The sequence below is a fragment of the Mauremys reevesii genome, linkage group 1 (assembly GCF_016161935.1).
Source record: "Mauremys reevesii isolate NIE-2019 linkage group 1, ASM1616193v1, whole genome shotgun sequence".
Taxonomy (NCBI): domain Eukaryota; kingdom Metazoa; phylum Chordata; order Testudines; family Geoemydidae; genus Mauremys; species Mauremys reevesii.
The window spans coordinates 208,293,259-208,437,437 of NC_052623.1; the positions used below are offsets into that span (position 1 = coordinate 208,293,259).

The following is a 144,179-nucleotide window of genomic DNA, read 5'->3' on the forward strand; positions in this document are numbered from 1 at the left end:
CATTTGTTAAAAACCTCTTCTCTCCTTTCCAGTCAGAGTATTTTCTTTGGGATACTGGATAGTCATTAAAACAACAGTTCATTAAGTCAGTAATATTCACATTTATGTACTTATTCACCCATCCTTTCTAAAGTTCAGAGATCTCATAGGAGTGAGTCACCTGTCCACCCCAATAGACTAGAATAATGGAAACACTTTAGTGTGTGTATTTTCAGTACAACCACATTCCAGTACAATCAGAGAATCAAAGAGACACCTTCTGCTCCCATCCCAACCCAGGAACAGGTTTGGCTAGAAAGAGGTTCCTCTCATGTGTCGCACACCCCACCAATCAAAACCACTTTCCCCAAGCACTCAGGGCCCTTTAAAGACAGGCTGAGCTACAAGGGGGGCTTGCTTAGCTTTACAGGTGTGGTTGAGTTTCTGTGGGATAGCAGCACAGTAAAGAAGGTGAGTAAATTGCTGTATTCCTTTTAATGAGGTATTCAAACTACTGCTGTGTGACACAATAAATAAGGTGGCTTTCAGCGTTAATGGTTTATTTTAGTTCTCTAGCACTAGAAGTGAGTGGGTGTTTAGTAATTGGGTGGAATTAACTGAAAGAGCTTATTAAGTAGCTTTTCTTTTCTACCTGCAGGCTGCCTACTCTGTATTATCCCTTTAATTTGCTTCTTGAAGGGATATTAACATTTAGAAAAAAGGAGAGCTATGTGTTGCCAACATATCTGGGGGGCAGGAAGTAAGGCTCACAGCTAAAGTGTGAGCTTTACACTTACTCCTCTTCTTCTGAAAGAAGGAGGGGGGGACCCTCTTCTGGTTTGGCTCCATAAAGCTAATGAGGGAGGGAAGAAAACAATTGTTCATCCCAACTTTATTTCCTAGGTGATTACTCTGGATAATTAAACAGGCACTCTAGTGTTCTGACAAGCATGCTTTCATAGCAAACAATTTCTCTCTAAAGGAGACTTAATTAGTAAGTTTGGTTGAGGCTTGTTTGGTGAGGCTGTTTCATGACTGTGGTCTGAAATAACTGGCTGGCTACTCTTCCTTTCTTAAACCTCTAATATTTGAGTGCTGTTAAACAAGCTGCTGTTTCATTTCAGTGGTGGGTGAAATTATTGGAGGAGCTTGTTGTATGTATGGTCGTTCAAAGATAGTAAAGTTCCTAAGGGCAAACCAACACTTGTAAAATGCTCAGCTCCTATAGAGTGTTTTGGGTTTTTTTTAAACTGGGGATAGCTGTGTTAGTCTGTATCCACAAAAACAACAAGGAGTCCGTCCAGTGGCACCTTAAAGACTAACAGATTTATTTGGGCTTAAGCTTTTGTGGGTAAAAATCCCACTTCATCCACAATGTTTAAAGTATTCTATATGGTGGCTAAACTTATCCATAAGATCATCTCTCTCTCTCTCTCCCCTCATCTTTAGTTAGTATCTTAAATTTTGGAGACTAATTATCAAGGTCCTCAAGGCTTTTTCCACTAAATGTCATTTTGTCTAATGAAAACCTGACTCCCCTACTGTCAGCCCTCAATTACCCTTTAGCAGCTGTTCAGAATGGGACTTTAGAGAGGCCAAGAGTCTAATAAAAAATATTTCAGCTTCTGCTGGTGACAGGGACAAGATTTGAGCTTACATAGAGCTCTTCTTCAGGTCAAGAAGAGCTCTGTGTAAACTCATCTCTCACCAACAAAAGTTGGTCCAATGAAAGCTATTATCTCACCTACCTTGTCTCTTTAACATCCTGGGACCCACACAGCTATACCACTGCATACAAGAGTGGAACTCTTATTTTGAATGCATGAAAGAGGCAGAATGCAGTAACCCTCCATGGTTAGGCTGAGAAATGGCTTTAAGAGACACACCTTGGTATTTGGCTGAAGTCTCTCATTATCCTCACATAAGTGAAAACATTTTTCTAAGGCTGGAAAGGAAATGCTCCGTAATCTGGGCTTTGTTAATTAGAGAAATAGCAGGTGTGGTCCTTGCACCTCTCAGATGAATCAGGTTAAAGGCAGGTTAGTGCTGGGTGGGTGAACCAAATCTTTCTGCTGCTGTCAGGCTTGGTTTGTTTGTTGTGCATGAATGACTCTGAATGTCACTGCTGACGCATTTGGAATAGGCACCTTGGATTGAATGATGGGTAAACCCTACATGAGATTGCTCAGTAAAATGACCGGGTCCCTTGTCTCTAGCTTCTTACCGCACTCATTAAGAATGTGATACATGAGCAGCTCCATGAAAGTGGGAGGAAGGGAGGGGGTGTCAGGAGAGAACTGGTAGTGCATTTACCTAGTGGCTATTCTGAGGGGAGCACTAATGTGATGGCAAGAAGAAAAGATGTGACACACACACACACAGTGGCAGTGCCTGCAGAATGAAAGACTTGTGTCTTGCAGAAGGCAAGGCTATATGCCCAGTTTCTTCTGTAGTCATCAGTATTGGTGTTCAGTGAGAGTTACCCGGCGTGCTGAGCACACACGCCCTTATCCATTTCACTTTCCAGTTTATGGGGAATAGATCAGGTTGTCAACTTCCAGCACAGGAGTTAAGTATAATGAAGGACTAAAAACTGTCTTGAGCTGGATTTGCTGAAGCTGCTGCTGGATGAGAGATGTGGCTGTTTGGTTTGGGCACCCAAAACACTAATGGGCTTAGTTCTCGGTGCATCCTTTCCACTTCCCCCACTGGCCTTATGGGTCTATCACAGCCTGTTGTGTGTAGGGGGAGGGAGTATAGGCCAAGCCCATTCCTAGTGCAGCGTATGCGGCACAGAAAGCACAGACCTGCCCATAGTTTGCTGAAGAGCAGTGATGCTGCAACTCTTGCTGTCTGACTAACTTACCTAGTCCCACATGCTCTAGGGAGAGAGAGGAACTAGGTCACAGCCACATTTTGGGAGTGGCTGGTGGGACAGCTGAGGAAAAACATAGGGTGCAATGGGGTGGGGGGAAGTGGAACAGAAAAGGGATTTCAAGTGATATCTACTGAACAGTTATACCCAGAAATGCAATACTCTTGATGTGGTGACAACAATGATTCCATTCAAGCTGAGGGTCTAGATTTCCCCTGAGAGGGAGGAAACCCAACCTCTGGCTTTCCTTTTGTTTCATAGAGACATAATATATGAAGCACTTGGGGTCCTAGGTGAAGCCCCATCTTTCCCCTGCCTTCAATTGGACTGGAGGCAACTTATGTTGGGTTGGAAACCAATACAAAAACTAGCTTTATATGAAAGACGTAATCCCTCTTCTGGACACCCTCGACTAAAGACAACAGACAGGAGTTGCTGGCATCCATCTCTTTGCCAGGTATGGGAGGAGAAGGCCCTCCTCCTATTCCAGATCAATGTAGATTTGAGGTCTTCCCTACATGTACACATGTGCGATTCAACCAAGACTAACATGCAGAGTTTCTTCTCTTACCTCTGCAGGTGCATTAACGTAGCAAGTGCTGTGCTAATTGATCTCACTTGTAATTTATCCCTGCTCTGAGGTGTTTAGAATGAGCTGATTTGGAATGTTTGAAGTCCCAGGGCATTCATAGCTCAACTGTTTCGGAGGAGAGATTCTCTGGTTGTCCAGTAGGTCCAGATGTTGTCATGGCACCTGGTATGGTTTTCAGTCTCAACTAGGCATTCTTCAAAGGTAGGGGAGTACGATTTCCCATCTGTCACATGGGGAAACTGAGGAAGTAACTTTCTTGGTGTCACACCAGGAGATAGTGGTGGAGTTGGACAGAACTCAGGGCTTTCTGACTCCTACTAGTGTTCTAGGCCCTGCATAATGCTGCTCCATGTGACTGTTATCATAATGCCTTCTGATAAAGGTTCTCTCCCTTCTTTGTCTCTGCATTTATCTCATTCTAGTCAGCCTTTACTCTCCTTGTAACTTCATGTTCCCTAGTAAAGGGCTGGTGCCTTTACCATGTTACTAGGAATCTGTCACTAGGCAGCTGGCACACGGGTGATGATGACTATATACCTGCCCCAAAAGCAGGTATTTTGAAAGTTGACCCTTCCTTTCTGTGGAAGTCTTGGAGCTTCTCTCTTGGGCATGTGTGCACACAGTAGTATCAGGCTTGGGGCAGGCAGGATCTGGCCAATAGAGGAGGCTCTGAGAACATGCAGCATATCCAGAGTTTGCAGAAGGCATTTAGCTCATAGGGGGTGAGGGTGTGGCTGGGAGGACACATCCTAAGCAAGATTCCTCAAATAACTGGCTGGTCTGCAATAACCTGGGGCTAGTTCCACATGAGGAATTAAGTGCTTTACACCCACATTTAGACACCACTGAAATCCTCCACCCCCCTTGCTCAGCTGGTGCCTAACTCTATTGGGCCTTTAGGACCCCAAGAGCCTGAATTTTCACCTTTAAAGTCTCCAAGTTGCCTACGTTTCTGCTAGAGAGCGCATCCAGCCACCTCAGCCTAGGTGCCGATCTCACACCTCAGACACAGCAGGATCCTCAAACCGGGCATTCCCCTGCAGACCTGACCCAGTGGCTGTGCTCAGAGCACCCTTAAACTCAGCATGGCTGGTGGAGAGGAGGTGGCTTCTCTTAGAACCATTGGCCCAGTGGTTGGCGCACTCACCGGCAATATGGGAGACCCATGTTTAATTCCCCGCACTGCCTAATGTAGAGCAGGGAATTGGACCAGCATTTCAAGTGGTTAGGGCACTCCCTATAGAGTTATTCTCACTCCCACTCCAGCCCGATATTTATTTCACACCCAGTGGGGCAGCTTCAACAGGAGAGACTGAGGGAGCCCAGACATCAGAATATCCAGTGTTCAGTGGTTAGAGCACTCACCTGAGACATGGGAGACCCCAATTTGAACACTTTCTCTTCGGGCAGAGGGGGGGACTTGAACCTGTCTCCCCCACATCCTGGGTGAGTGCTTTAATCACTGGGCTAAAGCTTTATAAGGGGGGAGCTGCTACAAACTTCCCCCCTCCTCCCCTGCCCAGTTTCTTCCAAAAAGCGGCTTTGGCACCTGACTCCACATCTGACAATCCCTAGCAGAGAGAGGTGCTTCCCTCCCAGCCCCAGGCTGAGTGCACTACTCCTCGGCATTTTCCCATTGGCTAGCTTAGGGAGTTACCTACTCAGCCCTGCTGCTTTTGTGGATCCTTTCCTTAGGTGTCTCTCTTCATTGTATCCCTATCCATTGTACAGGGAGCCTGGGTACCTGCTCCAGGGCTTGTGGATTCCATTTGGTGGCAAGAGACCTAAATTTTCAGTGCTGCAACATTGAGAATTGCAACACTTAAGCCCTTATCTGGATCTAGCTCCTAGTGTCCAACCTATGCCCAAGAGCAGCCCCGAGCCACAACAATCTGGTCCAGAAAAAGCCTCCTTTGAGCTTAGAACCATCTCTTTCCCATGAAGCGTGCAGAGCTCTGTTCAGGTTCTAGTAGGGATGATTTCCTTCCCTTCCACTCAGTCTCCTGCCAGGCAGCTGGCTAAGGAAAGGCTGTGTGAGGCTCTTTTAAAACTACACTGTCCTCAGAGCTTGAGGCTCCCTAAAAACTCCTCTTCTAGCTTCTGTACAAGTGCATACACCAGACAGTGGCTAAACCAAACTGTAGGAACAGTGTCTAGTTTGAGGTTGGCAGGTCTGCAGCACTGTGCTTGGTTCGTGTAGACACCCAATTACATTACAGTAGGACTACAAGTGAAGTGTCCATAGAGAAGTGGTAAAAATGCCCAAGGTCTGTCTATGCTAGCAACTCCACCACTGCTGCAGCTGCATGGAATTCTGGTTGTCTTTTGCCATTCGTGTAAGAATAGCCTTAGAAAAGCTATTGTAGAGGGAGGTAATGGAAGCTTAGGTAACTGTTCTTTCTATTATCAGGGGGGTAGCCGTGTTAGTCTTCATCCACAAAAACAACAAGGCACCTTAAAGGCTAACAGATTTATTTGGGCATAAGCAGATGCAGAAGTGAGGGCTTTTTTTACCCACAAAAGCTTACGCCCAAATAAATCTGTTAGCCTTTAAGGTGCCACCGGACTCCTCCTTTCTATTGGTGTCTCCATGCTTGGTCCACCAGAGAACTTCCTGTGACTTGTTGGTTGCCCCACTGCAGTTCAGAGGACCTAAGGAAGCCTGTAGTAAGGGAGACCAGGGCTTAGTAAAGAGGAAGAGATCATCAGGTGTGCATTTCTTCTCAGCCCAGCTTTTCCTATGCAGGGTAACGTTGCATCCCTCTAATATTTGACCGTATGGCTTTGTCTATACTAACAATACTAACATTTCCCTCTGGGGTTAACAACGGTATGGAAACTCGAATAAGAAATTGCTAGGGTAGACATTCCAGGAGTGGACTTGTTATCTTATCAGTTCGTAATCTTTCCCCTGTCCCATTGGTATAGAAGCTGGTATGGATGAGGCCTAATTTAGGCTTCTGTTGACAGCTCGGGTTTTGTGCAGCTCCCCACAATCACGGCTGTTTTTTCCCCCACTCAGTCCCCCTTGAAGGAGGGGTTTTCATCACCTTCCCATCAGATAAATAATCTAGACTTGTCTTTTTCCAGGGTTCTTGACCCTGTGGAGGATGCCTCCATGCAGCTCACTGGAGAAGAGTGAATTCCATGTGGAGTGCCTGGGACTAGAATGCAGGGTAGAGCGCTTTTGAGAATGTAGCTGGAATGCTACTAAGCTAGTATGCCATGTTCCCGCTGCTAGTGGCTCAACTTCCTCCCTCACGCCCTCTCTGTAAGGAGTGCTTTAGGGTAGCTTTAGTTCCCAACCTGGGTGTGTCTCACTAGAAAGACACTAGATCAGATTTGCTGCAGGTTATCTGCTGTGGAAACCAAAGGAAGTAGCACTGCTTCAGAGACAGAAGCCATAGCCTGAAGTACACAGTTGGAAAAGGAGCCTATGATCTCTCCAGTAGGTATGAGTTGGGAAGAAAGAAGTCACCGGAATGTATATACTAGCTAGAGACCAAAGCCCTAGACTAGACTGCTGTGATTTGCTGGTATGCAATTAGACCAGATATCTCTGACCTGGACCCAAAGCACTATAGGAAAATGAGCATGCTTGGTGCTTATGACAAAGCAGAAGTGGCCACCACAAAACTGTGGCTCATATAGTGCAATTTGGGGGCGGGGGAGAGGTTACAGGATGAACAGCTGTCTGGGATGGAGCAGACTTCTTCAGTGAAGACCTGTGTAGGGTCCATCCAACTCTTTAACTCCTATGCCTTGTCTTGCATGGTATGCACAGGGACTGTAGCCGTGATGTAGCTGCATCAGTGGAATAGTGCTTATGCTACAGGTTTGCACTGTGGTGCTGCCAGCTGGTGGGTAAAAATCCTAGTGTAGGCAAGGCCCCAACCATCTCCAGCAGCCCACACAAATATTGCTGATCTCCCTGCCACTTGGATGACTGGGGGAGCTCAGACTACTAACAGGATAACTTTCCCCAGCACTGACACATCCCTTCTGAAACTGGAAGCTGCAGAGAAGAGTATGTGGGGGCTTGTGGGGTTCTGTTTGGCTTTCCTCAGGGATAATGTCCATTTCTAGAATAAACCTGTGAGACTTGTGTGTTCTGGACACTTTTCTCCCCACTCCAGGTTGCATGAGGAGCTGAAGATGGCGAAAGGTGATAATGGAGTGCGCTTTTTCCAAGCCCTACTAATTCTTGGCAATGTGATTATTGGGGTAAGTGATCTGAGGCTGTGAGGGTGGAGAGATGGTTTCTTTAGGGGCTCTTCACTCCTCATCAGATGCACTGTAATAAAAGGCACAGCCCAGCAATGGGGTCATTCTTCATGTTACCACTTCAGTCTAAATAAAGTAAGTGCAACGCTAGGTGAGAGGTCAAGGTCCAGGCTGAGTCGTGCAAGCAAATGAATTCAGTAAGGGATGGATGGGTGAGGGTACCTGGCTTGGTAGGAAGTAGGGGCAGCAACAGCACATCTAGAAGAACAAGCTTTTGTGCCATGGGTTCTAGAGGGAAGATCCTTGGTTCCTGAACTCCTCTTTCCAGCCCAGCTCCTTCCCACGGTGACGGGAAGGGTTATGTTAATGCCATTCTTAAAGGAATGCTCCAAATCTTGTTTTAAGACAAGCCCAGCAGGTATGATCTGTGCTGGTCTGGGGAAGAGAGGGCCCACGCTCAGTGGGTTTTATGTTTCCAATTCCCATGGGAGGACAAAACACAATGGATTGTGGGCCTGTGGGGAGGGAGTGGTCTCACTGAGAAGTTTGCCTTCCATGTGGGGCAGGAGGAGGAATGTGATTAATAGAAGCTCTCCTTGGACATAGCTGTGGTACTGCTTTGGGCTGACCTGATGGGAGTCTGACTTCTGGTTCTCAGATGTGCGGCATTGCGCTGACAGCAGAGTGCATCTTCTTCGTGTCGGATCAGCAGACTCTGTACCCTCTGCTGGAAGCCACTAATAATGATGACATCTATGGTGCGGCCTGGATTGGCATCTTTGTTGGCTTTGCTCTCTTTAATCTATCTGTCCTGGGCATCATTGGAGTCATTAAGTCAAACCGGACGATGCTGCTGGCGGTAAGTGGAGTAATATTAGTCAACAGGTTGTTAACGGACTAAGATCATGTTATCCCAGTCTTCTGCCCCCTGTGCTCACGAGCTGTTGAACACAGCTAACTTTGAGATTTGGGTTGTAATGGCATAAGGGCCACCCCCTTCCTCTTTGACACCTAGGACAGCCACATTGTCCACAAACAAAAGGAATCTGTAACAGGAAGAGGGACATGAGTGTGGGAGACTATTTCCATGGTAACTAAGCCACAACTCAAACCCATGACTGCAGGTGACCAAGAGGACTGAACCTTGTTCCCTTCAGAACAAGTTGGCACTTGCTACCTCAGCTTTGTTCTATTGAGGGGGGGAAGAAATCTTGGAAAACTAATAGGAAAAAGGAGGGAAATGGCTCCTTATTAACTGAACTGAGCCCAGTAGGGGGTTCATATCATAACAGGCTTCCCTTCCGCCATTATCTGGGTTGGTTTGAGAGAGAGATTCTGAGGGAATAGGAATCGAAATGGTGGTCTTGTGGTGGGTTATGTTGCCTGTCGCCAGGTTTAGAGGAGGCAAACACTGCAGTGGAAGTACTGTAGCTGTATTACAGTTGTCTGGGTTTGTAGACAATATAGTCTCACCATTCCTTGGGATACCTTTAATATGGCAGCATGTGGCTACAGGTGAGGTACAAATGCCTTGATTGGTTTTTGAGTCTCCAGCAGAATCCTGAACAACATATTTGACATGGTCATACAGTGTAAATTCCAATTGACCACTCAAGCTTGTGTCCTCATTATTTGCTGCTGGGTGGCATCAAATACTGATACCTCTACCTAGGCTACTGAACATCAAAGTAAGATTGAATCACTGCTGTGAGGAAACTTCGCCTTCCATAATATCTATACAGTTGGGAGGTATCTTGGAGTTGCTGGACAAGCCGTGGACAATGCTAAAATGGTGTTCATATGCTTAGTCAACAGATCATTATGCAGCTTCTTATCTACTTCTTCAGAAGCTCTATTAAAGAGGCAGAGTGGAGAAGTCTGATCTGTGCCTACAGCATAAAGAGCAATCCAGAAATTCTGTGAAACAAATTTTAAGACTGTTAACATAACTAACTTTCTACACCCTGTAATGAACCTCAAACTTGCACTCTCAAGATATCAGTGGGGCAAAGAATGTAGCTGCTTCCTAAGAAGGATAAGACACCACTATTGATGATCAGAGCAGTCAGAATGCCATTAGGCAGAATACAAATAAAATGAGCATATGAACCCTTATGCTCCAGGGAATAAGACAATCACTAACTGATGACAGGACTTCCCTTAAATCCAGATTATGGAATGTATCTGTTAACAACAGGGTAGAACTTGGATGAATGGGACTCTCATGGTGGAGGAACTTAATTCTGAGTCTCAGGGTTGTTCAGGTAGGGTACAGATGGAGGTTAGTGCCCACAGGGTGGGATGGAGAAGGAACCTTGCTCCAAAAGACGTTGAATCTGATGTTGTAACACCACACTTTGAAATGCAGCATGTTGTGAGAATAGACCCAGGTTGGAGACCTAACTGTACCTTCCTTCTGCTCTGCTTCTTTCCCAGTATATCATTCTGATGTTGGTCACGTATGGATTTGAAGTGGCTTCTTGCATCACAGCAGCAACTCATCGAGATTTTGTGAGTGGTGGTTTCCCATGCACGTTCTCTCAAGAGTAGGATGGAGGTGGGGTGTTTGAACATGTCCACAAAATGCCAAAGCTCTAAGCATACAATGCAGCTAGGGCAGAGTGGAAACCTGGGGAGGGCTGGCTAGAGACTGGACAGTAATGGATACTGCTGAACCACTGAAGAGAGGGCCTAGTCTCCTAGGGGCATGTGTAATTCCATAACTTGGGGTCAAGGAAGGAAGACTTTCCTTATGCAAGCTAAGTCTTTCTATTAACTGAGGCTACTGGATCATGATGTGTTTTTCAGATGGACAATGCTATTGTAGGTATTAATGATGGAAGACATCTGGTCCTGCCATTTGAGCATTACTAGTGTAAGGGAGAGACCCATGTAGGTTCTTACAGCTGTTGGAAAAAGTTGTATGTGTAGTACTTGGCTCCAAACAAACCTCCAGACACTAACAAATAGCTTCTTCCCTTGCATCCTCTGAGGCAAACCCTTCTGAGGACATGTTCAGCTGTCAGACGCTGGGAGCATCAGAAAACCCATAGATCCCAGAGTCCTGTTCTCCAACCTGAGATGCTAGGAGTTAGAGGAGGAAGACTTCCAAACTAACCTGGTTGTCCAAAACTGTTTGCTGGTTCTCTACTCCTAATGAAGCAGAAAACCTACTCAATTCAGAAAGGCATCTAATAACATGGGCACAAGCAAACAATATGCATTTTAATATGGCTAAATGTATCTATCTAGGAACAAAGAATATAGGCCATATGTACAGGATGGAGGACTCTAATCTGGGAAGCAGGGGCTCTGAGAAAGATTTGTCGGTAATGGTGGATAATCAGCAGGACATGAGCTCCAAGTGTGACTGGCTAAAAGGGCTAATGCGATCCTGGGGTGCATAAACAGGGTAATGGCAAGTAGTGGGGAGAGAGGTTATTTTACCTCTGTATTTGGCATTGGTGCAACCACTGGAACTGTGCGCAGTTCTGGTGCCCACAATTAAAGAAGGATGTTTATAAATTGGAGAGGACTCAGAGAAGAACCAAGAGAATGATTTAAGGATTAGAAAATATGGCTTATAGTGATAGATTCAAGGAGCTCAGTCTATTTAGCTTAACAAAGAAAAGGTTAAAGGATTACATTCTATAAGTAAGTCATCATCTATATGGAGAACAAATATTTAATGGGCTCTTCAATCTAACAGAGAAAGATATAACAATCCAATGGTGGGAAGTTGAAGCTAGACAATGTGTGGGTTTTTTCTCCCCCCCCCCCCCCCAAACATCTCTGGGAATAATTTTTTGGAAGTTCTCTGGCCTGTGTTATACAGGAGGTCAGACTAGATGACAGTGGTCCCTTCTGGCCTTGGACTCTATGAATCTAATAACATCGTCTGTGCTCTCTATCTCATTTGCCCTGTAGTTCACACCCAATCTCTTCCTGAAGCAAATGTTGGAAAAGTATCAGAACCCAGAGCCAGCCAACAATGATGATAAGTGGATGAGTGAAGGTGTCACCAGGACATGGGACCGCCTCATGCTACAGGTGACCAGTGCTCATATAACTACAGATTACACAGCTCTGGAATTTCTCATTGTCACCCTAGAATCTTTCAGTAATAAAAGAATTCTAGAATCTGGCTTGGAATCTTCAGATGTGGCCCTGCCTAACCTCCAGCATCCCAGTGGTGCCGGTGCATCAAATGACACTTCAGGCCCCTGAAATATCTGTCAACATGTTACTTTTCCTATAAATCTGTTTATGCCTCGTGTGATGCAAGCTAGTCACTGTTCTGGGGGTGGGGGAAGGAGGGAGAAAGGGGGGAACCACTGAGGACTGGATGTCAGCTCCTGTATAGTGCTTGTAGCCCTGTGTTGCAGGGGGGATCTCAATTTTCTTTCTTTCTTCCAAATCCAGAATCAGTGCTGTGGAGTGAATGGCCCCTCTGACTGGCAGAACTACATGTCTGTGTTCAGAAGCAAGAACAGTGACTCAGAGTTCCCCTGGCCACGCCAGTGCTGTGTCATGGATGTCCAAGGAATTCCGATCAACTTGGATGGCTGCAAACTGGGAGTCTCCGGCTACTATAATAATAAGGCAAGAATCTCGCTCCACTTTTACTGTCATTCTCATTGATTAGTGGGATTATCTCAATGCTTCATTTGTAATGAAAAGAGGTGCCAGGGCTAAAGCAATTCTTCTACATTCATGACTGATTCAGCAAGCCCAGAGGAGCTGGGGCTATGAACTGCCAAGCCGAGAGGTGCCAGGGCTCAGCCCTGGCACAAATTAAGCACTGGATTATCTCATGGGGATGGGGGTAGCATGCCAACTGAAGCACAATGGGGATTGGAAGCCTATGACATACTAAGGGGACAGGATAGATCTGCTAGTTCCCAAAGCCTTTCTGAGGAGGATAAACTTCTGTAGTTTCCTGGCCACATCACTGGCCCAAGACAGAGTAGTACAGGCGCATTCCTCATATTTAGGACATAGGTAGGGCCTTACCAAATTCACAGCCATGAAAGATGTCACAGATCATGAAATCTGGTCTCTTGTGTGCTTTACCCTATACTATACAGATTTCATGGGGGAGACCAGAGTATCTCAAATTGCAGGTCCTGATCCAAACGAGAGTTGCAGGGAGGTCACAAGGTTATTTTACGGGGTCATGGTTTTGCCACCCTTTCTTCTGCACTGACTTCAGAGCTGGGCAGTTGGAGAGTGGCAGCGCAGAAGTAAGGGTGGCCATACCATACCATACCATCCTTTCTTCTACACTGCTGCTGGCTGTAGTGCTGCCTTCAGAGCTGGGATCCCAGCCAGCAGCTGCTCTCCAGCTGCCCAGCTCTGAAGGCAGTGCTGCTACCAGTAGCAGTGCAGAAGTAAGGGTAGCAATACCACAACCCCCCTTACAATAACCTTGCAAACTCTCCCTACTTCTTTTTGGGGCAGGACCCCTACAATTACAACACTGTGAAATTTCAGATTTAAATAGCTGAAATCATGAAATTTGCAATTTTTAAATATTTGACTGTGAAATTGACCAAAATGGACCATGAATTTGGTAGGGCCCTAGATGCAGGCGACAATAGAGGGGTGTTGTTCCAGTGGAACTGGTACAAGATGCCAGCCAAGGACAATAGTACCCAAAGGAATTGCATTCTGAGGGTATCTGGCTTCATGACCAAGAGGGTTGGTATAGTAGCCAGTGTTGGCTGAGCACCAGTCATTTGTGACTAAACTCTTTTAACCTACCCAAAGGGCCCCATTCTAGAGGTGGGAAGGGACAAATCCATGTTGATAGGGTACTATGTGGGAAGCTTTTGCCAACGTCTATGGCTTAAAAGGGATTGTTGGTTCTCTGATGCCTTTCCCAAATGCTAGCAACCTGCCGTGGTGCAGGGCATGGTAAATTGTACCTTGCTCAGTTTTTTGGGAGCATGGTGGGCAGCCAGAGTGGCAGTATCCAGTCAGTGGAGCAGCCTGTTCCCAGGGAGAGACTGCTGACTGCATGTAAGATGCATATTTGGAGGTGGGGGTTATGGGGAAGTTCAGGTGACCTTAGCTTCTAGCAGCTTAGCAGAGGGCTGTCATCGCCAGCTATATTCCCTCTGGCAAAACAGAAAGCTCATGTTCTGGTGATTTTGGAGTGAAAGGCATAGTTAATACAGTAAGTTGGCCTGAAGTATTTGAGGGATCTGTTTCTAGAGGGAATATAAAGCCATAATCTGGATCTATTTCTTCCTCTTGTATCAGGGAGTTAGCAGAGCCCTAGGGTGGGATGCCAACTGTGAGCAATCTCCTAAGACCCAGTAGAACATTCTGACCATGGTGGCTGCATTGCAACCAAAGCATGTTCTAGCTTACTTGTTAATGTCATGCAAACTAGCTAGTTCAGTGTTCTTGTGGCTCTTGGAGAATGAGAACCCCACCTCTCTCCAAGAGAGATCTGAGCTTGTAACATAGTTGGTAAAAGCTCAAACTCTTGTCTTGACTTGCTTATTGGCTCTGCTCCCCCAGGGTTGCTATGACATTATCTCTGGTCCAATGAACAGACATGCTTGGGGTGTTGCCTGGTTTGGCTTCGCCATTCTCTGCTGGACTGTGAGTACTTAATATCTGTTCTCTTCCCTCTTCCCCCCCCCCCCCTCAACATGAAGGGAAATGGGGATTGGCACTGGTGAAAGGACTGATCCCTGGAGAACAAGTAGCTCCACATCCAACCATAGGGCCATTCTGAGTTGGGAACGGGCTTGGGGGCAGGATAAGGGATGTGGGCTGTCTTGAAGCACAGTCTGCAGACAAAGCTGCTTTAGCTCTGTTCCATTAAGTAAGGTTGTGTTCTGAAGATCACCAGTTCTGATCTGACCTCCACATGCTGAGAAATTAATAGCAACTGTGCCTAATCCCCATAAAGTGCACCCTGCTGATGTTCAGAATAAAAGCTCTGTACTGTATAGCTAACTCACTACTTTTTTTTTTTTAACTCTACATATCAAAAGCCTCTGTCAGTGGACTGATCCCATGGCCCACAAAGTGAAAGTAGTTAAGTGTGCTAATAAGTATGAACTCCCCCACCTTAGCCTAGGGGTAGGTGATGGATGTTTCCAAAAAAGTTTGCTGCTGTTAATGCAAACAGATGTTCACTTGGGTATTCACCACTCCTCTTATTTGCTCTTTGCCAACATTTGTGCAGCTCTCAAGTCTTGCTCACAGAAAAGTGTCAATTACTCTTGCTGGAAGTGTTCATGTGGCCACTTCAAAGCTCTGGGCTTGTCATGAGAGCAGAAAAATACATGACTTGGAGTATTTGCTATTCATGATGAGAAATAGTCACCTAAGAAATAAATAGTCATGGCAAAAAGTTCAAGAGCAACCTCTAGACTGAAATCAATACATAGGCTGTGGGACATAGTGCTTAACTGCAGAGTTGTTGGCTGCAGATAGCTTGTCCTGCTCTAGCTCAACTCTTGTATTGAAGAGTTGGCTCCTGTGTGAAAACTGCAACCTTCTGTGGCAACCAGGGGTGGATTTGGTGATGGAAATCCCTGACCTGATCCACTGAAAGGCTGAAATGTCATCTGACAATGGGATTGTTGCATATTTTCTTTTTAAATCTGCTTTCTTCATTATCTAACGTTTGTTTGTTTGTTCTTTATAGTTCTGGGTTCTTATCTGCACCATGTTCTACTGGAGCAGAATTGAATACTGAGGATCCAGTGGCCTCCCAACAACCCCTCTGAAGTGTTTGGTGCATGAAACTGCATTCGTTCATCTGTACTATTCCTCTTGTGCTATGGAGGATTTGAGGCTCTCCCAGTCCCCCCATTACCATCCCACCCCCATCTCCCTGAAAAGCAGACAGACTGGTACACTGAGCTGATCCTTCCAAGAAAGAACATGCCTTCCCTTAGCCTCGCTGGAGTTCTGTAGGTTTTACGCCTATTAACTAACCCAAATCCTTCACTGTTCTGAAGACTTCTTGAGTCTGAGAGATGCTCTGATCACTCCAGAGATGGCCTTGAAAAGGGAAATGGCCCATAAATGTACTTGCTCCAGAAAACAATTTCTTTAAACTAGGGCTAATGTAAATGATATCAGAACAAATTTGATGCACAAGGCTGTTGGTATATAGTATAAGTGAGAGATGCTGTCACAACACCAGAGAGCCTTCCTCCCTGCAAGGAAGAAGAAACTTGAACCTGTAACTGCAGGAATCGCCAAGTTTATTTAACATTCATATTTAGTTCTGGCCTCTGTTAAAGATATCCATCTTCTAAGAAGGAGGCAGACTCTGCTTTCTTCCCGCTGCCATACCTAACTTCTCAGGCTTAAAGGATAAAAGCAGGTTACTAGTCAACCCAAATCAAAGGCTAGTTCCCTACATCATCATATGCTTCCTATGTTCAAGCCTACCTCTGGTTTTTATCACTGATAAGCTATACAACACCCATCTCTGAAATAGTGCCAATGCATGCAATGTTTTGCTTCCTTAATGTGACTCAACAGTTTTCACAGCTCGTTGGAGATCTTGAAAAAATGCAGTTTTGTACTCAGATGCATTAACAGGACAAAATATTCCTCCTTTCCCATCCCCACCAGCCTACTCCACTTTCCACCTCCGGCTAACTCAATGCATATAATTGAGCCCCCTGGATCAAGTAGAGTAATTTGCTTTCAAGGACAACCATTAATTCTTACTCATATGTTCTTCTACAACCTCACTGACCCCCAGTTCTGTCCTAGCATAAACAGTTAAAACTCCCAGTTAGGTCAATAGTAACTGTCTGCTTAAGTCAGGCTTAAATGGGTCCATTCTGGTCTGGCATAATTCCTACTGAATGTTTTGTAAGTTACATGCATTGTGTGACACATGCTTCTTGTACAGAATGTTTTATCTGAAATCCATTTAAGTGTCGGGGGTCAGCTCCTAAGAACCTGCCAGCTGCCCTGATTGTTCCAGTGTTTCTGTATATTCTCCAAATCTTTAATAAAAAAGCTGAGTTTCAAATTCTCATTGTCCAGGATCTTGAGTAAATGGAGGCTACACCAGCTGCCTCCAGACACCTGAATCTTGGGCAGTGGAGATCTGGGTTCAAAAAGTTGGTGGCTCCAAACTTCTCGCAGGTATTGAGTTGCCACTGTCTGTGCATCTAGAATGTTGTGCTGTGGAAAAATCTGGCACTGAATAGACTTGCCAGTCTAATCACAAAGGGTTGTGGGCCAGAACTCTTGAATTAGAGGTGGGTCACTGACACGTGGTATTTGGGGGCAGAGGTGGAAGATGAGGGCGGGGGAACTCAACAGAAGGCAGGCTGCCTTGGTGATGTGGTGGCTGCCTCCTTCAAGACTATGGATTCCAAAGCACCACTACAAGCAGTGTTTCGTCCCAAATACTCTCCCACGGTTGACTTGAGCAGATGGGTTGGTTCTCTTGCTTAGACCTCTCTTGAAGCTACAAGTTTAGTTTTAGGTATTACAAGACACATGGGAACCAGTGACTTCTAAGTCAGGGTAGCAATAGCAAAGAGTTGCAGCTTTTATGTCAATTTAGAGGCAAAACACCTATGGGGAGGTGGGAGAGTAGAAATTTGGTGTATCATTTTTATGTGAGCATGCACCCACATACAGCTTCTCCACTCTCTCCAAACACACTTCTGGTGTGACAGCCAGTCCTTCACCCACATGAATTAACACCTGCTTTTGTAACATACCCACTTCAGCATGAGATTGTGCTCTTACTTAGTTTTAGGCTGCCCCCAGGAGCAAGGCAGAGCCACAATGCCTGGGTGATGGTCCGCACAGCCTCCTCTGTACTGATGTCTCTGAAGAAGTGGCTTGCAAAAATGAAATAATCAAAACCACAGGATTAGATTGCTGAGTTGAGAGAATATCTCCCCCCTGGGAACTTCTGCTTTAATAGCTGTTGGTGAGGGTGGGGCTATCTGGACGGTTGAATAAGACACCCTGAAACTAATCTGACAAGTGAAGGGAGAGCAGATGCCAGATCCACCTCTTTTGTAGGTGAAGGAGTGGAAACAGAGCTGCCTAGTGCTGTCTCAATATTGCTTCCCACAAGCACTCCAATTGTGAGTGGCTTAAAGCATTATTTACAAATCTCAGGTTGGGGTTCTTTGCATTTTGCCTTTCGGGTTCCTGAGCCTCTGGGTTACTTGCTGAATGTTTTAAACTTTCTCTACAAGCAGGAGGAACAGAAACTTCCTTTAATTCTTTTCAAATGTGATGGTCACTTAATCACTCGATTCTGGTGCTATGGAGTTAAGAGAAACGCCAACTAGCGTGAGTGGTAGCAGTGCTGTTGTCTGGAAAAGCGGTTTCAAGCACCTCCACTGAGGTGGCAAGAGCAGAATGGAGTGATGGTAGAATGCTGTCAAGCCAGCTCAGAGGAATCCTGCACAGCTTTTTCTGGTTTTCCTGCTTTGAGGGGCCTCATTCCAATCTCTGCAGATCCCCACTGGGGTTGTGGGATTCCAAGAGTAGGTGAGGATGTTCAGAGCAGTAGAGACAAGGTAGCGCAAGAGATAAGGAATGGCAGCAAACAGGTTCATATGCTAATTAATAGCTATCTAGGGACCCTCCTAGTTTCCACATTCTGGACTACAGCTTGGTGTAGGTCTTGCCTTATCTCTGAAATGGCCATAGTGCTTAGCTATGTGAATAAGTCATGTAGAACGGAGATAAGGTGACAATAACACTCTTGAAAGTGCATCTGTCTCTTCACCACGCACGCACATGTGCTGTGTAATCTCCCTAGATGAAGGGCTCTGAGGCTCAAATCTTCATAACCATTTGTGCACAAAAATGTGCATTTGTAACTTTTATGTCCAGCTATCTATTGTATATGCAGAGCAGCACCTTTTGTAGGGCCACCTCTTGTCACTTTCATCATACACCTTGAGATATTTGCTATTTTTCTTGTATGCCTAGTTGCTAGCACTGTGTTGGGAAGAAGCTGTTTTTTATTTATAACATTTCCATCTCTCATCATGGTAGAGAAAAGCTTGGGAAACTTTGGAGTGCCCTCAAGGCTTAATATCAGACACCAAATCTACCCTACAGTTAGTGTGGGTTTATTTTATAAAATCATGGTTTTGTTCTTCAATGCTTGGTGTTGGCAACACTGAGAGCACTCATGTCTCTGAGTCACATTACAGTTTAGTTCTGCCTTTCTCTTTCTGCGACGTTCCACGTACACATAGTCTGACGCACCTGCCCCCTCTCTAGTGCTGCCATTCTCCTGTAGCCTCACTCAGAAAAGTACCTTCATTCTTACACATGATCTTGTCTCCTTGTGCAGGCGCCTGCAGCCAGGCCTTCATTCACTCTCCTCAGCCTGTTATTGACCTACACTACCTCTGGCCAGTGGCTTCTGACAACTCCTGGATAACATGATAGGGTAGCTACAAGCAATGCCCTGCTGCAGTAGCCAGACATCACATAGCAGTTACCTCTGCACAAACCAACACACTGTGCCTATACACCTAGTGTCCTATATTGCTTGCACAGAAGCTCTGGCCCACACCCCCCCTTGCATCCTAGTATTGTCCTGAGCCATCCTGCATCAACAGCATGGCTGTCAAGGGAAAGTGTGATCTAAAATTTGCCAGCCAGCTTATAACAGAATTCCTCACCTGCAGCAGCAATTGAGAAAAGCCTCTGAAATGTTGCTCATGGAGGCAGGCAGCCTCCTCCAGGAACTCCCCCCTGCAATGGGTGGTCTCCCCTCTAGTTAGGGAAGAGGCTTTACTGATCAAGGCACTGAGGCCTAGTTTTCACTAGGGTTTTTACCACATTAGCTACCAGCTACTGCACCCCCTGCCTTGAAGTGGTTTCTATCATATCCAGGGTTTACAGTTTGGTTCAGTGGCTGCCAGCACCCCCAATGTACAAACTATTCCAGTGCCCTTGTTCACAAGCCAACAACACCTCCCCCACCCTCAAGCTGATATACTTTCCTACCCTGCCTGTCTCTCCTTTGCTACCAGTTTGCCTCCAGTTCTATGCTGGTTGCTGGCCAGGTCAGGTCAAGAACTGGCAGCAGCGAGGTGTGTCTTGTTGACAGTACTAGGTGGGCTGGGGTGTGAGGCAGCAGGGCAGGTTTCTACAGGAGCCTTCCTCTGTGCCAGTTTAACAACCTGTCTCCTGGGTAGAAATGGAAAGCAGCCACTTTGGAAACATGCTTAGACATGGAGCCATCTTTGTTGCGACACAGGGGCAGGAGTCAGTCATGTTGTAACCAGTTCCTCCAGCACAGGCACTGTTGGTTCAGGCTACGCTGTAATTTGTATTGAGTCAGCCTTTCAAATCCACAGTGATTTGCAATCAGGCAAAAATGACTTGGTGGAAAGTGTGCTGGAGCATTTCCATGTGTTTAAACATGGTGGCTGCCAGCACAGTTTAACTGTCGTATGTACAGGGATTTAATGTATAGTTTGCTTGATTTCTTTAATCATGGAAATCATGGTAATCAGTTGAGAGGGACCTTGGGTGTTCTGGGCAGGTTTATAAAATGCTCTTGGTGGCAAGCAAATAATGAGATGGGTATAAAGAGAGAGAACCCCGTGAGCAAGATTAGTCATCAGCTAGTGGAGATCACAGTCAAGACAGTGTGTATTATGATGTTTAATATGCTGGTTATATGCCAGTTGCCATAGAAACTTACAGGAAGCATATTCTAGTAATTTTCCTAAAGGGAAAGCAAAATTAAGGAAGGGTGGCACGGTGGAGTCTTTATTTGGAGTGGAAACCAAGTCTCATGCAGAGCTGGACAGGAAATCATTTTCCTGTTCCCCCAAGAATTTTGAGATTTTGACAAATTTTCCCATCCCAAAATGGGACAAAATGTCAAATCTCAAAAAAAAAAAATTCTGAACTGAACAAAAAAAATTTAGCTTTGGGTCAAGCAAAAATATTTGTGTGGACCCTTCAAAAACATTGTTTTGACTTTTGATCTTTTCCAATTTTTGACACTTTTTTTTACTATACATTAATTTAAAATTTGAAACTAAAAGTTGTTTCAGAACAAAACATGGAATTTTTGGTTCTGAAAATGCCAAAATGGGGCATTCTGAAAGTTTTTCAATTTTTTTTTAAATGGCAAATTAGTTGAAACTAATTCTTTCCCATTAATGGTGTCAATTTTTATGAACTGGCATTTTCCAATGAAAAAATGTTAGTCAAAAAAATTCCCCACCAATTCTAGTCCCAGACTCAGTTGGTACATAGACAAAATGTATTTTCTTTAGCCTAAAGGCTCAGTTGTTTCAAGGAAGTGAACAGCAGGTCAGATTGCAGGGCTGGCTGCAGAGTTTACAAAGGGCTAGCAGCTCTATTTTTTCAAGACAGAGGACAGGTGTAAACAAAAAGTAATGTCATTTAATGCAGAGGCTTTCAACCTTTTCAGACTACTGTACCCCTCTCAGGAGTCTGATTTGTTTTATGTATTCCCAAGTTTCACCTCACTGAAAGACTACTTGCTTACAAATTGCTTAGTTTCTCATTTTAACCATATAATTATAAAATCAGTTGGAATATAAATACTGTACTTACATTTCAGTGGACAGTATATAGAGCAGTATAAACAAGCCATGGTCTGTATTAAATTTTAGTTTGTACTGACTTCGTTAGTGCTTTTTATGTAACCTGTTGTAAAACTAGGCAAATATCTAGATGAGTCAATGTACCCCTGGAAGACCTCTGTGTACCCCCAGGGGTACACGTACGCCTACTTGAGAACCACTGACTTAATGCACTAATGACAGGTGCTCAGATGCTATGGCAATAAGGAAGTTATACCAGAGAAATCCAGTTTATGATTTTAGTTAGGTTCATAGTTTTCCTTTATAATTCATAATTATATGCAAGAAACATCAAACTAAAACGAAGTGTGCTGGTTCTCGTAGTAATTTCTTGTGTTGTTCTTTTCTAGCTTGGTTAAATTTTCCTTTACTTAGTGTTAGAAATGTATTGACCACCTATCTTTTTATTTCTCTTTTGTTATTTTAAATAAAACAGACTCCAGCATGTAATGTACTAATGAGGAAACACGCACTAACACCACAGAAACATCATCTATTCAATATTATAAGAGGCTGGCAGGAATATGACCTTTAGCCCATAAAACTTTAAACACTTAAAATAAGGGTGATTTTGTGACAGCCAAAAACCTCTGGCCTGACTTTCAAACCTCTGAAAATCCGTCCACTAACTTATTTTGCTCCCTTAATGGAATCCCCCCTCCCCCATTGGTCCTTCTAGATGGCAAATTAGGGGTTAGAGGTGATAACAGAGGGAGACAGAAGCATTCATTCATCATATTCACCAAGATCATACAGGGGATAATAAAGTCTCAAATCACCACTAGGGCACATGTCTGTTTTATAAAAACTCCAGTTTAATCTCATGGTTGAGATTGGGCAAAACTTAATTTCTTAAAGCAATAAAAGGCACAAAGGCAGGCAATCCACCTGGACAGTAATGCTTAACAAAAATGTGATCCATCAGGAGTAGCAGAAGAAATAATCAACAGCCCATAAGCCAGTCCTCTTCACCCGATATCTGATTTCCAACCCTTCCCCCCTGACTTGCATCAAGTCAGTATTTTGAAGGGGACCAATGGATGCAGGAGTGAGCTGCAAGCTTTTTTGGTGTCTGCACTTACCACTGAGCCCTAAACAGGACTTGGCTACTGATTGCTCTCTCTTTCTAGGCTCAGTCCAGCTCCCACTGAAGTCAATGGTAGCTTTCCACGCATTACACTAGTAGCAGGAGCAGGCTGTTATTACTAAGCATTATGTTACTCAGGATCAGGTTAAGACTAAACAGAGTTTAGCTCAACCATAGGATCTCACCAACCCATGTATATTTATTTCTGAGCAGAAAGATGGCAGAGATGTAAAAATCAGGGAGCCCCAGGAAAAAACGTGGAGTTGAAACTCCATCAGACATTTAAGGGAGAAATCTGTCATGGTATTTTGGGACTCACCGATCTATTCCATCCTCTTCTAGGACCCAGTTCTGCTCCCGTTGATTTCAGTGAGAGAGTTTTATCATTGACTTCAGTGGTGGTAGGATCTACTGTTGATCCATGACCGACCATAATCAGATCTAAGATTCTAGCTTCACCTTCCTGTGCTGGTTATAGCTTGTTCCAGCTTACACTCTCAGTGGTAAAGAAATTTTAACGGAAAACAATATCTGTACATCAGCCCAAGTTTCACAGATGTGATGGACCTGTTTAGACAATTCCTTCATTTTTAATTACATTTTAATATATTTATATATAATGTTCTTTTATTTATATATATATAGATAAATTTAACACAGTATTCATCATTCATCAGTACAGGCGTTTTACAATCTAAAGAAAGAAAAGATTAAAAGATTTTGATTGCACTTTTTGGACTCTGGCTGGTAGAAACAGTTGCAAGCTTTGCTGCTGGTGTCTGCTGCAGACCTAACCTCCTCCAGAGCCCTAATGTGCTGACAGGCTGCATCAAAGAAGTGCTTCACCTTTTGTAAAATGAGCAAATGGGATGGACAGTCTAAGTTAATATCGTTTACAATGTACTGTACAGTCCTAGTTCCTGCTTGTCCCCAAGGACATAACTGCACCAGCCAGTCCCACACTCATCAATGTCCCTGCCATGGAACCAGGTGACTCTCCCCTCCAGGGCCGGCTCTGGCTTTTTTGCCGCCCCAAGCAAAAAAAAAGGGGGGGAGGGGCCGACAGAGCGGCAAAGCAGGGGAAAAAACAAAAACAAAACCACAGCGGGGCAAGAGCGGCAAAGCGGGGTTGGGGGCACAAAAAACCGTTGCGGCTGGAATGGCAAAGGGGGAGGGGGGGAAACTGCAGCACAGCCGAAGCAGCAAAGCGGGGTTGGGGGGAACATAAAACCACAGTGGGGCTGGAGCGGTAAAGGGGGGAGGGGAACAGGGCTCTGGAGCGGCAAAGCAGGTGAAGAAAAAAAAGAAAAAGAAAACACGGTGCAGCCAGAGCGGTAAAGCAGGGTGGGGGAAACAAAAAAAACTGCACGGCTGGAACGGCAAAGCAGGTGAAAAAAAACAACCTGCGGCGCAGCTGGAGCGGCAAAGCGGGGGTGGGGGAACGGCAAAGCAGGGGTAAACAAAACAAAAAAACCTACAGGGCGGCAGAGCCAGGGGACTCCCTGTGCTGCAGAGTGCGCGCCCAGTCTAATGGGGGGAAGGGGAGGGAGCGAGGGGGGAGAGCGAGAGGGGGCAGCCAGGGCTTCAGGGGGGCGCTCACCCCACGGCCCCGATCTCCGCGCCGCCTGCCGGGAGGGCTCCGAGCTGCTCCGGTCGGTGGGGAGGGAAGGACGCGGGCTGCCCTGCCAAATTTGCTGCAGGGCGCTCCCCTCCTCTGCCCCCTACAGGGCAGCCAGAGCAGCAAACCAAAAAAAAAATAAATAAGCATCAGTGCTGCCCTAGGATTGGGCGGAAGCCGCCCCAAGCACCAGCTTGCTCAGCTGGTGCCTGGAGCCGGCCCTGCTCCCCTCCCCCCGCCGCCCCACCACACAAGTCACAAAAGCTCCTCTCTTTCAGCCAGGTGACTCCCACCCACCCAACACCCCTCCCATCCAGCCAGGGGGTCCCTACATCCAGCACCCCTCCCCTTCAGCCAGGTGACCCACACACCACACCACCTATCCAGCTAGGTGAACCCCACCCCCACCTCCCCTTGATACAGGTGACCCCCCACCATCCAACACCACTCCCATCCAGCCAGGTGACCCCCATACCCACCAACATCCTGCAATTAATGGGAGCTGCATGCATCACCTCCTCGTACTCTATAACAGAGTACAAGGAAAGAATGGGAAGTGACCCATCTGGGTATTCCTTGTCCTGTCTTCTAGATCTCATAAACTAAAAGAAGTGTGATAGACATTGTCAGGATTAGGCCTGAGGGTATAAGAGCCCACCTGCAAACTCTAAATGAGAGGCCCTACACTTTTCACCGGATTGGGGGAACTGCGGCCTTGTGATCTAGTTAGGGAAAGTGTTTCCATGCTAATAAAACCAGGCACCAGGCACCTCCCCTACACTCAGGAAGACCCTCGATTGTGGGATGGACCCGTTTCCCATAAATGCTACTCCAGTGAGTGGAGGGTATGCTGCAAATGGACACGGGGCAGAAGTGCACCCAAAAATGGGCTGGCTAATGTGAACATGCTACACTGTTACAACTTGCCCTGGTTCAGCTGTACTGGTGCAAGTTGCAATGGTGCAGTTCTCTACTGTACACACGGTTCTACCAACTGCACCATGACCCTACAGCATAGCTCAGACCTCTTCTCTAGTCTAGAGGCAACAGGTCTGAAACCGATTCCCAGTTCCAAGCCCCATGAATTCAGGGAAAGTTTGTCTCCAGAGCTGAACTTGGTGCCTTGGGCCCAGCTCTACAATCAGCTGACATGGACCATTTAATCTAAATCCTCCCAACTCTGCAGAACTTGATTTCCTGATCCAAACTTTGTGGCACTGGTCCATCTCTAGTTGCTCTCTGGAGCAAATAATTAAGCAATCAATTTGCAAACACCTACAAGATAATAAGGTGATAAGCAACAGTCAGCATGGATTTGTCAAGAAGAAATCATGTCGAACCAATTTGATAGCTTTCTTTGACAAGGTAACAAGTCTTGTGGATAGGGGGAAGCAGTAGACATGGTATATCTGGACTTTAGTAAGGCTTTTGATACTGTCTCACAAGACCTTCTCATAAACAAACTAGGGAAATGCCACCTAGATGGAGCTGCTATAAAGTGGGTGAATAACTGGTTGAAAAACCATTCCCAGAGAGTAGTTATCAGTGGTTCATAGTCAAACTGGAAGGTAAAAATGAGTGGGGTCCCACAAGGATCAGTTCTGGATCCAGTTCTCCTCAACATATTCATCAATTATTTAGATAATGGCACAGAGATCAAGTTGGGAGGAGTTGCAAGTGCTTTGGAGGATAGGATTAAAATTCAAAATGATCTGGACAAACTGGAGAAATGCTCTGAAGTAAATAGGATGAAATTCAAAAAGGACAAATGCAAAGTACTCCACGTAGGAAGAAACAATCAGTTGCACACATACAAAATGGGAAATGACTGCTTAGGAAGGAGTACTGCAGAAAGGGATCTGGGGGTCATTGTGGATCACAAGCTAAATATGATTCAAGAGTGTAACACTTGCAAAAAAAGCAAACATCATTCTGGGATGTGTTAACGGGAATGTTGTAAGCAAGACACAAGAAATAATTCTTCCACTCTACTCCGCACTGATTAGGCCTCAGCTGGAGCATTGTGTCCAGTTCTGGGCACCACATTTCAGAAAAAGATGTGGACAAATTGGAGAAAGTCCAGAGAAGAGCAACAAAACATAACGCACTCAGTGTGATCTTTACAGGTCAGCTTTACCTTCTCACCTTCAGCTATCAACATTCTCCTCTGCAGTTTGCTTATGCTATCCAGAGCAGTACAGCAGGGATGGCTGGACAGATGGTCCTGCATCATCGCCCGGAGGTGCAAGGGAGAAAAATGTACCTGTCTGGTCTTACCTCCTTCACATACATGTCCATTGGACCATGCCATGGTTTTTTCAGACAGAGGGTGAGACTTTCACAGAGTGTGTTAGAAAACAAGACTGAAGAAAACAAACTTCCTTGGGAATTTTTTTTCCATAGAGCAGATAATGTGGGGTTGCCCGAAAAGGAGAGAGACAAAGAGAATGAGAACATCAGTAGCAAAATGCTCTGCAGGAGGAAATAAAAGATTTGTGTCCCTTTTGCATAGAATATTTATAATCATAACAACAACAACAACAGCACAGTTGGTCTCAAGGTGGGTACTCCCTTCTCATCCACCAGGGAAGAGGGGTGAGGTGAGCTGGCGTTATTCTATCTGCCTCCCGCTTCTCCCATCGAGAATCACTGACCTCCTCTGGGGCTGGTAAAAGCAGCTGGTGGAGGTCTCCAGTCTCTGCCCATTTTTGGGGATGGTCATTTTGTTCCGCAGAGTGACCCCCTCAGGCGTTGTCTGCAGGTTCCCAGACAGATCGCCACAAATAGGATTTGGAGAGTTGTTCTGAGAGGGGCTTCTTATGGGTGATAACAACACCCTGGAGTCTGCTGAGGAAGACGGATGGTCCATGATGGGGAAGGGTGGGCTGAAGAGGATAAGGCTCTGGGGCCTTCCTGGTCTGGATCTGTAGGAAGGCTTGGAAAACCCCGATGGCCTCTCCATTTTTGAGGATTGTGGGTTGTCTCCTGAGGTCTCCACCTCTGAAGTGCGCTTTCGGCGCAGCACGGGTGCCTCCTGTGTGGAATTACGACTGGAGAGGGAGAGATCTGGCAGAGGGTTGAGGCTGCCATGCCTAGAAGAAGTTGAATCCATTTGAGCTGGGTCACTGTTTTCTTTCTCCTCTTTGGCTTTCTTCTCTACCCGAGGGCTCTTTGGGGGCTCCAGCTGTCCCCAAGCTGCTTGGGGGGTCTGCCTGTTGGCTGAGTGGGCTTCTGTTTCCTTCCTCCCCAGCAATGCAGGGATGTCACGGTCGGCGTTCTGAGTCTGTAGCGGCTGTGGGACCTGTGTGTACTGGATCTTGGGCGGTATCACTGGCACAGCTCTGGCCTGGCACATCTTAACCATGAAGGAGGTCCTCACCGCCGACACACTCACAGGGGCAGAGTTACGACGGCCGGTGGCAGCGTGGGCCACTGCCATGTAATCCAGGTCTAGCTCTCGGAGATCAAAGCGAGATCCCCAGGGGTCGCCTTTGTTCCTGGCAGGGCAGGCAGCAGGCAGTAACAGGACAGAATCGCTGCTCTTCCCTTCCTTCTGCACACATAAGAGATTTCCAGGTGAAGTGGGCACCGCCAGGCTCTCAAACTTGAAGAAATTAGGGGCAGGGAGGAGTGAATCCAGGTTGAGAGATGATGGCCTGGTTCTCACTTTACGGGGTGCGTCTTCACCTTTGTTGTTACTTGGCTGTGACTCGCTGGAGGAACACAGCCCTTTGGTGACAGCCGCTCCAGTGGGGGCAGCATCCTGAGGCCTGGATGGATCTTCATCTATTTTCTTTGCCTGCAAGAAACCATCTTGGGTATTACAGTATGGAAAAGGCAACTCAGGTGTTAAGTCCTGAGGGTTTTCTTTGCTGCCATCCGCTACCTTCTCCCCTGGCTCTGAAAGAGAGGCAGGGTGCTGTTCCTCATGCCTGGCTAGCAGCCTCCCTGCTGCAGGCTCTGCCTTGCTGCTCAGGGCATCACTTGATCCCTCAGGCTCTAAATAGTCCTCTTGAGGACTCAGACAGGTCTCAGCTCGCTCAACGTGGTTCGGCCTGGGGGGTGAGGTTGGCAGTGTTTCTAACAGGTCCCTGGTCCTCGATCTAGTGCAGCCATGTGGGAGCTCTTCAGCCGCACTTGTGAGAGGTGGCTGGATAGCCCACACACTCAGCACCATGTCTTTGCTATCCAGAGAAAGACTGCGACTGAACCGTGGCCGAGCACAAAGGCCCCTCTCCACTCCATAGCTCTGTGACTGGAAATCCTGCATTGCCTTTTCCTGGAGGTTCTTGAGGGTGGGGGAATGGAGCGGGCTGGTGACCCACTGGTGATCCTCCCATGGCTCTACCAGCTCAAAGCCCTGGACATTGTCTGTCCATGCATCCTCCTCTTCATGGTCGAAAGAGTCCTGGGCTCTGTTAGCCATGCCGCCCTCTTTGGGCTTCTGGGCTCCAGCTCCACTTGCCCTCTTTGATGAGATCAGGCCATCTCCTGCAGCCTCTCTATCGGGCTTCTCCCTCTGGGTTAGGACTCCATCCTGGCCTACAGCAATGCCATCCTTTTCGCTATGCAGCAGGCCAGGGTTGCCCTTCTCCTTGGCTTGGTCTGGACACAACCCTTTGGTATCTGAGACATCTTCTTTTAAAGGACCCTCAATGGGCTGCTTCTCATCATAAAGCTTCTGGTCTTGGTGGGGAGCTGGAAGATCACTGTTGACGTTGTCCAGCACTAGATGGTTCTTTGGAGAAGTTGTCCCAGACAGGACAGTATCCAGTTCGGGTATGTTAGGAGAGCAGTCACGCTGTGCTACCACTTCAGGTTTACCACCCTGGAGGCTGCCAGGCTCCTTTGAACTTTCTTTGGAGGAGGCACCAAATAAAGGCAACTGAGATGTGGCCTGTGGGGTTCCAGATGCAGTTTCCTGGTCAGCCAGTGTCACGGCAAGCACAGAACCAGAACAGAAGCTGTCTGTTTGTGGTGAAGCAGGGGACGTAGGCTGGTGTGGGCTTCTCTTGGGGACATCTGTAGGCAAGAATGAGAGCTCCTCTTCAGATTCAATAATTTTGAGTTCCTGTTGAATCTCCGGCCACAGCGGTTCCATCAGGGCATTGGCAGCATCATCTTCAGCCTGAAAAACACCAGAAATGTCATAACCTGACAGCAATCACTCCACATGCCCATCTGCCTTCTGCCCACAACGCTGCCTGTAGCAGCCTGCCGGGAATACCATCAGGCTAGTGCAGTGGTTCTCAAAGTTTTCTACTGGTGACCCCTTTCACATAGCAAGCTTCTGAGGGAGACCCCCCCCATTAAATATATTTTAAAGTGTTTTTAATTCATAACACCATTATAAATGCTGGCGGCAAATCGGGGTTTGGGATGGAGGCTGACAGCTCGTGACTCCCCACGTAATTACCTTGCGACCCCTTGAGGGGTCCCAACCCCCAGTTTGAGACCCCCTGGGCTAGTGGGAATGCTGGTGCGCACACACACATGCCACCAGAAATCTGGCTAAATAAAATAATAATAATAATAATAATAATATCTCACTCTTATGTAGCAGTTTCATCAGTGGATCTCAAAGTGCTTTACAAAGGAGCTCAATATCACAACCCCCAGTTTATAGATGGGGAAACTGAGGCACAGGGTGGTGAAGTGACTTGCCCATGGTTACCCAGCAGGCCATTGACAGAGCCAGAGATAGAATCAAGATCTCCTGAGCTCCAGTCCAGTGCTTTATTCACTAAGCCACACTGCCTCCCTTGCATATGCCTGTAAACAAATGGGTTTACAGGGGAGATCATCAGAGGTGGAGCTAGGACTCAGGTCTGGTGGCAAGTACCCAAAGTGAATTAGCTGAGAAACAATAGCTACAATTCCTCAGACTGCCTCCCAACCTGCCTCATGAAACAGACTCACCTATCCCAGCAGGGGACACTACAAACCCCATAAAGAAATGTTGCCAAATGCAAGTTCATGCACACTGGAAGGAATAATTGGAACTACTCATACACATTGCTGGGCTCCACTCATCTGTAACCACTCAGAGGGGTGACTGAGTGACTCAAATCAAAACTCTGCTCAGCGTGCAGCAGTGACCCTACAAAATGTTCAAATGATCAGGAATGGAATAAAAAAATCAGACTGAGAAAATCACAGTCCTGATAAAGGACGTGGCAGAAATAAGGGTAGAAGGGTCAGAGATGGAGGGTCAAAGTGATTAGACATATGGAGAGGCTTCCAGAGACAGTACCAACAGCAGGGTATAGTTAACAGAAGAAGGGAGTGAGAGAGGACGTGACAGCTGTATACTGAATAGCGAAGGTCAATTAACACCTGGCCAAGCCTAACCCTGCTTAGCCTATATTCCATGTCAGGATCACAGCTTGAGGTTGCTCGGATGCAGATACACATGCAACAGTTCCCCAGTCCCCCGTATCAGTCCCCAACAAGATGGGGAGATACTTCCACCTCCCTCGGGTCCTTTGAGACAATGGATATTCCTTCTTTTCAAGGCTCCCTCCTTACCAGCTCTCTCGGGAACGAGGCCTCCTCGGCTTTAACCCTTGGTGTCTCCTGCTGCCGGCTGCCTCTCTCAGATGGGTTTTCCTGTGTCGCAAGCTGGCCTTGTTCGATCTCACCTGCCGAGTGCAGGCCTCTTGGGCCCTCTGGTGCTGGTGTCTGTTTCAAGCCAGGGCTCTGCTCTGGGGCTTGCCTGCCACTGGTGCTGCTGCCACTGCCTAACAGCTCCTGGTTTTCTGTTGTTGGCTTTGAGGCTTCAGAGGACTCAGGCTTCTTGGCTGCCATCAGTTCCTCGGTGGTAGAACCTATATTAGAAACACGAATCACTCACAACACAGGGCCTGTAGCTGGCCCAGGGCATTGAGATAAAGGACCTGTGTAGGTTCAGCTCATCCTGACTGATAAAACCCCAAATCCTTCACTACACCGCTTGGCGTCTCCGCCGTCATGGACAGGGCACTGCTGTCAGGAAGTTCACGTGGTTTAAGTCCCCCATTCCCATGCCCCCGTGGAACAACCTTACTTCTCTACACCAACCCAGTGCTTGTCCTCTCAATGCCCACCCTCCCTCCCAAGCCTCCACTGGGGACCACTGAGCTTCTCCCTGCCCCAGGTGTGCCACTGGGAGCCCCCAGTCTCTCCAGTGCCTTGCACTGGATGGACTGGCCTTACTGGACCTGGGTCCCTAACAGGGGAAATTCCTCAGCCCTGCTTTCACCCTGCATTCCTGGGGCTGTGCCCTGCTCACCTCTACTAGTTTTACCTGGTGCAGCCTCAGCCCTGGGCTGCTTCTCCTCCCTGTCTGTGGCCTGCTCAGTCCTGGGCTGGCCACCCCCTTCCGGCACTGTGGGAGCAGCACTGCCCGGCCCCAGAGCGGACGATTCCTCCAGGCTGGAGAGGCCAGGCTTGTCCTTGGCAGGCACACGGCATGGGGTGCTGTTGGTGCTGATGACGGCGGACACCCGAAGGGGCACAGAAACGGCGAAGGGCTCCGAGATATTCAGGACTTTCCGCTGGTGCCGGGGGGAAGCTTCCAGAGGGAAGAGGCTGCTGGGGAAGCCTGATTTGGAGGCTGTCTCGGAGGTGTAGAACATGCGACACGTCTTTGGGGAGGTCTGCTCACTTTCAGTGTCCTCCATGGCCCGGAACACCTTCAACTGCTCGGGGAGCGGCCTCGCCTGGGGGGCCCTGGGGCCAGCTTTATCCCCGCTGAGCTCTGAGCCGCCCTCGGCCCCCGCTGGGGACCCCTCACGGTCCCACTCACTCTCCTTGCTGAGGTCACCCGAGCTGTTTGTGCCTCCTGTCCGCGTTTTCATCACTGGGATGAAAAACCCTCCAGCAGCGACTGTGCGTTTGAACCGGCCAGTCTCATCCTCCCCTGGGGAGAGGAGACAAATGGAGAATTGGCAAAGGGAGCAGTGACAGCAGGAAGCCTTCCTCCCTACACCCAGGAGACAGGGCGGGCCCTATTGGACAGCCCCAGCCCTTCAGAGTCTCTGATACGGGGGCAGGGGACAGGACCTACATCCCTCAGGCTCCTCCGCCAGGGACTCTACCCAGAGATGGCAGCTCTCACAGGTAGCTGGAGCTAGACAGGATCCTCTCCACTGGAAACTGTGCAGGATCCTTACTGGCTCCGTGTATCCCCGTGTGCCCTTGCCAATCAGCCGTGCCTGGGCCTTGCTGGCTGGTTGCAGGCACCAGGCAATGCCTCATCCCCTTCCCAGGCAGCCTTCTCACAAATAGGGACCTCGTGCCCATTGGAATAATGCAGAGTTGAATGAAGCCCATTGTACTGGTAACAGGTATCCGCACAAACACATATATACGTGCCCAGATGCATATGCCAACATACAAGCACACAGACAGAGGGACAGCAGTGCATATACACAGGTATGGTAACGCATGGACATGTGTAAACATCTGGTGGAAGCACATGAGAACATGCAACACAGAGAGAAAAGTAAACACAGACATAGGTATGTGAGCATGCACAGAAACAAAAACACCTGCTCTCACATATGCACACACTCGTTAGAGCTAAGAGCTCACAGGCCCATCCCGCAGCTCGGCAGCCCTAGGTACAGGCTGTCAGGGTCTCACCTTCTACAGGCAGGGAGCACAGAGAGTCCATGCTTTTAGCTGGTCGAATAGTTGCTTTTTCTGTGAAAAAATAAGTTTAGAAACCTACGTCAAATCCTGGGACCTGTCAGTTTACAACCAGCTGGAGAGCACAGCATAATTAAAGCCAATGCAATGATCGGAGGGTGGGTTAATGCAGTGAAAAGGCATTTAGTGTCCATTATTAACAAGAAACAGCCTGATCTCCCTCAGTGCACTGTTTAGCATAGATCTGGGCCCAGAAAGAACCCCAGGCTCCAACACCCCTACATTTTGTGGGAGGCCAGGCCTGGAAATGAGCACTGTAGCTCAGGTCCATGACTAGTTTGGGATGGTGGCGTGATGAAAGGATTCCTTATCAGAGAGGTAGGATGGTCTTGTGGTTAAAAAAGAGGCTGTCACAGGCTTCCTGTGTGACCTCACACTGTATATGCAAATCACACGGGTGGGTGTGATTGCAGGTGCGCAAGTACACGATCAGAGATGGGCCGGAGCCACAAAGCTTGGATCAGGATCTGAACTCTCCCAAAGTTAAAGGGGATTTGGCTCCAGGATTTTCATCCAACCTCACCTCTAATTATTATACAGTACCAACCATGCAAGTGATATTGCAATGTTGCCAACTCTAGTGAGTTTATTGATATTTTTGTGGTATTAAGGTTTTTTCCATAAAGTCCCAGCTCCTGGATTCATGAGATTATGTGAGACTCAATCTCATCTTTTTTTACAAAAAAGAAGAAGAAAAAGTAAGTTTCTAGCCCTCATGATTGCAGAGAAAAACTTGAACACATGAACCCTAAAGGCTCCAACACCAGATAACTAATTAAAAGAACCCCAAATGTACTTTTTTAGGGCTGTCAAGTGATTAAAAAAAATTAATCACAATTAATTGTGCTGTTAATAATAGAATACCATTTATTTAAATAGTTTTGGATGTTTTCTACATTTTCAATTACAATTACAACACAGAATACAAAGTTTACAGTGCTCACTTTATATTTATTTTTATTACAAATATATGCACTGTAAAAACCAAAAGAAATAGTATTTTTCAGTTCACCTAACATAAGTACTGTAGCGCATCATCAGCATGAAAGCATGTCTTCTGGTATGGTGGCCAAAGCATGAAAGGGAATACAAATGTTTAGCATATCTGGCATGTAAATACCTTGCAACACCAGCTACAAAAGTGCCATGTGAACACCTGTTCTCACTTTCAGGTGACGTAAATAAGAAGCAGGCAGCAATATCTCCCATAAATGTAAACAAAACTTGTTTGTCTTAGCGATTGGCTGAACAAGAAGTAGGACTGAGTGGACTTGTAGGCTCTAAAGTTTTACATTGTTTTGTTTTTGAATGCAGTTACGGTAAGAAAAAAAATCTACATTTGTAAGTTACACTTTCACAATAAAGAAACTGCACTACAGTACTTGTATGAGATATGTTTGAAAAATACTATTTCTTTTGTTTATCATTTTTATAGTGTGAATATTTGTAATAAAAATAATAATATGAAGTGAGCACTGTACACTTTGTATTCTGTGTTGTAATAGAAATCAATATATTTGAAAATGTAGAAAAATATCCAAAAATCTGTAATAAATTTCAATTGGTATCCTATTGCTTAACAGTGCGATTAATCACAATTAATTTTTTGAGTTAATCGCGTGAGTTAACTGTGATTAATCAACAACCCTAATTTTTTTAAATCTCCTTATTTTTAAACCAAACTCATCGTTGGGGGCGGGGGGTGGGGTCTGACTCATGATTTTTGAACACTGAGGCTTGGCAATACTGGATATGCTCCTAGGAAGCAGAGCAATTGTTAGATTTCAATGCAGGAGAATCTAGAGTTTAGGATGCTGGCCATTAGGAAAAACATCTTTTTGCCTGTAAACTCTGCAAATGTGATCTTATTTATCCAAACACCACGAGACAATAAACATGGGAACTCATGATGACAGTTTATATGAAGACACTTTGATTCTTTAATGCCCTGGAGGCATAGACCTGTCTCTGACTCAGTACCACATAGAGTGTGTTAACCTGGCCATGCACCATTTCCTATGAGGCATAATACTTCCAGGAGCGCAGCTCCCCTTAAACCCACTCTGGGTTAGCCAGGCTAATACAACATGTAAGGCCCAAATCCTCTGTGGTATTTAGGCTCCTAAGCCTAAAAAGCTTTGCAGAACTGGGGCTTAGTGCTTCCTAAGCCCAGGGTAGGGTGCTGGGCAATGAAGCATATTCACCCCAACACCACAATGGATGTTCTGGGTTGGCAGTCCCTGGTTCTGACTGCCTCTCACTGCCATACTCAAGTGAAAGGCCCACGATGGAAGGAGTTAACTATGTGACTCCTCCTGCCTCCCAACTTTAGAAGCCTAATCTGACTTTCATCCCAGATCTGAATTCTTGCAGCACTAACATCAACAGGATATCTCTTGTACCATTGCCATACCAGAGAGGGGTGATTAGGGGAAGCTGGCTGAGAGAGGAAATTAACTGACAAGCTGGTTCTTACCAGAAAGTTTCTGCCCTCTCACAAACACACTCCCATTTCGACTCAATTTTGATTTTGAATCTGATCCAGACCGGCCCAGGTTAAATATTGACTTCCATTTCTTGGATTTGGTGGACAATTTTCTCCTGGAAGAGAAAATGCACAGGAGATTAGTGCCAAGTACCTGGGGCTGAACACTAGTCCTGGTGTGCCACAGAAACCTGTCTTCCCCCCACCCCCCTCAGCCTCTGCTCTTCTTTTAGTCTCTCTCTCTCTCTCTCTTTAATTCTGGGGTTTGCAAGGCAAACATTATAATAACCTTAAGGCAGAGGTTTTTAAAGAGTCCCAGGGGTTTAGGCCCACAAATCCCAGCGACTTTCAATGGGAGTTGGGCGCTAACTCCCTTGGGCCCTGTAGCAGGGTGCTGGTGCAAAGGCACCTAATTAGCCCCTGCTCAGCCAGCCCCAATCAGGAGAAATAGACTGGGGCTGGGAAAAGGCTGGTGCCTGGCCTCTGGAACTGGCTGCACCTGGGGGCCTGCTAGTAGGAGAGCTATAAAGGCTGGCTGGCAGCCAGTGCAAAGGGGGAATGGCCAGTCTCCAGGCTGAAGGGAGACTCCCTGTAAAAGAGGAGATAGGAAGACCTGTGTGTTTTGTAAATAGTATTGCTGGTGGTGGGAACTGTATGTAAATAAAAGCCACAGGTGCTGCAGCAAGAAAAGCCTGACAGTGCTTTATTGAGGGAGCACAGAGCTCAGCAAGGGGGGCGGCCCAGGAAAGGACCCCGTTACAGGCCCCTTTGAAAAGCTCTGTGTAAAACTGCAGGAGAAGCACCACATCTCATGCATATTCTCCTTTGTATACTGTATTGTGTGGATTTTTGTCTTCACCTCCCTGCCTCACTCCCTCTGTTCATCTAGCATGAGACTGGTTGTCTCCCTTCCCACACTCTTGCCTCTCTTGGTGCAAGAACCTTTTCTGCAGCTCCTGCTTTTGGACACAGTCTCCCTGCATCTCTGCCTTGCCCTCAACAACCCTTCCTATCAGTCTGGTACAGAGAAGAGGATGTTAGCGGTACAGAGTCCCCTCTCATTGTGTTACAGAGGGACCAGGAGTTTAGAGTAGGTCCGTTCTCCTGAAAGTGTGAGGAAAAGGACACTCTGGGGGTGGGGGGGAGGTGAGGTATCCTATTCAGGGAGTGGGCTGCCTCTGTACCTCTTCCCTTTGGTGTGTAGTCCTTTGCTGTTACTATATGAAGTGTGTAGATACATCACTGCTAAGGTTCCTTATGGGTCACTAGTAAGTCTCCAGCTGTACAGGCTATTATCTCTGAGCCAGGGCAATTCAGTGCCCATATTTTACTTAGATTAGATTAGATTAGAATTCAATAGATATTACTATGTATCTATCTATCTAATCTGTCTATCTAGATATACACCTACCTGACAAGTGCAGCAAGGTCATCTGATTTCACGCTCTTCTTCTCGGAACGTGTGCCCTCTTGTCAATAGTTTTTCAGCTATACCTACACTACTGACAGTGCTGGGGCACAGGGTACATGTAGATACACACTGCAGTGAAAGGCAGGCTGTGTCCACACTGTGGTATGTAGCTACACACATCAGCAAAAGGTTCTGGCAGGGAAGAGGCAATGGGGAAAGGCTCCAGCAGCTCCACGCTCTCTTCCCCCTTCAGAGTCTTTCCCTTTCTTACCATCTCCACTGCTATTTATACCCATGCTTAGCGGGGCGTACAGGGTATGTACTCTACACACTGCCATGAGGAGTGTGCAGTGCAGATGTACTCTAGTGATACAGCAGGAGTGATATTTGCCCTAGTGGCTCTTCTCTTTGCATGAAGGAACACAGTGAATTATACAACTAAGTTAGGGGTTTTAAATCCTTTTTTCATTTGCAGGCTGCTAAAAATTTTCAAATGGAGCTGTGGAACCCATTGGAAATCTTAGTCCGCAGACCATAGGTTGAAAACTACTGAACTAGCCAGATGGATGCCTCACTCTGCAGTTCAGGACAGCCACCAGCAGGTGGAGCTCTTACAACAAATGATTTCGAGATCTGTTTGACATTCAACCAGGTTGGGCAGATTCAGGGAAGCCAAGGCAGCTGCCTTACAGCATGGGCCTGCCTGGTTCTGTGCAGGGCCACCCGGGGGGGGGAGGCCAAGTGTAGGGTGACCAGATAGCAAGTATGAAAAATCGGGACAGGGAAAGGGGGATAATAGGAGCCTATATAAGAAAAAGATTCAAATATCAGGACTGTCCCTATAAAATCGGGACATCTGGTCACCCTAGGCAAGTGGGGCAATTTGCCCCAGGCCCCGAAGGGGCCCCCACGAGAATATAGTATTCTATAGTATTGCAACTTTTTTTTTTTATGGAAGGGGACCCCGAAATTGCTTTGCCCCAGGCCTCCTGAATCCTCTGGGCGGCCCTGGTTCTGTACTGAGGAATGGTGGACACATGAGAAAACAGAGACCTAGGGAAGTTGTAGGATCACATTTTCAATGCTTGCAAGGAGAGTCTGATCTCTTCTCCTTAGAGATGGGAGTCGAGTAACCCTGATGGTGATGGTACGTTCATCAGTGGGTGGAGAAGGGGATCACAATGTGGGGAGTGGGGGTACAGCAGGAGCGGAAGCATTCTCTCTGTCTTTCACATAACATTTCAAATGGCTAAAGTGGGACACAGCCGGTCACTGCCAATCCCCATGAAGCCATCCCAGCTGCAGGCACCGTTACCAGAGCGTCACCTGCTGAGTGTGCGCCACACTCAGCCCCTGCCTTCCCGCCCACCCCTCTCAGAAGCAGCAGCATTCCCCATCCCTGTGCTCCCTTGCAGCCACTGAGCATGCCCAAGGGGGCTGAGCATGCCCTGGAGCAGCTGACGGCACTGCCCTCCCTAGCTTTGCTCCAGCAAATGGTATGTACAGCTGCGGGCGCCACTGAATGCAGGAAATGTTCTACTTCGGTCAGGACAGGAGGTTTGGGGGAATCAAAGGGGGACAGTCCCACCAAACCCATGACCATGGGGAGGTATGCTTTCATCGGTTAGTATTTCAGCTTTCTCTGGGCACCTACTTGCTGTCGGGTAGGTCGACGACAGTGTGGAAGAAGGATCCAGTGACTGAGACAATTTCAGGCAAGCTGTTCTCTCTCCTCTCTTTCCGGGCAGGATGGGAGGCTGACAGACTCCGTGCCTGAGCTTCTTCCAGGCTCACCAGTTTCATAGGCAGGGAGGCAGAGGGCAGGGTCAGACTCTTCACAATGGGCATATTCTCTGAAAGGGAAAAAAAGAAGATTCCAACTCTGAATGGGGGACCTAAGAAGGGTTCTCATGTGTTTCCTCCACAGGATCACCTCTTGCAGGGGGAAAAGCACTTGCACAGAGATGCACTTGTCCAATGTGTCCTCTGTCTCCACAACAATCTTCTTCATCAGACTGCAGGGCCTCCCAGCAAGGCTCTGCTCATTAGCCACGCTCTGTATTGCACTGTACTGGCTGCTGCTGAAGCCTGAGTATGAAAGATGTGTGTCCCTCCAAAACACCTGGATCCCAATTCCCCTGAACTTTGGGGAAGTTCAGATCCAGATCCCAACTTTGTGGCTGGCCCTTGTCTCTACTCTGTAATATTTCTCCCTGTTTGTTTAGGGGGGTTGTTTTGAACAGTGACATTACTTTTTCCTTTGTCATTAATTTTAGTTCTGACAAAAGGACAACCCTGGAGAGTGAAGGCCTCTGTTTGTGTGGACAATAGCAAGACTAGCTTCCCACACACTGCCTCACCAATGGGCCTACCTCCTCTCAGAGTGGGAGGGGAGCTCAGCCCCTACAGTCTAGTCAATTCTTGGCCTATCTGCTGAACAAGGGAACCAATGAGTGCCAGTGCTGGTGGGTTCTGTGATATGGGAACTTCCCCACTAAGAGCTGGACTGAGACTGTCCGTTTATTCCTCACAGGACTCCACACAGCTGTTAGCAGGCAACAATGTTCAGTCACTACCAAAACGGGCCAGATTTGAGCTGGTGACCTGGAGATCAAAGGCTCTGCAACACATCACCAACCCTTTATGTTGGCGAGTCACTACTCCCATCATGATATTTGTGCCAGTTTGAAATAATCCTAGGGCAGAATTCTTCACTCTGCAGCCTCCAACCTCTGCCATGGGAGAACAGAAGGCCATAGGCATTGCATTAGCACTGGAAGAACAAGGGTGTCTGCAGGTCAGGGCTGGAGCTCTGAGCAGGTGGTTTCCAGCAGAGGACTTTAAGGGGGCATTGCAGATCAGGGTTGATGGATAGTGACAGAGCTAGGTATGGGGAAGTTGCATAGCCACTGCCCACACTGTGTCTTTAGGCGGCATGGTAAGTCCCTCACTTCCTTAAGTGCTAAAAATTCCCTAAAGTTCAAATAAAAGGTGAAAAGAATTACAAACTTACAGGGGTGCACATGTTTGAGGTTACATGAGGCTAATCAGGACCAAGAGCCCCCATTAAAAGCACTTTCTCTACAAGCCTATCTCTGAGTAACACGAACAGTATTTCCCAACTCTGCTGAAGTCCAGGACAAATTCTGTTTATGAAATAATGCCCCTGGTATAAAGCAGCAAATCCTTAGACATATGCTCTGAATGCCATGCAAAGCACACGGTGTCGTTTTGGGCATGTTTTTGATGGCAGGAAGGGCTAGGATAAGACATGACGAGCAAAGGGAGGAGAAGGCTGTCGACAGAGATGGGGTAAGGGTGTGCAGAGCTATGATTGGAGAAGGCCTGACATTGCAAGGAGAAGATTTTAGGCTGGGCTCAGGCTGTTGGTGGGAAGGTTTAGGGTTCTAGGCATTGGTGAGAAGGGCTAAGTGGGGTGGCTGTGGGAAAGGTTAGGATGGGTTGGGATATCAAGGGTAGATCTGTGAGGGTCGATGGGAAAGGTTAGTGTTGGGATTGGGAGTACTGTCATGCTGGTGAGAAGGGCATTGATGAAAAGTGTCATGATTAGTCAGGTTAGGCATTGGTGGGAAGGCTTAGGGTGGGTTTCCGTTTTGGTAGGGACAATCGGGGATGTTGAGGAGAAGGATTTGGGGGTTGGTGAGAAGTGTTAGGGTCAATGAGGGGTTGGGGTACTGGTGAGAAGGTCTGGGAGTGTCTATGAGAAAGGACGGGGTTGAAATTGGAGTGTTGGTGGGAGGAGATGGGACTAGGGTTAGAGCGGCCGGCAGGTAGCATATGTGGCAGGGGAGGTAGTTACCATCATGCTCCATGGAGCTGGTTGTTATGTTGTTGCTGAAGATCTGATCCACGTGATTCAAGATAAACTCAATCACCAACTGCTGGACTCGCACCTCCAGGAAAGCTGCATCCCCATTGCAGCCGACAGCCTCGATCTCCTTCGACCTGTACCACAGGGGGAGTGGCCATAAATACAATAAAACCCCTGCATCTAAGATACAGTATGTGAGGGACAGAATTGCTTTGACCTTCCCCAGTGGGTCATGGATGGAACCTTTCCCTGATACAGCAAGAATGTCCTGGAATAGGAACTTTTTATGCACTGTTGCTCTAAGTCTCGTTCTTTTCACTCTTCCAGTCCTTTACTCTTTCTTAACTTTCCATTCTTTCTTTATTCTTTCCCCATGTCCTCTCCCATCTCTCCTTTTTTCTTCTGTGTTGCTTTCTCCATTTCCTCTCTCCCCTTTTTATTTTCACTAGTTTTATTCATCAGAAATTTTCTTTTTCCTATTTCCACCATTCTATTTTTCCTTTCTCACCTTCTCTCTGTCCTCTTTCTCTATCCCTTTTAGAGCCTAAACCAGAACACTGGGCCCAGCCCCCCTCAGACTCTGGATCCAGTTCCAAACTTTGTAGTTTGAGCTTATCTCTGTAAGGTGGATTTGAAGCCAAACCACCAGAACTGAACCCAGTGAAATCTGAGGGAAGAGCAGATTTGAATTCCATGTCTCAGGTTCTTCTTTTTCCTGCTATTTTTTTATGACTGTCTTTATGTCCCTGTCCCTTCCTTCACTCCACCCAGCACTCCTGCATTCTCACTCTCTCAGCAGAAAAACCTTCCTTATCTTGACATGCCAAAGTGTTACTGAAGAAATTATCTCTGGGCAATGGATCCTTTGTAAAGTTAATGAGTGGTTTGTTAGATAACGGCTTGGGGCATTGCCAACTGGATAACCATGTAAAGAGACTGCATTGCCTGCCTCTTTCTTGTCCTCCCTGGGACTTGCATTACAAAGGAAACAGACTTCAGGTCATTTGACAAGAAGGACAGAAGCTGGAATTGAAATATATGAGTAGTAAACGTCCACTTTGCAATGTTCAATAGTTTCAACATTTGATCCAATCGCAGTACTGGCTCTCAGCAGAGATTTTCAGGCAGGGAAAATTATGAAAAAACGCTTGGTAATCTTGTGGTACCAGCAAATGTCCACTAGCAACTATCTTAAGATCATCAAACTCATTTCACTTGTGACCAAAATGGATTTGGATTCAAGTTGTCTATAACATGTACCACCATCTCCCCTTCCCTAGTCACTCATTGCTCTATCCTATCAACCTTCACCACCCATATTTTGAAAACAGTTTCTTCAATCCCATAGTGATGCGCAAACGCCTCATTTTTAAATGGACACTGTCAAAAAGAATATAGTTTTTAGAAATCCATAGATTTCCTTCCCTGGATATTATTAGTAAAACCTCAGGTTATTCAATTTGGGAGAATTTTTTAAATCATATTTACTTTGCACTATTATTTATGCTGTTTATTTCTTTGCATTTTTCTCAGCGGGATCAGTCTGTGATTGACTGATCAGTCTCTGTTTACTGTCTGGTCAGTTTCACTCTCAGATGCTCCAGCAGTAGCTCAGCAGTGCTGCCCTAAGAGTGAAGTGAAAAGAGGTCCTTACTGTACCTGAGGAGATTAGGTGCCCACACTAGGGCCAGGTTCCTGGTGTGCATGTTGGTCATGTTGCTGAAGGAGGCCAGGTGAGTCAGATGCTTGATCAGGTATTCCAAAGTCCTGCAAGCATTAGGTTTGGATAAAGAAAAAGTCTTCAGCTCCTGCACATGTGATCAAGTCTCCCGTTAGTTGCTAGCCCCCATGAGTACAGCAGTCTGCCATATAAGATCTGCTAACAGAATTCTCCTTTAGCCCAAGAGGTAGAGAGGCCTGTGTTTTGGTGCTGATGGTACTGGTTTCAGTCTCCCCCAGTGACTGTGGTGTCTGTATATATGAGACTGGCAAAATGGGCACCATGGCTCAAAGCCAGAGCAGTGATTTGTTATGTCACAGTTTTTGAGCAGTGGCGCAGAACACTGTGGATGTTGTTATTGTGGATGGCTTCATGTGGTACAACCCAAATGAATTTGAGGAGGATGGAAAGTAGGAAGCAGGAAGAAGGGGGCTACTGATGCATATGGCAGCTATGGAAGCTCAGATCACATTGTATGCTTAAATGCATGGGCTTAAGTGCCTTCTCCCACTTGGACAGGACTGCACAACTGGCCAAGTACGGTATGGCAGCTGGGAGGGAGACTCGAGTTGACAGAAGCTGGAGAGGGCTGGTTGCTCTTTCAGACACTTAATGTAATGATCTGTTTAATTTTATTTAGAGGACAGGTGAATTGCTCTTGAATTTGGTGGAAATGAATGAACCCACCTCTCAGCTCCTCCCCAAAGCAGAAGCCATTTCAGAGAATCCTTCCCACAGCTAAGAGCCACCGCATGGATCCCCACAGTTTCAACGGCTGAGTTCTTACCTGTAATGTGATGGTGGAAGTTCCTGGATGACATTTTGAATACGGGCCAATTGCTCCTCCTCCGGGCAGCGAGATATTGCCTCCTGTGGAGAGAGAGGAAACAGTCCGTTGAAGTGACGGATTTAGAGGGAGTGAGAGAGTGACAGAGAGAGACACGTACAGAGGCCTGGCAGGTGTCAGAGGGAACATTGTCTCATTACATTACAGACCTATGAGTAGGAAGTCCTGCCACTGACTTTCTGTCAGACCTTAAGCAAGTCACTTCACCTCCCTGTAAGGATAACCATACTTACCCATCTCGCTGTGGGGCATAGAGCCATAGGGCAGCTGCTGCGCAGCTTCTGGTGGAGCTTTCAGCGCTGCTGCTTAGCTGCTCACCACCACAGCACTCCTGTCCTGCTGCAGCGCTGCTGCACCTGCTCTGCTTGACTGCTGGGTCTGCTTGGGAGTGTGATGCTGCAGCGCTATGCAGCACTGTGGGCCACACACCCACACCAGTGCCAGGCACAGTATAGGCCAGGGTATATATAGAAGAGACTAATTACTTTCTACTTTCTTTGTTTTGTTATCTCTTTGTTCTTTTGTTTGTTTTGAGCCCGGGCTGTGAGCTTAAAAAAAAAAACAAACACAGCTCCTGTTTGCAATCTGTAAATCTGTCAGAACACAAAAATAAGAAAAAATGAAAGAATGAATGAGGCAGGGGGGGAGGTGTTTGCTTGCGAGAGGAGGAAGAAGCGGGGGAGGCGGGAGAAGGGAGAGAGTTGCTGCAGCTCTGCTCAGTCAGCTGCTTGCAGTTAAGCATAAGGCAGGGGAAAATTTTCTTTTTTTGATTTTTTAGCTTTTGCAAGGCAGGGGGCTAAAAAATCCCTCTCTCTCTCTCCTCTCTCCCTCCCTCACCACCCACCCCACCCACCCAAACCAAAAGCACGTTGCTGCCACTTGCTTGCTGGGATAGCTGCCCCGCATCACTCACTCCCAACAGGCAAATGCTGCAATGCAAATGTGGCCACTGCAGCGATGGTAGCTGTGGGTACACCCCACACCTCCCCTACTACACACACGTGACCAGCGCTGTAACTCCCAGCGCAGCAACTCTCAAGTGTAGCCAAGCCCTTAGTCTCCTTCAGTTCACGGGTGAAAGTCTGGGCCTCAATTCATTAAACACTTTGAGATCTTCAGCTGTGAGATGTATTTCCTTTTTCTTCTTTTTGACTCTTTCCTTCCCCCTTCCTCTTCCTCCCACTCATTTTTGAAAATTGATTTCCCACACACACATACGATGACTGGGAGAAAAATAGAAAGAAACAAAAAAAGAAAAAATATTGAGAGGGGTTGGAGGAAAAGAGGGAAAAGAAATGAAAGGACAAGAGGAGGAAATGATAAATAACAAATGAAAAATATTGAAACTTTTTCCAAAAAATTTTTGAAACAAATAAAAAATGGGTCCTTTTTAAACCCTGTGAAATGAAAACAGCTTGGGGCTTATGGGGTGAAAGGCAAAGTAATTTATAAATAAAAACAAGCATTATTATCTACTGTATGTAGATATAGCAGCTCCTGTGATGATGAGGTATTTTAGAGTAGCTACAATGAAATGCCTAGAAATACAATTGCATAGACAGAGTAACAAAAGTCTATATTAGCGGTTCGAGTGGAATAGCGTAGATAAAACTGAGCCTATGCACCTCCCCACCACCACTAGCCCAGCAGTTCTCTGCAGAGTAGGAGCTGAGAGGGCTATAAGAACCTATTGTCTCAGTTCCTGGGAGTTCTTCTCTGCATTGTTTTCTGTCAGCTTCCCTTTCAACACTGCAATGGGAGAGGACAAGCCACTAGGAACTTTAAACAATGTGAGGCTATCTAGGATCCATCTGCCCACACTTCTACTTCTGGGGATTGAAGTGAGTTCAAAGAAAGATACTGTGACCGCGCCTGCCAATTGGAGTTTTGCCTACATAAGGATGTCAGCAAAGCTAGAACTGAGATAAAGAAAACAATCCATTCCTAACCATCAGTTGCTTAAATATTATTAATCTGAAATCACCAACCACAGCCACAGAAACACCTTCCTGTGTTTTCACTGACACTACTACATTCCCATTATTTATTCTGCTGTCACTATTCTCGTCACTATTCTTTTCACTATAAGCCATCCTTTATGCAAAACCACATGTAAATTGCAATCATCAATTTTGCTACCAGAGATGGGCATGAACTGCATGCCAGGATCCAAGCAGCCCCCACTTTCAGAACCCAGATTTGAATTCTGTGGCTTGAACCTATTTCTGATCTTTGTTGTCAGCCCACAACCACACCAGGCAGCAGAATCATCAACAAAACCTTTGTTGTCATCAGTCAATAACTTCACCATTGTTACCAATGATCTCACCAATAAGAGCATAACCAGGATCACCAACACCAGTCCTTTAACATCACTGACATGGTACACGTGTGCTGACAAACTTAAATATCATTAATCGGGCATCCATCAAGGAGAGGATTTTGCATCAATAATGAATATATAGAGAGAGATCAGGTGTTCATATTCCACCAGCCTGCCTCCAACGTCAAAACATCTGATGGAGAGAGAGACAGACACCTTATTTGGATTAAATAAGATCTGACCTTAATCTTCATTCAAAGCAGGAACTGAGCCTTTTCTGAGGGTCAAAGAAATTAGTGGGGTGGAAGTTAACCAGTAATTTTTTTAGTTTTTTTTTTATCTCCACAAGCCTCCGCTCCAGAGATAGTCCCAGCTAAAAAGACAGCTCTGATACCTCTGAACTTGGGAAATCCACATCTGAGCTTTGTGCCTGACCCCATCTCTCCTATGGGCTGAACTGAAAACGCAGAGCTAAAAACTCCTGAATTGGGGGAAGTTCTGCTCCAGATCTAAATCTTACAACTCAGACCCATCTCAGCTGATTATTTTTTGTTTCAATCCACCAGTGGAAGTACTGACCTATAAAAAAGACCTGTTTCCACCATTTCAGAGACAAGAAGCACAATAAATCCAACGCTTCTCGTGTGAGATTTCCAGGCCATTGGTTCTGACCAAAAATGGATCAGGAGAAGCATCCAAACATTTGGATGCAAATCTGAAACATCAGATATCAGCTAGGTTGCATGGCTGTAAATCAGTGCAGATTTTGGCTCATACGTTTCATTTCTAGATTCTAGGAAAGGAAGCTGAAACAGACAGCAAGCAAATGCTGATTCGTGTGATGTCATGACTGACTCAGACCCAACAGCCATACTTCTCAGCCAACTGAGCTAGAAACCCATGGCATGGCTTACAAAACCAGGGGGGATCATCTTCAACATGTGGAATTATAGATTCAGAACAGCAAGAAGCAGAGGATACAGAATCCCAAGAAAAACCAACTGCTTTTATTTAATGTATTTTTTTCAAATTTAGCATTAATTACTGATTGTTTCACCTTATGAATGGGAAGAAAAAATTGGAAGGAGACAGGGTGTTTCAGATGCACAGTCAAGGACACACATGATCTATTACCCTTCTACTCCAATGACCACACTGGGTGTGCTCAGCTGGTAGCCCCTGGCTAGCAAGTGGAGTAAAACTGAGGAAGGAAGAAGGTGTGTGGCCTTCTGTTATCGAATTGGTTTGATGAAGCAATCAGTCCCTTTACACTAGTGTTAGAATGAGTCTGCCAGTGCCAGAGTCACCAACTCAATCAGAACTAGATTATGAGCTGGTGAAGGACCAGAGCAGGAGGGAGTGTCATACTGCAAAGATAAATATGCAGCAATGCCATGGCAGGGTCATCATATATATAAACTTGATACGGTTGAAGCCGAAAGGCTAATCCCTCTCTGGTCATTAAGAATTTCCCTATCCTGAGACACTAATGTCTGAATCACTGTGGTGACTCAAAGCTGTGCCTATCCTTCCTCGGACACAGTGCTGAGTGAGGCAGACAGTGTACGATTAGCAGGCATCCCTGCCTCCCACCCGCACACTGCTGTCTAGACACTGGGGCACCCATCCTACATTCAACCAGACTCCCCTTCTGGTGGTTTTCGCCAGACTCTGGGGAATAGTTTCTTTTTCTTAGCTTCTGTTAGTATTTCTAGCCAAATCGGTTACCCACTGTAAGTAGCAATGCCTATAGTTAAGGCTGCCCAACAATTCCCATTATAAGAACTAGAGCTCTATGAATAATGGATTTTTCCGTGTGCTTGCAATTCTGACTTTTTTTTTTTTTTTAATTGTTTCGGGTCAACCTGAAGCCAACATTTTTCAAAATGTTCAGCGGGTCAAAGTGTTGAAAAAAAATTGTTTCAGGTCAAACAAAATATTTCATTTGACCTGAAACAAAATGTTTCATTTTGATTTTGAGTGTTTTTTCACATTTTAATTTTAAAAAAATTAATGTGAAGGAAATTTCCAAACAAAAAGTCATTTAGTGCTGAAAAAATGAAACATTTCCTTTAAAAAAATGTCATAATGAAACATTTTCACGTTTGGATTTTTTAAAATTATTTTACCCAAATAATTTGGCAAAACCAACACAAATTCACAAAATGTTCCAATGTCACCCAATCTTGCATTTTTTGCCAAAAAAAGGTTTTGGCTGAACAATTTCACACAGCTGTAATAAGAACCTGTTTTCAGTTGCTTTTGACTTTGCCAAATCTTAATCATCCCAGTCCTCCATCCCCTCTACTCCTTATCCCAGTCCCCAGACCCGGCTCCTCACCTCTTTGCATTCCCATCAGCCTTTTCCTCCTTCTTGTCCTTCTGCCTGGGCCCAGCAGTGAAAACACAAGAGAGACCATCTTCCTGCTCTCAGTTCCTATGTTGGGCATGATAGTTGTCCCTGGGCAGCCAGGAGCAGTAATTGCAGGGAAAGTCCTGTTCAGCCCCTGCAGCCCTTAGTTGGAGCATGCTAAATACAGATGGAACCTTTGGAGAATTTAGCTGCCAAACTCTAACAAGTCTCTAGTGAGCAAGTGCAAACTGAGATTGTTCAGAAACTTAAAACTTGGCCAACTTGCGCATATTTTCAAGGGGAAAACAAAAGGCTATTCTGTTCTATATAAATTCATATACCATGCTCATCACCATAGTATCTAACATTCCTGACACCAGGGTGATCCCTCTGCCAATTTTCTAGTCCCCTTCAAATCTAAAGGGGGACACCAGAGCTTCTCAATGAAACAGTTGTAAGAATTTTTGAACATGGGCAATACGATGTATTTTTCCCTAATATCGTTCTGAGAAATGGCTGAACTGTTTTAGCTGAAACTTTCCAAAAACATTCAATATGAGAGACAGACAGACAGTATGGAAAATTTCAGCCAAAATGGTTAAAGATTGGCAAAGTTATAACCAAATGTATGCAGGAGTTTATAGTGGAAAGCATCAGGTAACCTTAACTACAGGTGTTCCTATCTGCACTGCCAATAATAAAATATTATCTGTCATCAAATTGTCCAGCCCTTTTAGAAGTCCAGCTATGGTCCCCAGCACAGACTTAAGGAGGCTCAGTAGCAAGGGTTATGGTCTATTTTTCTGCCCCCAGCAGTCTGCTCCCAGACTCCTACCTGTATCCACACATAAACTATATTCACTTTGCAAAATGGAGTTATTACTTTAAATGAGGTTACAGATTTCTGCTTGAACAGTTTCCATTTTCACCTGCTCTTTGTATCCAGGACATGCTCATTATGGCCTGATTTTCCATTGCCCTCTACCTTGTGTCACAATTTACCTCAATGCAAACGGAGTTAAAAACACTAGCACATCAGCAAGTAGTAGTATTTTACACCCACTGTGCACACACTGTGAACAGGTGTAAATGACTGCACAGTGCATCAGACAATCAGGCCCTGTGTATTCACATGTTATAAAAATTACAAGCGAAGGACAGCAATGGAGGAAAGAATCAGAATTAGGGAGGGAGGGAGGGAGGAAAGGTTCAATGAGACAAAGAGAAAAAGGGAAAGAAAAGTGAGTAAGAGAAAGAATGAGAAAAAACAGAATGAGAGAGGGAGATATGGAAGAGAAGGAGACAGTGTAACACAAGGATAGAGGGACGGAAATAGCGAAGAGAAAGAATGAGGGAAACAAGGAAGGGACAGAGAGAAACAGTGAGAGAGAGAGACAGCAACAGACAAAATGAAAAGACAGAACAAGTGTGCCTGAGCACTGATGGATGATCCCCCTACACACACACACACACACACACACACACACACAAAAACCCTGACACAGGATCATCAGAGTGAGACTAAAACACAAACAACTACCTTTACCAAAACACATGTGCATGCCGGGCTGTGAACAAGAATAAAAGGCTCACCGTAAATTTCTTGTAGAGCTCATAAGTGAGGAGGGGGTTTGGCAGCTCCCTGAAGTACAGCTTGCAGAGTGACCCCACACAGTGAATGTCCTGAAGGTAAACTTCCCTTGTCAGGTCTGGACATTGATCAGAGCCAAACTCCTGCCTGAAACAACACAGACAGAGACATAACAGCCTGGAAGAACAGGAGCTGGAAACAGTCCATGCCTAGTTGTCTGTCACAGACAGAGGGAAAAGAGAAATATGTTATAGAATGGAAAGCAGAGATCTGCCTCTTTTACCTGCAACCTGGCCCAGATCCTCTCCTGAAGCTCAGACTCCAGGTTCATTCATCTCTGGTTTCCCTCACACAGCTCCACTGATGGGTCCTAAAACTGACACACAGCGACTACCCTCTCCTGAGGTTGGATACTCCTGGGCTGCCCCTAAGGTACTCTGTTCATGGATCCAGAGGGGGGTGCTTTTGGGGGGACAACAGTTAGTCTCCGTAAAGTAGTGCGTTTGGTCTTTACCGGTGTTAGGAACTAAGGTTGTCTCTAAACCTGGTCTCCTCTGTACCAGGGTTGGGACATGCTGCCCTCATTACACCACCGAGAAACCACATTCAACAAGTCTATGCCTCGACTAGCCCCACACAATGGTACTGAGCAATGCCACTGAAACCCCACTTTGCAGTCAGACCACTGCCCTTACCTCAGCTTCTGTATGTTGGATGTCACTCCAGAGAGCCGGTAGATTCCATCCACAATGCCGTGGGTCTCAATGAACTCGGCACAGCTCCTCAGCACGTAAGGGACTAATAAAGGAAAGGAAGATGAGGTCAGCAGTGACTAGGCAGAGAGAAGATCTTTCATGAGGGTCCTCAAGAAGACAATCCCATTAAACGGTGGCAGAGCCTCTCTGCAGTGAGCAGGAAAGGATATTGTAATGGGTGAGATCAAGAATAGCAAAATAAAATCCTTTAAGTGGCCACAAATTGATTTACAGAGCTAGACAGCAGGTCACACGACAGTTCTGCAGCAGCCATAGTCATCATCTGCTCTGACAATAACGGCCTGTAATCACAAAGGCTGCTCTAGCCATACCTTGAAATGCAAAAAAAGGCTTTTTCCAGAGGGGAAAGTGATTCAATCGTAACTGGGAACATGAAGTACCAGGAATCCTCCAAGCAAGCTGTTCTCATGAGATCTCCAGTCTAGCTGTGTTCATAGACTCACAGAATATCAGAGCTGGAAGGGACCTCAGGAGGTCATCTAGTCCAATCCCCTGTTCAAAGCAGGACCAATTCCCAACTAAATCATCCCAGCCAGGGCTTTGTTAAGCCTGACCTTAAAAACCTCTAAGGAAGGAGATTCCACCACCTCCCTAGGTAACCCATTCCAGTGCTTCACCACACTCCTAGTGAAAAAGTTTTTCCTAATATCCAACCTAAACCTCCCCAATGCAACTTGAGACCATTACTCCTTGTTCTGTCATCTGGTACCGCTGAGTACAGTCTAGATCCATCCTCTTTGGAACCCCCTTTCAGGTACTTGAAAGCAGTTGTGCCAACTGGTCTGATTAGTTTGGATAAAAATCAGAGAAGCATCTACTCTTGTGTGTGAGACTAGTGCCCAGTGACTAGGGCTTAGAAATACCTAGAGAGATCAGATTAGAAGGAAATATAGGCCAGATCCTCAAATCGACATAGCTCCATGGGCTTCAAAAGAGCTCCATCAATTTATACCAGCTAAGGATTTAGAAAAGAGCTCAAACCACTAAATTCATATCCAGATCTGGATTCAAGTGTGTTTCAGTCTGAGGTTTTGCTTTCTCTCATTACACAAGTATAGGAGCCAGTCATCCTTTTGGTTCAGATACAATCCTCTGCTGTCCCCAGTGCACTCAGCTGGCAGAGTCCTTCCCTATTAAATGCAAATCACTATATTAATGCAGTGTGAAGGCTGCACAGTTATAATCCCAAGACAGCCAGGAAATGCAGACGTTAAGGTTCCTCACCGCAGCATTAACTCGGCCTGTCATAAACAGATAGTTAAGGGTTAATGTATCTTTTACCCGTAAAGGGTTAAGAAGCTCAGTAAACCTGGCTGACACCTGACCAGAGGACCAATAAGGGGACAAGATACTTTCAAATCTTGGTGGAGGGAAGTCTTTTGTTTGTGCTCTTTGTTTGGGGGTTGTTTGCTCTTGGGACTAAGAGGGACCAGACATCAATCCAGGCTCTCCAAATCTTTCTGAATCAGTCTCTCATGTTTCAAACTTGTAAGTAATAGCCAGGCAAGGCGTGTTAGTCTTATTTTTGTTTTCTCAACTTGTAAATGTTCCTTTTTGCTGAGAGGATTTTACCTCTGTTTGCTGTAACTTTGAATCTAAGGCTAGAGGGGGTTTCCTCTGGGCTATATAAATCTCATTACCCTGTAAAGTATTTTCCATCCTGATTTTACAGAGATAATTTTTACCTTTCTTTCTTTAATTAAAAGCTTTCTTTTTAAGAACCTGATTGATTTTTTTCCTTGTGTTAAGATCCAAGGGGATTGGATCTGGACTCACCAGGAATTGGTGGGGGCAGGAGCGGCTCTAGACCCCAGCACGCCAAGCGCGTGCTTGGGACGGCATGCTTGGGGCGGCATGCGGCGGGACCTCCTGCCGGCATGCCTGCAGAGGGTCTGGTGGAGCCGTGGGACCAGTGGACCACCCGCAGACATGCCTGCGGGAGGTCCACTGGAGCCGCGGGACTGGCAACCGGCAGAGTGCCCCCCCGCAGCATTCCGCCCTGCTTGGGGCGGCGAAATGTCTAGAGCCGCCCCTGGGTGGGGGAAGGGAGGGGGGATGGTTAAATTCTCCTTGTGTTAAGATCCAAGGGGTTGGATCGGTGTTCACCAGGAAATTGGTGAAAAAGCCTCTCAAGGCTGCCTAGGGAGGGGAAGGTTTTGGGGGGACAGAAAGTGATCCAGACACTGAAATTTCTGGATGGTGGCAGTGTTACCAGATCTAAGCTAGTAATTAAGCTTAGAAGTGTCCATGCAGGTCCCCACATCTGTACCCTAAAGTTCAGAGTGGGGGAGGAATCTTGACACGGCCACATTGTGCGTCCCGTACACTCTGTAGGACAAACAGTAATAGATTAAGCTCTACATTTAACCAGAAGAGCAGGCATAGCCATTGCTGTAGTGCCACGAAGCGAGGCTAAAGGCTGAACCTTTCCTGGGTTCTAGTGGTTATAATTTGCAGCAGTAAGGTCATACCAGCTGGGATTTTGACATTTAGATCCAGCAGACCAAGGAGGGTCTGAATGTAGCACAACTGGTGCGGTTCCATTGCACAATGGAGAAGGCATGTGGGAGCCTTCCCGGGGGGCTGTACCTCTTATGTGCCATGCGGCACAGCACCACTGGGGCCACAACATGGAGCAGTGCATTGGGGACGGACGGGAAGGGGTTATTGGATCCATTTCCTACACCAACCCACCAGTGCCATTTTTTCTTGTCCTGGCCATTAAGGGAAAGGTTTTTGTTTTTTTCCTGGAGGGTTTTGCTACTTAATGTAGCATGACACTTACATATCCTCTCATGTCCATTCTCTCCCAGCAATAGGATCCTGCTCAGGTCAGGCAGAGAGAATGTGTGGAGAGGTCATAAGAGGAGTGGACATCTTTGCACTCCACTAAAAGTCTTAGCAGATGCCATGAGGTCAGTCAGAAGTGATTGTTCAACCTTTTATAATATTTTCATGCCTGTCCTTGCAAGCCAAGCCAAGGCACCAGTCCTTAGTGAGATCTCTGCCCATGCCAAGGATCAGTTTCAAACTTCAGCCACTGTCACTGTATTCCCATTCAGAACACAATGGGCCAGATGTATTGGGGACAGCTTTTAGTTTCAGAAAGCGGTGGAGGTAACCAGGGAGACAGATATTTTAGACTTGATTCTGACCAACAGGGAGGAGAATCTGAAGATGGAAGGCAATTTGGATGAAAGTAGCCGTGAAATGATAGATTTCATGATTCTAAGGAAAGAAAGGAGAGACAACAGCATAATAAGAACAATGGACTTCAAACAAGCAGACTGTAACAGACTAAGAGAACTGGTAGGCACGGTCCCATGCGAAGAAAATCTGAGGGAAAAAGGAATTCAAGGAGAGCTGGCAGTTTCTCAAAGAGCCAATATTAAAGGTGCAACAGCAAACTATCCCAGTGCAGAGGAAAGATAGGAAGAATAGTGAGAAGCCAGCATGGCTCCCTCAGGAGCTCTTTAATGACCTGAAAATCAAAAAGGAATCCTATAAGAAATAGAAACATGAAGAAATTGCTAAGGGTGAGAACAAAACAATAGCTCAAGGATGTAGGGACACCACCAGAAAGGCTAAGGCAAAATGAGTTATACATAACAAGGGACATAAAAGGCAATAAGAACTGGTTCTTTAAATAATTTAGGAGCAAGAAAGTATGAAGGAAAGTATAGGTACTCTCCTTAGCGGGGAAGCGGAGCTGATAACTGATGACATCAAGAAGGATGAGGTGTTTAATGCCTATTTTACTTCAGTCTTCACTAAAAAGGTTAATGGTGACCAGATACTCAACATAATTAATATTAACAACCACCAGGAAGGAATGCATCCAAAACAGAAAAAGAACAGGTTAAACAATATTTAAATAATTTAGATGCATTAAAGTCACCAGAGCCTGACGAAATACACCCTAGGGTACTGAAGAAACTAGCGGAAACAATCTCACAATCATTAATGATTATCTCTGAGAAATGGAGAACAGGTGAGGTCCCCCAAGACTGGAGAACGGGAAACATAGTACCTGTCTTTAAAAAGAGGAAAAAAAGAATTGGGGAATTATGGACCAAACAGCCTAACTTCGATATTTGGAAAGATACTGGAACAAACTACTAAACTCCTAGAGGACAACAGAGTTATAAGGAATAGCCAACATGGATTTGTCAAGAACAAATCATGGCAAACTAACCTAATTTCCTTCTTTGTCAGGGTTATTGTCCTATTGGATGGGGGAAACTGCAGATGTGATAGATCTTGATTTTAGTAAGGCTTTTGACACTGTCCGACATGACATTCTCTCAAGCAAAGTAGGGAAATGTGGTCTAAATGAAATTATTATAAAATGGATGCAAAATGGTTTTAAAGATCATACTCAAAGAGTAGTTATCAATGGTTTGCTGTAAAAGTGGGGGGGATATATATACTGAGGTACTGCAGGGGTCTGTCCTGGATCCAGTGCTATTCAATATTTTCATTAATGACTTGCACAATGGACTGGAAAGTATGCTTATAACATTCACAAATGACACCAAGGTAGGAGTGGTTTCAAGCACTTTGGAGGACATGATTAGAATTCAAAGGGACCTTGACAAATTGGAGAATTGGTCTGAAATCAAGATAAAATTCAATAAAGGTAAGTGCAAAATACTACACACTCAGGAAGAAAAAAAAAATCACATGCACAGCTACAAAATGGGGAATAACCAGCTAGGCAGTAGTACTACTGAAAAGAGGTTATAGTGGATCACAAATTGAATATGAGTCAACAACATGAGGCAGTTGCTAAAAAAGCTAATATCATTCTGGGGTGTATTAACAGGAGTGTCACACATAAAACATGGGAGGTAGTTCTCCCCGGTCTACTGCTGAGGCCTCAGCTGAAGCACTGTGTCCAGTTCCAGGTGCCGCACTTTAGGAAAGATGTTTACAAATTGGAGATAGTCCAGAGAAGAGCAACAAAAATGATACAAGGTTTAGAAAACCTGACCTATGAGGAAAGGTTAATAAAACAGGGCATATTTAGTCTTGAGAAAAGAAGGCTGATGGAAAACCTGATAGTCTTCAAATATGGTAAGGGCTGTTATAGAGAGGATGGTCATCAACTGTTCTCTATGGCCACTGAAGGTAGGACAAAAAGTAATGGGCTTAATCTGTGGCAAGTGAGATTTAGGTCAGGTATTAAGAAAAACTTTCCAACTATGAGGGTAGTTAAGCACAGGAATAGGTCTCCCAGGGAGGTTGTGGAATCCCTGTCCCTGGAGGTTTTTCAGTATAGGTTGGACAAAGACCTGTCAGGGATGGTCCAGATTTACATGGTCCTTCCTCGGTGCCGGGGGCTGGACTAGATGAGCTCTTGAGGTCCCTTCCAGCCCCACATTTCTATGGTTTGGTGCTCCTGGCTAAGTGGCTCACTGCAGTTTCCTCAACAGAACGGAATCTTCGGGTGGTGCTGAGCCAGCTTTATGCCACCTCTGTTACTGACCCCCGGAGCCCACCCACAGCGTAAAAGATGGGGCCAAGAGAAAGGGAGCATGGCCAGAGCACCGTTACACTCTAGCAATCCCCAGCTGCAGGAATGGCCCCTTAAGGCTGTTCAAAGTTGCTCTGCAAGACCAGCAGCCTGAGGATCAAATTGCCCCAAAGGTGACTAACAGCAACCCTGGTGGCTCCCCACACCTCTGAACTGCACTGGGTACAAGAGAGTCTGGCCTAATGTGGTTAGATTTGTTTGTTTGACCATTTTTGCAATGGGAAACATTAATTTTATTCAATTTTTCATAACTCAAAAATGGGGGAAGGGTTTTCCTCAAAATCTCCTCCTCCTCCTCATAATCTAATACACCTTTGGGGAAGGCACCAAGTATGAAAAATTTCAGCCCAAATGTTGAGTGTTATGAAAGGTTGTGAACATGCTGGAATAGAACTATCCCAAGCTATATATGTACTGGGTGCTCACGGGCATCTCCTTTCATATGTGTTCATTTGGCAGTGTAAAAATGGCACCCATCATTTCAGCAGCACGTGAGCAAGTCGTGCAAATTAAACCAATAAGACAGCATGACCACTTGTCACCCCTCCCTCTGCCGTGTTTCACAGATCCCATCCCTCCTTAGCCTACCTACAGTCTCCCTAAGCTACCCCCTTGTCAAAAGCCAGGGTACAGAAAGGCTTTGTGACATAGCTTGATAATCAACAGGTTTAAGCTGTGTCCGAACTGTCTCTATAGCACTCAGCTGGGAAGCCCTCCCTATAGAATTATTTCTATGTGGAGTTTCACCTGGGTGATTACACCAGTGACCCCAATGGTGATTCATTGCAGCACCCACTACAGTCATTTTGGGAATTCTTGACCTTTAGTCTCCCATGCCTTAGCTTGGGAAGGCCCTCTTTGCACATCCCTATTGCTCTCTGCGCACACACACACGCACACACACACACACAAAAATGGGGGGAGGGATAGCTCAGTGGTCTGAGCATTGGCCTGCTAAACCCAGGGTTGTGAGTTCCCTCCTTGAGGGGGCCATTTAGAGTTCTGGGACAAAAGTCTGTTTGAGGATTGGTCCTGCTTTGAGCAGGGGGTTTATTAGATGACCTCCTAAGGTCCCTTCCAACCCTGATATTCTATGAACCCCAGCAATGCATAGATCTCATATATCTGCCAGCAATTACTCTCAAAGTCACATGATCCAAACTGAATAACTCTCCTCTCTGGAAATGTCAAAGTTGTTGCACCAAAGTAACAGAGAGGAGAATTTGTCCTGTGTCTTTAGAGCACAGGGCTCACTATCCAATACTGGATCAAACTCAAGGATCTTGTGCTGATTAAAGAACCACAAGAGTCAGGACTAACCCAGAGATGTGACTTCTGTCTCTGGGGCCTTTATCTCTGTCATAATAGCTGTGCTCATTAGAAACCATGAAACTGTCTACAAAACAGGCAAGATGCATGGCAAGAGACAGAACTTTCTCAGCAGCACAACTCCATCCTGAAGGATTAATTCAAACAGGAATTATTCTAGTTCAAACAGAAATTATTTCTGTAAAGTTTATGACCTGTGCCATGCAGGAAGTCACACTAGATAGTCAGACACATCCCTTCTGGCCTTCAAAACTATGAATCTATGGTTCTTCCATGATGTCACTGCCTTCAAGATGAAATATGAGACTCATTCTTTCATAGTAACAGCATCCTCCTCCCAGCAATGGCAACTACACTAATAAATCACGTGGAAGGACACTGATGAGAAGAGAGGAAAGAAGAAAGCTTCTCCCACTCCTTTCCTGAAAAGCCAAATGTTCCTTTGGGACATGCCCCTGGAGAGAAGAGAGAGAAACATTTCCATCTCTGAGTACAACCGATAGCTGCTTATCTGTAACGTGGTTAGGCACTCAGACACTGTGATGAGGAGCATAATATGAATGATTAGCTGGAAAGACAAACTAAATAGAATTCTCCCCTCCCCCAATCACCCTTGCCTGTTTAGACTGTTAGCTCTCTCTGACAGTGACTGTGTGTGCCTAACGCAATGAGGCATATTCCAGAAGTCTTGAGGTCCTTCTGAGTGTAGCCTTCATTGACTTGAGATCTACCATACCATTCTTTCACTAAAAGGGAAAACCTGTAATGGCAGCAGGCCGTAAAAGAGACCCAGTTGGGGAATATTTTAATGAAGTTCCTCTACCTGTGGGTAAGACAGGCATGCATGCAAAATGCAAACAGTGCAACAAAGAAATGCAAAGCCTGGTTGCCAGAATGAAACAACATCATGAAAAGTGTTCCTTCTCAGGAGGAAGCTGCGTTGAAGATGATGAAAGGAACATGTCTGAACATGCAAGATCTTCAAGTTGGTAAACTTTATTATTTCATACTTCTTTATTGAGGACTGCCTCTCTTCCTTATGGACTATTCTTGAATTCTCATGTTTGAGCAAAACATATAGTTGTTACTCTATGGTACTACCATTTTAGATGCAGATGTGATAAAAAATAAATAGCTGAAATAGGCGGATCTTCCTTTTACAATTTCACCTTTAAAGTAGTACTGAGTGTCAGTGAATGCAATGAGTAATACTAAATGAGCAGTGTCGTAATAATAATTAAATAACTGCATTGACTGATTTTGTTTAGGAGAATCCATCCTCAATATACAGGATTCTGAAGACTATCCACCTTCAAGATCATTTTCTATAATCATCATTTTCTATAGTTTCAGAGTTATCTGCCAATTATACTGTTTCAGTCAGATCATGTATGTCACACAGCCACAAAATATCTATCACCTGTAGCAAAAAGAAAAAAAACCCTCCATCATCCAGAAACAACCATAGATAAGTTTGTGATAAGAACCAACAGATTACAAAAAGAGGTAACTGATGAAAAAATTGCCCGGTTTGTTTATGCAACAAACTCTCCTTTCCGTATGATTGAGAACCCACACTTCATTAACATGGTTCAGTCATTAAGACCAGGATACAGTCCACCCAACAGAGCAGATGTTGCAGGCAAATTGCTGGATAAAGTGTAAGAGAAATTGAGCAGTGTGCAAAAGGTCTAGAGGGTTAAAATTGTTAACCTGAGTCTTGATGGTGGAGCAATGTCCACAATGATCCTGTTGTATGTGCATGTGTGACAACAGAAGAAGGGAATGTCTTCCTTATGGAACCAATTGATAGATCAGGAAATGCACACACCGCAGAATACCTACAAGAATTAGTAGTAACAGCTATAACAAACTGTGAAAAAAAATTCAAATGTCTAGTACGCAGCTTGGTCACAGACAATGCTGCAAATGTATCGAAGATGAGAAGAAATTATTTAGAAGAGAGTCCCAAGCTAATAACATATGGTTATAGTGCTCATTTGATGCACCTCCTAGCGAAAACTTCAGTGTTCCAGAAATAAAGGCTAATCTTGTTGAAATTGCAAAATACTTCCATAACAGCCACTTTGCAACAGCTGCTCTGAAAAAAGTGGGAGAAGCCAAGCTAACTCTCCCACAAGACGTGCGATGGAACTCAGTAGTGGACTGTTTTGAGCACTATATCAAGAACTGGCCTAATCTGATGACAGTTTGTGAATAAAATAGTGAGAAAATAGATGGCACTGTCACAGCCAAAGTTCTCAACATTGGGTTTAAGAGAACTATTGAACAATGCTGAGTACCCTGAAGCCTATTTCTGTAGCCTTGAACAAAATGCAGGGAAATATCTGTTTTATTGCTGACGCTGTTGAAATTTGGAAGGAACTGAGTGAGATCTTAAAAAGAGAAATATGCAATGACAGAGTTAAATTACAAGCATTAAAAAAAACAAATGGGACGAGCACTATCTCCAGCTCATTTTCTTGCAAATATTCTCAATACTCGATACCAGGGTCAAACTTTAACTGCTGAAGAGGAGGAGTTGGCTATGACATGGACATCCAGCAATCATCCCTCCATAATGCCAACTATAATAAACGTCAGAGCTAAGGGTGAACCATTCAAGAAATATACGTTTGCTGATGATGTTTTAAAGAAAGTCACTCCAGTGAACTGATGGAAGTCACTTAAGCACTTGGATTCAGAGACTGTTGAAGTGATAATCTCACTTTTAACAGCAGTACATAAGAACATAAGAACGGCCACAGTGGGTCAGACCAAAGGTCCAGCTAGCCCAGTATCCTGTCTTCCGACAGTGGCCAATGCCAGGTGCTCCAGAGGGAGTGAACCTAACAGGTAATGATCAAGTGATCTCTCTCCTGCCATTCATCTCCACCCTCTGACAAACAGAGGCTAGGGACACCATTCCTTCCCCATCCTGGCTAAGTCATTAATGGACTTAACCTCCATAAATTTATCTAGCTCTCTTTTAAACCCTGTTATAGTCCTAGCCTTCACAATCTCCTCAGGCAAGGAGTTCCACAGGTTGACTGTGCGCTGTTTGAAGAAGAACTTCCTTTTATTTGTTTTAAACCTGTTGCCCATTAATTTCATTTGGTGACCCCTAGTTCTTATATTACGGGAACAAGTAAATAACTTTTCTTTATTCAGTAGCTTCTTCTGCCGGTGTAGAAAGAATATTTTCTTCCTTTGAACTAATTCATTCCAAACTGATAAATCGTTTGGGAACTGAAAAAGCAGGAACGCTTGTTTTTTCATTTCCAGGATATGAACAAACAGGAAAATGAAGGTGAAGACGATTGAGTTAGCTGTAGAAGCCAATATTTTAAGTTTCTCATGTTGACTTGGCTGACATAGTCGATTTAATTTTTGTTTTGTTTTTTAAATGTTTCATTTAACTATTTTAGTTAAAAACAATTTTAACAAAAACAAACCTGATTTTTAAAAAACTTGAATGTTTACTAAATTAAAAAATTCATATGCTTGTTTTTTTTAAATATTATATGTTTGCTGTTGAAGAAAAAAAATCCAGGATACCTAACATTGTTGTTTTAGTTAAATAAAACAATTTAAATGTCTGTCTGGTGATGTTCTCCTAATACAGCATGGCAAGAAAATCCTCCAAATATTAATGATTAACCTGTTGAATTGGAGATAGTTCACCTCCCAATGACTTCATAAATATCTCCTTCAATTATCTTTGGTAAATGAAATAACCAAACAATCATTCATTTTCTGATATAGCTGTAAAACTAACCTGAAAAGTTTTCAAAATAAATCACTTAAAAATGTATAGTGTGTACCTTCTAAAAATGAAACCTACATCTATTTCTGAGTTGTTAAGAATATGTATTAAGGTTATAACAAACAACAAGAATGCACTTTTATGTAGAAATCCATGATTAAATCGAGTCTTCCTGACTAGTGACTTAAATCAATTTGATTTAAATCAAATCTACCCTGTTATGCACCAATTGAGGGAGGCTAGCCCAATCCACAGGCAAGCAACAGAAGGGACCTGAGGGAATACAGGTCAGCAGCAAACCTTTTCTATACTTTTACCGAGTTTAAACATTTGTGTGAATTTAGCATTCATGGAAGTGAGGGGCAGATAACTACAGAGACAGCCTAACGTGGCATAAACAGGTAATATACAAACAGAGCCCCTGCTATTCCAGTGCTGGGCTCCTCACACAGCTCTGCCAGTGCCCCTTAATCATCATGCACCGTGATTTCCTTCTATTCCAGTCCTTGGATTCTTCTGAATAGAAACACCCTGTCGTGCCAAATTGTGTGGTGGTTTTGTGATGTCAAAAAATTTTCACATGGGACTCATTTCACTTGTGGCCAGAAATTATAGACTTGACCTCAGGTCCCTGGAGGTGAAAGGACTGCAGGAAATTGATACAAAGCAAGCCCCTAAATGCAGCACTTGTGTGAAACTGGAGCACAATAAATGTTCTGTTTCAGCAGAACCTGCAGCACTGAAATCCCTTAGCAGTGCTGATCTCCTACCGAGCTGATTTATTAGGGCATTAGAAGCAGGGGCGGCTCTAGGCATTTTGCCGCCCCAAGCATGGCAGGCAGGCTGCCTTCGGCGGCTTGCCTGCGGAGGTCCGCCAAAGCTGCGGGACCAGCGGAACCTCCGCAGGCAAGCTGCCGAAGGCAGCCTGCCTGCCGCCCTCACGGTGACCGGCAGAGCGCCCCCAGTGGCTAGCCGCCCCAAGCACGCGCTTGGCGTGCTGGGGCATGGAGCCACCCCTGATTAGAAGGAGGGAAGGGGAGAGTGGTAGTGGGCAGCTGACCCTCATTCTGTGCCAGTCTGAGATCATTTCATTCTGGTTTGGCTGTTTTTCTATTTCAGAGATGAGTCAGAACCAAAACAACGGGTCTAATCATCTCTGAACTTCGGAGCAAGTTCAGATCCCAAAGTGAACTTTACAACAGGCGTCTAGCTCCATAACAGGCCAACTGGAAATCTTGTATCTGTACATTCTGGGGTTCTGAGGAAGTTCAGGTTTGGATCTGAACTTTACAGAAATGTGTGTGTGTGTGATGTGTGCGTGTGTCACGTGTGCATGAGAGACAGACAGACAGAGAGAGAGAGGGATGGGGGTAGATGTCCCAGTCTTCATGAGTTTCTATAATTAAAAGCATGCTGGAGGCTTGGAAATTGGAAGAGGCAGCTGGTGTCACACAAACCCCCGCTTGTTCTGCCAGACAGCCAAACTGTCCTCATTTGAAACTACAATAGAAACCAGATGGAGAAGAAGAGGAGAGTGTGGAACCAGGCATCAGTCAGAAAGGAAACTGAGTTATAAACATAACACAGAGAGAGAAAATGATGCTTCTCTTCCCCTTAGACAAAAACAAAACAAAAAGACCAGTTTCAGTGATTAACACCATTCTCGCTGAATGCCGATGGTGAGGCCCTACGGTATGGGACTATGTACCTTTATCATAGACTCATTCCATGAACATGTGCCATGTCACGTTCCTATCCAAGTCACACTCCTCATACAGCAGTAATATATCATGTCTCCCTTCTATCCTGATCAATATCCCTCTGATGAAGGCCATGCATGGTCACGGTTTCTTACCTCCCACCAGGCTCCTGACTAAAGCTGGGAATTAAATGATTTTCCCATCCCATGAATATTCCTAGATATAGAACAATATTCACATCCCAAAACAACACAAGAAATTTGAGATTTTGACTTCTGTCAACTGAAATTCTGAAAAAAAAATCAGTTTTGGGTCAATCAAAATGTTGTATTTTGATTTTGACCAATTTTTTTTATTTAAAAAGGCTCAATATCCCTTCTAAATTGTTTAATCCTAGCTAATGTAACTGTGGATGTTCATATTATCCATGTCTAATCCTTCTAAGCTCTTGGCTTCCGTGAAATCTTGTGGCAGTGAGTTCCGCAGGTTATATATACACAACATGCAAATTAATTATTCCCTTTGTCAGTTTTTGCTTATTTTTTAATTTAATTTTATACCTCTTTGTTCTGAGATTAGAAGAGAGGGTAAAGAAGAGCACCTGATTTACCTCCATTCTATCATCCATTATTTTATGCATTACACAGCTAGGGCACACATTTTATCACATAAACAGTAATATATTAATCTGCCTTCATACCACAAAAAAGGAATAGCCATTATTATATATTGCAGCACGACTGAGTTAATGTCACTGCTGGAACTTTTATTTTTGCATTTCCTTACTTTTAGTGACTTTAACTCTCCAATCTTAATGCTCCATTAGCACTGCATTTTGCATTTATTTTTAGGTAAACAGAGAGCATGAGAAAAGAAAGAGACTCAGTAGAATATTAGCACTGAAAATGTATAGTATCAATACATAAATACAGTAATTAATGCTTTGCATTTATAGAACTGCTTTCAACTGAGGATTTCAAAGCACATGGCAATGGTGGGATTATTATCCCTGATTTACAGATAAGGAATCTGAGATCCAGAGGGGAAGTGACCCTCCCAGAATCACACAACAAATCCGTGGCAGAGCAGGGAATGGAATCTAAGGGCTGGTCCACACTAAGAAGCGGGGTCGAACTAGGGTATGCAAATTCAGCTACGTGAATAGCGTAGCTGAATTCGAAGTACCCTAGTTCGAACTACTCACCCGTCCAGACTCCGCGGAATCGAAGTCCGCGGCTCCAAGGTCGACTCCGCCACCGCCTTTTGCAGTGGTGGAGTACCGGAGTCGACCGCGGCGCTTCCGGAGTTCGAACTATCACGTCCAGATTAGACGCGATAGTTCGAACTCCGAGAAGTCGAACTCACCGCGTCGACCCGGGTGGTAAGTGTAGACTTTTGTATCAGTATAGCTATTTCTGGAAGGAGTATGATTCTTTACTCCCTTTATACTATTAAAAGACCTCATGTGGATGAGGTTGTACCAGTGTAAAGGTGCCTTCCCCTCACCCTGCAAGAACAGTTATACGGCATAAACATATTTATATCAGCATAACTGCATTCACATGAGGGGGGTTGTACCACTTTATCTATACTAGTGTATAACTAAAGTGTTACAACTTTTTTGTGTAGACATCCCCTTACTAACATATCTATGCCAGTAAAACCTCCGGTGTAGACACGGCTATGTGACAGAGGAATGCTTTTGTTGGCATGGCTAACGTTTGGAGAGCTGATGTAGCTATGCCAGCAGAATTCCTACTGTTTGCTTATTCTGCATCTACACTAGGGGGCTCTGTCCTCCTATTAAACTCAGCTGTTAATGTTCCAACTTGCCTTCAGATTCTTAATTGCAATTTGTGACTGTTCCAAACACAACCTGAATCCCGCACCAATCTCATTGCACTGGCACTGAATGGGCCCCCTGTTGGCAGCCTCAGACTGAATGGACCATGGAGCCTGAATTCCCCTCTCTCCCTCAGAGAAATTCCTCCAACTCAGGGATAAGGCCCACTGGTGTGGAGCAGCATGGGGGAAAGCCTGTCCTGCATAGCTATGGGGATAGACAGAGAGCTTCAGTCTCCAGGGCTGTCAATGCAACACCTTTCACCAGCACTAGATTCACTTTACAGAAGAAGAAAAAATAAACTGCCTCACCATCAGATTCCACTGTTGGTTTTGGCAGTGATAGCTGCGCTACCGGAACCCCCACACACCTGTGTTTAAATAGTAAGAGACAACTAAACAGCATCAAATAAGTTTAAAAATGAATCTTCTTATTGGAGCCCTCCTTCCCTCTTCCCCCTGGCTGCCATCAATTCAGTTAAAAAGATGAATCGCTGGCACTGCTCTGATCCTGTCTATGCAGGAGCCAGAGCAACTAAATCACCGAACAACCAACACACACTCTTTTTTTCGTTTGTGAGAACCGTTGCTGCACTGGCACTGGGGTTTCCACAAAAATACCCGTAGCAATCTATCCCAGTGACTAAAGCACAGCCCCAGGTTATCATTTTGACTGGCAAATACATACACAAAATGAGCCTGATCCTGCAAATCACTGAGCACACTCAGCTCCCACAGACTACATTGGTTCTAGCCCTTTGATTCTAAGCTAATGCAATTCAACATGGCATACAATACTTTGGGCCAAACTTGAGTTCCATCAAAGGCAAAATTCATTGAACTTAAAACAAAACAGGATTTTGCTCCTTGATACTGTACCATCTTGTGTTCAGTACACTCTTTGAGGGAGATAAAATGAGGGCTCCAGCTGGGGGTGCGGGCTCTGAGGTGGGGCTGGAGATGAGGGGTTTGGGGTGGAGAAGGGTGCTCCAGGTGGGACCGAGAGATCCAGAGGGCAGGAGGTGGATCAAGGCTGGGGCAGGGGGTTAGAGCGCAGGAGGAGATCAGAGGTGCAGTGCTTACCTCAAGCAGCTCCCAGCATCCCCCCCCACACCAGCTCCTATGCAGAGGCGTGGCCAGGCGGCTCTGCATGCTGCCCTGTCCACAGGTGCCGCTCCTGCAGCTCCCTTGGCCGTGGTTCCCAGCAAATGGGAGCTGCGGGAGGGGGGGGCACTTAGGGTGGGGGGCAGCGTGCGGAGCTCCCTGGCTGTCCCTATGTATAGGAGCTGGAGGGAGGACATGCTGCTGCTTCCGGGAGCTGCTCAGAGCCATGGCACACATGGAGCAAGGCAAGCCCCAGACCCCGCTCCCCAGCGGAAGCTTGAGGGCCAGATTAAAACATCTGATGGGCTGGATGCAGCCTGCGGGCTGCAGTTTGCCCACACCCCTGGTGTAATGTAATGCTCTCCCTGGTAGTAAAGGCTTAGATATATGAAAATGAGCAGGGCTGTGATGCTGGGTGTTACAGAAGTTTCACCATTAACCTTGCTTCTGGTGACACCTGGCAAAAAGGATGCTTAGTTTAAGTGCTGTATCAAAAGCTGATTGAATACTGAAGCAAGCGGGTGCCATATAAAGATGGGACATTCAAGGGAGCTGAGGGAAGGAGTCAGCAGGAGAATAACAAAAGTGCAATGCTGTAACTGGAGAGTTTTCTGTTAATGAAGACTCCCCAGCTGATGCCTCCTGAGCACTCACTGATTTCAGTCAAAATCAGTAAACAGGTCCACAGCCTGTGGGTTTGACATTATGTCTGCTTCTTTCCCTCTCTGCCCCGTCATACCCTCATCTCCCTTCTTTTTCTCCGTTCTCTCCCTCTATTAAAAGGAATGGACAAGGACATAAGCCACATTAGCTCATCTTCAGGTTGTTAGGCAAACAGGAAAATATATAGTTTTTGTATATTTCTCATTCACTCTCAGCATGAGAGTTACAACCCACAAAGGCATCAGCAGCGGGTATATGATGAACAGCAAGACTGCTTCCCTTTGCTGTCTCTACTCTCCTGCTGAAATACATTTGCCCAATCACTTACAATCAGTCCTCTTGAGGTGCCAGCAGAGCCCCATCAGCCATTACTTTAAGAGACCATGGGAAACAGCATCTCCCATGAAGAATGGGAACAGTTGCAAAGGATTCCTAGAATCACTGAATCTAGTGGTGACGTTTGAAAACAGCTTGGTCCCTTCTAGTCCAACTCCCATAGGTCTCACTGTTAGAAACCTGTTCTGGGTGCAGAGTTCTGGGGTATACCTGAAGAGGACCAGCAGATACTATAAGTTAGACAGTTTTAGAACCCCAGTGCTATGTTCCTCTTTTATCCCAGTTGCTCTCCCTCTCTCATCTCTCTCTCACACAATTTAGCCTATAGTATTTTCTAAAAGATATAGAATTCTTCCTCATTTTCTGCCCTATACTGTAATGCTTTGCCTTGGTAATGCTATGTTGCTGTGTAGTTCTCAACAGCTACCGTATTCCACACCAGAGATGACTGCATTTCAGTGGTGGGCAAAGCGATGTCTGTATACAGTTAGTAAAGTGTTTTGGGAGCCCTCAGGATTAAAGGTGCTCCATCTAAGTTACTACTATCATTATATAGACTGAAGAGATGCTAAGATGAAGAAAGCGGATGGGCAGTGCTGCAGGTCTGCTCTCCTCAGGCCTGGCTCTAGGTTTTGCTGGGTCCTGTTTGAAGTAAAGCATGACTGGATCTTGACAGACTTCAGTGACTCTCACAGTACCTCAGGAATGGCTGTGCTAGGCAATTAGAGGGAGGGAGGGTTTCAGCAGTTGGCAGGGGCTGACTCCTTGTCACTGTTGCGCCATAGAGGGTTGAGGCCCTAAGGTTCTTTCAAGCTTAGGGGGAAAAGGACAGGGAAGCTGAATGTGTGAGTTGGGAGAGGATGCTGACAAAGTGGGATCCCCAAAAGATCAGTGCTCTGTATGGCCACATACTGGGCACATATCTAGGGCTGGCCCTGAGTCTCACCTCCTCCAGAACATATTGCTGAAGAATAGGAATGGGCTTAACCTGAAACCCTGGATCTGAATATCCGCGATATTCAAATTCAGAGAAGTCTGGATCTAGGACAAACTTTGGACCAGAACTAGCCAGGCATCCTGGAAGGAGAATGCTGGACCCCCTCCAGGTGTGTAACAGGTGGTGTGCTCCCCCTGCACACCAATGAGCTGCCTGGGGTGAAGTCCCTCCCGGAACATCCCAGGGGTACTACATCTCTACTCTGCCCCCAGCGCCAATCAGGCACAATTGATCTCTCTGCCTGGCCCAGTCTCTGTCACAGTTCAAACCAAAACCATAGAGCTGAACATCTGCAGACAGTGTGAGGAAGGCAAGAACTGGATCCGGATCTGAACTTCACAGCTCAGGCCCGCCTCCAGATCGCTCAAGTAGGCAGCTATTCCCTTGCACAGGCAGAGGAATCTTTTCACTATAAATGTTTTTCTAGTAGCCAAACAGATTTGTAGTCCGGAAAGCAGAGAGCTGAACCCTGGAAGCGACAGGCCTGATTCCCCACCACCTGGCACCTTGCATCATTATTTATATCTGCACCAAGTGGGCATGAAAGGATTTGGAAGAATTTTACACCCATTTAGTGCAGATGTAAATGTCAACATGGTGCAAGGCAGTGGAGAATCAGACCTGGTATACCTGCTTCCCTGTGGGCAGAGGAGTGTTTGACTGCACCCCATGTAGTACATCTTCGGCAGTAGGTCATGGTTTTCTTTTAAATGTTGCCCTTGGTCAATTGATACAAACTGACACTTTCACTCACGCTTTTCACTGATCCACTGATAAAGAGCAGGCACAGCAATTTCCAGATGTTACCTCAATGGGCTACTTTAAAGATAGCCCATGATTTCGGGCAAACAGCTACAAAACTTTTTAAGCAGCACTATGCATCACGGAAAGACAGCTGAAAAGCTCAAACTTAGCCTCCTTACAGCCTGCACATGAGAACTGAAAAGTGAATGCAAACAGCAGCCTGGGAAAAAAGGAAATAAGGATTTAAGATGTCAAATCAGTAAGAGAAAATATGTGCAAGTGAATTAGAAATAATAAATAAAGAAACTTAAAACAAGTTAAAAAGAGTTCCATCTTTGCTCACTCACCAAGGCATGTATTTAGGGTTTGGTATTACCCTTGCAAGAATTGCTCCTGTTGGGCCTCTTCCAGGAGACTTCACACATGCACAACTCCCACTGACTTCAGCAGGCCTTTGTACACTAGGAAAATAACCTATTGGTGCCAATTCTCTGCTGCCTTACACTTTGTCATTTACACCTAGCCTAAGTGAGTGTACAAGGTAACCAAATTTGACTGAAGGAAGAATTTAGATTCATTTTCTACAGGTGTAATTAACAACACGAGGTGCAAGAGAGAGTGGAGAGTCAGACATATTGCTGACAACGGGCATCAGCCAGGCATTCCTTTCAGCCCCACTCAAATGAGGCTGAAAACAGTTTACCTACTAAGTTACCTGTAAGCTGCGTGGGCGTGTGGCCGCGCAGCAGCCTATTAAGCACAGGCGCTCAGGGAACCCAGCCCCGGTGGACCTGCTGCGGCCGGGGGACAGGCACTCCTCCCCACAGTCCAAACCCAGGCCTGGCCTGGATCGGACCTGCCACAGCCAGGGGACAGGCGCCCCGGCCCCAAGGCAGCCCCCGACCTACTGCAGCTGGGGAGGAGGCGCTTATCCTGTGGCCCCAGTCCCAGAGCTGTCGCGGGGGGAGAGGCACCTCTCACCCCCCAGCCCAGGTGCTGCTACAGGGAGAGAGAGCTGGGGGGAGTCCTCTCTCCCCACCATAGCCCCGGGGCAGTCTGCACCCTAAACCCCTCATCCCCAGCCCCACCCCAGTGCCCACACCCCCAGCCGGAGCCCTCCCCTTCCCCTCGCCAACCCTCTGCTGCAACCCAGAGCCCACACCACCAGCCGAAGCCCTCACATCCCTACACTCCAACCCTCTGCCCCAGGCCAGAGCCCCCTCCACACATCACCTCCATCCTGGTGCATGCTACAAAATTCATTCCACACATGTGTGGGAAAAATTAGAGGAAACACTGTCTACCACTATAAGAGGGTGAAGTCATTTTAACTCAGAAAGCTGATGCTTCCCTGGTAGAATGAGGGGCTAGACCCTTGATGAAACCTGCTCCTGTTATACCAAAGTGTTAGGCTTCTGGTGAAATTCCTGGTGCAACAAAGTTGCTAGACCTCTGGGAGAAAACCTGTAAAAGCCGGGAGCTAGACATACTGTGGAAGTTCAAGTGGAACAACTTGTCTAGCAACCAAAATATTTTCAATCTTAGCAGAGAAAAAGACCCCTGGGGTGCATAGTTGCCACATGTTGTGAACAAGTCATTTCCCTAGTTTCAGCACACCCAATGGGAGTTACATACATGTAAGGGTTAAAAGATGGGGCCAGTCAAAAGCATGCAAATCACCTGCACTAGCATGGGAGGAGCACCCATGTAGATCATGCCTGGTTGTTTTTATCTTCAGGGTGTCTAATGCTGAGCAGTAACCTGCCCACCCAAGGACACGGACTCTGTCTCTGGGCAGCATGGAGAAAACACTGCCAATAAAAGCAGGACAAACATCTGAAGTTTCAGATAAGTTCATAACTGAACTCAGCTTCACTCAGTGGACTAGTCTACAGATGCAGCCGTTAGCTGATGGATGCTCAGTGACCTCAGACATATCTTTTAATCCCCCGGGCTGCAGTCTTCTCAGGTACACCAGCCCTGATCTCAAGGGTCCCTTTAATTTTCCTTTCCATGTAATAAAGAGGACAGAAATGGGGGAGTGGTGTGTTCTGTAAGACTCCTAACTGGCGTGGCTCCAACATCTGGATGCATGCCGTGCGCCCAGTGTCTCTTCCAAAGTCGGCAGCAAATACTATTGCAGGGGTAGCGAAACTGTGGCTCGTGAGCCACATGTGGCTCTTTTACAGTTAAAGTGTGGCTCACAGAGCTCCTCATGCCCTCCCCCTATTCTCCACCTACCACACTGGAGGGGGAGCTCAGAGCTTCTTCCCTGTGGCAGGGTGGTGGGGGAGGGGGCGGTCTCAGGGCTCCAGTCCTGCGGGAGGTGCCTGCCAAGGCCCTGGTCTTCAGCAGGAGCAGGGCTGAAGCCCTGAGCCCCTGCAAGTGCCTCCCACAGGGGTGAAGCCCCCAGCCCCAGCAGGTGCGCCCAGCTCTCGAACTTCTGAAGATTATTGTATGCAGTTCGGAGGATCAGTAAGTTCGGACACCCCTGTGCTATTGTGTTCCATCTGCTGTCCTTGTCAGATCAATACTCTGCACGTGCTCCAAGTGACAGTTGTTTTCCACAACACTCTGCAAAGGTCAGAGGTGACAGACAGGAAGGCACGACTGCATTTGCAGTTAGCAACGTGCGAGAATGCTGCTGGCAGCCACTGCTGCAGCATAGTCTCCAAGCATGTTCATTGCCTCCTTTTTTAAAGAAAGAATAGGTGAGCCTCACTGTGCACTGTGTTCCAACCTGGCTCAATCAAGCAGCCAGAGGGCTCTCGGCTGGGACATTAAATTACATCAGTGTAAAAGAGGGATTGGACAGGGTAAAACTTTGGTCAGTTTTTAAGAGTTCATAAACATATTGTTATGGCAGGTGTCACTAGGTGTTGTTTTAACACATAGTATTTCAAGGTCTTTCACTTAGTGTGGGAGCAAATATTCAGTCTTGGGAAAACTTTTGTTATGCAATGTTCTGAGTACGGGGAGCCATCTAAGCAGCAGGAGAGTTTGCACCCTCTATTGGTCTATTATTAATGTCAATTCTTGAGGCAGAGTTGCCACCTGGGAACCGGGCACTGGTGCTGAGCTGAGATTTCTGGAAGAAAGGATTGCCTCTATGTGCTGTTTGTGACCACCTCTGTTCCCAGACTGGTATATATGTATAGCTAAAGCAAGGTACACTTAAAATACACCCAGATTTCACATCTCCAATTTCTCCTCCACTGGGAAGCTGACCTTCAAGGTCCCAGAAATCTGCTACTGTTGGGTGGAAGAGCAACACTGTTGTCAGAACAGGAAACTGAAGTTGGAAGAAGGGGCAACAATACAATGAGGCTGAACTTGTGGTCACCCTCACAGTCGGTCATAAAGGGGCAGCCCCTCTGAACTGGAACAGAGTTGAGTTGAACACTGCAGAATAAGTCTGCCCCCTCATCCACTAAGAGAAAAACCTGCAAAGGAGGTATTACAGTCAGTATTTCTCTTAAATTCCAGAGTTTCTTTTCCTTGGCTTTAGGAGGAGGGTTGTTCAGCAGTGTTATCTATATTTCTGTATCCTCATTCCTCTTTCTATCCCATGGTCCCTTCTGTCCCAGACTGTGAGGGGCTGTCTCTATGCTTCTCCCCTTACCTCCCGCCCCCACCCCCGGGCAGCTCTATGTATTTTGCCGCCCCAAGCATGACAGTCAGGCGGCTTTCGGCGGCATTCCTGCGGGAGGTCCACCAGTCCCGCACCTTCAGCGTACCCACCGCCAAATTGCCCTTGAAGCCGCGGGACCAGTGGACCTCCCACAGGCGTGCCGCCGAAGGCAGCCTGACTGCCGCCCTCACAGTGACCGGCAGGCTGCCCCCCGCGGCTTGCCGCCCCAGGCACGCGCTTGGTGCGCTGGTGCCTGGAGCCGCCCCTGCCCCTACCCATTCCCCTAGAGTCCCCTTTCCCCCCACCCTAGGGAGGTTAAGTCTTCATATCCCTTCAGTCACTCAATAGATATGCATGTGTGGCCAAGTGGAGGGGTATCTTCAATGCTAGCACTGGGAAGAAGCCAGCACCCCCAGCTGTTACAGGAGTAATAAATACAGCCTCTTCTCAACTGTAGGCCCTAGCTTCCATACTCCCCAGTATGGATTTCTGGTATATTCCATATTTTGTTCCTTATTTTGTTTTCCGTTTGACAAATGACAGGCTCCAAACTAATATGAAAAAAACCCCACCTTTTTCCCCCCCGTTGTGCTATCTCTGCTCCAAGTCAGAGCAGGTAGCGCTTATCGTTTCCTCTCTACCACACACACCAGCGTGCATTCATTTCCTGCCAGCTACTCCTAAACTACAGGCCGACATTGTTTTCGAGGCCTCTCGCACTTGGAAGCAGCAGTAGCTATGCTGCACAGGGCTTCCTGTTGATGTCAGGCCCCACTTCCTCCTAAAGCAAATGGACTTCCTGTCAGCATATGTAACCTTTTCCATGAGGACTGTAAGGAGCCATTTTCCTACACAGGAGCTGAAAAAAAAAGTGGGGATAGGAATAATGGGGAGGCTGCCAGGATTGTTTTATTCTTGCATTCATGTGTTCAGTCAGGATGAATCTAGAGCCCTTATCTCTAACAAGAAAGAGAGAAGCCAAGACAATACAATTATATCTCAGCGCCGCCCGTGTTCGTAAATACCAGAGAAATAATTTATTGCACAGAACATCAGAGACTGATTAGTCTCCCAGATTTCCCACTGAGGAATTTAGTGAAATTAAATTCAATTGAATTTAGTCTTAAAAAAGGCAAGCTACAGCAATAGCCACTTTGGCCTCCTACATGGCTAATGAGTGGATGGCAAGCCAGGATGTGAATCTACAGTGTGCCAGCCTGCTAGTCAGGAACTCACCACGTGGACACTGCTACAATGCAGTAAGAGTCCCACAGTGCAGTTTAGCGAACTCAAAGAAGTCAAAGTTACTCCAGATTTACACAAATATAAATGAGAACAGATTTGGTCCCCAAGTCTCATCACTGTCTGCCCTGCAGAGCCAGCACCACTGCATGTGAATAAACTGGATTGTATTTCATCTTGTGCATCATCAGCAAAATTGTCAGCTAGTGTACAGTTGCAACATCTTTATCACTGGAGAGGGCAGCAGGGGTAGGAGTCGTCTCATACCAGGGATAACATGCAGGGCCCTGGTGAAGTCTGCAGCACTGACAATTAGAAAATCAAACAAACTCACTCAGCAGACTGGATCTGAAATCACTGATGGTCAGGGATTTCCCTACACCCTCCCTGAATTTCCCCAACACCCCCCACACCCAGTTTTGTGAATTAGTTACATGCAGTGTTGCCAATTTAGTGATTGTTTGGAAATCTGAATTGAAATTGAAACATTAATACATATTTTAAAAGCATATAAAATGTATGATAAAATACGTGTATTTGAAAAGTATGAACATAGACTAGATTCCTTGTACAGCTGTTGTTTTTTATGATGTCAGTGCATTCATTTCAGTGATGTTGGCCAAATTTTGATTTGTAAGCAAAGTCTAAATGAGCTCTCCCTGACAGCTACTGATGAGCTGGGGGTTGGGAGGAAAGGCTTCAGGACCAGATTATATTTACAGTCACACCTAACCTAGGTATCCAGCAAACAGAGCTGTGTTGCCCAAGTGATAGATTGTGGCTGGGGTTGGGCTACAAAACACTTGAATGCGAGGGGGGGGGGATGAAATGTTGTTATTCTTATTTTAAGAGTAAAGGGCAGTCGAACTGTATTTAGCCTGTGCTGATTGAGGGCATCAAGAGAGAGGGTGGGGACAGGTGTTTTGCTTGATGGTCTGCCTGAGTCACAAGCACTATGTGATCTACCCCTCTCCACTGTTTAAAGACAGAGCTGATTAGGCTCCATAAATAGTCTTTTGTTAAGTAAACTACTACAGCTGAAATCACTGATAATCAGGTCTAAGTGTAAGAGAGGGCCCAGTCTGCACTAGCAGCAAGGTTCCCCCACTGAGAGCTCAGCTGAAACCACTGTGGGCTGGGTGGAACCTCAAGAGACATGCAAACAAACATGGGTGTGGCATCATACTTTCTATTTAAGCAAGAGATACCACACACTACAAATTGGAGGCTAATGTTAAGTGCATTGGCACTTGTTCATCCTGAAGTTGAACACTGGTTCCAAACAAGACCAGCAAATGCTCACTATCTTTCTGCAAGAAACTTAACTGACTGGCTAGACGCATGTGGTGCAACAGTGAAAGACTCAACAGTTGAAAAAGTGAAGAACTCTCTCATCACATTCAAAAAATTTGCATACATGGCTGATGAATGCACCGATGCAAATGGGCAAGTCATTGTGTACGTTATCTTGATGTCAGTGGTAGGCCAGTAGATGCATTTCTAGATGTTCAAGTTATAGAAGACACATCGGCTGCATCTGTGACATCTTAGAAGAGTTTGCAGCTTGTCAACTGCACCTCAAACAGATGGCTGTTTGTGCATTTGATGGAGCTGCAAACTTCTCTGGAAGACATGGTGGAGTACAAACTTTGCTCAGAGAAAAGTGTAACCCTAATCTCTCCTATACACACTGCAGAGGCCATCTACTCCAGCTAGCGCTAGTACAAGCTGCAGACTCTTCAAAAGACATTTAAAAAGCTATAAATTTAATGTCTTCATTATAGTCTTTTTTTCAGCAAGAGTCCAAAAAGACTGAATATCTTGGAAAATATAGACGATACAGTTATACTGAAGTTCAAATTAGTCCAACCTGGGAAAACCCTCTGGCTTTCTCATGAGCAATCCTTGGCTGTTGTCTTAATATTGCTCCAGTCATTATTACTAACTTTGGAAAGTATCTACCAAGATGGGATGGATCTAAGTAGTGAGACTGGTGGATTACTTTTGCTACTACATTCAGAGAAGACTATTGCCATTCTCTCTCTTGTACGTCTACTGTTGAAACCACTGGGTCATTAAACAATGCCATCCAGGCATCTGCTACAACAGGAGTAGATCTTTGTCCAGCAATAGAAGCTACATTTGAATCAATCAGAGAGCTATCCATTGAAAAAGTACTGGAAGAAGCAAAGACTTCAGTCCAGAAGTTGACTAATGAAGGCATTTATATTGAATCCTTAAGTGAAGAGGACAAGAAGTGTTAAAGACACAGACTTTACTCTTAAAAATCTACAACAGCAACTTCTAGATTCTACTCAACCTCTACGTAGTTGAGTGAAGTGAGGTACAACCAGCAATGGGGCTGCCATGTGCTCAGGACAGAATAGAGAATTTGAACACAGAGTGGAATATCATACGACGAATGAATGAAGATTTGACTTCAACTTCTTTTTTTATCATCATCACTAGTGGCTCAACCTGATCTTTATGCTATGTTTCCTAGGATGAAAGAAGTAGGAAATCATCTCTTGCTACTCCCAGTCACAACAGGTACAGTTGAGTGTTCTTTTTCATCATTGTGTTCTGAAAGAAGTCACCTTCTGCCTGATCATGTAAATGAACTAATGAGAATATCAACTGAAGGAATGGAATACTGGACACACGAGAAGCCATCACAGATGAACGCATTGCATTCAAGAAGTTCATTAACAGAGTTGTGCAAAATTATAACAAGAAACCAAGAAGGATGTAGATGTCATGCTTCATAGAATGCTTGAGTAGCCAACTTTAATTTGTGTGATGATTTCAAAACATGAGTTAAATCTAATAAAATGGTCATGAAACTGTTTTCAGTTTTTACTATGGTGCCAGACAGTCCACCTTCACCCTCATGGTCTCACCCCTCATTGGCCCTGACCCCCCTCCCTGTAAATTTGAACACACACCCCCGCCTAATTTCAATTCCTGGGGAAATCACTGCTGATGGCCCAATCCCTGCACAATCCAAGTCACACTCTAAATAACAAGCTCTCTGCAGAAATGGATCAGAGATTCCATAGAAAGTCACATTTTCCTTTTGAACCTCCTCTCTCTCTCTCTCTCTCTTTTAGTAGCTTTCTGTTCGTGAATGAATTAATTCAGTCCCTCTTAAGCACTGCACGGACCAGGAAAAGGGTGTGGGGATTATTAATGGAAAAATCCTTGAATCCTTCAGCCTCGTGCATGACTGTAGTTACAAGTAAAAGCAAACAGGATACCACACTGTATGTGCAGAGAGAGAACAGAAACTCAGACGATCTCCAGTGACTGACTTATGAGGGAAAAATAACACACCTACGGCAAACAGGCATAGCTGGTCCAAATTATGATGTATGGGGAGGTGGGCACATAAACATCTGGCCCTGGGTGTAAACACCAAGAACGGAGAGGGATTGTTTAGGTTATGCAGAATTTACACTGAACTGTAGAAAAAATGTCCTAAAGGTGAGAGATTTATTATGCTGTGGAATAGTCTGCTCAAAAGAAGTGGTGGGAATGCCATCACTTTAAATATTTAAAACTTGGCTGAAGAACACACTGTAGGGAACAGCTTGCATTGGCCTCTGGGAGACAAGACAAAATCATCCTGCTGGTCTTTTCTGTCTCTATTATCAGGTGAGACTTTCAGACAAAAGATCTAGCAAGTCCACCTGGAGAGTTTATTACAGAGCAATAATAAATGAAAGTATATACAGTACGTACTCCATACAGCTAAATTCAGTTTAATTTTTAACTGGATCCTGAACAACAGGGGAAGCAGAGCTGATTGAAAAATTTTCTGAAGGCAGTTTTATCTGGAAAATGCTGATTCAACTAAATTAAGATGTTGCATGGGAAGGTATTGGTTTTGTTGAATTTTTCAATGAAAAATATTGAAACTTTGTTTTGAAAATGCTGAAGGGCTTCATTTTGACATTTATTATAAAAATCAAACCAATAAATATGATATTTATTTTTTCAGAAATTTAGTTTTGCAGGAAGTTTCCACCTTTTGTTCCAAGTAGGGATAAAATTCCAAGTTTTGACCAACTCTAGCGGGAAGCTAGTGACGTTGACTGAGCATGGGAATAATGCGCTTGCTCTTCTTTGCACATGTGAAAAGAGGGGCAGCAATGTTCTGCATGGACAGAAGTCTAGGCAACAGATTTACTCAGGGCAAGACTACACCACAAAATTCAATCGCCCTAAGTTACATCAACGTACAGCCACCACAGTAATTGAATCGGTTTTGCACATCCACACTACACTCCCTGTGTCGGCAGTGCGCATCCTCACCAACAGCGTTGCACCAATTTAACTACCAGTGTGGAGCATTGTGGGTTGGCCTCTGAAAGGCAACAACAATCAACGTAAGCAACGCAGTGTCTACACTGAAACTGTCAACCTAGCGACACTGACCTAAAGGCTACGCCTCTCACGGAAGTGGAGTTATTAAATTGGGGTAGTGAGTGAGTTACATCCGTGGGAACTGCATTTTAGTGTAAATGCTTACAGGTTAGGTTGACATAAGCTGCCTCACTCTGTAATGTAGTCCAGGCCTTGGTCTGGGATACAGTGTGTGTGTTTCTAGGGCTTGTATATCAACCCACACGATACACTTAACTCTCATTGAAATCAATGAGTTATTCAAATCCCCCAGTGAAAGGGTCAGGCTCCAGCACAGTCTTACAAAAATATATTTCACTTCCACCCGAGAAGCTCAAAGCTCTTGACAAACAGTAATGAATTCAGCCTCACAATGCCCCTATACAGAGGGCAATTCTCATCTTCATCTCAGAGACGGGGTAAGTGACTTTGTCCATGGTCACATGGTGAGGCAGAGGCAGAGCTGGGAGTGGAACCCAAATCTTGTGACTTGCACTCCCTGAGACTCAGCCACAAGACCAGCCATCCTCCATATGAGCCTCACAGTAATGAGTACAGCTCTCAGAGTTCAGAGGGTTGGTGACATACCCAGACATTTATATGAACTTACTAGAATCACTGGATCTAGAAATCAGGCTGGAAATGTCACAAGGGCAGGCTGTTCTGGGAGAGACCCTGTACTTCCAAGGCAGAAATAACTTTCTCACCCCAGATTTCCATCGCTATCTGAAACCTAGATGAAAACAGGCATATGCCATTTAAATAAATACATACACTGGAACCTCCTGAAAGGTTTTGGCCAGGGTTAGCAGGTTAAAGTTTGGGGCAAAGTTCTAGGCTGGTTCTTAGGAGAGATGGACTTGGACTAAAACCCCAGACCAAAACGCCTCCTTGGGAATGTTCAGAACTGAATTCAATCTTTATTGCTTGGTTCCCACCTCCAGTCCTTATTTTTTCCCAGTTGGTTCCCCCAGGACTAAATACCACAATAATGGCAAGAAGTTACCCAGAGGCCCTCTAGTGAGAAGCTACGTTTCTAATTTTCTCAGGAAAAGCTAAAAGAGATGGGGGCTAAGTTCTCACTGGAAAAGAAGAACTTTCTGCCTGCTTCAAAGGCCAATCATGTCAGTCCTCAGGCATTCACTAAGGCCACATCCATTTCTTTCTCTCATCTGATCTCTTACACCTCTTTTCCTTTTTCATTCCTCTTCTTTTCACAGGACACTTGGTTTCTTATATTTTTTTCTTCCCCAACTCGGCCTGGCAAAGATGATAGTCCCAAGCCTCAAATTTTTGACCTGAATCCACATTTAAAACACACCAAAAATTAAGGATGTTTGGATCTGGGGTTTTGGTTCAGGCCCACCTCTTCTTACTGGAACTCTAAATTGGGTTGAAGTCAGACAACCTAGCCTTTGTTCAGCTCTCTGTTCCCTTGAAATGTCAGCAAACATCATGGTTTTGCTGATGCCATCATCCGGGTGGTCTGAACATCTCCCACACTGCATGCTGTGACAGGGTGGGTGTTCAACAGTCATAAAATCATAGGGATAGTTGCTTTAGGACATTATTGTTCCTCTCACCAAGGCAGAGGCCTGAAGCAGCAACAATGCCATGAAAGCTACACAGACACATCCACCTCCAGCTGCCCTGGCTGGCAAGGGATACACATACTGTTTGTTTCAAACCACTAACTCATTGTGCTGCTGGGAGCACAGGAAACCACACTGGAATTCAGGACTCTCCTAGAACATTGGGATGGGTGGCTAGACTACCCCTTTCCTTAACACATGCCCTCCTCTTTACATAGCCTGGGAGAGAAATGAGAAGAACTGAATACTTGCTTGCCTGCATCACTGCTGTTTCAGCCCCCCTGGGCTGGCACACAGCTGTGTGGCAATCTGAGCTCCTCACTGCTGCTCTAGCGCCACCCTGCCTGGGTGCTAGTTTATCTGTTTAATCTGTCTGCGGGAGGGGGAGGGGTGTCCCACCTGTGGCCCAGAGCCACTTGTAGCCCACAAGGCTCTGAATTGTGGCCCTCAAGGGTGTCTGTGTTCAGAAACTGCGTGTTTGATTGGGAATGGAAAACGTGCTCCCTGAGCCGTGTCCTGTGACTTTAAACCCAGGTGTTTCAGTCAGGCCCGGATACTCTGAGGGAGAGATAGGGGGCAACTCCTCCTCAGCTGCCTCCCACTGCTTCCCCTGCAGGCCTGGTGTGAGTAGGGTGACCAGATGTCCCGATCTTATAGGGACAGTCCCAATATTTGAGGCTTTTTCTTATAAAGAAGCATATTACCCCCCACCTCCATCCCAATTTTTCACACTTGCTGTCTGGTCACCCTAGGTGTGAGTTCGGTGCTCTGAACAGCTGCTGTCCCTTCTCTGCTCAGCAGTTCCCCACTGACTACCTGCTGCACCTCAGGGGAGGGAGGAGAGAGCTGCTCTGGCCGCTCTGTGGCCTGATTCTAAGCTGGGCTGTAGGAGCCCCAGGGAGAGAAGGATCAGAGCTCACAGGGCTCTGCCTAAGTGTAGGGGAGTGCTAACAAAGGGTGTCCCCCTCCCCCACAGCTCCCCCGGGCAGCCCAGGAGAGGGGGAAAGGGGGACACTGAGAACCACAGCCCCTGATTCACTGCCCAGCCTGGGGGTTGCTCTAACCTGCACCATCTGGCAATGGTCCCCTCAGCACCATACTGCACCTGGGAGAGAGCTGGAGTGTGGTCTGCACCAGCTACCACCACCCCACAGCCGTCTCAAGATGCCCCTCCATCAGGGGCTGTGAGGAGGGAGGCACAGGAGCCCAGCATAGCCCACAGTCGAGGAATCCCCAGCAAGGGACTTGTGAGTTCCTCCTTGTGAGTCGACTCCCTCTGCGCTACCTGAGAATCTGCCCCAGAGTATCGATTGTGATCTTTCAGAAATAAAACCTTGGGCCCTCAGTCTGAAAAGGTTAGGCATCACGGCTCTGTCATATTCCTAAGCCGTTCACTGTACTGTGTGAGCATTTACAGTACTCAAGGGTCATATGGAGTTCTCCTTAGTCTCTGCTCTGCACCTCTCCCAATGCCAACAGATTTTGCTTTACTGCGATTTTTCTGTTTCGTGCTTGTTTGGTTCCTTGTCTCCAATTATTGTGGAGAAGATTTGGCCAAATGGTGAGGTTTGCTTCATGTTCTGAAGGTGGTCACTCTTATCCTCTCCTTTAGGACATTCCCCACTCAACTGCTCAGGTCAACGCCTGGGTCTCTGACTTTACACACCTTGGGCAATGTCAGCTCCAGTGTCACTCTGACACAGCCATATCCCAACTCACTGAGGGCTCCAAAGAATTTTTAAGACTAGGGGCTTGGGGTGCCTCCACCAGTGGAAGGTGCAGAGGATAGGCATGATGTGTTCTCAGCAGTTTATCCTGCTAAACAGGTGCGCAAGTTCTGCACAAGTTGCAGTTTGTGCTGCCTCTATCTTTAACTCCAGATGCAGTTCCAATACAATACCCTGGCAGTGACAAATGCATATCCTGATTATCCTCTCACTTACACAATATACTTAATTGGAGTTACTCCTCGCTCACAATGGCAGTAACTGGGAGAAGAATCTGTGTTCAGTCCAGAAGCAGCCTGTCACTGTGCTCTCTCCTGGAGACTTTACTTTTGTTCTTTCTTGTTGCTTCACTTAGACTACATGAAAAGTCACTGAAACTTTTAAGTTCATGTTGCTCTTTGCATATGGAAAACAGCATGCCGGTATAAATCCAAAGTAATTCCACACGAGTCAATGGAGGCACCCCGGATTTATACCAGTATAACTGAGATCAGAATCAGGCCCAATGCCATGCAGTCTAAGCATATGGAGTAACTCAGTGGGAAAAGGTAGCTTGTGAGAACACTCAAATGCTGATACCAAGACCAGTGCTCCCTCTCACTGCATGCTCTCCTCTGTGGGAAGGAGCGAGGTATCACAGTGACATGTGGTGCTAGAACAGCCATAAACTTTGCAGAGCCAAGCACAGTAATATACTGAAGAGGCCTTTTCCCTGCCAGCACTTCAGACTGGGCTTGAAACTGCAGTTCCAGTGCCCGATCCTGTATTCCTTGCACAACCAAATCCCCTATCAGTTTTTGGGGAAGTCTTGAGTGTGCAAGGAATGCAGGATCAGGCACCAAGTCAGGAAGCCTGGGGAATGGGTAATTCATTGTGGACTCAGGATAGATTGGGATACAGTGCACCATGGAATTGATGCCCAAAACAGAGCCATACTGACTAGGTGTTTGGCAAGCCAGGTGCTATGTCAGAGTGGCGCTACCAGTGCAAAAACATCCCATATCAGTGTGAAACTGGAGTAAGAATCAAGGAAAATCTTGTAAAAGATCATAAAATGTCTGAGGAAATCCAAGGACTTTATGAATCTGGCTCGCCTGCCAGTGACCTGAATCTACTTTATAAATCACATCAACAAGCCAGTGTTGGCTGGTGGAACACAACGGCTAATCATAAAATCCAAAGAATATCCGTTATATGCTCAGCAGGTGACATTTAAAGCCTGTAAACGTCTGCATCTGCTTTATGCATACATCCTGATCCTGTGCTCCTGACTGGTGATTGCCTCCCCACCACACACACACAGAGCAGAGAGAGCACAGGGCTCTGAACAAGAGATGGAGTCAGACAGCTAACAAAATCATCCAAAGCACAGGACTTGGTGGTGATGGGGGACTTCAACTACCCAGACATCTGTTGGGAAAATAACACATCAGGGCACAGATTATCCAATAAGTTCTTGGAATGTATTGGAGACAATTTTTTTGTTTCAGAAGGTGGAGACAGCTGTTCTAGACTTGATTTTGACAAATCGGGAAGAACTGGTTGAGAATCTGAAAGTGGAAGGCAGCTTGGCTGAAAGTGATCATGAAATGATAGCGTTCATGATTCTAAGGAATGGTAGGAGGGAGAACAGCAAATAAAGACAATGGATTTCAAGAAGGCAGACTTTAGCAAACTCGAGGAGTTGGTAGGTAAGATCCCATGGGAAGCAAGTCTAAGGGGAAAAAAAACAACAGAAGACAGTTGGCAGTTTTTCAAAGAGACATTATTAAGAGCATAAAAGGAAACTATCCCCTGCATAGGAAAGCTAGGAAGTGTGGCAAGAGACCACCCTGGCTTAACCAGGAGATCTTCAATGATCTAAAAATCAAAAAGAGAGAGTCCTATAAAAAGTGGAAACTAGGGGGGCTGGCTTGCACAGCGATTTGCAGCGCCCAGTAGCTGGCGCAGGCTGCAGTGCCAGAGCTACTGACTGACTCTGCAGCTCACACTCCCTGACTCCAGCTAGCAGCCTCAGCGACACCTCACTCAGCATGGGCTGGCGCTAGCGGCTGCAGGTGGCTGCACAAGTGTGCTCACACATGGCCACACACTGCAGCGGATGTATCAGGTCAGAGGGATATAAATTTTAATCTTTGTTTTGTTTTTCAGTTTGTTTTTGTTTTGTTGTTGTTTTTTGTTTTGTGACGATAGCTCCGGATGCCGCCGCTGCTGCTGCTAAACTAAAAAAAAAAAAACAGCTGCTGTGCCTCATGATCATGTAAACAATCAAATAAACATGCAGGCAGGAGAGCACAGAGTGAAGGAAACAGCGAGCGGGAGTGGCTGTTTGCTGTTTGCAGTTAAGAGTAAGGAGTAAAAGGGAAACATGTTCTTTTTGATTTTCAGGAAGAAAAACAAACACACAGTGTTGGCTCCAAAACTCTCTCTCTCCTCTCTCTCCCCTGTCACACCCCACACCCACCCCCCCCCTGAAAGCACGCAGCGAGCATGCTGAATGCTGAATGCTGGCCCAATAATGCATCACCCAGCAGCGCTGCAGCAGCTGCATGTGGCCACACCACAGCGCAGCGCTGAGTGTGGCCACACACACACACACGCTCCCTACACAGCTGGATGACCAGCGCTGCAAACCGTAAGTGTAGCCATACCCTCTGACAGATTACAAAGGATGAATATAAACAAATAACACACGTATGTAGAGACAAAATTAGAAAGGCCAAGGCAGAAAATGAGATCAAACTAGCTAGAGACATAAAGGGTAACAAGAAAACATTCTTCAAATACATTAGAAGCAAGAGGAAGACCAAGGACAGGGTAGGCCCATTACTCAATGGGGCGGCGGCAGGGGGGGGCGGAATAACAGAAAATGTGGAAATGGCAGAGGTGCTTAATGACTTCTTTGCATTGGTTTTCACCAAGAAGGTTGGTGGTGATTGGACGTCTCACGTAGTGAATGCCAGTGAAAATGAGGTTGGATCAGAAGAGGCTAAAATAGAGAAAGAACAAGTTAAAAATTACTTTGACAAATTAGATGTCTTCAGGTCACAAGGACCTGATGAAATGCATCCTAGAATACTCAAGGAGCTGACTGAGGAGATATCTCAGCCACTAGCTATTATTTTTGAGAAGCCATGGAAGATGAGAGAGATTCCAGAAGACTGGAAAAGGCAAATATAGTGCCAATCTATCAAAAGGGAAATAAGGACAACCCAGGAAATAACAGACCAGTCAGCTTAACTACTGTACCTGGAAAGATAATGGAGCAAAAAATTAATCAATTTGCAAACATCTAGAAGATAATAAGGTTATAAGTAACAGTCACCATGGATTGGTCAAAAACAAATCATGTCAAACCAACCTGATTAGCTTTCTTTGACAGAGAAACAAGACTTGTGGATGGGGGAAGTGGTAGATGTGGTATATCTTGACTTTAGTAAAGCTTTTGATACTGTCTCGCATGACCGTCTCATAAATAAACTATGGAAATGCAGCTTAGATGGAGCTACTATAAGGTGAGTGCATAACTGGTTGGGAAACCGTTTCCAGAGTAGTTATCAGTGGTTCACAGTCAAGCTGGAAGGGCATAACGAGTGGGGTCCCACAGGGATCAGTTCTAGGTCCAGTTCTCTTCAATATCTTCATCAATTATTGAGATAATGGCATAGAGAGTACACTTATCAAATTTGCGGACAATACCAAGCTGGGAGGGGTTGCAAGTGCTTTGGAGGATAGGGTTAAAATTCAAAATGATCTGGGCAAACTGGAGAAATGGTCTGAAGTAAATAGGATGAAATTCAATAAGGAAAAATGTGAAGTACTTCACTTAGGAAGGAACCATCAGCTGCACACATACAAAATGGGAAATGACTGCCTAGGAAAGAGTACTGCAGAAAGGGATCTGGGGGTCATAGTGGATCACAAGCTAAATATGAGTCAACAGTGTAACACTGTTGCAAAAAAAGAGAACATCATTCTGGGATGGATTAGCAGGAGTGCTGTAAGCAATACACGAGAAGTAATTCTTCCACTCTGCTCTGCTCTGATTAGGCCTCAACTGGAGTACTGTGTCCAGTTCTCGGTGCCACATTTCAGGAACTTCCTAACTGTCAGGATGGCTAAATAATGTAATAAATTGCCTAGGGAGGTTGTGGAGTCTCCATCATTGGAGATTTTTAAGAGCACGTTAGACAAACACCTGTAAGGAATAGTCTAGATAATTAGTCCTGCCACGAGTGCAGGGGACTGGATTAGATGACCTCTTGAGGACCCTTCAAGTTCTATGGTTCTATGAATCTATGAAAAACACGGGCCCCCGAACACTGAGGATATTCAGATCCAGAATTTGCTTCTCTGTCTCAACTCTCTTCAGAACAATTTGAAAAGAACAGACCTGGAATCAGAAAGGTGCCTAGTGGGGCCTTTCTCACTGTTCACCTTAGCCTGATAAACAGCAAGAAGTTATTGGGATTCCAGAAATATAGCCCAAGGAGGATTCAAGGATGGGAAGCTGTATATATTTCCTCCCCCTAGGCAGGACCTGGAATATCCCAGGACCTGGATACAACCCAATCCAGCTTCACAGATTCATAGATTGCAAGGCGAGAAGGGACCATCCCTTGGCTTCTCACAGGGATAGGCCAGCACTGAAGCCAGCCTTTTGAAGGTGAAGCTTTGTTTCTCAGTCTATTCTGGAATTCATAGAACCATAGGGTTAGAAGGGACCGCAAGGGCATCTAGTCTAACCCCCTGCCAAGATGCAGGATTTGTTATGTCTAAACCATCTAAGACAGACAGCTACCCAGCCTCCTTTTGAAAATCTACAGTAAAGGAGCTACTACAACCTCCCAAGGCAGTCTGTTCCATTGTCCTACTGTTTTTACAGATAGATTAAATCTCAGAAAAAACTTCCTAAATCTGCTCTGCTGTGGTTTGAACCCATTGCCTCTTGTTCCTGCTCTCTGTGGCAAGGGAGAACAATTTTTCTCCATCTTTTTTATGTCAGCCTTTCAAGTATTTGAAGACTACTATCATGTGCCCCCCTTAATCTCCTCTTTTCCAAACTAAACATATCCATTTCCTTCAGCCTTTGCTCATGTGGCTTGCATTCCATCCCTTTGATCATCTTTGTCGCTCGCCTCTAGATTATTATTGTACCTGTGTCTTTTATATTAAAGATGGGGGGGAGCACAGATTCACCAGCTTTTCTGACGTTAGCAGGCCAGTCCCAGTATCATTGGTCTGAGCCTGGTTTACAGAACATTTAAACAGTTCTGTATTTATTTCCAGTTTCAAGGCTTCACACAGCAAGGAGAGGATGTCAAATATTCACATCCTGAAACAGCTATGATGCACAATGTCAGCATGACACCGTGGGGACCCAAATATTACAATAATGTATATGATGCAGTGTTGTACTGTGGTGATCCAGTTGCTGCAATATCATGATGCAGTGTCAAGCCATGATGATATGATTATACTGTTCCACAGGACAAATATATTCAGGCAGCCACTGTGACTGGGTGAGACATAGCAGTTTTAGGTCACAGGAACCTTTTATTTCCAGTTTTTCTGCACAAAACCACAAACTGACAGCAAAACTCAGCCAAGATTCCCAAGTTTCACCTGGTTTCTACTCATATGCCCAGCTTAAACCCAAAATGCCACCAAAGTTTGCCTCAAAAATGCTCTAGATTTGGCCAAAGGGTTTGCAAACCAAGCCCAAGTTTTAGTTCATAACAAAACCTAAGTCCAGACAGGTTTCCCCTACTTTCAGACTTTATTATGGAAGTTTCATACATTTTGATTGGCCATTTTAGTAGAGCTTGTGCGACCTAACTCCCCTGTCACACAATAGCATGGGGGGAATCTTTAGAGATGGCTTTAAAATGGAGGATTGGAAAACAAGAACTCAGGGAACAGTACAACCATGATCCTAATAATCTGAGGGCAACAGGCACCCACAAACCCCTCTGCACCTGCATTAAAACTTGGCAGCAGCAACAGCAAAATCCTGTGAAGGAAAGCAGCATTGATTTTCATTATTGCCTTAGAGGACTTCAGAAAAATTCAGTCAGTCAGAAAGTTAAACAAGGAAATTACAAAGCTGTATTTAAAAATACTTGAAAATGTTTCAAAATCTCCTTTGAGATGAATTGGGCATCTGTGTAACCCCGGGAGTTTGCCAAATTCATCAGGAAACACAGACTGATGGGATGTATCAAGACAGGAAGGTTCAGGGCTGCAGTCGGAGAGATAGGGAACAGCAGGAGATTCCCACAGTTCCTTTTTGGTAAGAAATATTAGTGCTATATGGATGTGCACACTAAACAAAAAGAAAAAAAAACAGAACTAAAAAGTCCTCTTGGAATCTCCTGCTGGTGTCTGTCTCTTTCTTTGCTCTCACCTTCCCAACTTGATTCATGTTACCAGGTTGACCGTAGGGCTGCTTCCTGCTTTGATATGTCATATTTAGATGCTTTTTCTGTATACAAAAATTAAAGGAGATAATTATTAGTCACTTGGCTGCATTGGATCAAGGGATTGGAAACTATTTTATTACCCATTGCAAGTTTTCTTTAAGAGACAGGTTGGCCACTTTCCTAAACACTTCCCAGGATAGGGCTGTTCACAGCTGACATGAAGAGGGCAACCCAGTGCAGGTCCTAAATAAAGAGGCTCTCACATGGGCGTGCTGGTACCTGAGGTCACTACAGGCAATGTGTTCCCAGCCAAGTTCTATTTCACAGAGACTGCTGCTGCATGAAAACGCCCCAGGGGGAAAAGATCTGTGCTCATTCTCCAGCAGTCTCTGAAAGAATCAACTGTTCTGCGTTCTGAATTCTGAGAATCCCCTGGCCAATAGTGTCCGCTGCAAGTGCCCTGATTAAAGCCCCATTGTTACACCATTTCTAGTAGTGCTACTAAATCTCTCCCTGATGAAGAACCCATCTGCCCAGTGATTTGGGAGGGGGAAAACCTGGGTAGCTGCTGGGAATGAAGAGGAACAAAGGAAGGAACAAGGAAGGAGGGAGTAGAGAACAAGAAAGAAGAGGGCACGAAGAACAAAAGAAAATCTCCAAGTAGCCTACAACACTGGGGTTCTCAACATTTCAATGCCAAAGGCTTGTTTTCTGGGCTCTGTTTCCTTTGTGTGTCTTCTAGACAGATCCCCAAATGCCTTGTCCTGCAAGTAGAGTTTGTTGTGCCACTGACTTTAAGATGCTAATTATGCAGCAGAAACTACAAGTTGCAATATAAGGAGGGTTGTTGCAGGAAAAGGGTGTTGAGCTCATGTTTAATCAAACTTCCTTACATTTTGATGACTTGCTGCATGGTAAATCAATTATCCCTCTCATTTCTAGGAGACTAAGAAATCTGAGCACTTTCAGATCATTACACCATGATGCATGCTTCCAGAATCAAGGAAGCTGATGCACTCTCAGAAGGCAATTTTTAAATGTCTATGACTTTACTTCAAAGTCAAATTTCTTCAAGTGAAGCACAACACCTGGTGATCATAGAACACTCCATGGACACATCAAATTTGGCATTGTTCTGAGAATGAAGCTTGGTGTTTTGTTTTTTTTTAAATTATCCAAGCACTAAAAGAAGAGTGGGCAAATTTCTTTAACTGGTGAAAAGCTTGATTGCTCATGTTCCAGTCTCACAGAAAACAGATGAATGGCATTTTCTCAAACTTTCCAAAACCAGATTTGTTTCTTGGACTGAAAACAACCAGGAGCAATTTCATCACAAAGGTCAATGTTTTTCAGTGTCTGGAAATAGGGGATTAGGATAATAAAAAGAATTCTTTGCACTTCTAGTCTATATTCTCTCTCTCTTTCTGTTGCCTCTCCTGAGCACTACATCTGCCAGCAGTGTAATTGTCTCGTACCTACCTAAACAGGAGAGTCTTTCCATTGGCTCTATCCCTAGCACTAAATCTGCCATGACTTTAAGTCTTGTTCAGAAAGCTTTGCACCTGCCCTTATTCTTCTGCCTATGGCAGAATAGTTCTCTCTCTTCTACTACTGCATGTCACTCTTCAGTTCTCCCTTCATGCCTTCCCCACGGCCATCCGCTCTCACTCAGCATCGTTTGCCTTGTAGATTCCTCACACAGTTTCTCTCTGCCACCTTCACCTCTCTTTCATTTCCCCCATTCTGCTCCACCATGGGATTTTTTTCATCTCTCATTCACACTCTGCCCCTTTCAGCCATTTCTTTAGCCAGCTGCTCCACTGGCTGTGATATCAGCTGCGACAAATTAATTAGGGCTGGACATGGCCAGTACTTGGATAGGAGATCTTCAGGATAAACCAAGGTGGTGGTGGCAGTCTTTGCTATGAGTTAATAGCACCAATATCCAAGCATGGGCTCAGGAAAGGCTGGGCTGCTGAAGCTGCGGTCTTTTAGAGTGGCTATAAAATGGTGGTTCTGCTCTCTAAAGCTCTCCTAGCACTCTTTGCTAGAGTAGCAGGGTTAAAGCCAGAGCCCTGGCCAAATCCCGGTTCAGGTTTATCCCTTTTGCTCTTTCATTTAGATACTATTTTTTTTATTTCCTGTCCTAAGGTGTTGGGCTGTGTTGCTGGGTACTATTAAAGAGCTGCCATTTTCCCTTCAAGATATAAACCTCATCCTTCAGGGCAGGGCCGGCTCTACAGTTTTTGCCGCCCCAAGCAGCACGCTGAATTGCCGCCCTGGGCTGGTGGGGGGGGCAGTCCGTGTGCCCTTAGGGCGGCAGGCGCGCCTAAGGGCTCTGGGCTCCCCGCTGCGGTGGGGAACCCAGAGCCTTTTAAATCCCAGCCGCGGCCGGGAATCAGAGGGCTCCGGGCTGCCCGCCGGGGCGGGGAGCCCAGAGCCTTTTAACTCCCAGCCGCGGCCGGGAATCAGAGGGCTCCGGGCTGCCCGCCGCGGCGGGGAGCCCAGAGCCTTTTAACTCCCAGCCGCGGCCGGGAATCAGAGGGCTCCGGGCTGCCCGCCGCGGCGGGGAGCCCAGAGCCTTTTAAATCCCAGCCGCGGCCGGGAATCAGAAGGCTCTGATTCCCAGCAGCGGCTGGGATTTAAAAGGCTCTGCGCTGCCCGCTGCGGCGGGCAGCTCAGAGCCTTCTGACTCCCAGCCGAGGCTAGGATTTGCTGGGGGCGGCGCTTTGGCGGTTGCGGGTCGGCGGCTCCCCCGCAGGCATGCCTGCGGGAGGTCCACCGGGGCCATCTGCCGCCCTCCCCAGGATGCCGCCCCAAGCGGGCGCTTGGCCCGCTGGTGCCTAGAGCCGCCCCTGCTTCAGGGCATAAGCTAACTACTATCCCACCACAGGGAGGAAGGCACTTCCCTTATAGGCATATTATCCCATAACTGTCCACTGTGGCATTCCTGGCACCTCCCTCTGGAGCAGTTGGTGCTGGCCATTGTCAGAGAGAGGATACTGGACCAGATGGACCACTGGTCTGATCCAGAAAGACAGTTCCTATGTTCCCTAAGGTGACTGCATTTCAGTCATGGGTGAAGTAATTCATGGGATCCAAGACCCCTCAAACTGTGTAACAATAATAATGAGTACACACCGAGCACTTTCACCCATAGATCTTTAAAAAGATAGGTATCATTACTCCCATTTTTCAAATGGGGAAACTGAGGCACAGAGCAGAGAAGTGACTTGCTCAAAGTCACACAGTAAGTCAACACAACCCTGGAGCAGAATCCTGAACCTACTGCAGTGTCCTATTTATAGGCCTATACCCCTTCGACTGTTTCTGTATTTTAGATAGATCAATAGACTGATAAATGGATGAAGCATTTTCAGATGAAAGGTCCTTCAGGAAGCTAAGGTGTTGTTATTACTGTACTATGTCTGTTAAACTGCCCACAGAAAAAAAAAACAACTTGAGACTCCAAAGACTCATTTCACATATGAATTTTTATGCCGCTAAGCATTCAAGTCATCAGTGGCTTCTTCCACTCTGTGCATTCCTCAATGGGTTGGTGGTGGGAGCGAAGTCATTCCTAATATTTCAGACAACTATGTTGCTGGTAGCTCGGAAAAGTGCTCGGCTGAAACTGCTGACACGTCTCAAATTCCCCAAGCAGTGTTACTGGCCCTAGCCAAGTAAGTTCAAGGAGCCATCTGGCTGGGGTTGTGACGTCCACGTGCCAGCAGCCTGCCTCTTGCTCCCCGAGCTGGGATAATTGGACATTGTTCGGTCACTGAATCACATCTCTGTAGGGCTGCAAGCTTGTCTGGTACAGATGAGCTAATTAACATGCAAACTGCCAGAGGAAGGAGGGAGTCAGTCAGTCAGAGATAGCCCTTACCCCTTCCCTTCCCAGATAATAAACAGAAGGTTTATGTGTAAGCAGGATGCTTAATGACACTGGGGGAGGGGAGGAGAAGAGAAGGAGCCCCCTTCTTAATGTTTAATATCTGAGCCCTGCATGTAACACACAGCCTTCCTTGGATTTGGGCGTGGGATTCTTCCACAGCCTTGTTCCCACGTGAAAGCAAGGGTTCTGAACTCCCAAGTAAGGCCCAAAGCAACCTGGAATCCTGCAGCATGTGCTGCTGCACTTGCCACTTGATTTCTGGGGTTTGCAGTATGATATAAATAACCCTTTGCCTTCTTCATCACCCTCACCTGCGAGGATCTCAAAGTGTTTAATGAACAGGAACGAATTAAGCATTGCAAGCTCCACATGCCCCTTTCTGTGAGGGACAGTAGGCCAATACTATCATTGATGGACAACGTCTTAATTTCCGACATCTCCAAACAAAATCTAAGATCATGAGAATTGACATCACTGATCCTTCAGTATGCAGATAACTGAGTCATTCTTGCACACACACAGAGACCGACCTGCAAAGTACCCTAAATCTTTTTGCAGATGCCTATCACAGCCTGGGTCTCTCTCTCAACATCGGGAAAACCAAGGTAGTCTACCAGCCCTCATCTGCACAAACTACTCTTCGTACTCCACAAATCACCATCACTGGAGAACCCCTGGAAAATGTGGACCATTTTCCATACCTTGGCAGCCACCTCTCCCAAACAGCCAGCATTGACACAGAAACTGAATACAGGATCTGCTGTGCCAGAATATCCTTTGGAAGACTACTCAAATGAGTCTTCAATGATGGGGATCTGCAAACAGGCACCAAGATCTTGGTTTACAAGGCAGTTGTTATCCCCACCCTTCTCTATGGGCGTGAGACATGGGTAACCTACAGACGACATCTCAAGCGGTGGAGTGGTTCCAGCAGTGCTGCCTCAGGAGGATTCTCAGACTCAGCTGGGAAGACTGGTGTACTAACATCAGGTTTCTCTTTGCAGCCAACATCAGCAGTATAGAAATGCAGGTCATGAAACACCAACTCCGCTGGGCTGGCCACTGTGTACGTATGCCTGACACTTGACTCCAAAAGCAAGTACTCTTCTTTCAGTTAAGTCAGGGAAGCAGGGCTCACAGAGGGCAGCAGAAGCACTTCAAAGACGTACTGAAAGTACACCTTAAAACGGGAGGCATCAACCCAACAAACTGGGAGGACTCAGTGCAGAACAGAACACAGTGGTGCCACCCATACACCAAGCCACAGCTCACTTTGAGGAGAACAGACATGTTCATGAGACTGAGAAGCGACAAGGGAGGAAAGATAGGGCACAACAGTCCAGCCAACAACTACATTTCCTCCAAGATTACACCGGTCACTTCTGTGGGAAAACCTGCAGGGCAAGAATTGGGCTCCTCAGCCACATAAAATCCCACCAATGAACGCCCTTGGCACACATCATCCTCGCATCGAGGGATAGCCGAAGATTATCAGCCTCATTTAACAGGTGTGGAAACTGAGGCACAAAGCAGCTAAAGGGACTTTCTAAAAGCACTGTGCAGGGCATCAAGGACACTATTTGTCTCCCCTGGGTTGAGAGTGAGTAGCATCCTTTTTAATGTTCTACAGTGAGGCTCTGGAAGAGGGCAGGAACCCCATGAACAATGGATTAATCTCAGTTTTCCCCATCTCTGCCACAGGTGTTGGGTTATAACCCAGGGTTATAACCCAGGGAGGACAAGGGGACAGGGTTCCTTTGGGGAGGCTGAGTGCCACACTCAGGGTCATAATTCCAAGCTAAATCCCAAACGGGGAGCAGTTTTCTCTTTGCTTATCTATGCTCACTTAATTTTCTTCCCTTAAGGAAGAGACCCTGCTGGCTGGCTGACTGCCACTGTATTTTCTTCTGCTAAATCATTCCACCACCTTACAAAGATTTAACCTCTATAATAAAAGATGCACTAAAATCAGACGCAGGGAATCATTATTATTTCCCTTCTAGGCTGGGATGCGGCAGCTGTTTCACAGGGCACAGCAACACTACACAACAGCTCAGGACAGGAAGTGAAGACAAATCATGGATCCAACTGAAACTGCAGAAAGGGAACTGAGGGATGCAGAAAGTACATATGCAAATGATAATCTGACCAGATAATCACCACAAACTTCTCTATCCTGGGGGAAAAAAGAAAAACAGCCTTTTTTATGGAGCTCAAGCAGTCAGGTGCCCTTTGTTTTACAAAGGGCAGTAGTACCTCCTCACACCATGCTGGTGCATTCACTGTGTTGTCTGAGAAGGAAGGCTATCATCTATCTACTGAATCATCAACACCACTTCCTGCAACAGATTTCCTTGGAAGACTCTAATCCTGCCTAGCGTATATGAAAGTGCTTCAAGCAAAGTTTAAGGCTGTAGGTTTAGGTCTGCCATGTTTAGAACTCTACATCCACTTAATCTTCTTCACTAGTGCAGCAGAATGACAGATGGGTATTTAACTAGGATACAGTTGAGGGCTAATTGGAACTCATCACCCTTCTCTGGGCTGATTAGATGCTTCCTCCTCTCCCTTTGAAGCAGGTTCATTAATAATGCCAGAAATTGGGTCTCCACTGGAAACCTCTCCTCACTGTTGATCTGGACACTGCCCCAGAATGAAGTGTTAGCCCAAGTTCTAGTGACTGGACTGGATCAGAGCTTTCCCCCTCACTACTATTCCTGCAAGCCTAAACCGGAACCCACATCCAAACCATCGGCAGCATCTAAACTTCACTGCTCAGACCTCTCTTGCTTCGCACGGCAAAGCTCAAAGCCACAATACTGGCAGGCTGCCACCACCAAGTCAGAAAGGAACAATAACAGACATCATATATCAAACACAGCTCTCCCGTTACTACTGTTAAGCCTGCCCTGGGCACAGGCACTTAATGTATTGACTTTGGCAACATGTGCATCTCTTGTCATGCCAATGAAGTTACTGAAATGGAAACAGAAACAACTAGGGATGGATAAGTGAACCAGTTCAGATAAAATAAGAATTCTTTTTCCCCTCCCCACAATCCCAAACCTTTGCCTCAAACCAAACCCCAAACCTTTTCTGAGGTTCCAAACCATTTGGTTTAACTTTTCTTTGTTTCATTCCTCTGCCCTGTTGTACTTCTGGGTTCCAGCTGGGATTGAAAAGAAAAGTACTGAAATATACCTGGGTGTTGCTCTGTATTTCTGGCCTGATCAGAAGCAGGAGGTATAAGAAGTCTCATGAGAGAGCCTGTTTTCATTTGCTCTCTAGCCCAGATAGGAAGGAAGGTGTAGTTAAAGCTAACTGAACACAGGAGGGAGAAGATAAAATACCCGCTTAAGAACACTAGAGGAAAACAGGATAGGAGAGAGGAAGGGAGGCAAAAGAAGTGTAATATGGTTCAAAGCTGTTAACATCTGTGATTGAAGCTTGTCCAAAGAAACCAATTTGATCGTGCTGATTGCTTGTTTATTTAGTTCAAATTACAACACAGACCCAAGAGGTTTGGATACCCATCCAGAACGAAGGATCATCCTCCCTGATCAAAACACTGAAACTTCTGAGGTTCAACCATCATTACTATAAGCAAAGCAACCCACTAACGAGGAGGTTCAAAAAGGAAATCAGTGCAGACCTCACATGAGACTCTCAGAGTCTCCAACATCTTGTTTAACACACTTGCTCTGCCAGCCTCTCTTGGTGTAAGCCAACAACAAGATACTGAATAGCACACACTGCCAGAGACAGCACATGCGAAACATTATTATTCTGAAATACAGACAGGCTCAAACGTCACAATTTGGATCCAGATTTTCAAACATCCACAATCTAAGTTTTAGGGGCGCTCAAATCGGTGGTTTTGATTTAGCCCATTACAAAGACAGGAGCCATTTACTCAATTCCGATCTGGATCTCAGCTTAGGTTTTGAAGATGACCTTATTCAAAAAAAAAAAAAAGTACTACAGTATCAATCCCAAACAATATACAGTACAGATACTGCCATGTTTGTGGCAATCACCGTGGTAATTTTTAAATAAGGACTGGATCTGAGCGTTTGGTTGGGGCTTTACTAAAGTTTGGTTGCCTGCCTTTACTAAAATTAGAAACAAATCAAGGGACCCAATTACAACATGACTATCCTCTGTCCATTTGGACCATCCAGGTTTTTAACCCAGTTTCAGAGACAAACAACCTTTAGCTATATCACAAGCCATGTCCCAACCCAGCTATAATTGGGAGAATGTAAAGTAGGGCCTAAGATGTAGGTTTGTTTGATTTTTTTTAAAACGGTTCTGTATTTGTAGAAACAGACATAGCCTCCTGTTCCAAATGATAAGTTTTTGAGCTGCTCCTGGGCTTGGGGAGCATGTGGGATATTAGCATCTCTGAAGGCATTCAGTTAGTTAAGCTCTAAACATGGAAGGAACAGGAGCGGAAGATGAATGGCTGCAACCCTGCTCAGCTGCTAGAATAGAATTCCAAGAGTAGCAGCAGGCAGCTGAGAATCTGGCAGCAGGACATGCATTCCCCATCCTCTTGCCTGTTCCCCACTCCAGGGAGGAGCATGCAACAAAGCCTCTGTGAAAGAGTCTGGGCATGTGTCAGGTGCTGATACACATGGGATCGCTTTACAACAGCGTGTGCAGACCAAGAATTATCGGGGGAGGGAAGCCATTGCAGGCACCATGCATTGCTGCCCCAGAATTTTATTTGTATGCTCTTATTTAGGCAAAGATCCTGCAGAGATTTCATAATAGGTCTCACGCGTCCGTGTGTTAATAAAGCATCTCTTTGTTTGTTGTTCAAGCTCAGCAGCAGTGGGACTAGCTACGACACAGAGGATCTAACCACAGCACCTTAGAGGACTCTCAGCACTAGAGTGGTCTGAAGCTGTCGTTAACCAAACACCAAATTCCCCTGCTTTCTTGTTTAGTTACAGACTCAAAGTCCGACCCTAGGTTTGCAAACCTGGCCTGAGTTTCAAGCAAACTTGAGGCCAATTTATGATAGGAATTGTCTCACGTGTTCACTTCGTAATACTAAACACTAAGCTACTTCTGTTAGTGTCTCCACCCTGCCTATATGTATGCCTGAATTGGGGCACTGTTTGGAACTTCTGCTATGATGCTAAGGCACACAGCATTAGTTGTTGGTGATGGGGGGAGGAAAGAGGTTGGACTCCTACTAAAGTCAAGGGTGTTTTCTCCAAATATGATTTTATTTTTTCCCTTTCACCCAATTACTATTATGAAGGCATGGGTGCCCAACTCCCCTCTGCAATCAGTACAGTAACCTTTGTATTATTTATTTTGACACTAAATTCAATTTGTGCTACAATGTCCTCTGTCCATGTCAGTCTTTGACTGCTGTAGATTTTTGTGTTGACAAAGTATAACTGGACAGCAGAAGTTGTCAAGGGAGAAGCTGAAGGTTTTGGCAGCAGGATTGAGGGCAATTGGGGCTTTTGGCACTGGGAAGGCCTGGGAAGCTGTTTGGGATTGTAGGACAGACAGGTTAGCAGGATGCGTCTCCCAAACAATCAGCAGTGAACCAATTAGCAATGTTTACATTTATGTTATCGTCTTCAGGTTTCAGAGTCAACACCCCAAATAAGATGAATCAAGCAGTTCATTTTGTTAAAGGTTGTTTCAGGATGGCTGCTGATTCAAATAAACATCACTGCATCACTCACCCTCAGCTCATAGTTTCAAGTTTTACTTCACAATTAATCTGGAGAAGAGAAGACTGAGAGGGGACATGATAACAGTTTTCAAGTACTTAAAAAGGTTGTTACAAGGAGAAGGGAGAAAAATTGTTCTCCTTAACCTCTGAGGATAGGACAAGAAGCAATGGGCTTACATTGCAGCAAGGGCGCTTTAGGTTGGACAATAGGAAAAGCTTCCTAATTGTCAGGGTGGCTAAGCACTGTAATAAATTGCCCAGGGAGGTTATGGAATCTCCAACATTGTCTAACCTGCTCTTAAAAATCTCCAAACAGCTGTCTGGGATGGTCTAGAGAATACTTAGCCCTGCCATGAGTGCAGGGGAATGGACTAGATGACCTCTCAAGGTCCCTTCCAGTCCTATGATCCCATGATTCTATGATTAAGAGGACTACAATTTTTTTTTTTATGAATTTAGATACTGAAGCAAAAATCCGTGGCACAGTGTATACTCTGCAGCAAATATGGTGACTGTAGAATTATACATAAGGCCATAGTTACAGATTAACCTTTCTGGTACCGTGTCTGAATTATGAAAGCTCCAGTCTACAGCTGGGCCTGACCCAAAATTTAGTTCCAAAATCAAAAACTCCTGAAATTTGGGAAAAATCAAATCTGGATAAGAGCTCTGAAGTATCTCCACTTCCAGGGGTGGCTCCAGGCACCAGCACGCTAAGCACGTGCCTGGGGTGGCAAGCCACAGGGGGCACTATGCCGGTCGCCGCGAGGGCAGCAGGCAGGCTGCCTTTGGCAGCCTGCCTAAAGAGGGTCCGCTGGTCCCGCAGCTTCGGCGGACCTCCCGCAGGCGTGCCGCCGAATCCGCCTGCCTGCCGTGCTTGGGGCGGCATAATGCCTAGAGCTGCCCCTGTCAACTTCAACTATTGCCTTCATATCATGTTAGCATCTCACCCGGTAAGGATATCTCCTGTGCCTTTAGAGCTATGAAATCCTGCATAGTGCAGCCCGCAGCAGTTTGTGACCAAGTCTAGATAAAATCTGCTGTTACCAATAAAGAGAAAATGTATGCTAATTCAGAATGTCTCTTCTGTAAAATCTAGTTCAGATTATGCAGCCAGAACACGTGATTCATGCTGTTTGCAAGGGAAATACAGGATCAAAGCAGAGTGAGGCATGCAAACAACATGTGTGTCTCATGCAGTGGTTGATGAGGTAAATGTAAAGCAGGATGCAGCCTGGACCCAGAATATGTGATTCACACAGGAGTTAGCTAGGAAAATATAGATACAAAGCAGGAAGAGCTGTGCTTGCAACACAAATCTTCAACTGCTGTTACACCAAGCTACAGGGATATGAAAATCCAGCTCCCAGAAACCAACAAACAGACTGAGGAAGTAATACAAACAACATCCAAAACAAGGAAGAACAGCAAAGTAAGAATAGCAAACAGATGGCTTCTTCTCCCATTGTTTCCAATGTTAACACCCAGCTCAGATTTGCCTTCTTGTTGCTTTCACGGTGCTGCTACAAAGGCTGATGTCTGGGACACGCAATATGACGCACTGCTAGTGAAAGTGGGTGTAGAGAAAGCAACCTTGGGATTATTACATATTCGCACACACTGTCCATTGTGGCTACACACATCTATGTAGGAATCTACAGAAGCACCCCTTCACCTATGCAGACTCAGTGCTCCATGATACCATCCCTCTTCTCCCTCCATACATGAGTATGTGCCCCATAGTTCATACATTCAACCTTTGATTCCCTATGCAGCAATTGTCTTTGAAAAACGTCCCGTTTGCACTTTGGTCTCACACTCACTGGGAGGGGTTCAATTTACTAATCCATTCCTCAAAGAGTCAAATCACAGCATCTTGAAACTGACTCCAGTTCTCAGAGCTTGCAGTCTCTGCCCACCACAAGACCATGGATACACAGACCTGAGGAGAAACCGTACACATACACCTATATACACCACAAGTCAACAGCCTGCAACATGTTCCACATAGTATAGTGAAATTACTTGCTTCAGTATATTGGTGACATGCATTTTAATATGTTCTCCAGCTGGTACCCAGCTAAGGAGATGACTTAGAAGTCTAAACTTCAAGGCTAAAATCCTTGGCATTGCACATTCAAACCACAGGAGGGTGAATCTAGCCTTTCATCCTTCTGCAGTAGATGTGCATTGGGTCTTTCCAATGGGACTTCAAGAAGCACCCTCTTATGTCTTCTGCATGGACATTAATGATTCTTCAGCACTTTTCATAAAAGTGAGGTTTGTGCATGCATTCTTACACACAAATATAGGCCTGCGAGTGTACATTCATAAAGGCAAACATACCCATGTACACACATTTTCATTTTCAGACAAACATACTTAAAAAGGGGCAAAGAATTCTGTGGCACATTATAGACTAACAAACGTATTAGAGCATGAGCTTTCGTGGGTGAATACCCACTTCGGCGGATGCTCATGCTCCAATATGTTTGTTAGTCTATAAGGTGCCACAGAACTCTTTGCCGCTTTACAGATCCAGACTAACATGGCTACCCCTCTGATATTTTATACTTAAAAAGGCAGACTCCAATGCATCTTTATGAACATACAAACACAAACTAACTTACACAGACCTAGGTGTTTACTGTATATAATCATCATACAATATCAGGGTTGGAAGGGATGTCGGGAGGTCAGTTAGTCCAACCCCCCTTGCACAAAGCAGGACCAATCCCCAGACAGATTTTTGCCCCAAAAACCTAAATTGCCCCCTCAAAGACTGAACTCACAACCCTAGGTTTAGCAGGCTAATACTCAAACCACTGAGCTATCCCTCCCCCTGTATATCCCTGTGCACAGAAACACTCACATATGCCCTTGTGCACAGAAACACTTACATGAGCATGCAAATACATTTGCACACACAAAGCAATGCATTAAAACATACCACACAAACAAATGCACATACACCTGTGCATGGATACACATGTACATGCATTCATACACACACATCCATGCATGATAACACAGCACACAGACATACAAACATATGCTTGAGCACGCTTATGCGTGCGGCTGCAAGGCCACGTGGCCTGGAGAAGCCGGCTTCACATCTGCACAGCAGGTTTCAAACTTGGCTCCAACTGGAGCATCTCCTTAGAGCAAATCACATGCTGCCTGCAAGATAGGTCTCCCTGCTCATCAGAGCAAGGGCAGCAGTATGATTGTAATATAAATGGTCATAAAACTCTGTTTCCCTAGCACATGGTTGTGATGGCTGATCTGGTGACAAGATACTGTCCCAAGATCAGGAGTCAGTGAATGGAGAACTGGATAGAGCTCTGTGTTTTCTTTTTTCTGTGCAAAGTATTTATTACTTTACCTCCTTAAAAAAATATTGATATCTCCTGTAGTAATGCTCTGAAACATTACAATTCACAACAGTGCTACTGCAATGCTTTGGGAGAGCTATCAGGGTCCAAAATTGCAGTAATTTTTTATTAGGGCCCTAACACTAAATGAGCCCTGTTTTAATGCTCACTCAATGCAGTCATCCTAATGCTTCTTCTATAGGAACGGTGAGTGTGAAGAGATGGGTGCTGAGGGAGGAATGTTAGAAGGGTGTTATTAGTTTTGGCAGAGAGGGTATGGGAGGTGATGGAGACTGGGAATGGAAAGATGGTGGATACTGTAGGATGGGTACTGGAGACACCGTTATTGGAGGAGGATTTATATTGGTAGATTAATTATAGGCATTGGGGAGAGATTTTTAGAGTTGTATGGTAGGGATTGGGGAGAGCAATGAGGGATGAGTAATGGGAACAGGAGTTAAAGGGTACTGTGAGAGCAAGTGATGTGTACTGGGAGACTGGGAAGAAGATCCATATTGAGGTAGTGGGTATTGGAAAGGGCAGGGTGATGGATATTAAGGATGGGTGTTGGGGGGGTGAGGAAGTAGGGAATGGCATTTTCGAGCCATTTCCACTCCCATGTCCTGGTGGGATACGCATCCTCATCCCTTGCTTGTATCCTTTGCATGGCTGGCTTGAGTTCTTACATTCACAGATTCGAAGGCCAGAAGGGACCATTGTGATCATCTAGTCTGACCTCCTGTATAATGCAGGTCACAGAACTGCCCCAAAATAATTCCTAGAGCAGATTCTCTAGAAAAACATCCAATCTTGATTTAAAAATTGTTAGTGATGGAGAATCCATCATAATCCTGGTAAATTGTTCCAATGGCCAATTATCCTCACTGTCAAAAACATACACCTTATTTCCAGTCTGAATTTGTCTAGCTTCACATTCCAGCCCCTGCTTATGCATCACAAAGTTCTCATTAGCACTTTTCATCACAGCATCACATTGTTCAGCTAGGGCTAGCAGTTGATTTTCCACCATGACCCCCAAATCCTCTTCAGAATCACTGCTTCCCAGGATAGAGTCACTATCCTGTAAGTATGGCCAACTTCAACATGATGTATGCATCATGTATATTCTGATGCATACATTTATGTTTAACCATACCAAATTGCATATTGTTTGCTTGCATCCAGTTTACCAAGTGACCCAGATCACTCTCAACCAGTGACCTGTTCTCTTCATTATTTACCACTCTCCCAATCGTGTCATCTGCAAACTTTATCAGTGATGATTTTATATTAAATAATGTAGCACCAAGAACTAATCCCTGCGGGTCCCCTCTGGAAACAGACCCACATGGTGATAATTTCCTATTTACAATTACATTTTGAGGCCTATTATCCAGCTTTGAATCCATTTAATGTGTGAAATGTGAACGTCATATCATTCTAGATTTTTAATCAAAATGTCATGTGGTACCAACTTAAGGGTATGTCTTCACTACCCGCTGGATCGGTGGGCAGTGAGCAAGCCAGTTGCAGTCGATTTATCACATCTAGTCTAGACATGATAAATCGATCCCTGAGCGCTCTCCCATTGACTCCTGTACTCCAGCTCGGCGAGAGGTGCAGGCAGAGTCAACAGGGGAGCAGCAGCAGTTGACTCACTTCAGTGAAGACACCACAGTAAGTCGATCTAAGTACGTCGACTTCAACTACGTTATTCATGTGTAGATCAGGCCTAAGTGTCTTACAGAAGTCTAAATATATTACGTCAACACTATTATCTTTATCAACCAATTTTATAAGCTCATAAAAAAGATATGAAGTTAGTTTGACAGGATAATTTTCCATAAACCCATGTTGATTGGCATTAATTACATTACCCTCCTTTAATTCTTTATTAATCAAGTCCTATACAGCTGCTCCATTATCTTGCCCAGTATCAATGTCAGACCGACAGGCCTGTAATTACCCAGGTCAGCCCATTTACCTGCTTTAAAAATGGGCACATTTGCCTTCTTCCAGTCTTCTGGAAGCACTGTCCAGTGTTCCAAGACTTACTGAAAATCAACATTAACAGTCCAGCAAGCTCCTCAGCCAGCTCTTTTAAAATTCTTACATGCAAGCTATCTGGACCTACTGTTTTAAAAACACCTAATTTTAGCAGCTTCTGTTTAACATCCTCCAGAGATAGTACTGGAATGGAAAGAGTGTTTTCATCACCATATGATGAGACTACGTCATCTGTTTTTTCCACAAATACAGAACAGAAATATTTATTGAACACTTGTGCCTTTTCTGCATTATTATTGATAATTCTACCATTTCCATCTAGTAATGAAGCAATACCATTCTCAGGATTCTTTTTGTTCCTATTATATTTTAAAAACTCCTTCTGATTGTCCTTAACTTTGTTGGTCATAGATTTCTCCTTGTGTCCCTTTGCTGCCCTCATCAATTTTCTACAATTCCTAACTTCTGATGTATATTCATTACTATCAACTTTCCCTTTCTTCCATGTGTTATATATCATTTTTAAATTTTTTTTATAGTTTCCTTCACTTCCCCTCTAAATCAATTCAGTTTTTTAACCAGCATGGCCTTATTCCTCAACTGTGGGATTGTGGCTTTTGGGGCGTCTAGTGAAGTCCTCTTAAATGATTCCCAATTATCATTCACACTTTTCTGTTTAAAATCTTCCTCCAAGCTGATTTGGCTCATAATTTTTTCAGCTTTGTGAAATTGGCCCTATTAAAGCACCAACTTTATATAGTACTGGTCTGGACTTTATTTTGCTTGCACATTATTAATGTGATCAAGGCCATTAATTCTTAGCTGTGTTATCAGTTCCTCTTTATCTGTTAGGACAAGACGTAATATAGAATTCTCCCATGTTGACTGCAACACATTTTGAGTTAGGAAATTGTCATCTATGAAGTTTAAAAATTCCAAGGATGTTTTAGTACTGGCAATGTGAGACCTCCAGCATATGTTACTCAAACTGAAGTCCCCCCTGATCATATAGGGTTTTTCCCCCCAACATATTATAGATAACAGGATGAATGCCTCATTACATATTCTAGTGTGATCTGGTGGTCTGTAGCAGACACCAAATAATATCACATCTTGAGCTTTATCTGTTAGGATGTCGAGCCACACACATTCAAGGTCATTTTCTGCTTCTTGCTCCAGCCAAACATTCCCACACAATAGAACAAGAAGTCTTGTCTTTGTGTCATTTTAAATCCTTTTTGAGGGGTCATCAAGAAGTCAGGCCCTGGTTGTGTGTGCTTTCCGAAACCCTATTGTGTGTCTGAGGCTGTCTGCAGGCTCAGGAAGATGCTGCTGAAGTGCTCACACTTGGATCATATTTTCAAGCTCTTCTATGTAAGCAGGAGGGCTGGAGATTTACTTGAAATAAAATGAAATATGCAATTCTGACATAATCGCTTGACTCCGACAGCTGGGCACTAAGCACATAAAAAATGCCTATGTCTTAATTCAACCCAGAGAGAGTAGGAGCACTGTGCCTGGTTTCCCTTCCCATGTGCAAACATCACAGGGCTCCTCTGGAGTGTAGGAGAGTTGCCTCCTGATCCTTCAGTTGCCAGGTGGGCAATAACTGTTCTCAACAAGTTCTAGTTTCTATACAAGCTGCCCTGTTGTTGAATCTTACCACAATGGCTGAGGCATAGGACTGGCTGCATCTACCTTATGAGAAGTTAGCAGTGAGGGTTGATATTTCCCATAATGCAAACAATCTTGCCACCTGCTACCAAGCTTTCCTATTAATTAATGGGCAAATCCAGAAGTTCTACCGGAGACAAAATTCTCAGTGGAAATTTGTGCCTGAGTCAAATGTGAATATGGCTTTCAGGATTTGCCTGGGTAAATATGGATGGCTGGATGAACTGACTAAATACCCCCCAGGCCTGAGAGAAGGTTTAGAGATTAACAATGTGATCAAGTCCCACCTGGGGGCTGTGCCACAGTGACGAGGAGGAGCTACAAAGAGCATCATGTCATAGTGTGTCTAGGGCACAGGGACTGCCTTCCTCCAACCCTGCTCTGATTCAGCCTCCTCTGGGGCAAGCCCTGCACACCCTGGCCCAGGCCCAGCACCCCCACTATTAAACTCCATAGCTGTCTCCCCACAGTCAATACTATTCCAGGGCTTGCAGGAGGGTGAGCAGAATGTTACATTGGCAGCACTCACAGAACACTGACCCCTTTTTCCTCTCCAGAGGGCACTGCTAGCAGGCCTCACTTCACAGCCACTCAGAGTCCTCTGCTCATGGAAAGCAGGAGCCTCAACCGCTGAGCACAAAGAGGGTCGTTTGTTTCAAAGGCCGTTAATGAAGCAGACCCACTTTTTCAGCCAGAGAACAAAACCAATAACTGGAGTCAAACAAAGGAATTTAAAGAGCTCTGGGTGCAACTGGTAAATACTTCAGCCATTGAGGAAACTGCAAAGAGTGGGTGGGGGGGTGGTATGGGGAAAATCTGAGGTCACTGCATCCCAATCAGACAGCATCATGCAGGAAACAGATGTGCAACAAACCACAGAAGGGTACATCAGCAGTAGAATTAACTCTACTGCAAATGGGACAAGCTGGGACACAGAGCAGCTCCTCCAGTCTTGGAACAAAGTGGTTATCTGAAGCTTTTCTGTTTATTTTTTGAGAGAGAAAGTTTCTGGCTCTACCGGTTGCAGAGAAAAATTGGACAACATGAGCTGAGTGCACCCCAAAGGCTCAGAAACCAGAAGGCAAAGGAAAAAAAAAACCATATTTGTTATTTTAGAAAATCTCATGATTTGGAGGGGCTGACTCATGATTATTGAATGCTTGGGACTGGCAGTACTGATTTACCCCCACAAAAGGTACAGTGCCCTCTGCCACCCTCCATTCAACCAACATGCTTCATTTCTGCCCCAGAGGCAGGGGCGGCTCCAGGCCCCAGCACGCCAAGCGCGTGCTTGGGGCAGCATGCCCCGGGGGGGCGCTCTGCCGGTCGCCGGGAGGGCGGCAGGCAGGGTGCCTTCAGCGGCATGCCTGCGGAGGGTCTGCTGGTCCCTCGGCTCCACCGAAGCCGCGGGAGGTCCACTGGAGCCGCAGGACCGGCAACCAGCAGAGCGCCCGCCGTGGCATGCCGCCGTGCTTGGGGCAGCGAAATGTCTAGAGCTGCCCCTGCCCAGAGGGATCAGCTCCAAGGATAAAAAGGGAGTTCAGACTCCCTGCCCACTCAGTTGAGACTGTCAAGGAAGTCAGCGAGGACAAATTGCAGTGATGACAGGAACCGGAGTGAGACCCAGCAAATACATTTCACACAAGCAGAGGTGAAAGTAAGCCGGTACGGGCTGATACAGTGTACCAGTAAGAAAGTGGCTGCTGGTACACAGACAACATTCAAGTGCTGCCGCAGCAGTGCTTTAAGCACTGTACTGGCAGGGCTGCTGATGGGGTAGAGGGGGGCAGGAGGGGCAAAAAGGGGCAGCTGTCCCAGGGCCCAGTGATTTAAAAGGGCCCGTGGCTTCCAGCAGCAGCCAGAGCCCCGGGCCCTTTAAATCACCGCCAGAGCCCTGGGCGGCACGGGCTGGACAGCGCTGAAGGGCTGGCTGGGAGATTCTGGCCCCAGCCCCACCCATTCCGCTCAAGGCCCTGCCCCTTCCAGGGGCCCAGAGCCTCTCCCCCAACCTTGCCCAGGACCTCGGCTGCCTTGCGTACTGGCAAGTCCTTTAAGTTGCTTTCACCCCTGCACACAAGCAACTAACCAGCCATCAGATAGCAACAACTTTCAACCGTTGCTGACCCATGCTGGACTTGAAGAATCATCCTAGAAGAGAAACGCACTGTATCCCATTATCAGTGCCCTGAGCCATCCATTGTACCTGCTAACATATTTTGACTCTCTGCCCCTATTTAATAATAATACTTTGTACTTTTACACCAACTTTCATCCTATGTTTGTAAAGCACTTTACAAGCAATTGTTAATTAAGCATTAGGTCAGTGTTTCTCAAACAGGGGTCACCGCTTGTATAGGGAAAGCCCCTTGCAGGCCAGGCCAGTTTGTTTACCTGCCCCATGGGCAGGTCTGGCTGATCGCAGCTCCCACTGGCCACGGTTCACTGCTCCAGGCCAATGGGAGCTGCTGTAAGCAGCGTGGGCTGAGGGACTTACTGGCCGCCGCTTCCAGCAGCTCCCATTGGCCTGCAGCGGCGAATCACGGCCAGTGGGAGCCACGATCGGCCGGACCTGCGGATGGGGCAGGTAAACTAACCGGCCCGCCAGGGGCTTTCCCTACACAAGCGGTGACCCCAGTTTGAGAAACACTGCCTTAAGTATAGTAGGTAAGGAATACAGAAGCATCTTCTCATCCACTATTAAAATATAGCCATCTCTGCGGTGGAATGTAGTAGCTGTTTAACAGTTAAGGACAAAAAATTATAGAAGGAGAAAAGTTAATACCTTAAGCAGAATAGAATTCTCTCCACAGGAATTTGGTAAGGACATCAGGACTAAAGCCCTTACAAAAAACACCACTGGCTTGTAAATGAATTGACCACAAGAATTCAAGAGCTCAATTTTATCTCTCATCTGAAAAGGGCACCCCATGATTTGAGGATTTCAGTAACTCAGACAGAGGTTAGGGGTCTATTACAGGAGGGGGTTGGCAGGGTGCTGTGGCCTGCGATATGCAGGAGGTCAGACTACCTGGTCACGATGGTCCCTTCTGGCCTTAAAGTCTATGAGCACAGCACCCCTGAAGAGCTTGCTGAATTAATGATTATGTACTGACCCAAAGGGAAGAAAACCATAAAGAATTGCCTGCTCTACATCCTGCAGCACCCAGATGTTCCTTAGAGATCTCCCTCCCAAGCACAGAGCTGGTCTAACACGCACTGGTTTATGAGAGCTTGTGGAATCACTGCACAAGGCAGCTTTGCAAGCTGGGAAAAAGCCACTCTGTGTGAAGTAGAACCACTTTGAGCTGGCTCCAGTCCCTTCTACACCCTTGTCTGCTGTTCCAATTAATCCTTCTGAGTGCATTTGAAACTCTGCTTTCACAAAGTTCCACATTAGAAAGTCTTTTCTGGACATCAGTCAAAGTGCTCTATCCTCATGTCGTGACTACCAGGTGCTCTGAACCAGTACCTCAGTCCCATATTGCTTCTGAATAGGCAATAGCTAGAGCCAGCATCACTCCCCCAAAAAACACTTACTCACACCCTCTAGGATCCTGCCTGCACAGGAGAGAAAGTTATCTCCTATTACCTCTACAAAGCCCCTGCCTGCAGGGATACTGGCTGGTTCCTGCAGCCAGTTGATTTTTGGATAGTTAAATTGTCCCACTGACAATTATCTTCCATGCCGTCGCAGCCCTTCGAATGTCATCTCATAGTTCCAATTAGAGGAGAGCTGCAGGCTTGTAAACCCATCAGTGACATTTGGCCCCCTCACTGCCCTCACAGTCACTCTGATAGATTTGATTTCATGAGTATTGATCCTGCTAATAGAGGAATGAGTGCTCCCATGTCTCTTCCATCCACCCCAACCCCCCTGATTTAACTTCTACTCTATGATCTAACTCATATCCTTCTAAATGAATACATAACAATTGGGTCTTTCTTTACTGGATCATACAGCACTGGGCAATGTGACATGCTATTCAGCAAATAACACAGTATTATATAAGGGAAAGGAATATCACATTTTCTCACATTGCTTTTCAAGACAGACCATGTAAGTAGGTTGAATTGTGAACCATCCTACAAATGACACCTAAGACAAGGTCCTCACCCCTCATTGTCATAAAAAAAAACACCCCACTGTATAATTTGTAATAAATGCATGCTTTTTAGTCCAGCTGCCCTGGCCTAATTTCACCTGGGATAATGCTGTTCTTTCCCTCTAAATTGCCTCCGCAGTTTCCACTGGATATGCTTGTTCTTTCCTATCCTAAACTGTTATGCAGTGTTGCTATGAGCTGCTGTAAACAGCTCCTCACCAGAGGTGGCTGCTGTGGTGATGAGTGGAATTCACTGGCACACATAATTCATGTATCAATGTGTTATGTTTGCAAAATTATTTGTTTTAAAATGTGTTATATTTGCTTGCTGTTTGGATCATTGGGGATTAAGGCACTGTATATGTGGAAGATATTGTAAGTACTTAACATTACTGCTGATTTGCATTGTAAACTGTCTTTTGCAGTAACCAGAGAGATGCACATATGTAACATGCACATGTATATGAATAGCACACACACATATATAGCACATCTTTCCTGCGTGATGAAAAAGACTTACTACATAATCTAGTCTACCTCTCTGCCAAGGCAGGCTTGTTCCCTACAGCACATCATTAATCATCATACAGTGAAAGACCCAATTGTAAGGCCCACCCTCCATGTAGCTGACGTTGCTGCAAGAGCTCTGTCACTCAGAGTAGCCCGAATCTGGGGAAAGTAACTCAGTAACTAGAACATTATGTTAACTTAGATGGAGGACTTGGAGCAGACACATACTTATTCTTTCCCCATCTACTCGGAAGCAGAGACTCTCTCTCAGGCGTTCTCAGACTTTTGTATTGGCGACCCCTTTCACACAGCAAGCCCCTGAGTGTGACCCCCCTTATACATTAAAAACATTTTTTATATATTTAAGACCATTATAAAAGCTGGAGGAAACGCGGAGTTTGGGGTGGAGGCTGACAGCTCATGACCCCTCCCATGTAATAACCTCACGAACCCCCTGAGGGGTCATGACCCCCAGTTTGAGAACCCCTGCTCTATCTGTTGAGGTCTCGGCTGCTTCTCCCATCATCCCGTCCCTCTTTTAAGAAATCAGCTCTTTTCCTTTCCTCATCCCAAACCAGTCATTTCAAAACCAAAGCCCTCTGACTTTACTGCAACCACCCCCACTCTGACCCACCATATGCTCATCTGAAAGCCCTAAAGGAAGGAGGCGAGGAGAGAGAAAGAGAACAAGCAAGGATGTGGTTATATTATCTCAGCTGCCCCCTTAAAGCCCCACACACGTCCCTCCCTCATCCTTTGCCTTGCCCAGATACAACGTCCTTTACCCAGCACTACAACAGAAGGAGGAGATGGGAGCCTTACTGGACATAGGGAGGGGCAGCTGAGGGGCATTCCGGGTTCCTCTTTACAGACCCTGTCCTGTGGGGGCTGAGTGCAACTCTCCTTCATTTGGAATGAAAGAGTTGCCCAGGCTCAAGCAATTAGGCACCCGGTTCCAAGCAAATTTGTTTATAGTCACAGCTGATGTGGCAAGCCCAGAGGTGCCAGGGCTATAAAGTGCCAAGTCTAGAGGTGCCTGCCCGGGGGGGGGGGGCTCAGCCCTGGCACAAATTAAGCACCAACCCATGGACCTCAGTGGCAATTCGGGGGCTTCAGTGCCTGGACGGAGCAGACTCTAGGTGTGAGGCTGGCTTGCCAACCTGGAGCCCTTGGAAAGCAGCCTCCCCTGCCCGGCTGGCCCCACCCTGCAGGAGGTCAGGCAGCAGCGAGCCGCCCGTGCCCGGGGATCCCACATGCCCCCGCAGCCCCGGCCCGGCCCGGCCCCTCCCGAGGGGCTGAGGAGGCGATTACCGTCCTGCCCCGAGCTCTCCAGGTGCTCCGTCAGGTCACAGCCGAAGGCGCCCGCGGCTCCCTTCCTCTTCGGCTTCGGCTTCGCTCCCTTGTTCTTCATGAGTTAGTCCCGCCCGCGGCTCGCCCCGCTCCTGCCGCTGCCCCGCGCGCTGCCCCTCACTCCGCCGCCCCTGCCCCGCGCCCGGGGCGCCACATGGGGGCTCCCGCCGCAGCGCTCCGCCGGCAGGGCCGGGCCAGAGGGGGCTGCCCGGCAGGCAGGCGGCCGCGGCGCGCACAGCCCGGGCCCGGCGGGCTTCTCATCAGCGGGGGGGCGCCGGAGCGGTGCCCGCGGCGGAGCTGGACGATGGCTTGGGGGGAGTGAGGGGTTATCCCGGGTCCCGCTCCCCGAGCAAACCCCGCCTGGTTCCTCGGCGCCCCGCTAGCGGGGGACACGGACCGCACCCCGCGCAGAGGCCGAGCGAGCCGCCGGGAGCGCAGTGAGGAGCCCGCTTCCTGTCCTGGCTCCTCCGGCTGCCTCCTTCCCCCCCGCGCCGCCGCTGCGGGGACGCTCCAGCCAGGAAAGGCTGGAAGGAAGTTGGCCGGGGAGGGGGCGGAGGGCTGTGGCAGCGCCGGGGAGGGGGTGTGCAGGGGTGGGGGGGGGCGGAGAGAGCGGGGGGTGTCCTGACAGATAACGGGCCGGCCTGGGCCACCAGCGCTCCGCCTTGGAGAGGCCCGGGGGGAGGAGGGAACAGACATGGCTTCGGTCGGTGCCCGGCTCTGGTCACTGGTTCCTCTCTCCAGAGCCCTCTCCCCGCCGGGACGCTTCCCTCCCGCAGACGCCAATGCTAGACCTGGGGGGGGCGGGAAGAGTTCCCTTCCCCTCCCTTCCCCCCCGAGAGCAGAAACAGATGCACTTCGGAGTCAGTTGCCAGGAAAGGCTCCTTTGGGGCTTCCCAGTGAAGGGAGTTGGAGGCAAGAAACCGAAATCTCCCCAGTGGCTGGGGAGCAGACAGCTGTGGGCATGGAGTTCAGCTCAGACTGCCACCCAGCCCAGTGCTGGTGGGGCTGCCTGACACGTAGGCACACTCTGTCTTGCCAACAGAAGTTGGGCATAGATGCTGGAACTAGGGGTGTTGGAGATGCTGCTGCACCCTCTGGCTTGAAGTGGTTTTCGTCATATCCCGGGTTTACAGTTTGGTTCAATGGCTGTTAGCACCCCCACTATACAAATTGTTCCAGCACCCCTGAAGTTGAGCCAATAAAGATATGATTTCACTCACCCACCTTGTCTCTCACAAATAATCATGCTAATAAGAACAGCCATAGTAGGTCAGACCAAAGGCCCATCTAGCCCAGTATCCTTTCTTCCAGTAGTGACCAATGCAAGGTGCCCCAGAGGGAATGAACAGAACAGGTAATCATCAAGTGATCTATCCCCTGTCACCCATTCCCAGTTTCTGGCAAACAGAGGCTAGGGACACCATCCCTGCCCATCCTGGCTAATAGCCATTGATGGACCTATCCTCCATGAACTTATCTAGTTCTTTTTTTAACCCTGTTATAGTCTTGGCCTTCACAACATCCTGTGGCAAGGAGTTCCACAGGTTGACTGTGCATTGTGTGAAGAAATCTGCACTTCCATTGCACCTTTCTGTCCAGGATCTCCAAACGCTTTACATAGGGGGTAAACTAGAGGGTCAGCATGCTTTGTTGCTTATGTAGGTCCAGCTATACACCCAGCCTGACCTCATTCCCCCAACTCTGCTCGGTTTGATTAAAACTGGAAAAGCCTATTTTCCACTAAAATCAGGCTTTTCTGGTTTCCCCATTTTTACCCAAATCAATAGGGCTCTGAGCTTGTGGGGAGGGGTGGTCATGAGCGGCTCAGCTAGAGTGGGACCTGATTGGATCTGGGGGATCAAGGGGTCTGGCGGGGGGGAGAGGGGCTGGTTATAATATGGTGAGGGGCTCACCTTCCCTAACTTAGTACTCACCCTGTATTCAAAGTGATTCTGTTGCCCTCCCACAGGCTTCTGTGGGTAAGTGTACACTGAAATTAAACACCCAAGGCTGGCCCATGTCAGTGGACTTGAGCTCACAGGGCTCAGGCTGCAGGGCTATAAAACTGCCATGTAGATGCAAGGCTTGGGCTGGAGCCCGTGCTCTGGGGAGCCTGCAAGGGGGAAGGGCCCCAGAGCCCAGGCTCCAACCCAACCCTAAATGTCTACACTGCAAATTTATAGCCCTTTAGCCTGAGCCCTGCAAGCCTGAGTCAGCTGACACACACCAGCCATGGGTGTTTTATTACAGAGTAGAGACATACCCTATGAGGCCACTGACTCATCTCTTATCCTGAGTGACCAAATAGTGATTTTAGTGGAAATCAGACCTTTCTGGTCTTCTGATTGTCACCAAAATCAATAGGGTTCTGCCCATTGATGCCTAGACTATTCCCTGAAATATTAGAACTGATCAGCTGTAGCTTTAAAAAGTTATCCTGTTACATATGGTTAGACAGAAAAACACCATCACATTGAGTGTAGGAGCTTACTTTGGTCACCCAATTAATCTCATTCCCATTTTACAGCTAGAGAAACTGAGGCACAAAAAGAGGAAATGACTGCTCCACAGACAAACAGGAAGTCAGTTTCGGAGCTGATAATGATACTCAACTCTTTTGACTCCCAGCCCCGTTTTCACCACGAGATCACACTGCTTCCAGAGCCAGAATCTGGAACTCCTGACTTTCCACTTCCTGCTCTCACTATTAGCCTCCTCTCTGTTCCCTTAGTGTTAGCCTGGCTTGCAGAACATTTGAACATCCTGAATTTATTCTGGGCTGCTTGCAACACCTTGATGTTGAGTCAATACATGAGGATCTGCTCTATAACATAATGCCGCAAACACATCACATGCCACAGCAACATCTTGCTGCAAAAATTCATATGCTGTGACGGATGAGAGGCAAACTTCAAAAGGGTCCAGTGGCTGATTCAGACAAAAAGGCACTAAGATGCAGATGTTTCTCTGTATCTCATTCAAACCAGCTGCTGGCTGACTTCTATAGGAAGAGAAAGCCCATGTGGGTGGCTTCAAAAGAAGCATTTCCTTCCACACACAACAGCTTCTTCTTGAGGGGCTGAGAAGCTCTGACACTATTCCAGAAGGCTGGACTTATGCACAACATGTTTCATTTGTCTGTATCTTACATGTCCAGTGATCCAATTCTGAAAGGTATTGCCACCTGCCTTCACTCAAGACCTTTGCTAGACTCTTATGCCAGATTGATGATGATTGTCTAATATCAACCCCCATGGTACAGACATAGTTTAGTCCCTGCTGCCTGCTAATCTGTTGCCCAAAACATGGCTACATTCCCTACACACAGAAGAGAGGAGAGAATGATGGGAAAAAGACTGAGGAGTTCTTGGGCTTCTTACAAAGGGCCAGATCCTGAAGGTCTGAACTGTTACTGAGTCCTTATTCTGTCCTAATCTCAGTGGACTCTTTAGGGCTTTCATCTGAGTAAAAACTGACTGAGGTCACCAGAATTTGGTCCAGAGGGAGGAGTTCCTCTGAGCACTCGGATTTTGATACCTTTGCTAGTATTCAGTCATTCTTGACTAGTGCCTTAATTCACAGCCTAGCCCCAAAGAAGTCAAATGGGGCTAATGGTGGAGTAAGGCAGTGGTTTTCAACCAGGGGCCGGGGTCCTCTGGGGAGCCAGAGCAGGCTTCAGGGGGGCCTCCAAGCATGACCAGGGTTAGACTTGATGGGGCCCAGGGAAGAAAGCCAAAGCCCCACTGCATGGGGCTGAAGCCCAGGTCCCTGAGCCCTGCCACTCAGGGCTAGGGCTGAAGCCTGAGCAACTTAGCTTCAAGGGGGCCCCTGTGGCGTGGGACTCCAGGCAATTGCCCTGCTTGCTACCCCCTAGTGCCAGCCCTGGGTTTTATATGCAGAAACCAGTTGTTGTGGCACAGGTGGCCTGTGGAGTTTTTATAGCATGTTGGGGGGGGCCTCAGAAAGGAAAGGTTGAGAACCCCTGGAGTAAGGTACTACACATTGTGAGCAAGGATATCATAGTTTGGCACTCAGTGATTATGGTAATCAGCAGAAACCCGTTCCCCAAAGGAAACATTTATATTTTAAACAAGAAGTGGGAGGAGGGTGAGGGAGGCCTGTAGTGGCCCAAGGAAGGAGACCAGGTTACTTGCTATTTTTAGTAGTCTATTAAGATACTGCTGATTTCTCTCTCCCGCTACACACACAGCAGTCACACTGGCTTCAGTGCATGTTCTGCATTCATTGAGCTTGCAGAATGGAGTCTTACATCTGTCATTCTGACTCCCTCCCTCTGTCTTTCTCTTCTCTAATGTACTGTACTTTCCTTCTTTCTATCACGTAAGGGCTTCCTGGAGCTTCTGCCCCTTGGTGCTAAGTAGCCCTGCTGCTCTCTCTCATACTAGAATCCAATACAATGCAACTTCAGTTTGTATAGCATCTTCCAGTCTATCCCAGAATGCTTCACTGAGCTGAACAAAATAATGAAAGAAAGGAGTAGCAGGAAAGAGGAATGAAGAGGTATAACATGCAAGGAGGAAAGATCTGTTTTCAGATGAGACTTGGTATGTGGCAGAGCACTGAGCGAAGTAGTGCAGATAACTGATTTTTCAGTGTGCTGACCAAAACAAAACATGAAATTTAAAAAGAAATCATTTTGGGTCAATTGAAGCAAATTGAAAAAGTTGTTTAAAGAATTGTTTTGGGTCAAATAAAACATTTTGTTTGACCTGAAATTAAATGTTTCATTTTGGTTTCATGTTTAAGCTTTTTTAAAAAATAAAATTGAAGTCAAATACTAAACAAAAATTGAAATGTTTCATTTAAAAAATGTCAAAACAAAATGTTGTGACTTTGAGGAGCTTTTCTTTTGGTTGGTGGGTTTGATTTTCTTCCAGCTGAAACCATCTGGTGAAGTCAACACAAATTTGCTCAATGTTTCAGCCAACCCATATCTGCAATTTTCTACGAAAAAATGTTTGTCCAAAAATTTTTGCCCAGCTCTAGTGTAGCGGAAACAGAGCAGCACAGGAAGCCCCATGTGACGTTATTGATATATTCTGGGACCATATAGAACATGGTTGCAACCAAGGTCCTGTAGAGGCACCAAATCTTATGTAAAGGGGGTCATATAAGGTGTCTAAAACCAGGTTATGGTTGCTGGTTATGATTATGGTGTCTATATGTCTGTATCATTTTGTAGTTGAAGTTATAAGTATTGGCTCTGTACTGTCTGTATTTCAAATTTGTGCTGTGTTTCTGGGAAACATCCCAGACAAGTTGGTCTTAGCTCTGCCTAGCCTGCCTGATGGCCCATTAAGGACCATCAGCTACACAATTGACCCATTGAGAGAAGGCAAATATGCCTTGTAACTCAGCAAAGTGCAGGGACTTGCCCATGTGACTCCAGACTCCTTTTTGCTGTAATTTTCCACAGTAAGAACAAAGAAGTGTTCTTACACCTGGAAGAGCCTATATAAAGCTGATGCCTCATCTCCTTCTTGTCTTCAATCCTGCTTCTTACCTCTGGAGGAACTTTGCTACGAACTGAAGCTCTGAACAAAGGACTGATTGACCCATCCCAGCTGTGGATGTACTCCAGAGACTTGATTTGAACCTGCAGTTTACTCCATCACTGCTACAAGCCTGCCATGCATCCGTCTCCGCCGGAGAACTGGCATGGTTTAGAGGGCAGGGTGAGGGTGCGGCTCCGGAAATGGACAGGACTACTCCGGTGCCTCTCTCTTCGGGGGAGGGCGCTGGTGCTGAATCAACTAGTTCTGTCCATGCTCTGGTACCGGCTCAACACCCTGGTCCCGGCCTCAGATTTCCTGGCCAACCTTCGGACGGCGGTTCTGGAGTTCTTCTGGCCAGGAACGCACTGGGTCTCTGTAGGGGTGCTCCACCTGCCCCTGGAGGAGTGGGGACAGGGCCTGAAGTGCCTGCGCACTCAGGTCCACATCTTCCGCCTCCAGGCCCTGCAGAGGCTCCTGTATGGTGCGGGTAGTCCGGCGTGGAGCGTATTGGCACATGCCTTCCTCCGCCGCTTCCGAGGGCTCCGATACGACTGGCAGCTCTTTTATCTCCATCCGAGAGGTCTTCTGCGAGACCTCTCCAGGCTGCCGGTCTTCTACCAAGACCTCCTCCGGATCTGGAAGCTCTTTTCAACTACCAGGTCCGTGGCGGCCACCGTGGGGGTTGGTCTCCTCGCGGAGCCCCTGCTACACAACCCCCAGCTCCGTGTGCAGGTGGCGGAGTCCCCCGCGGTGCGCCAGAGGCTGGTCTTGGCGGGAGTCACCAGGGTCGGAGACCTCCTGGACTATGACCGGGGAGACTGGCTGGCAGGGGCGGCTCTACCTTTTTGGCCGCCCCAAGCAGTCATGCGCAGGAGGCGCCCCGGAGCCGCGGGAGCAGCGGACCTCCCGCGGGCATGACTGCGGAGGGTCCGCTGGTCGCACGGCTCGGCTGGACCTCCCGCAGCTGCGGACGGTTCGCAGGTCCGGCGGCTCTGCTTCAGCTGCCGCAGGCATGCCTGCGGGAGGTCCAGCCGAGCCGCGCGACCAGCGAACCGTCCGCAGGCATGACTGCGGCAGGTCCGCCGGCCCAGCCTGCCGCCCCCCCGGGAAAAGGCCGCCCCACGCGCGTGCTTGCCGCGCTGGGGTCTGGAGCCGGCCCTGCTGGCTGGATCCCCTGACGCTCGCTCAGCGCATGGGGCTCTCCAGCCCTCATACTCCCCGGCGCGTACTTCAGAAGGTGAAGGCCGCTTTACTGCCCGCTGCTCGGGCCTACCTCGACCGGGTCCTGCAAGAGGGCATGCCCCGCCCACCTTCCACCCTGGGCCCCGTAGACCTTTTTATCGGGCCCCTGCGCCGTGGACCCAATCGACCCCCTCGCCCTTTCGCTGCGAGCCGGCTGCCCGATCTGCAGCCGGTTCTGTTCCAGACCGCACAAAGAAAACATCTGTACACACTCGTGCTCCACACTCTTCACCACCTCACCCTCGCGTCCCGCCCCGATACAAAATGGCGGGACCTCCTGCCACCTCTCGAGGGTGAGGAGTCCCGGTGGGCCAGCCTGTATTCTGCCCTAGTCCCGAGGCCCGCCGGGGATGTCAGTTGGCGGCTCCTTCACGGGGCTGTGAGCACGGGCGTGTACTTGGTGCGGTTTACCCTTGTCCCCAACAAGTGCCCCTTTTGCGGCGTGAAGGAGACCCTGGCACACGTTTATTTAGAGTGCGCCAGGTTGCAGCCCCTGTTCCGGCTCCTCTTGGATCTCCTCTTGCATTTTTGGTTGCACTTTTCCCCTCACCTGTTTATCTATGCACTCCCCATCCGTGGCCCCACAAAGTCACGGGATCTCCATATCAACCTCCTCTTGGCCCTGGCCAAACTAGCCATCTATAAAACCTGGGAGAGGAGGTTGGCCGACGGGATTTCCTGCGACTGTGGGGCCTATTTCCGCTCCTCTGTCCATTCACGCATCTGGGCAGAGTTCCTCTGGGCGGCGTCCACTGGCTCCCTTGACGTCTTCAAGGAGCAGTGGGCGTTGTCCGGGGTTCTCTGCTCGGTGTCCCCATCAGGTTCCCTTCATTTAGCCCTATGACCTCACTACCGATCCTGTTTTTTTTCATTGGTTGTCCCACGTAATTAGTTAGTGTCTCGGACCTGTGGATCCTCCCCTTAGGCTGGGGGGAGGTCCTTTAGCACTGGGCTTCGCCCGTCCACTTCCTGGATACTAATAGGACCAGACTCCTGTACCCCACTGGCCTGGGTCTGTCACACCTCCCTGACTCTTTGTGCAGAAGAATAGGTTGTGATGTTGCAGTACATGCTGCTGGCAGTAATATTAGAGTATTAGCCTGCTGTACAATACGTAACAGAGGCTGACCAAGGCACAAGCACATGCCATCACAAAAGCGCTATTGTTAGAAGAGGCTGACCCACCAATGCATGCAGTGAGGTGGGCTTTGTGTCAGAAGGTTGACCCAACACATCCAGCTTCTCTAGGAATTTAGGGTGTCTCACAAATTTGATGCCGCAGGCAGGTTTCTGTGACTGAATATGGGACAGTTAATGACTCTGTAATTTCTCCCCAGATGGGACATTTGTGTCCTGGAAACAGAGAAAGGCCCCAGGAAAAACTTTGGCCATAATGCCTAGGTGTGGTGCCCTCCCCTTCTGAGACCCAGGGACTGTGGGGGAGGCACCACTTGTGGGCTATTTCTGGGAGCATGTCCCTGCCCTCCCTGTTGTGTTTCCGTCATTGTGTTGAACTCTTTCCCATCCATGGCTTTTAAATCTCCAGCAATCTTCCAGGCGCCGCTCAGCACAAAAGGCAGGGTGGGGACGAGAGGGAGGGGAAGAGCTGAGGAAAAAAATGAACCCCTAAAAATAGCTCTGCTGAGTAAAATTGTTTTCCTGACACAGACGGTTCATTGTTAGGCCCTGACACGTCAGTTCAACCTCCCTCCCCATCCTCGCTTTTTTCTCCCACCCCTCTCCGGCCCAGCTTCCTGTCTACTCCCATCCACAGAGCTGGAGTGTATTGTGGAGTTGCATGGCTGTCTTTGTTTTTATGGGTGCACGATAGGATCAGGCATTGGGAACAACTCTCACCCTGCATGGGTTTCCCACCGCATTTATCCCTTAGCTCTCCCCTCCACAATAGGACGCCCTCCCACTCCCATCTTCCTCTCCTTCTGCCATGGGATACCCACCATTCCCACCAACCCCTCTGCTATGAGACATCCACCACCCTCAACTCCCTCCTCCTCCCTTGCCATGGGACACCCTCCACTCTCACACCCCTCCTCTGCCCTCCCACCCCACACCATGGCATTCCCATCACTCTTATCTTTTTCCTCCTTCTTCCTGTTAAAAAATAAAATCTTACTTTGTGGCATGGCTCAGAGCCCCCGTGCTTCAGACTCTTAAGGGCACCATGGGTGAAGGGGGCACCTCATACTTGCATGCTGTTGTATAGCCCTACCACTGGCCCTGTGCTAGGGACAGATTAATCACTAGACACAATAGGCCCATACCTAGGGCTGTAGCTGTGAACTCATGTAATGATGTCACTGCTGTCATTGTGTGCCATCAGAGGAGAGCAGGTGGAGCAGACTGCATGCAGTATGAGATCACCAGGCTCCACCCCTTTGCCGATATTTGAATGGTTGGGGGCAGGTCTGAGATGATGTTGCCTTTTCTTCTCTTTGAACAGCTGAGCACAGGTGCAGCCTGGGCCATCACCGATGGCTATGGGTATGTCAACACCGCAATTAGATATTGGTGGCTGGTCTGTACCAGCTGACTCAGGCTTGCAGGGCTCAGGCTAAGGGGCTGTTTAATTGCAGTGTAAGTATTCGGGCTCAGTCCCTGTGGACACTACCACCACCTGTCACTTAGGCCCATAACTTGAGTACTCTCTTTGACTCAGCCCCTCTCGACCCTCATCTCCAGGCCCTGCCTAAGTCTTATGCTTCTTTCTGCACAACATCTCTAAGGGCTTGTCCATACCGCAACTCGATGTGCCACAAGCTGGGGTGTAACTCTACAGCGTACAGCCTGCCGCACATTAAGTTGTTGTATGACCTCTGCTGCTGTGCACCAAAAGTTTTGTAGTGCACTTTGATCTACTGCTGTTTGAAATGGGAGTATGTCAAAACACATGACAGGACTTATAGCGCACAGCAACAAGGTCCACACGGCAGCTTAGTGCATGGCAGGCGGATATGCTGTAGATTTACACCCCACCTTGCCACGCAGTAAGTTTCCCTATAGAGAAGCCCTTAGATCAGGGGAGTGGGCAAACTTTTTGGCCCGAGGGCCACATCAGGGTTGTGCAACTGTATGGAGGGCCAGGTAGGGAAGGCTGTGCCTCCCCAAACAGCCTGGCCTCCACCCCCATCTGACCCCCTCCCACTTCCCCCAACCCATCCAATCCCGCTCCTTGTCCCCGGCCTGCCCCGCCCCCTATCCAACCACCCTCTGCTCCTCGTCTCCTGACCACCCCATCCCGGGATCTCCGTCCCCATCCAACCCCCCTGACTGCCCTGACCCCTATCCACACCCCTGACAGGGATGGACTCCCCCCGGGACTCCCACCCCCTATCCAACCACCCTCTGCTCCTCATCCCTGACCATCCCCTCCCAGGACCCCCCATCCCTAACTGCCCCCCAGGATCCCACCACCTTATACAACCCTCCCTGCTCCCTGTCCCCTGACTGTCCTCCTGACCCCTATCCACATCCCCTGGCAGGCCCCCTGGGACTGCCACTCCCAGCCCTCCCTGTTGCCCATCCCCTGACCGCCCCCCCAGAACCTCCACCCCATCCAACCACACCCCTCCTCCCTGACTGCCCCCCAGGCCTCCCCTGCTCCCTTACCCAATCCCCTCGCTCCCTGCCCCCTTACCAGCAGCAGGAGCTTGCAGCTGCAACACCCAGCCAGAGCCAGCTGCACTCCCCACGCTGCCCAGCAGGAATGGTGGGCCAGAGCGCGGCCCATGCGGTGCTGTGGCTGCAGGGGAGGGTGGACAGTAGGGGAGGGGAGGGGCGGGGGACTAGGCTTCCCGTCCGGGAGCTCAGGGGCCAGGCAGGACAGTCCTACGGGCCGCAGTTTGTCTACGTCTGCCTTAGATCCATCCATCCCTTTCTCTTCATTCACACAGCTAAAACTCATGCCCAGGCTCTCATCATCTTAATTACTACAAACTCCTCTCTGGCCTTCTTATAGCTGGCAAATGCCAGCTTGCCCCATCTACATCAATTAAAAATGCTGCTTGTGACAGAGTACTGGAAGCTAACACTATTGAAATCCTGGGGGGGGGGGGCATAAGCCCACCTGTGTCTGAAAGTCTAAGGGGAGGAGCTACTGAACCCAGGGTTCAAGTAAGGTCAGGGGGGCAACAAATAAGAAAACAGGAATGGGCATGAGGGTCACAGGGTCATAAGCGGGGAGCCAGAGGGGGACACCGAGCAGAGAACCCCAGACCTCTCCTTGAAGGTGTCCAAGGGGCCAGTGGACATGGCCCAGAGGAACTCTTCCCAGATGCTTGATCAAAGGGAGGGGTGGAAATAGGCCTCACAATCGCAGAGAACCTCCCCATCCAGCATCCTCCCCCTGGTATGGTGGACGGCCAACTTGGCCAGCACCAGGAGGTGGTTGATAAGAAGATCTCACGACTTTGTGGGGCCATGGATGGGGAGTGCATAAATCAGGGGGTATGGGGAAATGTGCAGCCAGAACCTTAGGGAAACATCTTTCTCCTCTGGTCTAGCAATGCTGGTCTGAAATGAGATTTCTAGTCGGTTGAGGAACTGTACTACCGAACGGATGCTCTAATACCCTTATGATTTCATTTGCCAACAATGATGTCAATCCACTATGGAAAATAAAATCCTCATATGGACAATTTTTAATTGGATGAGAGCACTGCCATTCGAAGATTGCCCCTGAACTACTCCCCTCTTGAGCACAGGATGTCCTACCCTCACTGTGTGATTGGCTGATACTGCCTCTGTCACATTGTCTGAGAAGAAAGGAATTTTAGGTTAACTTGGCACTATAAAAATAGCAGTATGCCAGTGCAATAGAGCGATTCAGGTGGTAGGAGTGTTGGTTAAGGGAATTATTTGGTGGGTGTTTGTGAGTGGTGGTAGGCTGGTGGATGATATATGTTCTTTATACACATGGGTAGGAAGGAAGGATAGACAGTCAGTCTAACTAACTAGGATGTAGGGGTGTGTGGTGTCTTAGAATCATAGAATATCAGGGTTGGAAGGGATGTCAGGACATCATCTAGTGTCCAACCCCCTGCTCAAAGCAGGACCAATCCTCAACTAAATCATCCTAGCCAGGGCTTTGTCAAGCCTGACCTTTAAAACCTCTAAGAAAGGAGATTCCACCACCTCCATATGTAACCCATTCCAGTGCTTCACCACCCTCCTAGTGAAAAAGTTTTTCCTAATATCCAACCTAAACCTTCCACACTGCAACTTGAGACCATTGCTTCTTGTTCTGTCATCTGCCACTACTGAGAACAGCCGGGCTCCATCCTCTTTGGAACCCCCTTTCAGGTAGTTGAAAGCAGCTATCAAATCCCCCCTCATTCTTCTCTTCTGCAGACTAAACAATCACAGTTCCCTCAGCCTCTCCTCATAAGACATGTGCTCCAGCCACCTAATCATTTTTGTTGCTCATCGCAGGACTCTTTCCAATTTTTCCACATCCTTCTTGTAGTCTGGGGCCCAAAACTGGACACAGTACTCCAGATGAGGCCTCACCAATGTCAAATAGAGGGGAATGATCACATCCCTCGATCTGCTGGCAATGTTCCTACTTATACAGCCCAAAATGCCGTTAGCCTTGGGAACAAGGACATGCTGTTGACTCATATCCATCCACCCATTCATGCCCATACACACTCCTCCAGCCACACATCTTTCCATCCACCCATACACAGACCCCTCCTGCCACCCATTCATCCCTATTCACATCCCTCCATCTACCCATCCCTCGCCATACACACTCCTCCAGCCACCCTTCCATCCATCCCCATACACATCCCTCCATCCACATATCCATCCATCAGCTTACACACCCATCCAGCAACACCTGTCCATTCCCAAACACACCCCTCCTTCCACCTATTCTTCCATCCCCATACACGCCCCTCCAGCTACCCATCCATCCCCATACACACCTCACCAGTCACCCATCCATCCCCATACACAACCCTCCAGCCAGCCATCCTTCCATCCCCATACACACCCCTCCAGCCACCCATCCTTCCATCCCCATACACACCCCTCCAGCCACCCACCCACCCACCCATGACCTTGGCCGTCTGTCACTGTGCCTCTCTCCCATCCCATGCCTCAGTTTCCCCATCTGCAGGGATAATGATAGTGACTGTTGGAAGGCACTTTGAGGTCTACAGATGAAAAGCATTAAAGATGAGCTAGGTAGTGTTACAATCTACCTGTCTATCCCGACACACCTAGCTCCATTTTCATGCTGTGCCCCTCACCATGGCTCCTGTGCAACTCGGCCCCTAAAACTTGCACCCCAGCAGATTCTCCCAGGCTCCAAGCCTCTCCAAGTCTCTCAGATGAGACAACTCCCCCTCCCCCCACACACACACATTGTTATGATGAGTAGGCTTGCCTGAAAGGCAGGAATAAATTTTATCCACTTAGTCCCTCAAACAGAACTCTCCTGCTATCAGGATTACCTCCTATGGAAGATGGCGACTGTTTTGAAAAGATCCCACTTAATTTTTGAATAAGTAAATTATTTAAAGGGATATTCATTATTTCTCTGTCGCCCATTGTTCTAGGAGTTGTGGGATTTTTGTTTTACTCATGAATCTTCCTCAACTACCAGTGAAGGTGGAGAGGTTCCCATGGAAAGCTTTTACCTTCTCCTAGCATCAATTTTAATTTAGGGATCTCTAAAAAACTGTTTCTAAACTGCCCTAAATCTCAAGGCAGTGGCATTTGTTTTTGCTCCCGCGACTACTTAGCCATGACTGTGAAGCCAGTGCTGCCCCCAATCCTCACAGCCCCAGCTGCTATTTCCCCTCCCTCACCAACACCAAAAAAACCTTAAACTGGATTTAAAAGAATCAAACTCCTGAATACTAATCTTTCCCTCCTTCCCCCGCCATCAGCTGTGAGCAGTAGCACCCACTAGCAGCTGCAGACATAGGTTGTAGCTGAGAGAACCAGGTGCTATTGCAACTGGCAGGTCCTGCTCTTGTTTATTTCCCTAACATTGTACAAATGTTAAAGGAAACCCTGGTAGGAAAAATGCCAGTTCCTCTCCCCCGTATGCTCTCTCTGCCTGCCAGGAAGGCACTTCCCTCGCCATGGCCAGACCCATCGCCTCGTTTGCTGGATAAATACCTGTCCTTCTGACCTGCTTTCCCACCACTGACGCCCCCATTGACATTCTCCCTAGTGTGGGGGACACTGAGCAGGGAAATTAGCTATAAAGGGCACCCCTCATGCTCCAGAGAGTCCTTCCCTACCAGGATGCTGGTGCTCCAAACTGAGAAATTTCCTCCTCCTTCTCTTCCTTTCCTTTCCCTCCCCCCCAAGAATCTTGGTCATGTTTGTAGTTGCTGTCTCTGCTGCTGAGCTGGGATCTGTGCTCTGGGATGCCTCTGGCTGCAGCACTTCCTCTCTCCAGGCATCTTCTTACCCTGATAAGTGCCAGGGTGTGGGTGGTGAGCAGCAGCTGATGCCACAGCACTGATCCCAGTTCAGCTGATGCAATGCTACTATAATCTATTTGTGCCACTTCTGAATCACTTATAATATTGACTCCAAAAGAAGTTACAAAGGCGAATATCCCTAGTAGTGCATCGTTGTCTTCAACATTATGCAGAGCTAGGGGTCTACCAGCTGCAGCAACTAGGCAGTGGGGAATAGGGCCTAAAATCTCCAAGCAAGGAGGGAGAAAAACATCCATTCATCATGCCAGGCTTGCGTTGGCTCTTTCACCCTAGCAGCGGCAGGTTCAAGTTCTTTCCGGGCACACTGGAGTGGTGTAGATTGTGAGTTACAGCAGGAGTCAGTCCAAAGACTTTAGGGCAGAGTCAGAAGTGCGTCAAGAGGCTGTCAACTCAGCGTACCTGGCTTGTTAGGCCAGGCCTGATGACTACAGCGGAGAGCAGTCAGAGCATGGCCCTGTGTAGTAGTGGTGGCAGTAGCAAACTAGCCTCCTGACAGAGCAAGAGGGTTTTGTTCTCTTTGCAATAGATTATGACCAAGAAGCCTGGCTCCCTGGAGCTGCCCTTTTATTTTTAGAGCCTCTCATGTGCCCACCCAGTGCTGTTCCCCCTGTTTGTTTCCTACCGAACAATGAGACCTGAAAGAATTGTTTGGAAAGGGGCCAACACTTGCTAATGAAACTGTCAGGCGTCCAAGCCGCATGCAGCCCTTTGTAACCTACTGCTAGAGTGGGAAAAAGAAACAATTACCCCTCTCACTTCAGGCCTCTCTAGAAAGAAACACCGCTTGTACCACAGTGTTGTCAAACCCGTGGGGTAATCAGCCTAGTCCACAGCACAGAAGGGATGAGCTATGGAGCTAGGGCACAGGGGAAGAGCTTGGATCTGCCTCCCCCTCTCTACCCCACACTGTTCTCCTGCCAGGACACGTTTTAGCAGCTAGATGTTCCTGGGAAGACTTTCCTACATGCTCGCCCACCATGACAGCCCGTAATGCAGCAGAAGCCACTCACACATATTGAGCTGCAGGTGCAAACAACAACCCGCAACTTCTCCTCTGTGTTGTGTGCCCCCAGTGGACAACTCCTTCCACAGCCCAAGACTTATTGCGTGGGCCGAGGAACGTACTGGCCGCCACTTCCAGCAACTCCCATTGGCCTGCAGCGGCAAACCGCGGCCAGTAGGAGCCGCGATCAGCTGGACCCTGTGGGCAGCACAGGTAAACAAACCGGCCCGGCCTGCCAGGGGCTTTCCCTATACAAGCGGCAGCCCCAGTTTGAGAAACACTGTGTTAAAAATACAGAACATAGAAAAAAGAGGTGGGGGGAGAAGAATTCCAACGAAAAGGGGGGAAAAGAAAGAAAAGGAAAAAAAGAATAGACAGAAAAAGTCATAGATGGAGGTGTCTATCTGCCAATCCATCAGTCTCTACAATGAAAGTTAGGAATCTCAGCAGCACATCTGAACACAGTGTAATTCCAACTCTGCTACTTCTGCTGGGGCAGGCCTCCAAAATCAACCCCTGTCTATACACAAAAGGGCATGACCCACCCTCGCCTAGGGGAAATTACAGGAACAGCCTTCAACTAGTCTGTGTTGGGTTCTACTGGAAGTCCAGAAGCCTGGGGTGTCAATATCTACTCCAAAACCTAGATGCCCACTAACATTGGCATTTCCATTGGGGAAGGAAAAAATGAGCCAAAGAGTGTGACACAAGGAAGTGAGCACATTATGCCTGTGACCTCTCTGAAAAGCCTAATGCATGCTGTGTGCAATCCAATGCAGTGAGACATAGACATGTTTTTCAAGAGATGCTGACCACTTGCAATACCCGTTGCTGTTTGAAAATCAGACCCACAATATTCTGCGGGAGGGTATTAAAAGCAGTCCCACATGTTGGCCAGTAGAAACCCCGCAGGAAGTAAAATAATCTGTAGGTAACCAGCTACACTTCTGCTGCTACAGAGCACAAACCACCAGCTGACAGGCAGTGCAGAACAGTGACCATGGGCAGAAATCAGTGTGAGCCAATGGCAGAGTTGGGGAAGCAGTATGTACATTGCAAAATGCAGATGCTAAAGGGGAGATAGAAATAAGACTGCACATTTCACACTGAACCACTGCAGGACACAGGGTCCTGCACAGCTGTACTTTAACATGTTTTGGAAGGCAGTGGAGAGTTCAAACAATTTCAGCCATTACTTAACTCTTAAGAGTAGCTCCTGGAGTCAGTGGTTACTGGCCCCAGCCATGGCAGAAGAGGCCAGGAACTAAAGAGGAGTTTCCTGTGTATCACACTGCCTGTGTTGCCAACTACTCATGACTTTTGGCATTTTTTAAAAGCCTTAGCTCCTGAAGGCAGATGATTTTTGTGAGATTCTCAGCTTTCCTTTTAAAAATAAAAGTTTCTAGCCCTCCTGATTGTGGAGAAAAGCTTGAAAACACAAACGGAAAAGCTCAAAAAACAGAAGATAAGGCTCCAAATTGTATTCTTTTATTTATCTTTTAAAATCTTATGATTTGGGGGAGGCCTGACTCATGAATGTTGAAACCCTGGAGCTGGCAGCACTGCTCATTACATGGTCCCCAGTGATGATTGTGGCAATAACAAAGAGAGGTTTTTATTTCATACTTGCTGTTACAGTAGAGCACATAGGTCAGCTCTGCCCAGTGACTGAAGATCATTCGCAGAGCTTAAGAGTCAACAGGAAGTTATATTTTTAATTGACAGTTCACTTGAAGTCAAGACGGCTTATCTGTGTTCATGATTACTTAGGATTGTCTGCGAGGAATTAAATGGCAGCCATCTCCTTCTCCTGCTCCCCCTAGACAATGTTTCAGCCCTTTCTGTCCCCCTTACCTGTGAGAGACGGTCTTGTGAGACATGTGGCCTTGGTGCTGTCCTGAATCACAAAGCATCTTCACTCCCTACCTCCTTTTCTGACCTTTTAAGCTCAACAAGGCCAGATGCAGGCAACCCTGAACTCCAGCTGAAAGGGCAACTGAATAGCTCACAGGCTTTATGTTCATCACAATCCAGCTGTCTCTTCTCTGTCACAAGGGACACTGAACTGTTGAGGGATTATTATAAATGTATTTGAGCTAGCTACCTGAGCTCTAATATGCTGTTATGTCCCAATGCAGTGTTGTTGTAGTCATGTCGGTCCTGGGATCTTAAAGACAAGGTGAGTGAGGTGCAGAGCCATAGCTAGCTATTTTTGCGCCCGAGGCAAGAATATAAAATTGCGCCCCCCCCCGCCCCGCTCCTCTGGCCACACTGTGCCCCGTTGGCTTCTCTGGCCACGCCGTGCCACACACACACACACACCCTTGGCTCCTCTGGCCGCACTGAGGCCATGCTGCACCCCCCCCCTCACTCCTCCAGCCACGCTGCCCCCCCCCTTGGCTCCTCCGGCCATGCCGCAGCCTTGCTGCGCCCCACCCCGCGGGCCGCACCGCCCCCCCCTCACATTTTTTTTTTTTTTTGCTTGGGGCAGCAAAAAAGTTAGAGCAGGCCCTGTGCTCCCTGCCCCTGCTCACCTCCTCTTCGCCTCCCTGGGGCTGAGCACACCACTGGTTGCTTCTCCGCCCTCCCAGGCTTCCCGCATGAACAGCTGATTCACGGGAAGCCGGGGGGCAGAGAATCAGAGCGTTCAGGGAAGGAGGTGGAGCAGAGGTGAGCCCGTGTGCCCCTCAGCTTTGTGTGCCCGAGGCAAGTGCCTCACTCACCTCACCCTTGTTACGAGGTTGGTGAGATGATATCACTTATTTAAACAACTGCTGTTGGTGAGAGAGACAAGCTTTTGAGCCACCGTGACAGGTTCTCTGTCACACCCCTCTTCCAGAGCCCGCTGGCTGTCCCAATAAAGTGCAGAGAGGCTTTCAGTTATGCAGCACCCATGGCTTTATTTACACATACACAGTTCTCCCACCACCAGTGTTGCGCTGTATACAAGGCTTACTGGGTTAGTTCCCTCTTTTACTACAGTCAGCCCACAACTAGGAGTCTGACCTTTCCCTAGCTGGCTTTTCTTCTGGCTCCCAGCCCTTATAACTGCTGGCTTGTCAGGCCCACAGGTGGAGCCAATCCCCAGGCCAGGCATCAGGTCTGTTTCACCAGCCCCAATCTATTTCCCTTAATTGGAGCTGGCTAAGCAGGGGTAATTAGGTGCTTTTGCACCAGCACCCTGCTACAGCCACACATAGCTCTTCTTCAGATCTGGGGAAAGGAACACAGAGGGGATGTCTAAACTTTAATTTAAAACTTGCAGCTAGTCTGTGCCAGCTGACTCAGGCTCATGAGACTCGGGCTAAGGGTCTGTTTAATTGTGGTGTAGACAATGGGGCTTGGGCTACAGCCTAGGCTCTGGGGCCCTCCCGTCTTGCAGGGTCCTAGAGCCTGGGCTGCAGCCCAAGTCTGAATGTCTACACCACAATTAAAGAGCCCCTTAGCCCAAGCCCCATGAGCCTGAGTCAGCTGGCACGGGCCAGCCATGGATGTCTAATTGCAGTCATAGGCGCCGACTTCTGCTCCTGCCGGTGGGCGCTCGACCCCTCCTCTGGTCTTGGCCCCGCCCCCCCACACCCCTTCCATGAGGCCCCACCCTGCCCCTATTCTGACTCCTTCCCCAAATCCCCGCCCAAGCCCCGCCTCTTCCCCACCTCCTCCCCTGAGCACACCTCATTCCTGCTCCTCCCCACCAGAGCAGCCAAACAGCTGTTTGGCGGTGGCCGGGGGAAGCGCTGGGCTGGGAGGTAGGCGGAGGAGCGGGGACACGGAGCACTTGGGGGGAGGAGGAGGTGGGACGGGGGGAAGGGGAGCTTGGCTGCCGGTGGGTGCAGGGCACCCACTAATTTTTCCCCATAGATGCCCAGCCCGGAACACCTATGGAGTCGGCGCCTATGATTGCAGTGTAGACATATCCAGACTGTCACAGCTAAATACAAGGTGGAACAGATTGTTTAACACAGTGTTTCTCAAACTGGGGTTGCCGCTTGTGTAGGGAAAGCCCCTGGCTGGCTGGGCCGGTTTGTTTACCTGCCCTGTCCACCGGTCTGGCCGATCACGGCTCCCACTGACCGTGGTTCGCCACTGCAGGCCAATGGGGGCTGCTGGAAGTGACAGCCAATACATCCCTCAGCCTGTGCAGGTAAACAAACCAGCCCGGCCCGCCAGGGGCTTTCCCTACACAAGTGGCAGCCCCAGTTTGAGAAACACTGGTTTAACATAAATAGTTAACACATAGTTCAAAGGACTATTCAAGGTGAAGTGGCCATTACCCCTCAGGTCATAGGGAGGAAAGGAGGCATGGGCGAGAAAGCCAATTGCAGGTTGTTAGTGGGTTATAGATTGTTGAAATAATTCATAAATCCAGTGTCTCTATTCAGTCAATGATTTGTAGTATATAGCAGAGTTATGAATTTAAGCTGCCAGGCTCGTCTTTTGAAGGTGCTGTGCAGGTTTCCTGTGAGGATGAGATCTGATAGGTCAGACACACAGCTATCGCTCTGTGTCAAGTGTTCAGCCGTGGGTAATAGAGAGTTTCGTCTTTTACCATTTTCTCATATGAGTTCATTCAAGAGCATATGTGGGTAAAAACAGACAGTGTAGCTAGTTGTAGGCTGCAGAACAATAGCATTTGCTAAAAATGTAGCCCCCTCCCCTGAGGCGTGGCTCAAGCCTCCGCCCTTGTGCTTGCTACTTTGAGTGGTTTCCTCCCTCTCCTCGCCTGAGCTGGGTCTTTCTGTGATGCCTGGTGCCTCTACCTCACTGTGCTCAGGACACAAGGACAGGGGCGGCTCCAGGCCCCAGCATGCCAAGCGCGTGCTTGGGGTGGCATGCCGCGGGGGGCGCTCTGCCGGTCGCCGGGAGGGCGGCAGGCGGCTCCAGTGGACCTCCCGCAGACGTGCCTGCGGAGGATCCGCTGGTCCCGCGGCTTCAGTGGAGCATCCGCAGGCATGCCTGCGGGAGGTCCACCGGAGCCACGGGACCAGCGGACACTCCACAGGCACGTCTGCAGGAGGTACACCGGAGCCGCGGGACCGGCGTCCGGCAGAGCGCCCCCCGCGGCGTGCCACCGTGCTTGGGGCGGCGAAATGGCTAGAGCCGCCCCTGCACAAGGGGTGCTGTCCCTTGGGAAAATGAATGATGCTACCACTGCTGGCAAAGAGAATAAAGCCCAGTATACAAGAAACAATAAAATACATCAACACAAATCCCAGCAAAGAAATGACATGTCCAAACCCAACAATATAACAAAGGGGAAACTTTACCGGGAGCAGGAAAATAGGATCTGGGGAAGAAAAGGGTTTGGGTTTAATAAGTACTAAACATTAACAAATCAACCAGTTTCCCACCTCCCCACACTTACAGCTCTTCCCAAGCCCCAGCTCCCTCCATCACACCTTACCAGGCAGATGGCATGCTAAGGGTGAGTCCACAGACTAGTGCTGCAGTACTGTGAACACTGGCCGGCTTAAACAAACACGACCTTCTGATAGCATCTTCAGTGGGGCAGGGTCCTCTCCTGGCTCCTTGTCTGGAGTCCTGTGGATGTCTCAGCTGGCTCTCAGCAGCTGGTCCTGGGTTGGGTCTCTGCCACTCTGGATGCTGGTCTCTGCAGGGCTATAACTGATCCAGGCACTAGATCCAACAGTAGTTCAAAGACCCTCTTTGTGGGGTGGGGAGTTAATCAGACACTCTCTGAGCTGTTCTGCTTCTCAGCTCCAACTTCAAACGGCCCAAACTGAAACTAAACCGAGTCACTTTGGGTATGTCAATGCTGCAGAGAAAAAACAGCAGCTGACCTGTACCAGCTGACTCGGGCTCTTGGGCTGCAGGGGCTGTTTCACTGCAGTGTAGACTTCTGGGCTCAGGCTGCAGCCCTGGGTCCTTCCCATCTCGCAAGGTCCTAGAGCCTGGGCTCCAGCCCAAGCCTGCAATTAAACATTCCCTTAGCCCGAGCCCCAGGAGCCTGAGTCAGTTGTCATGGGCCAGCCATGCATGTCTAATCGCTGTGTAGACATAGCCTTTGTTTCTGAGTCAGGCTGTCCCCTCCCACTGTGGGGCTAAACAGCCCATCACTGACCCAGCAAACGGCCTGTCCCTGTCACCCCATGCAGAAGCCTACTGGCCTCAGCAGATATTTCTGGTCTATTCTGTCTCCACCCCTGACTCCAAGCGTGCTGGGAAGTGGTGTCAGAGGCAGAGGTGAAAGCAAGCCGGTGCGGGTCGGTTCGGCACACCAGTAAGAAAGTGGCTGCCGGTTCAGGCTGGCACACAGCCGACATTAAAGCGCTGCCGTGGCAGTGCTTTAAGGACTGTACCAGCAAGGCCGCTGACAAGGGGGGCAAAAGGGGCAGCTGCCTCAAGGCCAGGTGATTTAAAAGGGCCCAGGGCTCCTGGCCGCCACCACCACTACCAGGGCAGCAGCCGGACCCCGGGCCCTTTAAATTGCTGCTAGAGCCCCGGGCCCTTTAAATCGCCACCAGAGCCCCAGGCGGCGTGGGCCTGGCAGCGCTGAAGGGCTGGCTTGAGGAGTCTGGCCTCATCCGTTCCCCTTCCACCTGAGGCCCCACCACTTCCGGGAGCCCAGAATCGTCCCCACCACCACCTTGCCTAGAAGCCCGACCACCCTGCGTACTGGTAAATCCTTTAAGTTACTTTCACCCCTGGTCAGAGGACTCCGGTGGGCCTTTATTGTTGTAGTCGTAGGCGCTAACTTCTTCTCTACCTGGGGGGTGCTCAGTCCCCCCTCCGTCCCAGGCCCCGAACCCACTGCACCCCTTCCCCAAGCCCCCGCCTCTTCCCGCCCCTGCCGTACCCCATCCCCACCCTCCTGCCCCTTCCCCCAGGCCCCACTCTCACCCCACGTCACCTCTTCCCCACCTCTTTCCGCCCCCCTCCCCAAGCGTGCCCCATCCCTGCTCCTCCCACTTCCTCCCAGCACCTCCTGCATGCTGTGGAACAGCAAATCGTAGTGGATGGGAGGCGCTGGGAGGAAGGGTGGGAGCTTGACTGCCAGAGAGTCCTAAGCACCCACAAATTTTTAACATGGGTGCTCCAGCCCACGGAGTTGGCACTCATGGTTGTAGTTCATAAGGCAGGACTCCTCTACTAGCTCGGTCCAGGAGCTGCCAAACTCCAAGCGGGGGTTACAAAAATAAGAAATGGAAAAAACATCTTAGCAAAATGCTCATACACACCAGCAATGAAAGTAAACATAAGATGATGATCTCTGGGCTGGAGATAAAAAGCTGCTTCTATTTTTCTTCCATAGCCTCATGTCTGAGTGACGTAGATAGGAAACCAGATCCTCCTACTGTCACCACTCATGGGTAACAACAGGATCATCTCCTGCTGATAAAATCGTCACACCCCATAGTCTCTCTCTCTGGGTCCTAAAGCTTGGGAAATAATTTTCAGTGAATCATGTATTAAGCAAATGTAGCTCTTTTTCCATTTGTGGACTATCCCGGAGCAGAGTGCAATCTCCTCAGATTTTTCATTATCTGAAATTATCTGGCAGTTTTTGTGTGTCCATTTTTTCCAGCACTCTGTGGGTTGATTGCAAACAATGCTGATATTTGGGATTTGGCTATTTCCTGTTCCAGCTTTGTTGGTTAGTTGTGACTGATTAGATCACCTTGTGTGGTTTCTATTGGATTAAGTAGGCAAGCACCAATACTTGGGTGTGCAAATTTGTTGTTGGGTTTCTACAGATCCTTTCACAACACCACTTTCAAATTCTGATATTTCCCTGAGAGTAGAGAGACAACTATTGATCAGGAAGTGCTGTTTGCAAGACTCCACAAGCGCTACTTCATCATACTGCTAACCTGCAGTGCCCTGGGGCTTCCATGTCCCCTTCCTGGCCCCTCATCCCCAGTGAACCCTCTGGATTCTTGCTGTTTGTTGCGGGAGGGGACTGGGGAGGGAAATTGGTATGGTTGCTCTAAAGACTAGATAGGCCTTTGTTGCCATAGGGTGTCCTTTAACGAATGTAGCAAGTGAGAGGACCCTGTGGGGAAGGGCCCGGCTGCCATCCTGGGACCATGCTGTGACAACATCACATTGTAATGACAGAATTAGCGGGAAGCACAGAGATGCTGCTGTCTCCCATACTCCCCTGAATTCCTTAATCTCCCTGTCACTTGGTCTGCATTACAGAGGTGGGTTGACATAAGGCAGCTTACGTCAAGGGCCGGCTTCAGGCACCAGCTCAGCAAGCAAGTGCTTGGGGTGGCCGAGGGGAAGGGGCGGCATGTCGGGCTCTTCGGCGGCAATTCAGCAGCAGGTCCCTCAGTCCCTCTCGGAGGGAAGGACCTGCCGCCGAATTGCCGCCTAAGAAGAAAGTGGAGCGGTGGAGCAGGCGCTGATCGCAATCGTGGCTTCTTTTTTTTTTTTGCCGCTTGGGGCTGCAAAAACCCTGGAGCCGGCCCTGCTTATGCCAGCCTAATTATGTCAGTGTACACGCTGCGGCCTTGCTCCCACCGATGCAAGTACCCTACTATACCGACACAATAACTCCACCTCCATGAGCGGCTTGGTGTAGTTAGGGCAATGCAGTGCCCATGTAGACACTGTGTTACTTACATCGGCTGTTGGCTAAAATTCTTGTCCATGCTGGAGCCAGGAAATTGACAAGAAATCCAGGCTGTCACTGGGGTGGGTGAAGGACTCTAGCAAGAGCCAGGCTGCCCCTGGGCTCCCCACTTCCAGCCAGGCTGCGCCAGCCCCGCTCCCCACTTAGAACCCAGCTACTCCCTGGGTCCCCACTCCCAGCCGAGCTGCTGCCCAAAGGCTCCCTGCCCTGGTACTGCCTGGAGGCTCCCTGCTCCCTCCTCCAGGAGCCTGGCTGTACACCTGGGCTCTCGGTTCCCTGCTGTAGAGAGCAGTAACAGCTACAGGGGTCCTCTCAATTTTTCATTGTGTGGGCTACTTTGTAAGGAGGAGACCTTCTTACAGATGCACTCCAAGGCGTGTAAACAGGGCCACCAGGAAAGGCTCCAGTGGTCACAGCTGGGCTCTGCAGCATCCTTTCACATCTAGATCCCAGGTTTGCAAAGACAGCTTTAGGCCTAAGCTAACAGCCCTGCTCATTCACAAACTCTCTGGACCTGCCAGCCAAAGCCCAGTCCCACATTCCCAGCCCCCTCTTATTTGGGTGCCAGTGGGCAGCCCAAGAGACCGAATTCCATACTCCCTTCTCCCCATGGAAAGCGGGGCTTCAGCGCCCCCTTCTGATTGCAGACTGAAGGGGTCACAGGAGTGGGTCAAGTGCACAAATAGACAGGGGAAGGCTGGCACCCAGCTGTGAGCGTCATGCTTTCTAGCACGTCCAGGCAGCTGAGCATGTCTTTCTTGTGAGTGTGCTGCAGCCTCTGCATTTCCAGAATGCAGAGTGAGAGCAGCAGGGGTATAAAGTTTAAGCCACAGCTCTGTTTATTAGCTACATGACAAGATGGCACCTGGAGGCCCAGAGTGTGTCTGGCCCCTTACAGTGGGAGGCTCTCTGGTGATTACACAAGGCTAATGTTAGAGACAGTACCACAATATACCACAATTAGAGGGGATGCAGGCAGACAAGAGGCCAGCTGCATCACAGGTACACAACGTGTGCGTGGAATGAAGGGGAAGGGAGTTGTGGTCACAGGTGCAGAGGGAGCTGGATGAGGCGCCACACATGGTTATTCACAGATGGCCCTGCCAAATCTCTAGGGCTTATATCTTCCCTCTGATGGCAGTGAACAAAGGCTGTTCCCATCTGATACTTTGTCTGTGATTGTGTGAAATGAGCTGGATCCCAGTGGCCACCACTCTTGTTAATGACATGAATGTGGAAGGTTTCAGGAGTTCTAATGCTGCCTACCCCCTTGGGAGGTGTAATACAGGGCTGTTAAACACCCCCACCTCCCCCCTCCCCGCTGTGGGGCTGTCAGGAAGGCCAGACTAAAGTGCCCAGCATCAACCAGGTCAATGCCAGCCCATGCTGGGGTGGGAACACACCATAGCTTCACCTGGTAGCAATTGATTCCACAGGAAAGGGAAGGGAGACAGGAGGGGGCTGGCCACTTCCCCCACAAAGGAGGCCTGTACAGATCTCGGCCTGTGTCATGCTGGGATGGTGCATCCCTGTGGTGACGTGACATGTCATGATGTCCAATGTGACAAAACCGAAAGAGACTGAAAGTACCAGAGAAGAAAGACTCGAGTGTGTTATTTTTGGAGGGAATTATCATGACCCTGGATAAGCTGTTTGTGAGGCAAAAACCAGAGCGGTACACTCTCAGTCCATGACAGGCAAACTGTGTACTTTCTTCTGCACATTAACAACAAGAACTTATGTTTTACATAGCATCTGCCATAGACTCATAGGCTTTAAGGCCAGAAGGGACCATCATGATCATCTAGTCTGGCCTCATGCACATCACAGGCCACAGGACCTCACCTACCCCCACTCCTGTAATAGACCCCTAACCTCTGTCTGAGTTATTGAAGTCCTCAGATCATGGTTTGAAGACTTCAAGTTACAGAAAATTCACCATTTACACTCATTTAAACCTGCAATTGACCCATGCCCCATGCTGCAGAGAAAGACACAACCCTCGGCCTCCCGCCAGGGTCTCTGACCTGGGGGGAAATTCCTTCCTGACCTCAAATATCAGTTGAACCCTTAGCCTGTTGGCAAGACCCACTAGATAGCCACCTGGGAAAGAATTATCTGTGTTAACTGAAAGCCCTCCCCCGCTAGTGCCCCATTTCTGGCTGTTGGGGATATTGGCTGCTAGCAGTCGCAGATCAGCTACACGCCATTGTAGGCAGTCCCATCATACCATTCCCTCCATAAACTTACCAAACTCAGTCTTTGAGCAGTTAGGTTTTTTGCCCTCACTGCTCCCCTTGCTCCCAGAGTTTCTTACCCAGTGGAATCACTTCACCTGCCACTGTAATACAACCCCTTCTGGGGTGGAACACTGGCTCTGTTTAACAGCACAGGGCACAGAATGAAGAAGAGCATATCCGAGAAATCAGACAGACAGAACGTACTGACTTGGAATTTGGCCAGAGCACTGGTGCTGCACACTTACCCTTGCAGGATGTGTCTAGGGATTTGCAGTAATCACATGTCTTTGATTTTACAGTTCAGCCAAAAAAGACAGTGAGTGCCTCACCAACTAAGAACAAACAAAGCCACCTATGGAATCACCAGCTGCACTTGTGGGGCTTTTTTTGTACACAAGGAGGTCTCTCATTCAAGTATTGACCAATCCTGGCCCTACTTAGGTTATGAAAGCTGCCAAGACTGCAATAAGGCTGAAGGCTCCTCTGTGCTGGCTCCCTGGTCTTTGTTTTGGGGAGAGGGGTTGCAGCGGTTGACAAAATATCTGCTTGCTCCCTTTCAGTCAGTAGGAGGTCCTATGGAATAGAAGCCCTAGTATTTCATGCCTCTTCTACAATTCATGGGAAGGTAGATGAGTTTATTTTTTGGAGGAGGGTGACAAGGTTAACTGGCATCAGTAACACCTGACAGTGGCTATGGGGAAAAGCAGCTTGTTCTCCTGCTTGGAAAGCACTCTGGCTGCGGTAACTAATGCTGTTAAACCAAGTCAGTCCTTTCCCATTGAGAAAAATAAAATCAACCCTGTTGCTGAGATGGCTGCAGCTGTGGCATGATGGACTCCTGACTTGGTACCAGAGGACTTCTGGATATTGGGGCTTGGGTTGACATCTAATGGTAAAAAGTGGTATAACACCACGATTCACACGGGCAAAAGTGCAAGCGTCACACACGGATGATGCAAGATGTATTGGAAGCATTATTCAGAGATCATGCCTATTTAAGGACACACTTGCATATTGTTTGCATAATCCATGCACTTCAGTATTATGGGAACTCACGCACTTATGGCCAGATGGAATTTCCTTAGATATGATCCTATTCAGAAAAGTAACATCTTCTCAGGGTTTGTTGCTGGTATGCGTCCTTAAATGTCTAGCATCTTTAATGTATGTTTGATCCATTTAATTGGGTGATGTTGTGTGGGGTGCTGTGCCAAAGCAAGTGTCTTGAGAAATCAGGCTGAGACTGAGTTTTATAAAGATCTGGTGAATGACCACAACCAACACAGCTATCAGTATTAAAAACTAAGGAAAAGTCACTGGCTAACAATGTATCAATTTGGTCCCTGTGCCCTACGACTTCCAGTGGCACCAGAACTACGGGGAACCTTGGAAATGCTTCATAACCCCCCCAGGCCCATGGCCACTATGCATGCTTTACTAATGAAGAGGAACTCCACTGGTCTGAAGTTCGTTGTGAAAGCGTGAAAAGGGGAGTTATCACAGCCCATAAAACAGTGTTTCTCAAACTGGGGCCGCTGCTTGTGTAAGGAAAGGCCCTAGCGGGCCGGGCTGGTTTGTTTACCTCCCCATCCGCAGGTCCGGCCGATTGCGGCTCTCACTGGCCATGGTTCACCGCTGCAGGCCAATGGGAGCTGCTGGAAGCGGCGGTCAGTACATCCCTCAGCCCGTGTCACTTCCAGCAGCTCCCATTGTCCTGCAGCAGAGAACTGCGGCCAGTGGGAGCCACGATTGGCAGGACCTGCGGACGGGGCAGGTAAACAAACTGTCCCGGCCCGCCAGGGTCTTTCCCTACACAAGTGGTGGCCCTAGTTTGAGAAACACTGCCGTAAAAGAACCCCAGTGGCAGAGCCTATTACAGAATGTTAAAAACGCTTCTGTGGATCTCAGGCTATGCCTGATACAGCAAAAGATTCTATTTAAAATGTATTGGCTGTAGCAGAGGTTGTGCAAGATGGCGGCTGTGTCCTCTGATATTTGTTGGCACTGTAATAGAAAAGGGAACCCTGATGCATATGCTATGGGACTGTCCAACAGTCAGGCAGCTGTGGAAAGAGGTGGACACAAGAGTGAAAATAGTGCTTGGCTTCAGCAACCAAACCTCAGCTGAAAATTATATCCTAGGTTATGTACCTACTATGCCAGGTTTAACTTCACCACAAAGACTTTAGTTCTTGAGGGCCACAAGTGCATGATTTTACAAAAATGAAGGAGTAGGCTTGTGCCCAGAATAGAGCAGTGGTATTTGAACTGGTCTGAATTAGCAGTGAAAGAAAGAATAGCTTATCATGATAGGACAATTATATGAATTCAAACAAACTTGGACACCATTTCTTGATACATTTGGATAAAGAATGCTGAAATAGTCAAATAATGCCAGACTTCCATTCCACCTGACCTCCCCACTTTTTATCTCCCTCTTCCCACCCCCTTCTCCAGCCTGATCCTCTCCTTCCCTTTTTGGTTTATTTGTATGTCCTTATTAATTATTATGACTTATTATGATGATTTTGAGAAATACTCTTTTCAGCAAGGGAGGAAGGGATAGCTTAATGGCTTGAGCTATCAGCCTGCTAAACCTAGGCTTGTGAGTTCAATCCTTAAGGGGGCCATTTAGGGATCTAGGGCAAAAATCTGTCTAGGGATTAGTCCAGCTTTGAGCAGGGGGTTGGACTAGATGACCTCCTAAGGTCCCTTCCAACCTTGATATTCTATGATTATGTTGTTGTTGGTTACCCTCACACGTTATGTCTGTGTAATATTGTCTGATTTTGTATTGTTTGGTCTTGCAGCTTTGACAAGTAGTGAAGTTGTATAATTGCATCATTTTAGTGGCGATCCTGTGAAATGTGCAGTACCATATACAAGCTGTAAGTTATTTGCCTTTCTATTTTGTATTCATGTCTTTATGAAAATGAATAAAAAAATAATTTAAAAAACCATCAACAACTAGGGAAAAATAAAATGGCTTGGATGACACAAGGACCAACCCAAACCTCCACCCTAGCCCTAACCTGAGCTCCAAACCTAACCCTTCTGGAGAGTCAAAAGAAGAGGCTGATTTATTTCTCCCTATTTTCATACCTCTCTGCTTTTCCTGAGATCAGGACTGGAAGTGACAATACCAAAATATATTTAAAAAAAAATATTTTGCTATTCCCACCCAACTTCTAACCAAAATCTCATTGGAAATCCTGTTCTATTGAAAAGTCTGCCCTGATTTCCAGATCAGAGATGCTCAACTTGAAACTTTTGGGTGCTTATTTAAATAGATTCCCTGAACTTGCATGATATACCTGTCACCAATACAATCTATCTGCACACAAGGCTGCTGCTAATTACTTACAGCACCTGCAATGTCAGCCATTCCCTCCCCAGCAAGAACATTGTTACCAGTACACTTTAAATTGGTCAGGCTGGTATGAGCCTGCCTGCTGGTTTCCAGACAACAGCTTTCCTCAGAGCCCTAGCCTCAGAGACAGCTGCTTCCTGCAACAATCCAGTTTGTAGACAGAAGCTGCAATGAAGTCACACAGGGATATAATGTTCTGCATGCCTTCCGGTGCTCACTCCTATAACACAGCTTGGTACAGGAACTGTCTGTTGAACTACACTGCCCAACAGCCTGCACAGGGAGTTGGGTGTGTCTGTGGTGTTCCCTACAGTATATCTTCCATCGCCTTGCCTAGTTTTAAATGAACCAAAGAGTGGCACTTAAAAAATTCCTTCTGACTTTTGATAGAACTTAGAGGCCTAAATTGCTTAGGCCATAGATGGCAGGTGGCTACGGCTAAAGCAGGGTCAGGCATACTGTAATGGGGTGTTCACCCCAACCTGGAGAAGAAGGGGTTAATAGAGGCCTCATGGTCCTGCCACACCCTGTCCCAGAAAGGAGCAGTGGGGATGGGTCTTCCAAGCAGCATAGGGAGGCTGCACAGGAAGCAACCAATTGGAGGGAGGCTACATGGAGCAGCCAATCAGGGCATAGAAGGATCACATAAAAGGAGCTGCAGGGCCAAAGACAGTCAGTTGCTGCTGGGAGCCGAAGGGATGAGGACTGTGTCCCTAGCAGGCTAAAAGACAGCTAGCACCGTGGACAGGTCAGTTGCTGGAAGGGACCAGGGGAGTAAGAGAGAGCTCCTATCAGGCTGCAGGGACTAAGCAGCTAAGTGCCCTGAGACAAGGATGAAGAAGGTGCTGGGGCCATGGGAAGTGGCCTAGGCTTGGGGATCGTAGCTATGGTGAGAGGAACTAGAAGCACAGCAGGAGGCTTCTATCCACAGGGTCCCCCTGGGTCCCATCCCCCCCTCACCACTGGGGAAATGGCATGATTATTGGACTGCAACGCTAACCCCTGGAAGGGGAAACATGGATGGTGACACACTCAGTGAGTTGCGAAGAGGGCACTGCAGGTGGATGCAGAGACTGAGTGATGGTGTGCAGACTGTGAACGGGGGTGTCAGCTTCGAACTAATCCCCAGAGTGACCAGGAGGAGGTGCCAGTCTGGCAGTGAGTAATGCACCCCATGACACAGCCCAGTGCAGCAGGCCAAATTATGCCTCTGGTGGTGCAGAACCACATTGGTGCTGAACCACCCCTTATATGTCAATGTAGAGCAGAGGACTTATGTTTCAGAGTCTGGTCTAAAAGAGACATGTGGCCTGCATAGTGCTTGGTTATCAGCTTTGTAAGGATGAAACTGATCTTGCTATGTTTAACCCTGTGATTGCAGGGAGTCTAGTGTAACAGGTCTGTTCTTAGTCCTCTCTGGTAGTCTTGGGTGTTCATTTATTCCTTTCCCAAATAGCTGCTTCTCTCTGAATAAATGCCAGTTTGTCCCCCTCCTACTTCTCCTGGGAAGTAGGATTAATCTCTCTCACGTGTGGCATGTATGGTTCCTATGAGCCTACGGCTGTATTAGGCTCCATTACACAACTGAAGAGGGCTTGGAGTGATTTTCCTGCATCGGAATGACTCAATCCTCTTTGGATATAACTGAATCCTCCATGGCAGAGACAACATATCCCTGGGGCTCCTAAACACACTTTGAAAAGACACTCTTTTCTGTCTATAGAAAAGACCAGACTGCACCAGCTGAGAAGTGTGTGAAGAAATAAATTTCTCAAGGTGAAGACCCTTTGGCCCTTTTATAAAGACTTCACCCCACTTCAGATGACTCCAGCTGGCCCCTGTGCTCCCCTAGCAACAGGCCCAGGAGGATTTCCAGGGCCAAAGTATAAACCTTTCCAACAAAGTGTGGGTGAAGAGCGGTTGGTTTGCCTGTCAGAGCTGCTTCCATGCCTGGTGGTGGGGGTAGGAGAGAGAGTTTTTTGTTGAAATGGGATAACAAATAAATAGATCTCCTGCCCATCACTCCTCCTCTCTGCAGTATATACACCCTGCTGGGACATAGGGCTCATCAGAATCTAAAGGGAGGGTTTTCATGGTATCCCGTTGTTAAAATATTGTCCATGCAGTTATTGTCTCTCCCCTTCTCCTGCTGCTTCTCATGCAACTGATAATCCCCATAACATTCCATCATGGCTTAGAGGAAAGGCTCCTTTGGCTGCTATTCCAAGAGGTTGCTTGCTGGGAATGGGTTCCAAAGGCAGAAGTGGGGGGCATTGAAAATATAATGGGCACGGCTGAGTTGAGCACAGCTTCTGCTGGTTGGGTCAGGCAGGGATTGGTTCACTTCCAGACCATGGTAGAGGGTTTGGGTTCTGACAGAAGAACCCAGGAGGGTCCTGATTATAGTCACGTTTGCGTCGATGTGCAGGACTCCTGGGCACAGCATATCTGACCATGATAAGGGACTTAGCTAACAGATTGACTCAGCTCTGGCCACCAGGTGGCAGACACAGTCCAAAGGGACGTCTGCACCTTTGTTATTACTGCAAAGGCAGGAGTGTTTAAAGATGAACACAAGGCAAATGTCAGCCTCTGATTCAGGATTGGGCCAGACTTTGCTGAACTCTTCATAAACTAGCAGAGGGTAGGATGGCCCCAGCTCCCTCCTCTCCACTTCCATATAGCCATGACCCCCACTGCCCTCAGCCTGGTGGTCTCCTGCTTGCCTATGATCTCCTCCCTCATCTGTGGTCGAGGCGCTGTGTCCTCTGCTGACTCCACCTGCACAGGGAAGCCAGGAGATGAAGTTAAAACCCAACTGCCCAAGGAAAAGGACAGTGCAGGAGTTCAGCCTCTGTCACCGGTATCTGAGTCAAACTGGCCAGCAGAGGTGCCATGCTAGCTGGCAAGTAAAGTGAGTGGTGTTGGGATTCCTCTAAAGACAGTCCCTATATCTCCATGTAAGTTGCATAGGCTCATGGTTGCATAGGTCCTAGAAGGTAGCATTTAAACTGTGGCATCCCTGGATCATCTCTTACATCTCAAGAGCTGGAGGTGGGAGCAGAGACCCAAACTGCGGAAGCTTCTTCCAGGATAGAAATAACATCCCCTTATGTTTCAAAATAATGACTCATTTTCTCGCCACCGGGACTTTGTTTCCTCTAGTTCCAATGCTCTGCTTATTTTGAAAGTGATTTCAGCATCCCTTTGATCTGCACCCGAGGACCACTGGGAATAGCATAGGCTGTGATCAAACAGACCCAGCCAAGAGAGGCGAGGGTTCTGTGCCAATGCAGGCATTGTGCTTCCTGGGCCTTCACCTGGCCCACCTTGCACACAGGTAAGTTCCTACTCTCTAGGGAAAGTGTTTTCCACTGGCCATGCCAGTATAGCACACAGGGTTTAGTGTTGTCATGAACATTTTTCTTCCTTAGAGAATCCTGTATCCAGCCTCTAATTAGAACTGGCTGATTATTTTCACAAATAAATTATCTGACTAATTTAGCCCTTTATCCTGGTCATGAATCATTCACAAACAGACTTTGATTTTTATTCAGTATTTGTAATTGTTTGGTGAATGGTTTATGCAAATGAATTGCAGGCCATCGGGTTGTTTGCAGTCTGGTCTTGGTGTGCGATTGGTCACCAATGTCACATGGTGTTATTTCTGATCTTGGATTTGAGGACTGATTTCTTTTATTTAGAAGAATTACAAATGATGAGTACCAAATCCTCTTCCTCATACACAAATACCCTGGTAACAGCTGTACAACAAACATTCCTGCCAAACAAAAACCCATTCACACAAATGTTCATGAATAAGAAATTAAAATGGGATGAACAAGAGCGAGCTGAACAGCTGTGCAGACTATGAACCAGTATTCGCTAACACTGTTTTTGTAGCACCTTACCAGCTCTGCTGTCAATTTATGATGCCCTCTCATGCTCCCTAATTCATATGTGCAAACTAAAACATAGTGCATGACAAAGAATGTTTTGTTGTACCATGCTATTGGCTGATCCACGTAATAACATCTAGTTCTTTTGCCCCTGGTGGTGGTGCCTGCCCCCTGGTCCCCCTCCCTCCCCCCCCCCCGCCCCATAAATGAATAAAAATACAGCTACACAACAGGGGAACAAAGTTAGGGAACCAGGAGGGGTTGGGGGGCCAGGGGGGGCAGGGGGACAAGGGGCAGGGGGGGGGGGGGGGGCAGAGGGGGAGGGGCAGTCAGGGGACAGGCAGGGGGGCAGTAGCAGGGGGGGGGGAGGGGAGGAGGGGGGGGGGGGTCGAGGGGGGGGGGGGGGGGGGTGGGGGGAGGGGGGGGGTGGGGGGGGGGGGGGGGGGGGGGGGGGGGGTGGGTGGGGCATGGGGGGGGACGGGGGGGGGGAGGGGTGGGGGGAGGGGGGGGGGGGGGGGGTGGGGGGGGGGGGGGTGGCGGGGGGGGGCGGGGGGGGGGGGGGGGGCGGGGGGGGGGGGGTGGGGGGCTGCTGCTGAGGGGCTGGGGAGAGGAGCCCTGAGCCCTTCCCGCCAGCCCTGGGCTCTGGCTGGCTCGCTCTGGCTCTGCCTCTGCGGCAGCAGCGAGCCCGCTCCCCCCCTCCCCACCGGCTGTGATTTAGGGGGCTCCTGGGGCCCTTGCAGGCAGCAGCCCCCATTCCCGGCTCCCCGGCCGCGGCTGGGATTGGGCTGGCTGCTGGCAGGGCAGGTTGCAGGCCAGCCAGCCCCTCCCCAGCCCCCCAGGCTGGGCTCTGGCTCGCTCGGGGGGCGCCGCAGCAGCGCCCAGAGCCTGCTCAGCCTGATTCCCGCGCGGCTGGGAGGGCGCTCTTGGGGGCAGCAGCAGTTGCAGCCAGCCAGCCTGATTGCCAGCCGCGGCTGGCTGGCTGTGGCTGCCGGCCGCAGCAGGCAGCCCAGAGCCCTCTGATTCCCCGGCCTGGGCTTTAATTTAAACCTAGCTCTAAATCCTCCATTGTGAGAGCCCCCCTTTTTTTTTTGATTCCTGGGGGCTTTAGCTCCACGAGCCCATATAAGTTGGCGCCCATGCTAGTTCTTACCTAGCACTTGCCATCA

At 47.2% G+C, this 144,179-nt stretch overlaps 2 protein-coding genes and 1 long non-coding RNA gene across 6 annotated transcripts; 2 read left to right on the top strand and 1 right to left on the bottom strand.

The window, feature by feature from the left end:
• The first annotated feature begins 318 nt into the window (after positions 1-318).
• On the top strand, positions 319-16,689 carry UPK1B (uroplakin 1B). The gene is made up of 8 exons (XM_039517332.1): positions 319-450; positions 7,583-7,670; positions 8,329-8,529; positions 10,107-10,181; positions 11,598-11,720; positions 12,093-12,272; positions 14,199-14,282; positions 15,340-16,689. The coding sequence occupies exons 2-8, from the start codon at positions 7,602-7,604 to the stop codon at positions 15,388-15,390; spliced, it is 783 nt and encodes a 260-aa protein (XP_039373266.1). The 5' UTR covers positions 319-450; positions 7,583-7,601; the 3' UTR covers positions 15,391-16,689.
• A 9,795-nt stretch (positions 16,690-26,484) lies between these two features.
• ARHGAP31 (Rho GTPase activating protein 31) lies at positions 26,485-118,683 on the bottom strand. 4 transcript variants are annotated; one of them, XM_039509601.1, is made up of 12 exons: positions 118,556-118,683; positions 49,931-50,033; positions 49,238-49,382; positions 42,909-42,991; positions 42,061-42,168; positions 40,390-40,535; positions 38,224-38,422; positions 35,150-35,274; positions 32,608-32,667; positions 31,253-31,882; positions 30,511-30,809; positions 26,485-29,110 (listed from the first exon to the last, which is right to left on the bottom strand). In XM_039509601.1, exons 1-12 carry the CDS (start codon positions 118,563-118,565, stop codon positions 26,594-26,596), a joined length of 4,425 nt encoding a protein of 1,474 aa, XP_039365535.1. In that variant the 5' UTR covers positions 118,566-118,683; the 3' UTR covers positions 26,485-26,593. The 4 variants fall into 4 exon arrangements, with proteins under 4 accessions (XP_039365535.1, XP_039365511.1, XP_039365519.1 ...); XM_039509577.1 differs by lacking the exon at positions 118,556-118,683 and adding an exon at positions 109,625-109,769; XM_039509585.1 differs by lacking the exon at positions 118,556-118,683 and adding an exon at positions 109,625-109,768 and having other exon boundaries at positions 31,268-31,882.
• LOC120388055 lies at positions 33,114-39,854 on the top strand. Its single transcript, XR_005590482.1, has 3 exons — positions 33,114-33,371; positions 37,045-37,171; positions 38,497-39,854. It is a non-coding gene; the product is annotated as an uncharacterized LOC120388055 (long non-coding RNA).
• Positions 118,684-144,179: the final 25,496 nt, after the last annotated feature.

Bases quoted from the DNA above. Each gene is read 5' to 3' on its own strand.
- ARHGAP31 (XM_039509577.1), bottom strand. From the start codon at position 109,724: ATGAAGAACAAGGGAGCGAAGCCGAAGCCGAAGAGGAAGGGAGCCGCG. The intron at 42,169-42,908 runs GTAAGAACTCAG...TAATGCTTGCAG, and splicing joins CTTCCACCATCACATTACAG to GACTTTGGAATACCTGATCA. The intron at 35,275-38,223 runs GTAGGTGCCCAG...TTTCTCTTCCAG, and splicing joins GTCGACCTACCCGACAGCAA to GAGAAAATTGTCCACCAAAT.
- UPK1B (XM_039517332.1), top strand. From the start codon at position 7,602: ATGGCGAAAGGTGATAATGGAGTGCGCTTTTTCCAAGCCCTACTAATT. The intron at 7,671-8,328 runs GTAAGTGATCTG...TCTGGTTCTCAG, and splicing joins TTGGCAATGTGATTATTGGG to ATGTGCGGCATTGCGCTGAC. The intron at 11,721-12,092 runs GTGACCAGTGCT...TTCCAAATCCAG, and splicing joins GGGACCGCCTCATGCTACAG to AATCAGTGCTGTGGAGTGAA.